At 39.7% G+C, this 122,195-nt stretch overlaps 2 protein-coding genes across 7 annotated transcripts; one reads left to right on the top strand and one right to left on the bottom strand.

The window, feature by feature from the left end:
* Nucleotides 1-4,896: 4,896 nt before the first annotated feature.
* LOC148861933 (Zincin-like metalloproteases family protein) lies at nucleotides 4,897-62,038 on the bottom strand. 2 transcript variants are annotated; one of them, XM_088986433.1, is made up of 17 exons: nucleotides 61,732-62,038; nucleotides 61,563-61,644; nucleotides 61,426-61,478; nucleotides 61,295-61,349; nucleotides 56,781-56,919; nucleotides 56,648-56,702; nucleotides 52,596-52,818; nucleotides 48,521-48,616; nucleotides 28,068-28,187; nucleotides 27,815-27,940; nucleotides 27,485-27,640; nucleotides 22,294-22,410; nucleotides 20,994-21,119; nucleotides 20,833-20,900; nucleotides 8,663-8,798; nucleotides 6,854-7,019; nucleotides 4,897-5,546 (listed from the first exon to the last, which is right to left on the bottom strand). In XM_088986433.1, exons 1-17 carry the CDS (start codon nucleotides 61,911-61,913, stop codon nucleotides 5,278-5,280), a joined length of 2,169 nt encoding a protein of 722 aa, XP_088842559.1. In that variant the 5' UTR covers nucleotides 61,914-62,038; the 3' UTR covers nucleotides 4,897-5,277. The 2 variants fall into 2 exon arrangements, with proteins under 2 accessions (XP_088842559.1, XP_088842560.1); XM_088986434.1 differs by lacking the exon at nucleotides 61,563-61,644 and having other exon boundaries at nucleotides 61,732-61,964.
* A 189-nt stretch (nucleotides 62,039-62,227) lies between these two features.
* On the top strand, nucleotides 62,228-100,946 carry LOC148861932 (putative serine/threonine protein kinase IRE). 5 transcript variants are annotated; one of them, XR_016113327.1, is made up of 18 exons: nucleotides 62,228-62,784; nucleotides 62,897-62,934; nucleotides 63,025-63,195; nucleotides 63,317-64,663; nucleotides 68,934-69,106; nucleotides 69,328-69,577; nucleotides 84,225-84,317; nucleotides 84,403-84,543; nucleotides 84,679-84,771; nucleotides 92,619-92,819; nucleotides 92,902-92,987; nucleotides 93,722-93,810; nucleotides 97,763-97,814; nucleotides 97,909-97,965; nucleotides 98,054-98,230; nucleotides 98,315-98,392; nucleotides 98,476-98,557; nucleotides 99,763-100,437. XR_016113327.1 is itself a non-coding variant. In XM_088986431.1 (18 exons), exons 1-17 carry the CDS (start codon nucleotides 62,361-62,363, stop codon nucleotides 98,554-98,556), a joined length of 3,546 nt encoding a protein of 1,181 aa, XP_088842557.1. In that variant the 5' UTR covers nucleotides 62,228-62,360; the 3' UTR covers nucleotide 98,557; nucleotides 99,763-100,946. The 5 variants fall into 5 exon arrangements, 3 of the variants coding, with proteins under 3 accessions (XP_088842557.1, XP_088842556.1, XP_088842558.1); XM_088986431.1 differs by having other exon boundaries at nucleotides 92,612-92,819; nucleotides 92,914-92,987; nucleotides 99,763-100,946; XM_088986430.1 differs by having other exon boundaries at nucleotides 92,612-92,819; nucleotides 99,763-100,946.
* The last annotated feature ends 21,249 nt before the right edge of the window (nucleotides 100,947-122,195 follow it).

Below are 122,195 nucleotides of genomic sequence, written 5' to 3'. Positions count from 1 at the left end.
ATATATAATAGAAAATGGATCCGTGAGCAAATGGAATCTATTCGCAACCCACGTGAGAATTTACAACCCAATAATTACATTAATTAATGGATAATTAATGTAATCTACTGATTATGTCAGTAATTACAGTAATTAATGGATAATTAATAGAATCTACTGATTATTACAGTAATTACTGTATTTTAATAATTATTGATTATTATAGTAATTTAATAAATATAATTAGTGATTATAATTAATAATTACTGTTATTATAAACATTGTTAATTACTAGATATTTACTTTAAAATTATAAACACTGTTAATAAATTACTGATTATTACAATAATTTAATAAATATATAATTAGATATTATAATTAATAATTACTGTTATTATAAATATTGCTAATAAATAGATACCTACTTTAATTTTACTTTAAATTAAAATTAATTGTTATTAATAAATATTGATAATAAATTTAGTAATTATTGTTATATTAAAAATAATTAAAAATATTATTAAAAGTATTGTTATTGATTACTTAATAAAATATTATAATTACTGACTATTACTGATAAATAATGCTATTTTAATTTAATTTTGGTAATTATCAATTTAATAAATATTGTTAATAAATCCTATTCATAAATTTAATATTTATTGTTATATTAAAAATAACTGAATAATATTATTAAAACTACCATTAATGATTATTTAATTAAATAGTATAGTTACTTACTGTTATTGATAAATGTTGTTAATAACATTCTGACAATTGATGGTTTGACCATTTGATTCGAACAAATGACTCGTTCTGACAACAAAAATTACAAGCAAAAAATTACGAAATCATTTTGGCCACCGATTTTTGGCTCAATGGTTTGATCATCCGGTTCGAACGGATGGTCCGTTCTAACAACAAAAATTATAGGCAAAAAATTGAGTGTGTGAGGTCCATTAAGTAGTATCATAAGTGTTATGTCATTCGAGCGTGTGACTCATATGACTCGAAAATGGAACCGTTCTAGCCACCAGTTTTTGGGTTGATAGTTCGATAGTTCGGTTCGAATGGATGACCCGCTCTGACAACAAAAAATTACAAGCAAAAAATTACAGAACCATTATGGCCACCGGTTTTTGAGTCGACAATTCAATCATCCAGTTTGAACAGATGATCCATTCTAACAACAAAAATTACAAACAAAATTTTGAGTATGTGAAGTCCATTAAGCAGTATCATACGTGTCATGTCATTCGAGCGTGTGACTCATACGACCCGAAAATGGAATCATTCTGGCCATCGATTTTCGAATTGACGGTTTGACCATCCAGTTCGAATGGATGGCCCGTTCTGACAACAAAAATTAAAAAAATAAAAAAATGCCAAAAACCATCAAACGGGTCAACGGGTTAACAGTTTGACCACTCGAGTCAATGGGTCGTTGACTGATTCAACGGTTTTTGGCTAGGGACCGGGATTGGGGTAAAACGGAATTGGTTGCCTAGACCGTTCCCAATTAAAAAAATAAAAAAAATGAACAACTCGTTCCGACCAAAAAAATTTAGTGTGTGAGGTCCATTAAGTAGTACCATACGTGTTATGTCATTTGAGCTTGTGGCTCATACGGCTTGAAAATGGAACCATTCTGGCCACCAATTTTCAGGTCGACGGTTTAACTGTTCGGTTCGAATGGATGACCCATTTTGATAACAAAAATTAAAAAAAAAATAAAATAAAAAAATGACCAAAAACCATTGAAGGGGTCAATGGTTCGATTGCTTGGGTCAATGGGTCATTGATTGATTCAACGATTTTTGGCCAATGACTGAGATTAGGATAAAACAAAACTGATTGCCTGGATGGTTCCTAATTAAAAAGAACGGCCAAGAACCATGGTGTCACTACAAGAATAGTTGTTGCTGTAGATCGTTCTCTTTCAAGAGAACAACCAACCGGAACGGAATTATTATCCTCAATCATATTCTAAATCGTTATTCTAGTCGCTGTTGCATTCTAGATTATCCCTATCTCCCACTCTTTCCCTCACTTGGTTGTCTGGAACAGAGCCGTCTAGGAATCTCGGTCGTCTAGCACAGACATAACCCTCTCAGATCTGGCACATAAAATTTTGTTGTTTTCCTGTTGGCGAGAGAGAATGCTCTGTTTCCGGCGAGAGAGAATACTCTGTTTCCAGAGAGAGAGAGTCTTTTGGGGAAGGACATTACTGAGATCACCACCTTGGTTCCTTCTGACGGTGGTGTTGCTATTGTTGTCTCTGTATGTGGTGTCGGAACTGCCACTCCACTGGCTATGGTTGAATCAAAGAAGAGAAGGAACTGGAAAGTGAAAATAAGAGGGATGGAGGGTAGTATTGGATTTTAAAAATAATTTATAGGTTTGGTGGTATCACATACTAAACAATAGGAATTGGGTTTTTAAGAAATTTGTCCTAAAAATAATTATTATTTATTATGATTATTTTTTAATATAATTAATATAAAATATTAAAAATGTATCCACCTTTATTTGTGCAAAAGTATATAGGTGTTGTATTGGAGAATGGATATCGATGTAAAGGATGATTATTTTGATCACTTCACGTGATTCAGGTTAAAATGGAAACAACACCATTACGATGACTTGTGGCTACAATAACTTTTTCTTTTCTTTCTTGTTTTTCTGATCGGGATGACAGATCAATAATCTTTTTACCGCAAAAAACTCATTAACTCGTTAAGACTGATCACAAGTTTTGTCCTTTATACAAAGGTTCATAATAATCCGTGTCAGTGACGCTACCATTATTCTTGGTTCGTTGGTTATTTTGTACCAGATGGATAGGGGTGTCTATGAAAATAAAAAAAATCGAAAAATCAAACTACAAAATGCTGTTAACTGAATCAATAGGTTTGGTTTTGATTTGATATTTTTGAAAAACCAAAGGATTGGTTTGATTTTCGGTTAACCTACAAAAAAAAATGTGATTAATTGAATCAATTGGTAGGGTTGTTCATAAGAAGGCCAAACCCGATCAAATCGATCAACCTGGACCGACCCAACCCGTGTTGGCCGGGTTTTCATTAGTACGGGTCGGTTTCGGGTTGTGCAAATTCCTAAATCGATGATTCGGGTTGATTTCGGTTTTCACACAAGAAAACCAAAACCGATTCGAACCGAACCGACTTAGTTCCTAGTTCAAATATGAAGTTCCAAAGCCCATTAGGCCACCTAGTTTTTGAATGGTTGCAAGAAATTTTAGATTAGTGAACAATGATTAATGAATAACTTTTATGATTAACTTTTCATTTAAATTTTATCATAGGAGATGGCTGAAAATGATGCTTAATTTATGACTTTTTTTTTAAATTAGCAAGATTTTATCACAGGGACGAACTTAGAAACGAAACTGACCCAAACCGACCCAACCCGACTCAAACCGACCAAGTCGGTTTTGCTAAACACTGGGTCGGTTTCGGTTTCTATGTCAGGTAACCCAACCAGGTCGGGTCGATTGGAAAAACTGCAATAAACCAACCCAACCCGAATCGTGAACAGCCCAAGCGACTGGTATATATATTTATATGTATATTTTCTATATATTATATATAAACATATATTCATTATATATAAATATATACAATAATATATATATATATATATATATATATAAATCTATTTATAAGTATATTATATATCATTTATTATTTATAATATAATATTATACATATATATTATAAATATAAAAAAACTGAAAAATCAAAAAACCAAAACTGATGGACCGATTAACTAATAGTACCGGTTTGATTTCGGTTTTAGGAAATAGAAAAACCGATAGTACTGGTTCAATTTACAAAATCTGCCCAACTGAACCATGAACACCCCTATGGGTGCAACGTATGACATCTTTTAGGTTTCTGGTTTGTTTCAAGATTCGATGAGAGCATAGAATCCCTTTATCGATTTTTGCTTCTTACACTACATCTCAACCGTCCATTAAGTATAGAAATACTCTCAATGCACGGCTGAAAAAGCTATAAGATAGGTGTGAAGCACGTTCTGTGAGAAACAAATCCGGATTCCCGTCCATTAAGAACATCTTCATAGGAACGACATCATTAAGTATAAAAATATTCTCAATGCACGGCTGAAAACGCTATAAGATTGGTATGAGGCACGTTCTGTGAGAGACGAATCCGGATTCTTATTATTGGCCCTTGCCCCTTGGCAACAGTGGCCCGTGGGCACTGTTTTATTTTATTTTTATTTTTATGTTTTATTTTATTATTTTTTTCATGCAGGTTTCAGTCCAGCTTCCTTTGCGTGAGCTAAACATGCATAAATGCGTAATACCTCCTTAACAAAGGAGAGGGTACAGGTTCTTTATCTGATGAAATAAACATTAGAATCCCTCGTGGGCTCATACATTGTTTATTTGATGAAATACCAGTGGTAAAAAAGAAAATAAATTAAAAAAGAGCGTAAGCCACCCAAATATTCCATCTGAAACCAGATTTGTTTCTCACAGAGCGTGCCTCACACACTCACAGCATTTGCAACCGCACGTCGAGAGTATCTCCCTAGTTATATATTGTCATCCATGAGAGATTCCCAATGCACGGCTGCAATGTGCTGTGAGGTGCACTCAGGAGCAAATCTGAATTCTTTTGAACCAGGTGCAGGACAGAAAGCTTCTTATTTGAGTACATTTATTTTGATGCTTTTGATACTATGAACAGGCTATAAGAGCAGGTAATCTTCTGCTGCTTCCCCAAAAGTTCATCCTAGCCTAGTGGTTTTACCATTTACACATTCAAATATATCTCATCACCTCCAAAGTACAAAGGCCCAATGCTTTGATCTTTTGGGAGAAGAGGGGGCTAGCCAAACTTGTCAAATATCAACTATAAAAACAGCTTTAGAGAACTGATTTATTCAGTCTTTCCAGATTCAATTTGCTTAAATAGATGATACATATACATGATGTTGGGCAACAAAAATGATACAAAGCGAATTTCAACCATTAAAACCATGAATACATCTCAACGACCCTTCCCATCCCCCCTGCCTGGAGAGAATTGGCTTAATTAATGCAGAGGGTAAATAATTATTTGTCCAGTCACATAAGCATGTTCTTCATAAATATTTGTCCAGTCACTAACGTCTTCAGCATAACTCCATGCACCGCACTTCGACAAGATCATACAAGTCAACCAGAAGACAACAATTTTAGATTATCATCACACTGGCTATGCACTGCAAAGACTAATGTAGGGGGAAAAATGTGTTTCTCCAGTATTACAAAATACTCTTCTGCTTCGCATGTTCCATGAGTTCCATCTCCTCGCACAGGTTGCTAATGTTGGGGATTATCCCATTATTATAATTTCGTAGCATGTCATCCCCAACCAACTCCTTTAACAAATCAGATGGTTCTTTTGCACCCCCATGCTGTAAGAATTTGGTTCTTAAAGCAGACCCAGTGGCCAACGACAATGGATCCTCTGAGCACACTTCCTTCCATATTGAGGCAGCAAAGCACTTGGCGTACAGGTAACTATAATAACCTGCATCCATTAAATTAGTAGCCATTTCAATTAAATATTAGCAATCAAATAGTCAGCAATCCAGATAGGACATCGAAACAAGGATAAATATCGCATTTAAGCATGTATTAACCACAAATGAAAACCAATGGGCATTAAACATGGTAGGTGGTACACACAGGATAATGCAACACCCAACCCTCTGGTTGAGAAAGAATAACAGAAACTAATGAAGAGAGCTAGCAAAGATAACCAAGCCCTCAGATGAACCATGGTGATAAAATTATAAATATCAAAACATTAACACTTGATAGCAGCAAAAAGGTGGAAGCTACCATTCCAAAAACTGTCCAAGTCCTGACAGATCGATACATGTAAAATATCCAAGAGAATTGAAGCCACAAATAATATAAACTATCAGAGCAATGACTCTTTCTGGACTTTTCCCCCGAAGGCACACAATGATGAAAGATCGTCATACCCAGCCAGCTGGGTCAAGAGTCATAACTGATCTAAAATATTTCCTGGGTTGGGTTGCTTTATTGCAATCTGGGTGACCGGGGTTCAAATCTTGGAAACAATCTCTCTGTACGTGCAGGGGTAAGGCTGCATAAATCTGTCCCTCCCCAGACCCCACATTGGTGGGAGCCTTGCACTGGGCTGCCCTTTCATATTCTCAGATTGTATAGCATTTTAGAACTTAAAGATTCTTCACACAATAAATGAAGAACCCCCGCATCAACAATGGAGGTTAGGAGGCCAAACTCCTCACCTATGTTGTGAAATACAAATTAGGAGAGCATCATTAGACAAGAAACAATTATAAAGTGACACATAAAATGTCCTTTTTCTCACCCAAAACTTGACTTCCAAATAATACATGTTGAGTCTTTGTATCAGCAAGGGAAGCATACTTTCAGGGTTACAGAAAGCATCTGACAAGGCACATATAACATAAAATATCCTTAGCTGGAAATAGATCACTGTGGATGCTCAAGTATAACATGCAGATCAATCTCAACCTTTCACTATTTTCTCTTTAACAATTCAAAGAGGCACATCAATTGGACTGATGGGCTTAGGAATACCCTGATTAGGACCCACAAGGCCACGAGCTTCCATTTGGTAAGCTCAAGTACAACATGCAGATCAATTTCTCAACCTTTCATTATTTTCTCTGTAAGAATTCAAAGAGGCACATCAATTCAACTGATGGGCTTAGGAATACCCTGATTAGGGCCCACAAGGCCACACACACACCATCAGATGAAGGTTTAATCTAAAAGTGGAACATCCTAGAAATGAAATGAAAACAATGTAATCTCCACCTGCCCCATAATTTAAGAGATGATTGAATCGCGTGTGCCAATGTGTGCCCTCAACATGCTTCCAACTGGTATGTTGTCTTTTGAGGTCTCCAACAACTGAAATTGTATCTCTTGGTGAGAATGACTGCTCCCCAAAAAGTGTTTGGTCAATCAGGGCATAAAAAACCTGTTGGGAAGACAGAGAAACAACATTCAGTATGATGGGCAGTTCTTGTAGGGAGATTTATGGTTACAAATACAGCAGCAAAAGCTTGAATATGGAGTTTCATGACCTGTAAAATGCAGTCCCCATAACATGATACATGTAACCGACCCCATATAGTTAGGACAGGGCTTAGTTGAGTAAAGCTGAGTATATTTGGATGATGGAGAGAAGTCAGTATGAAGAAGCTATGTAACCACGCATGAATTATATTTGTTAAAGGGGAAATTGTGGAGATAGAGGGATATAAACCGTTTACAATTGAGCTTTCTACTTAGTTGATTATAGTTCTTACTAAAGTGAGTTAGAGATCATGCCATCTATAGCTATGGTTGACTTTGGCTCCCTAGAAATGTAGATCTGAAGATTGAAGGTGGAGTGATAGAAAATCATCTAAAATCCAATTGTCTAACCTGACTGATTATGATTCCCTTCCAGGTGCAATGTTCAGAAGAATGATGTTGTCTATAACCAGTTTATTTTATCTGGATGACCACAGCTAAGTGTGAGAAGTAAATTCATAGTCCAGGAAATATTTGTACCAATGATTCCATTGTACAAAAAGGAATGTGATGTAATAAAGTTTCTTGCTTTTATTTTGTAAAGTTGGGATCTGGAAAGAAATATAAATGGAATTCTCATTTAAAGAATTCTCTATTTATTTTATCTGTTCTATACATTTATTTCTCCGAGTCAAAATGAATGGGTCTTACTCAACATAATATGAACTCAATCATTTGTTTGAGTGAACTATGTTGCATGAGGATTTCTTAAAATTTCCACACCAACAGTATACACTAATTAATCTAGATTTACACTGGTTACAATAACCATTTTTTTTTGATAAGTTGGTTACAATAACCATTTGATGGACCACATCCCACAAATGACATTTTCTTTTGATCCAGATCTTCTAGTTATAAGCTTTCTTTTGGGTGCTCAAGAATAATTGTTGTGCCAGTCCAAATTTGGTCCATTGACATACAAGAAGCAAAAAGATCAAACTAAAACAGTTTAAACCAGTGTTGTCAGACCTAGATCATAGGAAGAACAAAAAGCTCACTGGGTGACAGTTTACCAGTTTAACCAGCAATTTAATTGCCCAGCCTTCAAAAATCATCCAAAACCAGGACCCAGAAAGTTCATAGAGTCACAGTTTCACCAGTTTCACCAGTTTCACTGTCCAATTAAACCTGGCTCTGACAACACTGGTTTGGATTCTCAAAATGGTGAATTATTTGCTTATCCTGGTTGAAAACTTGCTCTGCAAGCAGCCTAGTGGTTTAAAAGTCTGGTGATAATCATGCATGCCACAAGGTTTCTGTTCATCATGCTTAAACCATATTTTACCTACATACATGTATGCATGAGGGTGGGCATTAGTGCAATGGTTGGGTTGCTCCATCGCAACCTGGGTGACCAGGGTTCAAATCTTGGAAACAGCCTCTCTGTATGTGCAGAGGTAAGGCTGCGTACATCTATCCCTCCCCAGACCCCGCATTGGCGAGAGCCTCATGCACTAGGCTGCACTTTTATACATGTATGAACATAATTAAAAGCCATCATCTGATAAACAAACATAAACCAAGATTAAGGCCATCATAAACCTGCCGCTGCAGTTCTGTTGCTGCAAACATCTTTTTGGCACCTTTCATTGACTCCACCAATTTCTCAGGTATTACTTCACCTGTTGAGTAATGTCTAGCAAATGTCCTCAATACTCGGTAATCCCATGCATAATACCTGGAAAAAGCATCAGAAATGCTCACAAAATAGGTTTTCAACTCCTGAAACAAGCTCAGGCACTCTTTTGGCTTACTTAAACAAGCTCAAACATTATTGACTTGTTTGATAGATTTTCTCAAGAGTTATTTGTAACATGAATATATAAGATGAGAGTTTAAGAGGGTCAAAAGAAACTTTCCTTATCTTTTCATGCATTTTCAGCATGGTGCAAAAGAGCAAATTCATATGCTTGGTCTCCTCCCCCCAAGGAAGAAAAAATTTCACCCAGATGTTTGTGTTTTCTTCTTTTCTATAATCTTTTTCCTTTTGTTTTAACATTATTAAATAGACCTCTACTTAAAGCCAAATGAAGAGGGGAATATAACCAAAATAAAGGAAATAAGAAGAATCAACATTAAATCTACTTAATTAAAGGAAATCAAAATACAGTTTTACCATCTCAAATTTTGTTCTATTTTATTTTTCTGAACCTGTTTCAAACTTTCCATTCCCACCATGATGCTATGGCAGGAAAAGTTTGTCCCTTGCATTTTCCTCCATATGATATAAAGGAAGATTCCAGTAAAGGGTAAAATCGACTTTTGAAAAGTTTTCAATGTCACATAAGCACTTTTAGTCACTAAAACTGGCATCATGTTAGTGGAAGGGTGGAATAAGTTACTTAACTACAAACTACAAGGGGCTTAACCAGCAATTGGTATAAAGGCAGCTCAATGGCATGCTCAAATGTGTGAGAAAAGGGTAGAGTGTGGCTTTTACTTGAGCATAGTTTTCAAGGTGCCAAGGCGAGGCTAGGCGACTGGGGCACCTTGTTGCCAAGTCACCTAGGCAACGGATTTTTTTTTTTTTTATGTTCAAAACATAGATCCTAGGTTAGTTCCCTAGGTACCATAACCATATTTCTTTAATAATTATTTATGATTTTCATAAGAAAAGTATAAATTTCATATTAAAGTATAGAAAATCAACATATTCATGAGAAGAAAAGGTAGAAGGAAAATAAAATTCAAAAAATATAGGGGCTGAACCCTTGTTTTTGTTATAGGAAAAGAAGAAAATAATAAGTATTGGTAGTAGTAGTAGTAGAAGAAGGAAGAGGTAGAAGAAGAATATATGGTGGAGAAAAATGTGTTGATTAGATAAAATTTTAAGTTTTTCCTTACTTATTGGTTCAGGTTTTTAAGTCTTTGAGGGTTCAATACAGAATTTAGCAATGTTTGTGATGATTAAACCCTAATAAATAAAGAAAATAATAAAAAGAAATTAGTATATAAACACACAAAATGATTATTTTAATTTAATAATGTCTGTTTTATAATTATAATCTCAAAAAAGAATGAATAAAAAGTATTTTATAGTGGGAAGTAGAAAACTGCTTGGCAATTAGGCAAGGCAAGCTTCAAAGGGCACCTTATTGCCTAGGCATCGCCTTGACAACTATGTACTTGAGCAACAAGAAACACATGAGGTAGCAAAAGTACTTAAAGGAATTTTATTTTTAATAGAGCCTGAGTCAAACAAAACTTTCAACTTTTCAAAATGAGGATGCCCCAAACGTTTATGCCATAAATCCCAAACATTATTTCTTTGTCCAACAATAGATTCAGAAGAAAATGAACTAAGATATGCTGAAGATGCTAGTGCTTTAGGATTCTAGAACTTCAATGCAAATAAAAGGCCCAGCCTACACTCCTTCCCTTTCACTTTCCCAATGTACTGGTCCTGAATTAAACAACCATCATGAGAAAAGGTAAGTATATATCCTTCATCAACAAGTTGACCAACAGAAATCAGATTAGCAATAAGACTAGGTACAAGAAAGGTTTTGGTAAGAGGAAAGAAGGCAGTAGATAACTTTAAGGGAAATGTCATTGCTACCAATGATATTCAGTTTTTCACCATTGGCAGTAATGATATGTCTATGATGGGATTTATGAATGCTATCTAGGGGTTTAGCATAAGCTCCTATCATATGATTAGTTACTCTAGAATCAATGGTCCAAATATGAGACTGAGAAGAACAGTAACCAAAAAACTCACCAAATAGGTCAATGGTCCAAATATAAGACTAGAAACAAGAAAGGTTTTGGTAAGAGGAAAGAAGGCAGTAGATAACTTTAAGGGAAATGTCATTGCTACCAATGATATTCAGTTTTTCACCATTGGCAGTAATGATGTCTATGATGGGATTTATGAATGCTATCTAGGGGTTTAGCATAAGTTCCTATCATATGATTAGTTACTCTAGAATCAATGGTCCAAATATGAGACTGAGAAGAACAGTAACCAAAAAACTCACCAAATAGGTCAATGGCAGAAAAAGCAGAGGAAATAACAGATGATACTAGTTGTCGAGTCTCATCCATAGATGTAGGAGATGCAGAAGATTCACCCTTAGAAGAATCACCCTTGGAATAGGAAGCATCAATGGTTTGGCGCTCAGTCACTTGATATGCACGTGGTTGGTTCTTCTTCTGAGCACCTTCCGATGGTCTAACTGGACAGTTTGGGATGATGTGACCATGTTGCTTACAATAGGTGTCCAAACGCCTTGACTCATGACATTGTATTTTGGAAAAGTCCTTAGCACCAAATTTCTTGTTTCCATGAACAACAAAAGTTGTATCAACCCTAGAGTCAATTAATTTTCCATCAAAACTTGCAACTGTTAAAAGTCTAGTCTCCTCCCTCAACAATTCCCCCATCACTGAATCCAGATCTCGAATAGTCCCTCTACTCAATATCTTGGACCTGGTTATCTCATATTTAGGCCCAAGTTTCACAAGGAACTAATTCACTTCTCTTTTCTCAAAGAGTCGTTGGAGATACTTGACACATTCTACAGGATCTGAAGATTTTGAATTGATAAGTTCATACTCTTCCCACAAATCAATAAAACCGGCATAATATTCCTGAATCTAAAGATTTCATATTCAATTTGAAACCGTCTAGACATGTTGGATAGTTGGATTGGACTTTCTTCAAATATGTATATATAATATATCTCATAAGCTGTACACATCCTTCTCATGGGTACAATAATATGAGAAACAATTAAGCTGAGTATCCAAGAAACTAATTTCCCATTATCCAACTTCCATCGTGCATATCCTTTGATATCAGTTTCATTTGGCTTAGTAATCTTCCCATCCAAATATCCCTCTAGGCCTTTCCCTTCAACAAAAAAGTCAAAATGGAACTTCCACCGAACTTTATGGGAATGACATCAGCCTTCTCAGACATTTCAAAACACACCCACAGTCCAAAATAGGTTTACAGACTTCAAGAGAGGGTAGCAGTCCAAAAAATTGGTGATTAATCACCCAACTAAGATCAATAGAAAATCAACAACAATACTGAAATAGTACTCCACCAAAAAACTGAGGTTTTTCTGCAGAAATCACAAAAAAAGGCAATACCAATCTCAGTCCTAAAATGGTAGGTTCAGGACTGTCAACAACAAGATGGGATCGAAGCCCTATCAAAACTGATCCAAACTTCAAGGCAGGATGATTAACAGATAAAGAAGGCCTGGGCAACACCAACTACAAAGTTCTAGGCTGATTAAACCAGCCAGTTTAAAAAAAAAGAAGAAAATCTGACCTACTTGGCATCTTTTCCTAAAAAAAAAAAAAGATATTAGCTTTGTCTAATCCAAAACAGCACCTAAAAAACTTCAACCAGGATTTAAGAGTGACCAAAATACTCCTTAAACAGTCCACTAATCACCCAGAACTTAAACAAATCAGCAGCTAAAGGATATGGCCCGCTCTGATACCATGTTAATCTTCTAGGTTAAGAGAACACCAAGAGTTTAAGGGGTGTCAAACTAAATAATCGACCCCCACCCCCAAGATCCCATATATCTTATTAGTTATAAGTATTTACAAAGAAGCCCTTGAAGGGCTAAAGATAAAAATTACAAAGAGGCCCTTGGAGGGATGAAAGATAAGAAAGAAAATAAATGCTGTGGTACAACAGGGACCATAGAACTACACCATATCAAGTATCCCTACATATTAAGTTAAAAAAAATAGCAATTAACTTTATTAAGAACATTAAATTTCCTCTAAAAATGTGGCAAATCATCACATTTAAAAGATAAAAGTCTTTTACATATATTAATTTCATTGTTTTAAAAAATAATATTACTATAATAAGTATTTAATAAAGCAATTTCATATCAATTAGCAGCTAAAAAGGTTATTAACTTTATATGATAAATATTCAAGATGGAAAGTAAAATAGAAAAAATAAGGATGGAGTCTCTGTTTTATTAATTAGAGAGAGAGAATAGAAAAAAAGAACCTCTTTATAATTATAATTATTTTTTTCCTCTTTCTTTCTTTTCTTTTTCTTTCCTAAAAACCTTTTTATCTTTTAAATTTCAATAGTAAAACATTAAAACAAAGTATAATTGATATATATAGCACATAATAAAATGTATTAACACATACATTAATATGATACAACAATATAAATGATATTATAAAAGGCGTTTGTCTTGTCATTTGTGTTGCCTAGGTGGGCACCTAGTTGCTAAAAGTCAAAGCGTTTGGGTGTGGGGCCCAGCCAAGGGTGCCTAGTGTTGAGTGGGCTGATTTATGTTGGGCCGATTTATGTTTAGTTTGTTTTCTTTTAAATTAAGAAGTTGTTGGGCCTTGGGCCCATTAGTCTTTTATTTTTAAAAGAATTGTAAGTACTTAGTTGAGTTGCCGCCCTACTAGGGGCATCTTTGTAATATCCCATATTTAAGTTAATTATAAATAGAATGAGGGGCTGGCGGCTAGGGTTATGTATCACTATCCTAGTCGACCTTCTTCTCCTTTTCTTCCCTTTCCTCTGTCTATTGCTGAAACCCCCAACTTTCTCCTCTTCCTTTCACAAGAAGCTTGGCCGAATCAGCACATAAGGCTTTCTACATGGTATCAGAGCAGGTTGAAGGTTCTTGAACAGATTTACTCTTGCAGCCCTAGATCGGCCGATTGCATGGAGATTTAAGAGGCTGATTGAAGCTCTCAGGTAAGCCCAGTTTTTGGATTTTCTTGATGGATTTGTATGCCCTGTAGCTGGTCTAGGGTTTCTCATCAGAATCAGGAAAAACTGGAGAAAGGGAAAGAGCCCTGATTTTGTTGGACTCTTCAATTTTGACCTAGGTAGTGGCGCCCTAATTTTTTAGGGTTCCTCGGGGTTTTTTGTAAGGGGTGATTCAAGTACCATGTGGTTTGGAGGCTTCTAGAGAGGGCGGTTGCTTTTTCTCTCTCCTCTCCCATCCCACCGAAAAGGAATCTTTCGTGGGAAGAAAGTCTAGGACACCAAAGGAGTGTTGTTGGTTCCAGAAGGTATTCTGTTTGTTCTTGTTGCATTTTTTGGTTGTTTTCTATACCTCTTTTGAGACACATGGAGGGACAGAGTTGAATATAAGCCCGGGAATGAAATGAGACCAGTGAGAGGAGGTGCTGGAGACCCCTTCGGAGCTGGGACCATTACTACAGTTAGGTTGGATGGTACAAACTACTTGGAATGGCCCCAATCTACAAAGATGGCCATCGGGGCTCGTGGAAAATTGGGGTATATTACTGGTGAAGAGGTGAAACCCGAAACTGGCAACTCCCGATGGGTGTAGGAAAATTATATGGTAATGACATGGTTGTGTAATTCTATGTCGCCACATATAAGTAAAAATTTTTTATGGGCAAACACTGCTAAGGAGATATGGGATGGGGTTGCAGAAACCTATTCACAAAGGGAGAATGTTGCTAGGGCTTATCAACTGAGAAATCAAATTATTGCCACAAGGCAGGGAGATAGATCTGTTGCAGCCTATTTTTCAGTCCTTAAGACCCTGTGGCAGAAGATCGACCATCTAGAGACCTTTGCTTGGGAAACCACCAAGGATGCAACTACCTATCAAAGACATTTAGAGAAGTATAGGGTGTTCGAATTCCTTGCTGCCCTTAACCCTGAGTATGACATTGCACGACAACATCTTCTTTCTAGGGACAGTGTCACTCTCTCCCAAGCATATGCCTTTGTGTCAGGAGAGGAGTGCAGGAGGGATGTAATGATGAAAAATCTCAGTTCTGATCAGCTTGCTATGGTAAGTGCTGTGAAATCTAAACAGAATGGCAATGAAAACAAAAAGGAAGACAAAAGGGACTTGGTCTGTGACTACTGTAAGAAGCCTAAGCATACAAGAGACACTTGTTGGAAGCTTCACCCATATCTTGTGCCGACCAGATTGAAGAATAAGAAAGGAAATGCGCAATGAAAACAGAATGGCAATGAAAACAAAAAGGAAGACAAAAGGGACTTGGTCTGTGACTACTGTAAGAAGCCTAAGCATACAAGAGACACTTGTTGGAAGCTTCACCCATATCTTGTGCCGACCAGATTGAAGAATAAGAAAGGAAATGCGCACATGGCAGTTACCGGTGATACTCTGCCCCCCCTACTACAACTGCTTTGGAGTCTGTTGCAACTGTTGCAGTAAGGGCCAAGCTTGAGAGTTTGGGTTGCTTCTGAATCAGAGGGATACAACTAGTTCCAGTTCAGCCGTAAGCGGACAACAAGGTACAGGTAGCACAGGTGGAGCCCACTCTACCTCCTTTGCCCACACAGGTAGTTCACATGTCACTGCAAACTATGTTTCTGCTTCAGGTAAGGAGAGATCTCCTTGGATTATAGACTCTGGAGTCTCAGAGCATATGACCCAATGCTCCATTATTTTCTCTTCTTATCAGCTCTGTTCTGGCAGAGATAGGGTCTCCACAGCTGATGGATCCCATGTTCCTATTGCTGGGAAGGGATCTGCCAAGATCAATGATTCTATTTGCTTACCCTCTGTCCTCCATGTTCCAAGATTGAACACTAATTTGTTATCTGTTAATAGTTTGACTAAGAATCTGAATTGGTCAGTAATTTTTTCTCCTGGACGCTATATTTTGCAGGATTTGGATTCAAAGATGACGATTGGGAGTGGTCGTGAAGTGAATGGAATCTACCTCCTGGATGCTTTCCCTCTTCACCAAAGCCATCATGTTTGCAGAGATAGTGAGTCAAAATCTGTGGGTCAGATTATGCTTTGGCACAACCGTCTGGGTCATTTATCCTTTTCTTCTTTGAGTTGTTTGTTTCCAAAACTGTTTGAGTCTGTGAGTTTGTCAAGTTTGAAGTGTGAGGGTTGTGAACTTGGAAAGCATTATAGACACTCTTTTAAACCTAGTAATAAAAGATGTTCTTCTCCCTTTGATGTTATTCATTCGGATGTGTGGTGCTCTTATCATGTTCCCTCAATGGGCGACTATCGCTATTTTCTCCTGTTTGTGGATGATTTCTCTCGATATTCCTGGATTTACCCGATGAAATCATGCGATGAAGTACCATCCTTGGTGAAACAATTCCACCAGATGGTACTAACACAGTTTGGGACAAGAATAAAAATGTTCAGATCTGACAATGCTAGGGAATATTTTGAGAGACATCTTGCCTCATATCTGTTGGAGTATGGTGTTGTCCATCAGAGCAGTTGCTCCTATAGTCCACAACAGAATGGTGTTGCAGAGAGGAAGAACAGACACATCGTTGAGACAGCAAGAAGCATGATGATCACAACCACAGTTCCGATTCATTTTTGGGGTGATGCAGTTCTCACGGCAGTATATATGATTAACAGAGTGCCCTCTTGTGTACTCGGATTCAGGACCCCATTCAACCTTCTTTTTCCTCAGGGGGAGATGTTTCATAATCCTCTAAGGGTGTTTGGATGTGTCTGCTTTGCACATATTCTTGGCCCTTACCGTTCGAAGCTTGATTCCAAGGCAAAGAAATGTGTTTTCCTTGGATATGCAGAGAATTAGAAAGGGTACCGCTGCTATGATCTAGTCTCTGGGAACCGGTATGTTACTATGGATGTTACCTTTTTTGAATCTACGTACTTCTTCTCAAAGGATCCTTCTCAAGGGGAGTGTTTTGAGGAAGTAAGTCAGCAATCTATCCCTCTTCCAGTTCCAGTTCCTGTGTCTACTCCCATGCTTGATCACCACCCGATGTCACCCACCTTGCCACCTCCTATGCGTTCTATTTCATAGCATTACTCACGACAGAGACTCCATAAGGCGGTTGATTCCACTATAACAGAACTCACACCACTTCCTGTCGATCCCTTGGAGACTCCAGATTCGACTGATACAAGCTCAGGTATTCCTCTTGATCCCACTATTTCAGTTCCCATTGATCCTACTGACACTTTTACAGATAACCTTGATCTCCCTATTACTCTTAGGAAAGGGAAGAGAAAGTGCACTGCTCATTGTATCTCATAGTACTTATCCTACAGTGGACTTTCTCCTTCCTACCGTGCTTTTCTCTCTTCTCTTGATTCAGTGTCTATACCCAAGGGTGCTAGTGAGGCTCTCTCCAAACCTGAGTGGAAGATAGCTATGCAGGAAGAGATGGAGGCTTTGATTAAGAATCAGAAATGGGAGATTGTGGACCTACCAAAAGGCAAGGAGACAATTGGATGCAGATGGGTTTACACAGTAAAGTATAAGGCAGATGGAAGTATAGAGAGGTACAAGGAAAGACTTGTTGCAAAAGGGTGCACACAAACCTATGGCATTGATTATCTAGAGACATTTGCGCTAGTTGCAAAGATGACCTTTGTTTGGATACTCCTTTCTCTTGTTGCCTCATACTCTTTGGCATTGTTTCAACTAGATGTTAAAGAATGCTTTCTTAAATGGGGATCTGCAAGAAGAGGTGTATATGGATCTTCCAGCTAGATTTTATGATAATGCTGAAAAGGGAAATGTATGCAAGCTGAAGAAGTCACTATATGGCTTGAAACAATCTCCCAGAGCATGGTTTGACAGATTCAGAAAGGCCCTGATTGTTTTTGGCTACACTCAAACTCAATCTGATCACATCTTGTTTGTGAAGCGTAGGGGATCTTTGGTGTCAATCCTAATTGTTTATGTGGATGACATTGTTGTCACTAAGAATGATCTAAGTGAGATTGATACTCTGAAGAGGAACCTGCATAAGGAATTTGAGATTAAGGATCTTGGAGAACTAAGATACTTCTTAGGCATTGAAGTTGCAAGATTGAAACATGGAATTTTTATCTCTCAAAGGAAGTATGTCTTGGACCTTCTTCAAGAGACAGGGAAGCTTGGAACAAAGGCAGCTAGCACCCCCATTGATCAGAACCATAGAATCAGTGCATCAGAAGGTGAACCAGTGAAGGAGCTTGGGAGATAACAAAGACTTGTGGGTCGGCTACTATACTTGTGTATGACAAGACCGGACATCTCCTATGCAGTAAGTGTAGTGAGTCAATACAAGCATGCTCCACGAGATCAACACTGGAAGGCAGTTTACAGGATCCTTGCATATTTGAAGGGACATCCAGGCAGAGGCATATTGTTTACTGATCATGGACAACTGAAGCTAGAGACCTATACAAATGCGGATTGGGTAGGATGCCTTGATGACAGAAGATCAACTTCAGGAATGTGCACCCTAGTTGGGGGTAACTTAGTCTCATGGAAGAGTTAAAAACAAACAGTTGTGGCAAGATCAAGTGCAGAAGCGGAATATAGGGCCATGGCACATGGAGTTTCAAAACTTCTCTAGATCCGTTCTCTGTTAGAAGAAATCGATGTATAGGCAGAAGAACCTATGATGCTATACTACCAGGCAACAATCAATATTGCCCATAATCCAGTCCAGCATGACCGAACTAAGCACATTGAAGTAGATAGACATTTTATCAGAGAAAAGGTAACTTCTGGAGAAGTTTGTCTTCCATACATTTCTTCTGATCTGCAGCTTGCTGATGTTATCACAAAAGGTGTTGTGAAGAATAAGCTGGAACATGATCTACGCAAGTTGGGAATGTGTGACATCTATTCCCAACTTGAGGGGGAGTGTTGAGTGGGCTGATTTATGTTTAGTTTGTTTTCTTTTAAATTAAGAAGTTGTTGGGCCTTGGGCCCATTAGTCCTTTATTTTTAAAAGAATTGTAAGTACTTAGTTGAGTTGCCACCCTACTAGGGGCATCTTTGTAATATCCCATATTTAAGTTAATTATAAATAGAATGAGGGGCTGGCGGCTAGGGTTATGTATCACTTTCCTAGTTGACCTTCTTCTCATTTTCTTCCCTTTCCTCTGTCTATTGCTGAAATCCCCAACTTTCTCCTCTTCCTTTCACAAGAAGCTTGGCCAAATCAGCACATAAGGCTTTCTACTCCTAGTCGCCTATTTCATCCTGATTTGTAATCACCTCCCCTTCTACCTCTAACTTTGCCACAAAAATTTTCTGCCTTCTTCCATTTGCTAGATCATGGAAAAATCTAGTATTTCCATCACCTTCCTTAATCCACTGGTGCCTTGACTTCTGTCTCTTACAAATCTCTCTAAGTAAGACAACCTTCAAATCCTTTTTCAATTGTCTTCTCTTTTCCCTATTGTGTTCATTCATGATTCTTTGAGATTCCTTCTCATCCAATTCCTCAATACAAGAGATTAAATTCAATTTTTATTCCTCAGCTCTATCAAATTGGTCCCTATTCCACTTCTTCAATTTGGATCTTAGCCTTTGCAACTTCTTATGAAATCTTACCCCCTTCCACTTTACCCCCCTAACTCTTCATCCCACCATTCTTTTATCCCCAAAATCTGGATGTGTTAGCCACATGTTTTCTAATCTAAAAGGTCTGCGTCCATTAACAAATGATTGGAGACCTATCTTAATGGGGCAATGGTTAGAAATGACCCTAGGCAGAGCTCTAGAAAGATTCCCCAGTGACATTCCTAAGCTAGGTTGAAGAGAAACCTATCCAATTTTGAACATAAGGGGTTTTCTTGGAAATTAGACCATGTCAACCTAACTTGCAAGAGTGGGATTTCCTTTAGTTCACAATTTTCTACAAAGCCAAATTTCCTCATGCTTGATGTAATTGACCATGAAGGATTACTAGTTTCCTTAGAGAATCTTATGACATTTAAAATACCCTCCCAGGCACCAAGGACCATTCCATAAACCTTGAACCACAGACAACTCCTTCCACAATTCATTCCTTTATCTATAATTGTTAGGGACATATTGCGACAACTCCTCCACCGGTTCCACTACCTCATCCTTCCATATTGCGACAACTCCCCTTGAAGCTCCCCTTGACGAAGCCAAGGACCAGCTTACTCCCCTTGATCTCCAAAAGCTTCTAATCCATCTTCCATCCACTTTAGGCAATTTTGTTTCTTGCAGCACTACAATATCAGCTTTTTCCCTCTTCAATAAATCCTTAATTGCTCTCCTCTTTCTTGCACTCCCCAACCCTCTCACGTTCCAACTTGTAATTTCATAGATACTCTTCAATCAAGAGCCCGTCTTAAACCCAACATTTTACCTAGAGATCTTCCTCCTCTCTCCCCTTCCACTAAACTCTAAGTCGCCCTAAATGTCAAAGATTAATCTCTTCACTTTGGTCACTTTTTTGCATTTTCTTTTTCCATTTTTCCTCCAACTTCCTATGATATACTTTCACTTCACCCTTTTCTTTACTTATTCCACCTTTCCACTTTTCCTTTTCAATTTTTGGAGTCAATTCAATCCCTTTACTACCTTCCTTTTTAAATTCCTCTTCCTTCTCACTAAGCAATCCCTCCCTCTGAGTGCTCTAGTCTACATACCCTTCCCTCCTAAAAAATTTTCACTTTTTAATTAATACTATGTTAATGTTTTTTTTTTTTGCATTTTTTGAATTATTTAGTAAGTTTGCGCCTTGCTTCAAAAAGGTGTGCCTCATTTTGTTCCTTGTGCTTTTAAAACACTGAACCAGGCAGCCAAACTACTGAACTAGGAACTACAAGCCCTGCAGTATTATGTCCAGTTCAGCTTTCAAAGCAATGGTTCTCTATAAATAGTATCTAGGACAAGCTTAAATTTTGGAGAACAAACTAAATAGCAGGCTAGCAGCTAATAGCTTCTCAATTGACATATAATAACTAGAAATGTATTCTACTCACTCAAAAAGATTTGCAGGTGTTTCAGCTAAATCAAGGACCACTCTGGTACCTGAAAAATGTTGGTAATCCTACAAAAATCACTAATGGGATTATCAGAAACAGAAAGATTATACAAAATTTGTAACTTGACCTTTAAGCAGTGGTCAAGTAGGAAAATATACCGTTCTTGAAAGAAGAGAATGAAGAGCATGTCCAAACTCATGGAACAGAGTTTCTACTTCCCAGTGGTTAAGCCTCGGAGTTGAAGAACCAGCTGAAGCCGAAAAATTGCACACAAGTGCTACAACCTACAATGTACCATATAAAAGTGAACCTGACGGCAAAGATGTACTACATATTATATTAAGTTTAGTTAAACCCATGCTTTTCAATAAGTAAGCAGAGAATAATCCAGGTACAAATTTTAATGTGCCTAGCAAAGAAAAGTTGGCATTCTAATGGTATGGAATCTAATCTAACTATAAATCCCTTTTTTAGAGAAAAAGAATAATTTTGTAATAAATATCTAGCAAAATGCATACATGAGAGGATGTACATCAATGTACAGAAATGCATAACAAAATCCCACCCCAATACTAATGTTTAGGTAGGTAAAGAGCTGTTACCATGCAAAAAAATGCCCATTAGAGTTTAGACCCACAAATCAAGTAAACCATCTGCCATGAAGTTGGAAATTTCTTGGAGTACATCATAATCATATTTCAGCTGAAATGGAAGCCAAGGCATCTCTAACTTGATTATTAAAATGAGTGAGATGCCAAGGGCCTCTTCCCATGCTTTGACTCCAACTACTGGTGTTTGCTAAATCCCATTCCACTACTAGAAAGTAACATTTGCTTGTTTAGCAATCAAGGAACCCTTAAGGAATGCAAGGACTTCGTTTTTGAAGTTCCGCCACCAATGGGACTACCAGATTCCCAAAACATGCTTCAATCAGGTCTTGCAAGAGAAACTGAGAGGGATGACTGCAGTCACTCTACCAATCTTGCCCACTTCAGACAGCTAGATGGTAATCAATTCAGCTTATCAGGCAGTGCTCAAAAGCAAAGAGTGGTCCAAAATTATAAAATTATCCACGCTAAATGATCCTACTTGAGAGAATATTTGGCTCTAGGGGAAGAACACTGGACACCAATAAAGTTTACACTCCTAATGAGCATCAGGTAGTTCAGGTGTTTGTGAATTTTCATGATATGCCAAAACTAATACCACCCTTCATATGCTCCGGTATTGCTTGACAATACTACTGACAGACACCATAGTAGAATGTCTTAGCTCTTCTGTGGAGATACAAATGATGCGATACAGGAAGAATGTGATTATCAGTTTGCATAGAGTATCTAATGGTCAGATCCAGTAAAGTGGAGGATGTGGATTAATAACAATAAAATAGAACAAGCAAATAACAGCAGTTGGAAGAAACAGAACCTAGGTAAGGGTTCAAAAGGGCTTTGAACATACAGGAAGTTGGTAATCTGTCTCAGAAATACGACGTCCACCTTTAATGGCAAAATGAGCACAACCTGGATATTTGCCCTCCCTGGAGTACAGATCAAGGTACAGATACCCCAAATCACCCTGAGAATACAAGTACAATTCCTTAAGCATATATAAGCATATTTTCTCATAATTAATCAACAATGAAAAATAATAGTTCAAGAATATCTGCAATAAACACTATTCTGTGTGGAAAGGTAAATACCTAGAAAGCACAAACAGAAAACTTGAATGATTGAATCCACTGACAAAAGTTTATTAAAAAAAAATCCATTGACATAAGAAAATCATTGTTTATGAAGGCAATTGCATTCCTGTAGTCAAAGTTATCCTGATGGGATATATGTACTTCATTTAGGCATAGATTATAAGCCCTGGTCCCAATTTGCTAGAACAATGAACTTCTGCATAGTCCCCTGTAGCACTGCTCTGCTCTGGTAGGTCCGCAAAAACTTGGGGTCAGGCACAACCTAAACCTGGTCAGTCCAACCCTGAAAAAAGAACAGGATTTGGTCGGGTTATCCATGACGTCAGTTCATGGATAGGTTGTAAACATCAACCCCGTCTAAAAACAGGTTGGGTTAGGGGTTGAGACCTAGGGAATTCAATCTAATGCAAACCTAGTACTGTATTTTATATATGTGATATATAAGAGAATGCCAGCCTACAGCATGATGGAGCAAGATTAGCTACCTACCTCTTTTTTATTTTACACACTTTGCCTCTGTTATTAATTTCTTTATAAACCAATAAGGGCATTGCGACCACCTAACATTCCATCTAATGTCCTTTTGTCCATGTGGGTGACAAAATTCTGGCAATCAATAATCTTATTGATAGAGACAAGGATTTGAGAAATGCTTGCATGCTTTGTTCCTGTTCTTTAAATCTACCTAGCATCTTCTAACCGATTGCAGATATTCATCCTTAATTCTATACCAATTCATCAAGTTGTTTTGGCGGCAAAAGGTCATTCCTGGTAACCTTCAGACTTGAATCAACCCTGTGAAATCTTGCAACTTTTGCAGTTCATTGGCACATTTTGAAGGAGAGAAATCTACAAGATCTTTAAGGGAGAAAGTAGTAAGAGACTCAAAGGCATATTGGCATAATTGAAAGAACAATCCTTTTTTCTTGTGCAGCCATATTGAAGGATTTTGATGAGCCTTCCTTTCTCCACTAATGTAATGATTGGGAGAATCTTACTTTTAATCCTTAGTTAGGGGTGGTTGTATTATCTGTGGTGTAATTCTGTAAAGGCCTAGAGCCTGTTGCCTGATTCTCTTGTAGGTAGGTACTGGTTTACAGTGTGTCCTCTTCTCTCTGTTCTTTTTAATAAATTCGTCTAGCTATAAAAAAAAAGGGCATCTACCATCGTTTTACAAAAGTTCTTAAAACCCACTAGAAAAGGTAAAGAGATGAAAGCATAGAAGAGAAATGAGAAGGATAAGAGAAGAAAGAAGATGAGAGGTATTCCCCCACCCTCCAATGGTCTCAATTGATCCTTCCTTCCCAAGAGGATTACTGACTGTTCTAAATAGATGAAGCACCTATGCCAACATAAAAATGTGTAAGTATTCATAATGGCTAGAAATAAACCATGACAGCAAGAAAGTAGGCACCACAAACTGGGGAAGAGCAGGACCACTAATCTCTAGGTCCAGGAAATTTATTTGGGCTTCCGTATTGGATAGAACAGTGATCATTGATCATCTCCTGACTAGAGGAATAATGTTGGATTATAACAGCTGATTTTGTGGCCAGGGAGGGGGACCTGTCCCACACTTTCTGATTCATTGTAGCTTTTCTCATGCATCTGATCACATCTGTTACAATTATTAAGAGGCAGTCTTGACAGTAAATCTGATTAAAGATTACAGAAAAAGAGAAGAGAAGAGAAAAGGAGAGAAGAGAAGAGAAGAAGAAAGAAGGATTGAGGCAATGGAACAGTGCTGGCAGCACCAGCTTCATTATAATATATAGGGCGAAAAAATAAGAAGGGAAATGACCCTTGTGCCCCTACCAAGTGATGGTACAATAATAGATTAAAATAAAAAAGGCTTTAATCAGCCAAACAGACTCTAACAAACATAAAATCAATTATTTCAACACTCCCCCTCAAGTTGGAGCATAGATGTCAATCATGCCCAACTTGTCACACAAATCATTATGCCGCACATAATGAAGACCTTTGGTGAAGATGTCTACAAGTTATTCTTCTGAGCTAACATATGGGGTGCACACTTATCCACTTACAAGTTTCTCTCTACTAAAATGTTTGTCCACTTCAATGTGTTTCGTCCTATCATGGAGGACTAGATTAGCTGCAATGTTGATAGCAGCCTTATTGTCGCAATAGAGTGACATAGGGTTGCTAACTATAAAACCCAGTTCTCCTAACAGATTTCTTATCCACATGATTTTAGCAACTCCATGAGACATAGTTCTGTATTCTGCTTCAGCACTAGACCTAGCCACCACACTTTGTTTTATACTTCTCTATGTGACTAGGTTTACCCCTACAAAGGCACAATATCCACTGGTAGACTTTCAGTCATCAACTGCCCTTGCCCAATCAACATCAGTATATACCTCCACCTTTAAATGTCCATGTTACTGGAACAACAAGCCAGCTCCAAGAAACTTCTTGAGGTATTTGAGGATCCTCTCTACAGCTTCAAGGTCAGTTGTCCTAGGATTGTGCATGAATCGACTAAGGACACCCACTGCATAAGCAATATCAAGCATGGTCATAGACAAATACAAGAGTCTCCCTACAAGTCTCTAAAACTTCTTCACATCTTTCAAGAACTCTCCCTGACTATCACCCAGATAATGGTTAGGTTCAATTGGTGAGTTAATTGGTCTCACTCCCAGTTTGCCTATATCTTCTAGTAGATCTAGTACATATTTCCGTTGGAAAATAAAGATGCCCTTGTGAGAGCGGGCAACTTCAATTCCAAGCAAATAACGTAAGGGGCCTAGATCTTTCACCTCAAATTGAGTGGCTAAGAACTTTTTTAGTCTCTCTATTTCAGCTTCCCAATCTCCTGTGATCACTATGTCATCCGCATGCACAATTAGATCTGCACCCTGATGGACCAAGGCATAAACCTCCTGAACTGATGGCAAGTCTTTACTTCCCAAGATCTGCACCCTGATGGACTCATATGAAGGATTCAGCCCCAAGAGGAAGGCAAATACCCGTTGCTGAGATACAAGTGATTTGTATGCCTTTGCATCCTTATCAGACTTCCAGTTAACATTCTGATAGTGATCAATTTCTTTCTATATCGATGTCAGATCTGAATAGTACACCGAGAGACTCCTTTCCCCCTGGTTGCAAGTGGACGATTCAACTTGCAGTTGGTATATCTTGGCATAGTGTCTCTGTTCTGAATAGGTGGACTTTGCTTGTTCCCATATTTCACAAGCAGTTTCAGCCCACATAAAAGTTTTTCTCACTTGTGGCAGCATAGAAACCAAGAGCCAAGGCATCACCATACTATTTTCTTGGTTCCATCTATCATATTCAACACTTCCGCTCTTTGGTTCCTTCACTTTCCCATTGATGTATCGTATTTTTCCCCTAGCAGTGATGTAGAGTTTTATTCCCCTAAACCATTCAAGGTAATTCAAACCATCAAAGGGAATAACAGTCATGGGGAAACTCATATCCATTCCCCCACTTACCCCATTTTGATTTTCGGAAATCCCTGAAGTAGCAGAATTCTTAGAAGACATGGCCAACATAGAATTTTTTATCAAAAAACTTCAACTTAGGATCCCTCCTTATATCAGAACAAAAAGCTCCACACACAACAAGTGATTAGTCCACCCACACTGCAGTTTTTGGACTTAATCTCAGCACAAGACCAATACCAATTTCCAGAAAAAACAAGATGACAGATATGATTTTCAGACCTGTACGGAGTAGCAGTCCCAGCCTACTAGTTTTTTCAAAAAGTCTACAAGAAATAATCACAAGAGGAGATCCCTACACACAAGGCATCAAGCCAACAAGTAGAGAAAACAGGTCATACGTGACCTACAGCAACCTTTCACAGGTACAGGATCACATGATCCAAAACAAACAGAGGAAAAACCTCACAAGGGTGTGCCAACATTCAGTGATTCAGGTCCATTCGTTTTCCTCTTGGTACACAACCAAGGGAAGAGAAGAAAAGAAAAAAAATGGGGCGGTACCAGTTGCAGGTCTGATTCGATCAACCCAAATGTACTCCTCTGTTCTGCCCAGATTCAGCAGCTTGGAGAGGACACTTGATCGCCCAGATTCAATGGCCACGCTCTGATACCATCTTGACAGTAAATCTGATTAAAGATTACGGCAAAAGAGAAGAGAAGAGAAGAAGAGAGAAGAGAAGAGAAGAAAGAAGAATGATTGAGGCAATGGAACAGTGCTGGCAGCGCCAGCTTCATTATAATATATAGGGTGAAAAAATAAGAAGGGAAATGGCCCTTGTGCCCCTATTAAGTGATGGTACAATAATAGATTAAAATAAAAAGGATTTAATCAGCCAAACAGATCCTAACAAACATAAAATCAATTATTTCAACAGGCAGCAAGTAACCCCAGAAGATATGGCAGGCCTGATGCCTTCATGGCAATGACAGTTTCAGCATTTCAGCAGTTGAGGTAGAATACTTTGGAATCTGGTCTTTTGCAATGTGATGGGTGGTCTGGACTGAACAAAACAGCAGAATATTTGAAGACAAAATTACTAGCAAGGAGGTGGTGATGGAAAAGGTGGAAAAAACAATAATCCGTTAGACCAGTATCATAAAGGAATATTGCGGCTTCAGTCATGGCAAATTTGATTGTCACTGGATAAGGATCATCTATGGTAATGATTTTATAAGTATAAGTTGCAATAAGTTTATAAGGATGTAATCCCTTGTTTTTAATTTTGTTCCAGATGTCTCTTGGAATAGTTTGAGGCTAATGCATCTTTTGTTCATTGAGGGAACCTCTCCCTCCTTTTAATACAATCACCATTTATCAAAAAAATTATTTACTGCATCCAAATTGTATTGCAAAACATAATTACAATTCTATAAGTGAACTCTAAGTGAAGAAATTAATGTTTAACCACATAATTGCATTAGAGAGGTATGAATCAAGAAGTCAATGTACCTCTTCAGGATGATGTAGCACCATCTTAAGCACATCTGGATGCCATGATTCACCAGCAGTCAAGGGAATGCTATAAAATGTTGCACCAAACAATGACTCCACCAGAACTTTTAAACCCTCAATACACTGAGATAAAGGAAAATATGATGCTACAACCTGCCCAAAATAGCAAGAATAACAATTATCTATAAAATCCTGTTACAGGAATGAATGAAGAAAAGGGTTGAGTATTGCATGAAAATAAATAAGCATATCCAGATAAAGGTATAAAGCTAGAGTTTTCTGTCCAAAGTGGACAACCTGCATACTAAATGGCAAGCATAGACTTACTGAAGAATTCAGGTTGTAGGCAGAAGACTTCATCATCCCTGTAAAGTAAGCTTCATCCCATGGTTCTAAATCTTCATTTCTTTGATCACATCTTTTCAATTTAAAATCCCTAATTGTTTTGAACTCCTAGAATGTGAAGAAACATCAATGAAGTGCAGACTGCAGAAACATCAAAAAAGATCTCCAACCAAAGAAAGAGGTAAGAAGTACCAAAAATTAACATCATAAGAAGTACATAAATAAGACAGAATACCTCATCAGCCTTAGGTCTGACAACAGTACTTAAATCAAGCAAAAAGGACATCACAACATCTGGTGATGAAGCCATGTTTGGATGCACTGCAAATTCAGCATAAGATTTATACCCCATTATCTGCATCCATTCTAATAATATCAATGTCTTATAACTCCAAATACACTAGTCCACTAATTATGTATTGCAACAAACTGAGATACACTTCCTATCCTAGAAACAAAAAGATAATGAAAGAAATAAATGATAAAGTGGTATAAAGTCATATCATCACCAAAAGAAGCATCATACATGACAGGTCAAACAATGCTATTATTTGAGCTGTATCTTTATCAAATAATGTTTGAGTCATGTACATGATATTTGCAACATGAGGTTTTGAGCATTCAAAAGTTAATAGACTTGTGAAGAAAAATTCATTAATCTGCTCTCCAATTTAATTGTGATGCAGAGAGCAGAACTTCAAGATGCACTCCTTCAAATTAACCTCTTTAAACGCATCATTTGCCAAAGGTCCCAAACATAAATTTGTTTTTGCTACTTAGTACATACCATTAGTAATCGAAGTATTCTCTCTCTCCCTCTCTCTCCCTCTTGTATGTGTGGCCTCTTGACCTTGGCATTCCCACTTCCCTTTTGCCAAAGGTCCCAAACCATAAATTTGTTTTTGCTACTTAGTATTTACCATTAGCAATCAAAGTATTCTCTCCCTCCCTCTCTCTTGTATGTGTGGCCTCTTGGCCTTGGCATTCCCACTTCCCTTTTGTCACAAAGCAGCTCTGTACCATGATATGTATCCTTTTCAGTCCTTCAAATGTATATGTTATTAATCCAAAAAAAGGTACAATTACCATCTCTTAATATAAAGAGCAAGTGTTTTCTATTGAAACTCTAGAAACCAAATCAGACGTATTCTATCTGGTAGTGAAAAAATGAAGATATATTAAAAGGTCACTACCCAAATGTTGGTCCCAAATATCTGATGTCTTGGGAGGTGTGGACCGGATACAGACCTAACTTTTGGCATTTTTGTTTCTCACAAAGTGGCCACCCTCAGACTTGAACCTGTGCTCTCATTCTTGCCAGCCCAAAAGTTTATCACCAGATCAAGCAATGGTCCTTTGAGAAAAAGAAAATCTAATAAAAAGAAAAGTTACAATCACACACTATGAGAGTGTTGAGAAAACTCTTGACAGTGTGGCCGGCCAGAGATAAGAGGAAGAGAAGAGAAGGAAGAGAAGAAGAAGAGAAGAGAAGAGAGGAGAGAAGAGAGAAGGTTTTGCAATGTAACAGTACTGGCGGCGCCAGTCTTTATTTTACTATATATAGGGCGACAAAAATAACAAGGGAAAAGACCCTTGTGCCCCTGAGTACAATAACAAACGTAACAGAAATAAAAAACGAAATAAAAAAAACACTTTAATTAGCCAAACAGGCCCTTACATCTGCAACTAAGTTATTTTAACATTATTCTAACACTCCCCCCTCAAGTTGGAGCATAGATGTCAATCATGCCCAACTTGTCACACAAATCTTTGTGCCGCACATGATGACCTTTGGTGAAGATATTTGCAAGTTGCTCTTCCGAGTTGACATATGGTGTACACACTTCTCCACTTTCAAGTTTCTCTCTGATAAAATGCTTGCCCACTTCAATGTGTTTCGTCCTGTCATGCAAAACTGGATTAGCAGCAATATTGATGACAACTTTATTGTCACAGTAGAGTGACGTAGGATTGCTTACTGCGAAACCTAGTTGACCTAACAGATTTCTTATCCACAGGATTTCCGCAACCCCATGAGCCATCACTCTATACTCTGCTTCAGCACTGGATCTAGCCACCACACTTTGTTTTTTGCTTCTCCACGTGACAAGGTTTCCTCCTACAAGGGCATAATAACCACTAGTAGACTTTCGGTCATTGACTGCTCCTGCCCAATCTGCATTAGTATATACTTTCACTTTTAAGTGACTGTGTTTCTAGAACAACAAACCAACTCTAGGAAACTTCTTGAGATATCTCAAGATCCTCTCTACAGGCTTAAAGTGAGTTGTCCTCAGGCTGTGCATGAATTGACTAAGGACACCCACTGCATAGGCAATATCAGGCCTGGTCATAGACAAATACATCCACTGAATCAGATGGTTTTACCCCCAACTTGCCTGTATCTTCTAGTAGATCTAGTACATACTTCCGTTGGAAAATAAAGATGCCCTTGTGAGAGCGGGCAACTTCAATTCCAAGAAAGTATCGTAAGGGGCCTAGATCCTTATCCTCAAATTTAGTGGCTAAGGATTTTTTTAGTCTCTGGATTTCAGCCTCCCAATCTCCTGTGATCACTATGTCATCCACATACACAATAAGAGTTGCAATTTTACCTTCACCTCTTTTCACAAAGAGGGTATGATCTGACTGGCATTGTTTGAATCCCATCTGTTTGACTGCTAAATGGAACTTACTAAACCAAGCCCGAGGTGATTGTTTCAACCCATATAGGGATTTTTTTAACCTGCACACCTTTTGTTCACTGCCTTTGGCACAGAACCCTGGGGGTTGGGCCATGTACACTTCCTCTTCCAAGTCACCATTCAAAAAGGCATTCTTGATGTCCAATTGGTGAAGATCCCAGTCAAGATTTGCTGCCAAGGAAAGGAGAATCCGGATAGAGTTCATCTTTGCTACTGGAGCAAAAGTCTCTGCATAGTCCACTCCATATACCTGTGTGAAGCCTCTTGCTACCAGTCTAGCCTTGTACCTTTCAACAGTTCCATCAACTTTGTGTTTCACTGTGAACACCCACTTGCACCTCACTGGTTCCTTCCCTTCAGGAAGATCTACCAACTCCCAAGTACCATTTTTGTGTAAGGCATCAATTTCTTCTTGCATTGCATCTATCCATTCAGGTTTTGACAAAGCTTCTGCCACAGTCTTAGGAACAGGGACACTATCCACAGAAGAAAGAAAGGCACGGTACGGAGGTGAAACATGCTCATATGACACAAAATTAGAGATAGGATAATTAGTGGTACAAGATCTAACACCCTTTCTCTTAGCAATAGGAATATTAAGATCATTGGTGACAGGGGAATCAACATTTAAAGGAGCAATGGGAGCAAGTTTACCTGGCTGATGAGACGGATCTGCCTCGGGTGAATCCGATGATGTTGGTTGCATAGTGTCCGGCTCCACGGCTCTTGAACTCTGCTGGTTCTTATGGCGATGATGAAAAACCTGAAACGGAGGAGGATCGGGTAAAGGAGGTAGTTGAATCTGAGTCGTCGCCTGTTTCTCCTCAACCCTACTCTCCCCCTGAGGAGAAACTGAGAAGAACGGTTGACTCTCAAAGAATGAGACATCAATGGAAACATAGTACTTGCGGGCAATGGGATCATAGCAACGATATCCCTTTTGAGATGAAGGGTAACCAAGAAAAATACAAGGAATAGCCCGAGGGTCAAGTTTACTACGAGTAAGTGATAGGTTGTGGACAAAACAACGACACCCAAAAACATGCATCGGAAGGGTGGACAGCGAGGATGTAGAGAACAAGAGCTGATGTGGGGCCTTATACTCTAGTAGCCGAGAGGGCATGCGATTGATGATATATGCCGCACACAATACTGCAGCCATCCAGAACTGTTTTGGCACATTCATATGAATCAGCAAGCCACGAGCAACTTCGAGAAGGTGATGGTTTTTTCGTTCAGCCACACCATTTTGTTGGGGTGTCTTGGCACAAGAGCTTCGCTGAAGTGACCCACTCGAAGCAAAGAACTTCGTGAGATCACTATGGAAATATTCCTTTGCATTGTCCGACTGGAAGATATGAATTTCCGTTTGGAACTGAGTGAACACCATGCGTTGAAAACCTTTCACAATTTGTGGCACTTTATCTCGAGATCGCATAGGGTAAACCCAAGTGTATCGAGAATAATCATCAAACAAAGTAACAAAATACTTATAGCCAGCCGCAGTAGATAGAGTAACAGGGCCCCAAACATCAAAATAAACAATATAAAATGGAAATTCAGGTCTTTTATTTCGTGAAGGTAAAGAACTTCTACGATGCTTACTCAACTGACAAGTTTGACACTGTAACTGACTCACTGACAAGGACTCAAACAACTTTGGGAACATAACTTTTAACGACTCAAAAGAAAGATGACCTAAACGACTATGCCATAAATAGGCCTGACTCTCACTCGACAAACTTGTGGACTCAGTCGCCACTAGACCAACATTATTCTTCAACACGTAGAGACCATCCACCATGCTTCCTCTACCAATTGTCTTCCCCGAGATCAAATCCTAAAACACACATGAAGACGGAAAAAAAGTGACTGAGCAATTCAAAGAATGAGTAAGACTACTAATGGACAGCAAACTAATAGGTAATTTCGGAACGTGCAAGACATTAGGAAGAGTAAGGCCAAGTGAGAGAGATATGGTGCCTCAACCAGCTATGGTAGAAAAAGAACCATCAGCTAGTCTTACCTTATCTCTCCCAGAGAGAAGGTTATATGTCTGAAACAAATTTGACTTACCGGTCATGTGATTTGAAGCTCCAGAGTCAATAATCCAAGGAGAATCAGTAGTATGAGATGACACATGGAAGGCTGTGGCATTACCTAATGTAGACGCAAATGAGGTAGGAGTAGGCCCAGAATCCACCTGGCGGAGAGTCCTACCATACAATTCCAAATGTTCACAGAAGGAGTTGATAATATCTTCCTTAGGGTCAGAACCGGGATGTCTCTCCTGAGTTACGGAAGGACTAGTCTCTATTGATGCCATATTAGCTGAGTTATACCTTTTTTGATTTTGCTGGCCTGGTTTCTTGCCCTGATCTGGTGCTGACTTCTTACCCAAATCCTATGCCCATTTAGGTTTTCCATGGAGATCCCAGCATGCATCTTTCGTGTGTCGTGTCTTCTGGCAGTGAGTGCACCAAAACTTGCTTTTATCTTCTGATTTTTTCTGAGTGTCACCCCTTTTAAAGCTACCTCCAACATTTGTATCTGAATTTCCCCAGACAGCTAGGGCAATTGACTCCCCTTCTACACCATTCATCACACTTCTTCTACTTTCTTCCAACAGCACCAAGGCATACACCACCTGGACTGATGGCAAGTCTTTACCACCCAAGATCTGTACCCTGATGGACTCATATGATGGATTCAGCCCTAGGAGGAAGGCAAACACTCGTTGTGATACAAGTGACTTATAGGCCTTTGCATCTTCATCACACTTCCAATTCACATTCTGATAGTGATCAAGTTCTTCCTATATTGATGTCAAATCAGAATAGTACATCGAGAGACTCCTCTCCCCCTGCTTGCAAGTAGAAGATTCAGCTTGTAGTTGATATATCTTGGCATAGTGTCTTTGTTCTGAATAAGTGGACTTCGCTTGTTCCCATATCTCAAAAGCAGTTTCAGCCCACATAAAAGTCTTCCTTACTTGTGGTAGCATTGAAACCAAGAGCCAAGACATCACCATACTGTTCTCTTGGTTCCACCTATCATGCTCAGCACTTCCATACTTTGGTTCCTTTACTCTCCCATTGATGTATCATATTCTCTCCCTAGCAGTGATGTAGAGTTTTATTCCCCTAGACCACTCAAGGTAATTCTGACCATCAAAGGGAATAACAGCCATGGAAAAGCTCATATCCATTCCCCCACTCATTCCATTGTGGCTCCCTAAGATCTCTAAAGTAGCAGAATTCTCAGTTGACATGGTCAAACAGTTAATCAGTCCCAAACACCGGACTTAGAACCCCTCCTTACTCCACAAAACAATGCTCCACTCAGTTCACACCCACACACTTGGGTTTAACAACCAGGTTGAGCACAAACAGTACCAAATTCCGGACAAAAACTGAGGTAATATTCGGCAGATTTCAGACCTGTATAGTTTTAACAGTCCCCACCTACCAGAATTCCAAAATGTCTAACAGCCACTAATCAGCAGGAGAGATCCTTCTTACTTATAATCAACTCAAACCATTGAGAAGACAGGTCGTCCTTGACCTACAGTTGTCTTAACACATGAACAGGATCACACGATCCAAGAAAACTGGGGTTACACAGGTTCGACAGCATTCAGCCGCCCCAAATTCATAGGGTTTTCACTCGGCACATGACCAAGGAGGGTAAAGAAGAGAAAAATAGGCAGAACTGTACCAATTGTAGTTATTTTGTAGTCCATAATCAGATTTCTGTTCTGCTAGTCTGTTCGATCTATTCATTGGGTTGATTGATCTTCTCTTGATAGTAGGGTTGATCGATCTGCTCTCTTTTAATCAGCATTCCCGTTCTAATACCATCTTGACAATGTGGCTGGCCAGAGATAAGAGGAAGAGAAGAGAAGAGAAGAGAAGAAGAAGAGAAGAGGAGAGGAGAAAAGAGAGAAGGTTTTGCAATGTAACAGTACTGGCGGCGCCAGTATTTATTTTACTATATAGGGCGACAGAAATAACAAGGGAAAAGACCCTTGTGCCCCTGAGTACAATAACAGACATAACAGAAATAAAAAACACTTTAATTAGCCAAACAGGCCCTAACATCTGCAACTAAGTTATTTTAACATTATTCTAACAAAAATAATGTCATAAAATCCATTTCACAAAAGAATCAAACCCACAAACCAAACACAACTCCAAAAAATCAAGGAAAACCACAAAAGCTCAAATGAAAAAAATAAAAAAAAAAACAGCAAGATACAACTAAACTACCGCCCTAACTTAACAAAAGAGGCAAAATGCATTGAACCTTATTTCTCAACCCACTTCTGACCTTCCCTAGTGTTTTAAAAGTGCCCATGCAAAAAACAGTACAAGGGCCATTTTGCGCCCAAGGTGTAAGGTGCAACAAGGCAATGCACACGCCTTCTTGAAACAAGGTGCAAAAATGCAAAAAGTAGTAAAAAATAAAAAATGCAAAAAAATTCAAAAAACTCAAAATATTATATGCAATATTAATTAAAAATATAAACTTAGGTTTTAAAATAAATATTTAAAAAAAAAACCTATTATCTCAAATTAAAATACATAAAACATGTACACCACATTTAAAATGAAAATTTAAAAGTAAAATCAAGCCCGTAAACTCTTAGTCTCTTTATTTTTTTCCCAATTATATTACTTCAAATAACTATTGTCATATTAAACATTATGCATTCCTAATTCTACGAGCTGCCTTTATAGCAAGACCCTCGAGACATGCCCAAATAAGTCCATATCAAGGTCTTAAATTCTTAATCCTTATAAAAATGTTTTTATAACTTTTAAGTATCTTTTAAAAATCTTTTATTAGGATAAATGAATGAACAACATTAGAAAATGTGGTTTTCGGAGCATAGAGAATCCCATTTTAGCAAATGTTGCTCATTCATTTATCCTAATAAAAGATATTTTTAAAAGATACTTGAAGTTATAAAAACTTTTTTATAGGGATTAAGAATTTAAGACCTTGATATGGACTTCTTTGGGCTTGCCTTGATGGTCTTGCTCAGGGGTTCAAAGGTAGAGCCCTCAGTCCAAGTGGGTCAGCTAGGAGTGTAACTTTAAACCCTTTCTTCTTCTCTTTCTCTCTTTCTCTCTTTCTCCTTCACAAGTGGGTCGGCTAGGAGTGTAACTTTTTTTCTTCTCTCTTTCTCTCTTTCTCCTTCACAGCTTATATACAATCAAATAAGCTTTCTTTCTTACAATTTCACTTTCACCATCATTATGAGGAACAACAATGAGGTAACCTTGTCTAAGGCTCTTGGAGCTTTTGAAATTGCCTTTTGTGAGCCTATTTAAGAGGATTGAAAACCTGGTAGTAGTGAGACATACCTTTGTCCAATTTCTCCATTTTTTTCCCAAAGTGCATCCTACACATCATGTAGTCCAAGAAAGCCCAATTCACACAATAATAGGCTTTCTATAGATGAATTTTGCAAACTAAGCCCTTCTTACGACTGCTTCTTGTAGAGTCAATTAACTTGTTCGCTAACAAGACTCCATCCTGGATGTGTTTGTTGTGGACCAAAGCTCCTTGAGAAATAGAGATAAGCCCATCACCAGTTTCAGCCTAGATGCGAAGATCTTTGCGACGATTTGTACATGCTTCCTATTAAGTTTTTTGGTCTAAAATCTTTTTGATCCAGGGCTCCTTTCCTAGGCTATTCAAGAGTGAAATTCATTTAGTACCTTTATCAGATCCTCTTTCACCAACCTCCAAAATTTCTTGTAGAACAATATGGTAAAGCTATTTGGTCCAAGGGATTTGTCCCCTTTCCTTTTTTTTTTTTGAAGAATCAGTGTAAGTACGGTGGTGAGGCTAGAAGAGACAGTTTCCTTGAAGGACGAAGAAAGACCCAAGCTAAGGGCACAGGGGAGATGATGAGTAGGCTTTCGCTTATGAAGGGCTTCAACAAAGTTGGGTGGTAAGAGTAATTGAAGGGTCCTCTGGTTTTCACTTTATTCCCCCTTTTATAAGGGGGGATCCCAAGACCCTAAGAAGAAGGACCCAAAAGGATTTGATTCCCATAAGAAGAAGGACCCAAAGTTTCCCTTTTCTTTAGGATTCTCACCTAGCACATGTAGGCTACAACCTGTCGTGGGTTTCCTCATGGCCACGTGGCAGAAGGCGGGTATCCCTGAGATGCTTTACTGTTATTCTTTTTTACAACTTTCAGGCGATGCTTTGTTCTCATTGCAGGTTTTAGGACGGTTCTCTGTGTTCATTGCAGGCTTATGGTAGTCTTTTGAGCTTATCACAAGCTCAGGATGGCCTTCCATGTTGTTATAAGCATGTGTGTAGTTTTATTTTGATACCTTTATCTTGAATATGACAGAGGGGAACTGCATGTACTTACAATCAGAATAAAAATTTTCATTAAAAGAAAAAAAGATTCATAGAACCCAGGGGGAGTTAAGATAACACCCAACTGTAACCTTCCACAAAACCTTCTACACTACAATAGCTAAACTAAGATACAGGAACAGATCAAGATTACAAGTATGTAACTCAAAAAAATTCCAAAAAATCTCCCCCAACTCTGTTCTGCTAGCTGCTTTCTCCTTTAAAAAGGACATTTCCAATTCTACTACCTGCTCCTTTGAGATTCCATCGAAGTGTAAACCATCCAGCTTTGGTCCAACTCTTAAGGGATTAAAATAAAGATTTATGTAAAAGTCAATTATCACCCTCTGAAGTTCCTTTTCTCTCTCAATCACCCTATCATGAACATTCAGCTTCTTAATTGTGTTTATCCCAATGTTTTAAAAGTGCAACGGGCATTTTGCATCCAAGGCACAAGGCAAGGCACACACTTTAAAAATAAAATCATAAACATAACATGTAAAACACATTCAGAATGAAAATTTAAAAATAAAATCAAACATAACATATAAGACATATTTAAGCATGTAAGATTCTCAATTTCTTTATTTTCTTTCCCAATTTCATTACTTCAAGCTAATGAGGTTTTAAATATTTTGTATTCCTGATTCTATGATCTGCCTTTATACCAAGCTCCAGGAGGCAAGCTCAAAATGATTTTATAATTCTACTCCACTTTGCATTGCTTGCTTCACTCACTCACCAAAGGCACAAAAGCACAAATTTTGAAAAGGCACATGCTTGGGCTAAAGCACAAGGCATACCAGGTGCACACCTTTTCAAAATGCTGCACTTTGGGCCTAGGCGAGTTGCATACCTTAAAATGCACCTCTCCTGTGCACCTAGGCAAGTCGCATACCTTAAAATGCACCTCTCCTGTGCACCTAGGCAAGTCACATACCTTAAAATGCACCTCGCCTATGCACCTGGGTACACCTTTTAAATCACTAGTTTATCCTTCTTTCGTTGGTCATCTTATGAAAGAAAAAGGTGTTTTTGTCACATTTCCTTCGACCACTACACCCTGGAGCATTTTTTTTTTTGATAATTCACTACACCCTGGAGCATTGCTTCCAATGGATTTCATCTTGGTATGCCAACCTGTCAAATTCCCTCTTATCCATCCATCTTTTCGTTTTCTTCTCATCTATCAAGGCATTCTCTTCCTCCCAATCAATCTCAGCAAATGGTTCGCCTGCATTCCACCTTTTAATTGATTCTTTCAATTGGTGATGTTGCCAAGTTTTGATATTTCCTTTGGAAGAGCCTTTTTGATGAGACATTCATTTCTACATTCACAAAATTTAGAAATTAACCACCATAATCACCCAAGCCTTGCCCCAACTATATGGGGTCAGCTACATGACTCCTGTTTTACCATTCTGTTCTGTTTAACAAGTCATTGATTTTTACATTGCCAAAATTTAGAAATCCAGCCACTTATGAAATTTAAATCTGAGATCCATGAAACATTAATCATGTTAAACTCAACTCAACTAAGCCTTCTCCCAACCATATGGGGTTGGCTACATAAATCCTACCCTGTCATTCAACTCTGTTCAGTGCTATATCCATTGTTGAATTATGGGTCCTCAAACCATTTAACATTACTGCAACTAATGTCCTTTTTTGCCTATCCCTACCCAAGGTTCAATGTATTGGACTTTAAAATAATGCACTCGTGTATTTTTTATTAGTTTTTTTTTTTCAAACAAGTTCTGGGGAGTCAATATAAGGCCTGGCTACCTCCTGAAACAGGTCTTACCCCAAAACTTGTCATATTTCACGTATTGGTGGATCACCAATATGCTGCAAATTTTTTATCCTTGCCCCTAACTCTTCTAGATCCATCAACTTTCAATAGATGACTTCTTCTCAGAGGTGCTATAAATGGTCTTTGCATGTGACCAATTTCTACTATAGCAATCAATCCAAATACTGAGCACGTGATCTCTAAAGTTTCAACTGTTATGGATGATATGTTTAGTCTATCTTCTTCCTTGAAGTTTGCTCGGAGTTCTTGTCTGAACCGTGGGAGCTTAGAAAGGAGGTTTGCTCGGGGATGGTCGTTCAAGGGAGGTAGAGTGGTGAGGAAGGATAATGCTCTGCGTCTGAAGGTGAAGGATTTTAAACAAAATTTTGAGGTTAAGTTAACGAAATTTCATTAAAGAAAGAAGAAGTACAAGAGAAGATATACAAAGTAGGGATGGATCCCCAAAAGATTACAGAGGAAGCTTGTCACTATACAAATGATCCAAATACTCATCACATTTGGCTAAACCATCTGATATATGATTTTGTTCCCTAGGAATCCAAACTAAACTTGCATTTAAACAGTCCAAGGAGTCCCTAGCCTTGCCAAAAAGTGGCTCAGTCTCCAAGGTCCCCCTCATTGTTCCTTAACCATTTTATAGTCTTTTCTGAGTCACCTGCAATGGTTAAGTTCTGAATTCCCAATTTTTTTCACTATTTTGATTCCAGTGAGAGTGGCCATCACTTCAGCCTTTGTGGAATCAGCTAGTCCAATTGAACCACTGAAAGAACAGCATATGTTGCCCCTTTGATCCCTTACTATGCCTCCAATAACAGATAAGCCAGGACTACCTAAAGCACTTCCATCAACGTTTAGGGTCACAACTCCATCACTGAGAATAGCTGATTGCCTCAAGATTGCTTGTTGAGTGTGAGAAAGAAAAAGGAAGGAGTGAGCATCTCCATTGAGGTCATTGATTGAGACTCCTTTGAACAGATCTGAATTGACTGTCCAGAGGTTACAAAGGTATGTGATATCTGAAATTAACTCTCCAAGGGGCCTGAATTTATTATCAAATAGGCGTTTATTTCTTTTGTCCCAAACTCCCCACATCACTGCATGTAGCACAGATTGCCAATAAACTTTACCCTTTGCTTAGGCCTATTCCTTGCCACTCATGTAAGAAATCCAGAATGTGCTCTGATATAACCCAGTTGTAACCTGTCATTCTCAAGAAATGGAGCCATATGTTTTCGGTGAGCTTACAGTGAAGGAGGATGTGATCTGCTGATTCACCTTCACTCAAGCATAAAATGCAAACATGGGGAGAGATAGAAAGTCTTCCCCTGTATTTTTTCTGTATGATATCATAAGTATTTAGTCTATGAAGACAAGCTTCCCAGACAAAAAACAGACTCTGGATGGGACATGGCTGCACCATATCTTCTTGACTGGGAAGGATGAATGATGTTCACTTGCAATCAGGGCCTTGAACATAGACATAGAAGAAAAAACACCATTTGGGTGGAGAGTCCAGATACAGGTATCAGAGGAGGAGGGGGAGATGTAGGCTTCTTTAAGGGTCTGAAATAAAGCAGTTATTTCAGAAATCTCTGGGTCCCTTGAGGTCTTCTAAACAAAGGTTTAGGGTGTTTTTGGAAGTTTGGTCTGGAAGGCAAGAAGAGACGGTGGGTTCTTGGTCTAGGGTGAGGTTGAAAAGTTTGGGGAAAGAGGTAGCAAGGGTAGATTATCCCCACCAAATGCCTTTCCAAAATTATATTTTTGAGCCATTTCCCACTTTATATCTTATAAAAGGAAAGAAAAAGGTGTGGGTGGAGATTATACCTTTCCAAGGACTTGTTGACTTTATCTTGTTCAAATGAAGATTTCTATCCCACCCATTTGTATAGGACCAATATTTGCTTGAGATGACAGTTGTTCGTAAAGCATTGAATTCTTTAGGAAACCTCCAAAGCCATTTACCCAAGAGAGAGGAATTTTTCTCTTTCAAGTGCCTGATTCCCAAACCTCCTTCCTCTTTAGGCTTGTAGACTTGTTCCCAACTGACTAAGTGGTTTCTTTTCTCCCCACTTCCTTCCCAAAGAAAATTCCCTTGAAGCTTCTCAATCTGATTTTTGACTTTGGTCGGAATCTGGAAGACTGAAAGTAGACTGGCACATTTGCTAGAGAGGCATTTAAGAGAGTAAGCCTTTCCCCTATTGAAAGATAGCACTTCTTCCAAGATGCTAATTTCTTCTCACATCTCTCCACCACCGGCCCCCAAAAGTTGAAGGTTTTTGGATTCCCTCCAAGGGGCATCCTAGATAGGAAATAGGAAGTTTCTCCACTTTACATCCTAACAAGGATTTAAAGTTTTCTAGAAGCTCCTCTTCCATTGCATTTAGTGCTACTATACCACTTTTGTAAAAGTTAACCCCCAATCCAGTGATTAATTCAAAGTGTTCAATTAACCTCTGTGTTTGTGATGTTGATTAAGGAGGCATCCAAGAATAAAATGATATTATCAGCAAATTGTAAATGGGAAATGTGAATCTTGCCTCTTCCCACTTCAAAATAGTTGAAAACAGTCCTAGAAGTAGGGACTATGTTTGAAACAAAGGAAACTAGCAAAAGAAGATTAGAGAACAAGAGAGAGCTGCGGCAAGAAGAGTTAGAGGATGAGAGTTTCGAACATAACCTCCCTCTAACTCTCTAATACACTTTTATTAAGTTAATCTTTTAGTAATTACAAGAGAAGTCCTTAGCTGGACAAGAAATTACAAAAGAGGAACATAAAAGAGTATGGGCCCAGAATAAGGCCCATTACAGAGAAGAACATAGAGATAACATACAGTAACAGCCTATGGGCCATTCGGCCCATCTTCTCTACACTCCCCCTCAAACTGAGCATAGATGTCAATCATGCCCAGCTTGCCAGTGTCATGATGAAGTCTTGCCTTGGAGATGCCTTTGGTGAGAAAGTCTGCCAATTGGCCTTCAGATGTAACGAATGGAAGGCACACTTCTCCGGAGGAGACTCTTTCTCGGATAAAATGTCTATCAACTTCAATATGTTTGGTTCTATCATGTTGTACCGGGTTGTGAGCAATGTTGATGGCAGCCTGATTATCACAGTACAACATCATGGGTCTGTCATGATCAATCCCAAGTTCTTCCATTAAGGACCTTAGCCACAACAATTCCAAGACCCCATGTGCCATGGCCCTATACTCTGCTTCTGCAGAGGATCTGGCCACAACAGATTGTTTCTTACTCCTCCAAGAGACAACATTACCAGCCACCAGACTGCAATATCCTGAAGTAGATCTTCTGTCATCCATATTTCCAACCCAATCAGCATCAGTATAGGCTTCAAGTTTCAAATGGTCATGCTTGGTAAAAAGGATTTCTTTCCCTAGAGAGCCTTTCAGATAGCACAAAATCTGTTCTGCTGCTGCCATATGACTATCTCTAGGAGCATGCATGAATTGGCTAATGCAACTGACAGCATATGCAATATCTGGTCTAGTCATGCACAGGTACAGGAGCTTCCCAAGAAGTCTCTGAAAAACCCCTTTGTCTTCCAACAGAGTTCCATCAGTAGTTGAAAGTTTGTGACTCATATCAATGGGAGTTGCAGCTGATCTTGCACCTAGTTTTCCAGTTTCAGACAATAAATCAAAAACATATTTCCTTTGGGAAATAAGGATCCCATCCTTGGATCTGGCAACTTCTATGCTAAGGAAGTATCTCAACTCCTCCAGATCCTTAATCTCAAATTCTGTACGGAGGAATGACTTAAGAGCCAGAATGCCTGAGGCATCATCACCAGTCACTATAATGTCATCAACATACACAATGAGATACACTGCCAAAGATCTACTTTTCTTCACAAACAGAGTATGATTCGACTATGTCTGAACATAGCCGAATTTAACAAGTGCAGCTCTAAATCTCTCAAACCAGGCTCTAGGAGATTGTTTGAGACCATAAAGAGATTTCTTCAATCTACATACCTTTCCTTGCATATCTTTTCCATACATCCCTGGGGGAAGGCACATGTAGCCTTCCTCATGTAAGTCACCATTCAAGAATGCATTCTTTACATCCAACTGATAGAGAGGCCAATCAAAGTGAACTGCCAGAGATAAAAGAACCCTCACAGATGTCATCTTGGCAACAGGGGCAAAAGTCTCCAGGTAGTCAATCCCATATGTCTGGGTATACCCTTTTGCAACAAGCCTAGCCTTGTACCTCTCAATAGTTCCATCAGCTCTGTATTTAATGGTGAAAACCCACTTGCACCCAACCGAATCCTTCCCTTCAGGCAAATCCACCACCTCCCAAGTACCATTTGCATGTAGAGCATCCATTTCGGTTTCCATGGCATCTCTCCATTCTGGAATCCCAAGAGCTTCTGAGATAGACCTAGGAATGGGGTTAGAAGCAACAGAAGAGAGATAGGCAAAGTATGAAGGAGAAAGCAGGTCATAAGAAAGGTGTTTGGAAATGCAGTGTGCAGTACACTTCCGTTTCCCTTTCCTAACAGCAATGGGGACATCAAGGTCTGGAAAAGATGATACCAAAGGAGATGAAGCAGTACCTGTTATCTCATCCGTGATTGGGAATGTAAGGGAAACCACTTGCTCATTCCTGGATCTTTGCCTTTGATACACTTTGGGATTATGGATAGGGCGAGGGGGTAAAGAAATAGGGTCCCCTGGACAAGAGGTATGAAGTGACTGATCCTCCCTTGACTCATTTGGTGAGGATACAGGTTTGTCAAGAGACTCAACTAGGACAGGAAGAGGAAGAGCAAAAACTTGTGACTGACTCTCCCCCTGTGGACAAAGTCCATCCTGAGAGGAACTATAAAAAGGAGAAAGTTCATTAAAGGTAACATCCATAGAGACATGTCGGGTGCCAGTCTTTGGATCAAAACAACAATATCCCTTTTGTGTGGGGGAGTAACCAAGGAAGATACATTTGTGGGCTTTCGATTCAAACTTGTGTCTTTGCACACTTGGAATGTGAACATAGGAGGTACAGCCAAACACACGAAGAGGAATTGGGAAGAGATCCTTGTCTATATGAAGAAGACTGAAGGGGGATTTAAACCCTAGAACCCTGGATGGCATACAGTTTATGAGATAGGTAGCAGTAAGTACAACATCACCCCAAAATCTTGTGGGAACATGTGAAGCAAACAAAAGGTTCCTTGCAACTTCAACAATATGTCTATTTTTTCTCTCAGCAACTCCATTTTGTTCAAGGGTTCTAACCCAGGAGCTTTGATGAATAACCCCCATATCTAAAAAATACAAAGATAAACTCTTCTCAAAGTACTCTTTTGCATTGTCAGATCTGAAAACCTTAATTCTGGTACCAAATTGAGTTAGAACAAGCTCATGAAATTGCCTCACAAGTCTTGGGACTTCATCCCGGGATTTCATTAAGTATATCCAGGTGAATCTAGAGAAGTCATCAATGAACAAGATAAAATATCTGTAACCACCCATAGAGGATAAATGGTATGGCCCCCACACATCAGAGTGCACAATATGAAAAAGAAAAGAGGATCTTTTATTGCACACAGGGTAATTTTTTCTACAATGCTTTGACAACTGACAGGACTCACAATTGAGACTGGACACACTGACTTCCTTAAACAGTTTTGGAAACAAATGGCTTAAAGCAGAAAAAGGTAAATGACCCAACCGACAATGACTCAACATAATTTGACTAACAGACTCTGTAAAAGTAGAACCAAAAGCAACATTCTTGGGATGATCAAAACATTGGCCAGGGGTGTCGAGCAAGTATATTCCATTCGCTTCATGGCTACTCCCAATCACCTTCTGAGACTTCAGGTCCTGAAACACACAGTGAGAAAGGAAAAATGTTACACAACAATTCAATGATTTGGTCAGGCTACTTACAGATAACAAATTGGTATTTAATTTAGGCACATGAAGAGTGGAAGATAAGAGTAAGGAGTCTGTAGCCTTGACAGTTCCCTTGCCGGAAATAGGGGCAAAAGAACCATCAGCTAAGGTGATTTTGTCACGGCCAGGAAGTAAATCATATGAAACAAATAAAGTGGAAAGGTTGGTCATGTGATCAGAAGCACCTGAGTCTATGATCCAAGGGGTTTTGTGTTTACCTGAGGTGGATGCATGGTTAGCGGAAGCCCTTATACCTGACTGAACTCCCAGAAGGGATGGATGATGAAGATGCACCTTCAAGCTGACTGATCATCTTTCCAAACTTCTCATATTCAGCTTTCATGGCTGCCAACTGTGCACTGGTAGATTCAACCTCTGTATCTGTGCCTGTGGCTGCATGTGCACTTCCTGTCTTTCTACTATCATTCTTCTTCTAGAATTTGATAGGTACGAGATTGGGATGCAACTTCCAGCACTTGTCCTTTGAATGTTTCAGCTTTTTACAATATTCACACACCACTTCTTTCCTTCCTGAACCACTGTGAGCTTCTGTAACCCCTTTGGGTTTAATTCCCATATTTGCAAAATGATCATTAATATCAACTCCTTGAACCTACACTTGCCTTCTACTTTCTTCACTGCTGACCAGAGTATATGCTTGTGACAATGAAACATCTTCCTTGGACAAGATGTTTTGCTTTGTAATATCATATTCAGAATTCAGCCCTGTCAAGAACTCAAACACCCTATTATGTTCAACCAATTTCTTGTATGTTTCAGCATCCTTAGGGGTATCCCAAGTCACAGCCTCTATCAAATCAATCTCTTGCCATATAGATTTTAAGATTGAGAAGTATGCTGCAAGTGACTTCTCCCCCTGTCTTAGATTTTTCACATCACTTCTCAGTTTGTAAGCTCTAGCAACATTCAACTTCTGGGAATAAGTTTCTACAACACTATCCCAGATCTCTTTAGCCGAATTCATCCACAAATAATGTTGACTGATCTGTGGCTGCATTGAGTTCACAAGCCACCCAATTACAGTGTAGTTCTCTTGTACCCATCTCTCATAAGATGGATCATCCTCTGGAGGAGCCTTCTTGCTCCCAGAAATAAAACCCCATTTTCCTTTGCTACAAATATGGATTTTCACTGATTGTGACCAAGCTAAGTAATTTGTCCCATCAAGCTTGACTGTAGTTACAGCTAGCATAGAATCGGTTGGGGTTCCCAACATCTGCCCATATTCATTAGTGTTCTTGTTTTCAAAGTTTGAGAAATCCATCATGCAAAGTTCGGTGGTAGTTCTTTTCTTTTTCTGTTTCAGCCTCCAAAAGACACCCAACAACCTCCAAACACAATATATTTCTGATTCTAACAGCCGATGTCTCAAGAGGAAGACAAAAGAAATACAGTCCTTGAGAGACCTTCTGTCGAACACTCAGTGTGCAATACTTAACAGCCCACTGTTTACTGTTTCAGCCTTCAAAGTATAGGGCACTGTTTACTGTTTCAGCCTTCAAGAAGGGGCTGGAATGTAGATGAGACTAGTACCTCTTAGTTTTAACAGTCTCAGCAACTTCCCAACCCAATAATCAGGCGAATAGGACCTCCAAAAACAACCCAGAAATTTCTGGGTAGGAGCAGTCCGGCAACAGTGGCCAAATGAAGTCTCAACAGCAGTGATTCCAGGGGTATTTCGGCAAATTGACAATCCAGAAAAGAGATAAAAAACAACCCAGAAATCTCTGGATTAAGTCAGACCAGAGGATAGCCGAATAGTAGCACTGTTTCCAAGGAAACTTCGACCCTTTTAACAGTCCAGAACAATGAAAAATTAACCAAGAAACAACTGAGCAAAGACTTACAATAAGAGAGTCTCTGGTTTGTACAATAAACCAGGCCGAACACTTGTCCTCTAGGATGACTTCGAAAAACCTTTTCTCTGATTTTAAATTAGGCAAAGCAACTTGTTCTCTGATTCTTCCTGATCATTGAACCCTTCTCCAAGTGTGTAGAAGCTTGGGAACCCTCCAATGACCTCCAAGAATCAGGCGGATGATTGTAAACTCTTAGCCCTAGAACCTCCTCATGTAGTTGGCTAGACTAGAACCACATGAGGGACACGTCAAGCAGTGTCCTGCTCTGATACCAAGTTGAAAACAATCCTAGAAGTAGGGACTGTGTTTGAAACAAAGGAAACTAGCAAGAGAAGATTAGAGAAGAAGAGAGAGTTGCGGCAAGAAGAGTTAGAGGATGAGAGTTTCGAACATAACCTCCCTCTAACTCTCTAATACACTTTTATTAAGTTAATCTTTTAGTAATTACAAGAGAGGTCCTTAGTTGGACAAGAAATTACAAAAGAGGAACATAAAAGAGTATGGGCCCAGAATAAGGCCCATTACAGAGAAGAACATAAAGATAACATACAGTAACAGCCTATGAGCCATTCGGCCCATCTTCTCTACAAAATCCTTTAACTAGACTAAGAAGATTAGCCTTATCAGAAAGATAATTAAAAATGTAGATTTAAAAGAATCTACAAGAGGAAAGGAGCAAAGATCAAATCCAGAGCTTAGAACTATCTGATACACAATGGTGAAGCTGATTGTTTAGAAGCTGACTCAGGCAAGAAGGCTCAGGACATCGATTCAAGTAATCAGAGTGAGAAAGCACCTACAAGGGAGAGGGAGGAAAGGACGTGTAATGACTCATGACAAAGGGAAGAATGAGAGAAAAGGAAGAGTTCAGGTCGAGATTGGATATGGAAGTAGAGAGGGGGAGAGGGAGACAGGAAGGGATAAAACTGAAGAATTCCCCAAAGTAAATATCTCGGAGAAAGGAAATTACCAGGAGGAATGCAATTGGGGAAGGGGGTGAGGCTTGGGATGAAGGTGAAAGAGAGGAATTAGATATTGTTGATGAAGAGTGACGGGAATTGTTGGAATGGAAGCAGGTGAGAGGGAGAGGTTTGGATGTCTGTGGTTTGATATATATGTATATATATATATATATATATATATATATATATATATATATTGGTTATGGGTTCAGCTTGTTTTTCCCAAGGGGATGTTTCTAGCTCTGTTTTCTGGTTTCTTCTGTTTTTGGGGAGGTTTGATGGTATAAGATGTGTAATGATTTGTGGAGAGTGGGAGAGAGAGAGAGAGAAAGAGAAGAAAAAGAGAGGTATGATTGAGAGAAAAAAGGTACAACTGGCTGCCGCTAGTCTTCTATTTATATTAACTTAACAAAGGAATATAAATTACAAGTATGCCCCTGGCGGCACACCCTAGAACCAAAAAATAATAAGAAAAAAAGACAAGTAACTAACTGACAGTATCCTAAGAAGTCAGCCTACTAACAGCAACTATAAAGTAACAATTAAATAAGCCTTACAACAAGATGTTTGGGGGTCTTTTGTTTTGGGCATTGGGTTCCCGTTGTTCTTAGCTCTTTCTGGAGGTGCTGCCTCATCACATCTATAGGGTGTATTTTCATTTTCTTTTTTTACTGTTAAAAAAATCCTAATTACCTAAAATATGTTTATTTTTATCCTATCCTTTCTAGTTTTCCTGGCTAGTCCTTTTTCTTCCAGGAAATTGTTGTACTATATTCTCTTTCTTCTTCAATAAAATTTTTACCTTACCTTTTCAAAAAAAAAAAAAATCATAACATTCATATTTCTATTACAACCATTTACCTGCTAGGTACTCCCTTTCTTTTCCAAAACCTACCATATTATCTTTCTAGGGATTCTATCATATAAAACAATTTGCATAAACAAATGGAATAAATCATCCATAGAATAAATTTAATAGCAGTTCATAATATCGAAGAGCATGTTTAAGTGAAGAAAAATGACCTGTGCAAGTTCATGACGAGATGCTATAAGCTTGTCAAGGACGCTTAGGTTTGCACGAGGAGCAGAATTTCCTTGAATGTATGATTGCTTCCGAACCTGGACATGTACGTATTCATGAATATTCAATGCACTTAAACCAACATTAATATTCTTTTTGAAGATAAAGAAAAAATTTCTTAAACAAAAAGAAGATGCAAGGAAAGGTGATAAGCAATCACCCAAGGGAAAAGAAACATCCAAGGAACACCCAACAAAGATAAAGCAAAACCCAACCAGCCCAAACCAACCCAAACATGGCCAACCCCTCAAAAACCAAATCCCTTACAAAAAATACACATAAACAATATAGAACAGAGATCAAACACAACCCCGATCATCAAAACAAACAATACTGATGCCCTTACAAGACCCCAAACACCCACAACTGCCATCCAACAAAAGACCCAAAACAACCCCCCCCCCCCATAAATGACTCCGACTCATCTGTCTTGTTCGAATTATGTATACAAACTTCTTGTTGTCTTTTGACTACATTTTTGTGTTGCCTTACTATTTTCTTTTCTTTTTTTGAAGAAAGTAAAGTATTGTATTGCAAAGTGAAACAATGAAACCAGTGAACGAGGACCTATACAATGGGGATTTACAAAAAGATATGAGAAGGCAGATAAAGAATGGTCCAGCTTGCAAAAAAGAAAAAAAGCTGAACTCCAGTGAATGCTCTTTGTACACTTAACCAGGAATATAAAAAGCCTATAACTTTGTTTTTGACAGAAGCTATGTCATTGGAAAGGTTGTCAAAAATTCGGCTGTTCCTTTCCTTCCAAAGGGATTAAAGGATAGCAGCTGAGAAAATCTTCAAAAGCAGCTTGCCTCTTACATTCAGACCCTCTAGGGTCCACCCCTGAAGCAGTTGTACAACAGAAGCAGGTGGGCAAGAGGAAACACCAAAACAGGAGACAGCCATTACACAGAGCTGCTGAGAGAAGTTACAGTGAATGAAAATGTGACTGGAAGATTCAGGAGCTTCATTATAGAAGGGACATCAGATACTACTTACTAGGAAGCAGCATCCCCCTTCTGAGCAGCCGATCTGCGGTTAGGAACTTATCAAGTGCTGCAGTCCAAACCAGAAAAGTCTGGGCCCAATGCCAAACAGAGCTCTTTATATCCTTGCTTTTTTCTATTCTTCTGAGTTCTGCATCTTCTAGCTGTGTTTAAAGCTTCCATAGCTTTCAATTTTCTGGCCCCTATCTGACCCCTCCACCCCCTCCAATTCTTCTTCCCTTTCCTTGATTCCATTCTTACAGTCTCCAAATGGCTCTTTCATCCCTTGACGAATTAAATTACTTGAGTTCAAGTCAACCACTGGATCACCTTTATTTTCGCTCTCCCCATTTCTTTCTTCCACAAACCTAAATGCTTCCTTCGCAAACTCCTTTCCAGAAGAACAAACCCAGAATTCCAGCTGACTTCACTTCCTTATTTACCACTTTTTCAATGTCACAATTCTTCTCTATCTTATGTACTTCATCTATCATTGGATCACCCTCAGTTTCCTCCCCAGAGCCCTCCCCTGAGTCCGCTTCCCCCCCCCTTCTTCTAAACGAAAAATTCTTTATCTTTTCCTTTTATAAGTATTAACCCCATCCCGACTCTTACTTCCCACACCTTCGCTTCCCCCTCCCTCATACCCTGCTCCTCTATCCCCTTCTTTCTCCTCTACTACACCATTATCCCCTTCTCCTCCTCCATCCCCTCCTAACTCTTCCTCTTCTCTTGTTTCCTTCGTCACTTCAACCCCAATTATCTCATCTCCTTGAATGATCTCCCTTCTCTTCCTTGACTCTAACATCATCTCTTTCCTGCACAGTCCTAATCACCTTTTTGCTCTTCTCTTCCTCCATCGCTACTTTTTGCTCCTCGAAATCTTCTTCCTCTGTTTTTTCCAAAGCTTTGTCCATGTCGTTAGATCCTTCCTGAATGTCTCCACCGTTCCCCTCTTTTTCCTGTTGAAGGCCACTTACAAAATCTGTGTTCCTCCTCTTCATCAAACCTCTTTTCCTCGATCTCTTTTGGCCTTTGGACTGCTGTAACACTTTTGGAGAAGAAGATAGACCACCACAAATGTCTCCCGTCACTCTTTGAAACCCAACTCACATGACTCGGTTCTTACTAAAATATCCTCCCTTTGGTTCAATTCTGTCTAACCCAAGTTTACCTCGGTTTGGTCAGAGAGAACTTTTTTGTAATTTGACCTTGCCCCTGATCAGACCGAGCCCCCTCTTAATCATTTCAGTGAACAAGGGACCAACCATTAATTCTTTTTAATTTAAAAAAAAAAAATTGAACAACTTTCCTCAACTTCCAATGCATTTACTCGACTTTTGGGGCTTGACTGTTCGACTTCCACAGAAGGCAAAGAGGCAGCTCCTTTGCCCTCATCACCCTCTCTTCTTCCTCCACATAGGCTCACCCTGGCTAGCTCAGCATTGTCTTCCTCCTTGCGAAAATGATGCCAGAGTGCCACCTCTACTCCTGTCACCAGCCATATCTTCCTCCACAATCCATCGACACAAAGAGCCAACAATCTTGGAATATCTTCAGGTTTCACACTGAAGATCCTAGCTCTCACTACATGCAGATCACTCGTGTCAAAACTTTCAAGGATCCCACCCAGGGTTCTAATGATCACGGTAAGCATCGTTCCATTCCACAAGTTGAAAGGAAGCCCCAATGGTTTCACTGTGAAGCTTCCTTCTGCAACTTCAACTTCATTGCATGACAAATGCCACCTCTTTATGACGACCTGCCATTCCTCTGTTTCTACCAAAGCCAATTCAACCTCCGTGAGACCACATCCATAACTGCCCTTGTCTCACAAAAAGGAGTCAACAATTCTTCAGAATTAACTTTTAATTTCTCTACTATTGTTTTCCCCACTGAGTTCTAATCCTGTATCCAAGGTTCAAAGTATCAAAACACGTATCGGGCCGTATCAGCCGATATGTATCATATCAAGAAATTCCCGATATGCCCCTACAGAGGGTGTATCGGGGTTTCGACCAGTTCAGGGGGTGGACAGACCTCAAACTGGCCCCTCTGAACCAGATTTGAAAAAAAAAACTAAAAAAATAAAAAAAAGGCTATCAATACACCTCTACCAGCGTATCAGGCGTATCAATATTTTGAACCTTGCTTGTATTTCCTTTCCGGCTAATAATGCAAGCCTTTGCTCCCAAATGTCTTTTTTCACCTCTAATCCTAATCTATGTATTTTTGTCGTGTTGCTAATTGTGATTTCTGGCAGGCTCAGATTATCAACATTTGAATCAATTGCTTTCTTGTCTGACTCCGATACCATTTTCAAGTCAATATTTTCCATCGCCTCTTTCGACATCGTTACTCTCCCTTCTTATCTCCCTTTTTTTTTTTCAATTAGAAGCATTAAGTCTTGGAGTTTGTCTGCAAACACCCTCCAGCCATCATTTGTCTCTCCTTCCAGTAGGCATATCAATTGTTTTTTTTCCTTTCCCAAAGGATTCCAAGACCTCTATGAACCATCCTCTACTGTTATTTCAGGATGGCTTCAAAGAACTTCCTTGCCATCGTCACTCAACTCTTCCATCCAGTTTGTTTGATAGAGTATATCGAACCCTCAATGAACCCTTTCAACCAAAGATTTGCATCTTCTTCTAGGATCATTGTTGCTCTCTTCCCCTCTCTCACCAGCGTTCCTCCATTCTTAAAAGAGGATTTTTTTAGCTTCAACCTCTAAAGCTAGTCTCCAGACTCCGCCCACCCTGAATCCTTCTTTGCCTGACCAAGCCATTGCCAGCATAGATATTTAGCATGGGAAGTATTCCTCCACTAATCCATTCTTCAAGGTAGACATTGCAAGAAAACTGTGTATTGGGCTTATCAAAATTTGAATGGATCTAGCCCAAGGCCCAAACTCGAATTAGTGTAAAATGCTAATGCTAACTCAGGCCAACCCAAGTTGCACCCCTAACTAAAACAACTCATTAGGTCTATTTAATTAGTGAACTGTTACCACCAAACATAAAACATAAGTTACCTCAGCATCAGGTGTCCATTGCAGTACAGAGGATAGAGTACCAGGGTCGGTTGTTATCCTGAATCCCTTTTCTTTTATGCCACCTCTTGACCATAATGGTTCACTGGGTGTACCATTCATGGGACGAGAAATGGGTCTAAGGAGATATTGAATGCATTTTGGAATGCGTGAAGCTGGAAATATATCCACATAACTGGGGTCATTGACAATATTTTCACTGAACCTGAAGAAAACCAAATGAATTAGAAGCAAACTTATTACCTCAATATAATTTGATGCATAGCCAAATTAAGGAATGCCCATCATAATGCAGATGAGAAAACTTGAGAATACAAAAATATGCATTTATACAACCAAATTGCAACTGGATACAACATAATTAAAAATAATAAGGGAGAATTTAATGATGAGTTTGCTCATATAAGGGAAAATTTTGATGATGGTAGGGGTGGAGGGATTTTTTTCTAGGAATAAAGAGAGAAATATTTGTTGCTGGTATGAAAATCGATTGAGCAAATAACAACTAGATAACTAAAGAAAAAAATCTTTCAGTAGTTGTACACAAAAGGGTTGCATAGCATGTGAACATTAGAACATTTTACATACTAAATGGCCAAAAATAGAATGGCTCCACAAGACTATTTGGTCAGCCTTGCGATATTTACGAGTTCACCTTACCAATACCATGAAAAGCCCGATAAATTATAGATGGCAATAGTCACAGGGAAGATAATTTAGCTTGTGAATTAGGTACTCTGATAAATTATAGATGGCAATGGTGCAGGATAATCATGTAAGCTGCCTATTCAATAGGGAGTAAGTTCATTATCCTCCTTATGGAGTTAGGTTCAGGTTCACTACTTTAGTATGAATGAACTAAACCCATTCTAGGCTACAATCAGCTTTGGTTAAGACATTTCTCTCTCCATTGTTTCTCATTTCTCATTTTCCTTTTTCTCTATCACCCATCATGCCTAGTTCTAGTGTTAAAAAACCTTGAAACTAAAGGATGCAGCCTTGTCAGCACTTGGAGAGAATGCCTAAACTTGGCACTTGGTATAACACTTGTGGCAACTGAATAATGTTCAAAATGAAATCAGAAAGAAAACTTTATTTCTAGTAAAAGTGAAAGTTCCATTAATTCAAAAAAAAAAAAAAAAAACGGCCTGCTAACAAACTGCTGGATAGCAAGGAAAAAGTACAAATAGAAATACAAGCACCACCTCTGTCAACCCCATACTACATATAATACAGGAGTCGTCACTTTTTTTCTTATTTTTACTATATTTTTTGAATTATTTGTTTAATTGGGTATTATTTATTTCTGTCCCCATGCCAGAAATCACTCCACCTGAATAATTGGAACCTGTATTGCATGCAAAGGTACTGGTGTGAAGTTATATTTACAAGATGAATCCAATTAGCACAAAGATCCAAGTTCAATTAGGTCAATTCAGGTTTGCCTCCCCTCTCCTCTCTATGATGGTAAAGATAATATTATATTGATAGACACATTGATATAAAAAAATATTAAATTGATGGATAAGATTAAAAATGCAGTACCATATAAAAGGCCAACCTAGATAAAATTGAAAGTGCACTGTTCGGACCCATAACAGGATCTTAATAGATGGAAATTGGATGCTTGATGAATTATGAAGAAGCCCATTGGGTGCACAGAAATGTAATCAAAAGGATTAAATAGATGACGAGGAGCATGACAGTTATAGTCAGTGGGTTCAATCGCCTAACTGTGCAAACCCAGTAGAGTCCTCTTAAGTCCAATCGCCTAACTCCAAATAGAAATAATAAAGTTCTATGAGCCAATATAATTAGATAAAGGTACAAAAGTAGATGTATGTCTGAAGAAGTAGAACTAGGCAGAAAATTGAAGGTCTTTTTTCACCAGTTTTGTATGTCAGATATAGCCGATACATTTGGAAAAGAACAATAGAAGGAATAAGAGCAAAAGAAAGGAAAAATTTTAAAGAAAAATATATTGTTTGCAGTGGTTTCAGAAGCCTGGTGGCTTGGAGATGGTCCATACCATGGGGACCATTTACCATTAGAGCTGGCCCTGAACTCTTAGGGGTGCAACTTGGGCTAGCCCAATCCAAGCCTGAACCAACCCAGACCACAATTTTGCATGGGTTGGGATTAGATTTTTGGTCCTTGGGCTGGGATTGGGCCAAAAAAAGTTTGGGATTTTTTATTTTTTGGGCTGGGCCTGGGCCTAGACCTTAGGTAGTCCAAACCCAGCCCGAGCCTGGCCCAAATATATGCATACAGATATGCATATAGACACATTTTTGCATGCAACATGCACACATGCATGTATACATATTTTTCTTGGTAAACTATACATAAATGCATGCAAACATACATATAAGCATATATTAATATCAAATTTTAGTATGGGCTGATTGAATAACCCAAGCCCAAGCCCAACCCGAGTGCATGAAATTTCAGTGCAGGCTGGTCCCAGGTTGGACAGTTCAGGCATTTATCTCGGTCTCGGGCCTGGGCCTTAGACCCAATTCTTAGGGTTGGCCTTGGGTTTAGCCTAAACTCGGCCCAGCCTGCCTGGCTTGCACCCCTCCCTGCAGTACATCCAAACAACTCCACTCAAAAGGATAATTAGGATGCTTCTTATTGGTTCATGAAGGTCCAGTTGGAATATGATGCAGCCAGAATTGATTACCTAACAGAATCCAACACGTGGCACAAAATCAGGGAGCAAAATGGTCAAGTCACTTCACTTCAGACTGCAACCTCATATCCTCGCCGAACTCGGACATCATGTGGTGCCCACTCTGGATGAGCCGACGTGCCAATTCAAAGATTACCTCATCCTTGAGAGTGACATGAGCAGTGCAGCCAAGGCCAATCCCACTAGGAAAAAAGCATGATACTGGGCTGAGATGACATGTGACACAAGTCTGCAACATGTGTCCATTTAATTGTCTGGGGAAGCAACACCTAAGCATCTAGGTAGGTGGAGGCACACTGTCAAGACTCAGGAGGCAAGATGACGCATGCAGATCCAAGGCCATTGGATAAAACACATGGTCGAGCCAATACTGTTAGTGCTAATACATTTAAAGAGGGCCCAAGGCCACCCACATGTACCTAACGTGTCAATCACGGGCATGACAGCTGGACCGAAACACTGACCACGTGTGGGTGATGTGCCCATTCCAGAACAAGGTCCATCTCCTATGAATAGGTGAGCCCCCATCCATTCCAATACTCCAGAGACTATATACTTGATCCTCACTCACCTCGGTATACCTCACTTCACCCTGCCTTTTTGCACAATTCTCACTGAGCTCTTCAGCTTGTTTCCTTCTCTCTCCCCCTCACTTCACTGACTTGACCATCAGAGACTCTTCTCCATTGCCAAGGTCTCCAGTAGAGTTCCAGGTTTATCATCTGCTCTTAGATCACATAGCATCAGTATGCTTTTGTGAGGCAATAGTCATGTCAAGAGATCATGGAAGGGTACTGGAAGAAAGAACCTGGTAGTGTAGTCCCAGGATTTGAAGGGACAAACATCTCTGTCCATACCTGATTGACAGGAGCAATTTACTTCATAAACCCTTGTCTACCGACAACAGATCCTCCATTCAAATTGGGGTGTCCTCTGTTGTAAATAGGAAAGCAGCTTCTTGCTGAGGATATACAGACTTGAGAAAGCAGTTAATATGTCAGATTAGCATCCCGAAAGCATCTTACCACAAACCTGCCACACCAACTCTTGTTATTTCCACTAAAATAACCCCTTGTCAGACATCTATGATCCGGTAACAACATAGCTTAATTGGTACACAGTGCTCTACATGATAAAATTAATTTCCATGAAAATAACAAACAATCTACCAATTATCAGCTGCCAAAGCATGACAAAATATTTAAACGATAACCATGCATGAAACAAGATGCAAAAACAACTAATGCAACAAAGTTGCATCATAAGCAGCAAAAAGAAAGGGTGTAATGTTATTGATTAATTATAATGTCAACTTTCTTAAGAAAAAGGAAGATCTGATTACTCTCTGCACAGGTGGGCAATATTAACATTCAACTGATTAATTCTTTCCAGCTTATCTGCAAAATAAAAACAAGATTTCAGTAGCTGAGTCCACTACATCAGAACTAAAATTAAGACAATGATGAAATAAGTACCTCTAGGAAGATGTATTCCTCCTTTCTCGAAGTCAATACGTAGCGAATGAGCTGCCCTCCATGCTTCCTTTGTTTGCAAAAGACCATCTTGCTCTGCTTTTATCACCGCATTATATAGGCTATGATTTGTATTCAGAAACTATAGAAAATATCAACAGGAAAACAAAATTGTCACTGGAAATATTCACAAGTTTCAGGAAATTTGCCCACAGTCCCACATAAACTTGTAGTCCGTTAGCTCAAATATAGCTAATGCTGGTGAACAAAAATGTTTCAGAAACGATAAAAATGATTCATTAAATGTAGAAAAGAATTGGCTCACAATTTGACATGCACATGCATGTGAGTTTGCACACGAACACACAGAGTAATATATTACACTACAAATCTGATTTCAACCACTAAATAAACCCCAATGGATGGTTGCCATTCCCTAGCAAAGGAATGGTATTTATTAGGTGATAAAATAACCCCCACAAGAAAAAAAAAAAAAGAATGGCAAGTATTTCTACTATATGCAACAAAAAAATTTAAAAACGTAAGAATAAAATACATAAAACTACCCTGTACTTTGTGGTAGTGACACTTAATTCCCCAAACTTTGATTTGCAACAGAGAGCTACCCTTTACTTTCAGATTCCAATACTCTGCTCCCAACATTAGCATTCCATCAGTTTTGAACTCTTATGAGATCATTTTTCCCTCTCTTTTATTGTATCTCCAAAACAATAAAGAGTTACCACGTACTTTTAGATTCCAACACTCTGCTCCCACCAGTAGCATTTAGCCAGTTTTGAACTTTTATGAGATCAGTTTGCCCTCTCCTTTATTGCATCTCCAAAACCCAATGGCGGATGCTCTACTTTAAAATCTTCTTCATCTCTCTCTTAAACAAATGAAATGAGAGAAAAAGAAAAGAAGGTAGGAGAAGTTCAAAACTTGGGTTTTGGAGACACAATAAAGGTGAGGGAAAAATGGTCGCATAAAAGTTCAAAACTAATGGAACGCTAATGGCAAGAACAGAGTTTTGGAATCTGAAAGTACAGGGTAGCTCTCTGTTGTAAATGGAAGTTCAAGAACCTAAGCCACCTTCCCTTAAGGTGCTTTAAAATAATCCCTGAGTGGTACAGCAATAGCATTGTTACACAAATGAGTACAATTGTGAGCCCAACTCGTTATTTATGAAATAAGAGTCATTATAAAACCTCTATTACTTGATAATATACTAAACTATCACCACTGGAAAAAGAATATACTAAATTATCATAATATAACTAAAATTTTATTTGCAAGTTTTAAATTAGCTATTAAGTAAATATATCTTATCATTGTATGACCACTATAAAGAGTTAATTATTCTTAAATTATTTTTTTTTATTGTAAATTGTTCTTAAATTAGCTATTTAACTACAATTTGAAAAAAAAATAACCTTCTTTTACCAGTATCAGGTTAGCACTTGCTGCCCAATCATAGCTTTCATTTACATTTGTATGAGCCAATCAGGTAACCCCCAATACAACTGATTCCAACTCACTCCTTACCTAGCCATAGCATCTGCCAAGCTGTTTGCTGGTCTCTTAGTTGACTTGAATGACACTCTCAGCTCCCAAACCAGGCTTTTTTTTTTTTTTTTTTGAGAAAAGTTAACTGATTTCACTAAACAAAAAGAAGGGTACACAAGAGGGTGTACAAGGAGAAGAAAGAGACCCCTGAGAATTACACAGGGGGGATCTTATCACAGTACGGAACTTCTAAAAGAGCACCTAATTTTGCTAACCCATCTGCAAGAGAATTGAGTTCCCTTGGGATCCAGTGCAGTTTGCATTTGAAGCTGGCAATGAATCCCTTGCTTCTGCTAGGAAGTGACTGAGTCTCCATGGTCCAGCCTCCAAACTTTATGGTGTTAGTTGAATCTCCCTCTATGGATAAGTTCTGAATGCCAAGCTGGTTGATCAATCGGATTCCCATAAGTGCAGCCATCACTTTTGCCTTGGTAGAGTCATCTATACCTATCGGTCCACTGTACACCCAGAAGATGTTTCCATTTTCATCCCTTAGTACTCCTCCAATACCAGCAGCTCCCGGGTTACCTGAAGCACTTCCATCAAAGCTTAGGGTCCAAGTTTCTTCCATCCTAAGGAGAAGCCCACTGTAGATGGGGGGAGGGAGAAAAGAAAGAGGTTTGCATCCCTGTTGAGGGTGATTTATGGAGATTCCTTTAAACTTGTCTGAACTGGCTGCCCATTGATTACAGGGGTAGGTGATGTGTGAGATCAAATCAGTCCTTGGTCTTGCTTTGTTCTCAAATAGGTGGTTGTTCCTTTCTTCCCAAACTTCCCAGAGCACAACATGCAGAATTACTTGCCAAAACACCTTACCTCTCTTGCTCAATGCTTTGCCTTGCCACTGGTGAAGCAGGTCCTGAAGGTGATTTGGAGCAGCCCAGCTATACCCAGCTAGTTGAAGGAAATGACACCAAATGTCTCTGGTTTCCTGGCAGCTGCAATGCCATATACATAGTTTGTTATTTATAATCCAGTCAATTAGAGCTCTTTAGTCCCCCTCCACTACAATATCCTTGTAATTGAAAAATTTCCCCAACTTCAATCCTCATAAGTTCCACTAATAGTGTTCTGCTCTAGTTAAATCGTCTTGCCCAATGGGTCTTGAGTAAACAACCATGATATTCCCAAGATGATTGTAAGAAACATCACCAATTCTTGGTTCTTTTGGACTGGACTGCAGCCATCAAAATTTAACTTTATACCATTCATGGTTGGAGAAACCCATTGGATTGCCACTCTTCTTCTTATAGCTAAGGATGTTTCCACCCATTGCCATCCCCAAACTATGTTATCCACAGAGAAAGGCTGTTTCTAATTTATATTGGCAAAATGTTTCCTATCATTTTTACCAAAACTTAGAAGTGTTAGTTTTCAACACAAAGTACACCTCACATTATATGGATTTGATTCTCTCAATCAAATCTTTGATTGAATTCTCAATATATGCTGAATAATAGGCGGATCGGCAAGATTTACTTCAGATCCTGAAGATATTTTGAATAGATTTTAATTGCAAACATTGCTAGTCCTTCCATGTTTAGGAAAATCAAAACTTTGTACCTTTCTGAGTATCCATTTTGTTACTCTAAAAGTACTCTGTGCATTAGCTCATTTGGTCCATTGAATAAATGAACAGAACTACAGCACAGCAAGAAACTGACCAAGTCTCAATAACATGATACAAGAGCCAATTGTTGAATATTGTTCCTTGGGCAAGACTATCAGCGAACTCATTAACACTCTTTGGAATCCATCTAAGTGAGCAGTTCAAGATTGTATCTAAGATTTGGCTTCCCTGACTGAGAATTGGTGAATCCAAGGAACCACATTTCTGATTTCATCCAGGATATAACCACTTGGCAGTCACCTTCTACAATGAAATCTTTCCAGTCATGCATTTGTGCAAACTTTAAACCTTGTGTAACCGCTATCAGCTCTGCCCTTAGAGAGTTTCATAGCACAGCTGAGCCAGAAAAACTTATTCTTATTTGCACATCGAGTCCAAATCTGCTTATCTGCTCACAACAATAAACTGTTCTAACACGTTCCAACATGATGTGTCACACATCATAGATATGGTGGGTACCAGTCTCATGGTGAGATGTGAGGACAGATCATGTTGAAAGTGTGTTGGGACAGTTTTTGTTGTGAGAAAATCCCAACTCTTGGGACAGTTTTTGTTTTGAGAAAATCCCAACTCTTGGCCTTCACCATCCCTAAACACCCAATCACTGCCTTAAATACAGTATTACCAAGGCTGTAACCATCAAAATTAGTTTTAAATTACCTGATTCAGGCAACTTCCAGACTCTACTTCTTGGATGATCACTAGTCCTTCCGTCATGGCCTCCCATCCTCCCATTAAACCATTAACTTTTCTTTGATAAATACATTAAATCATTCATTGATTCCCCTTTATTAATGTTTGTAATCTTTGCACTTTTATCTTCAAATATTCTTGCATTTCTTCCCCCCCCCCCCCCAAATGCACCACAAAATGACACTTCTCATACAATGCCATGAAATTCTCAAGCTTTTTGAGTGAGTGTTGAATGGGTACACTAGCTTTCTTTTTGTTTTTGTTGTTTCAACCATTAAGATTCTGCAATCCTTTCATGACTAGTGATATTTTTTTGTTTCAAGATGCTTTTGCTTTCCCCCTTGGGGAGATGGAGAAGTTTCTGGAAAATTTTGCTATGTATCACGAAAATTGAAAACTATGCTCATATCAAGAAATGTCAATATGTTTTTTTTTTTTTGAGGGGGGGAGAGAGAGTGTTTTATTTGATAGTGGACTTTTTGTTCGGGAGTCCTACTCTTCTAACAAAATTGTGCATATATTTTCGTGAAAAGATAAAGGTATCATCATAAAAGTCTCATGCAAAATAGAAGCAGACTGGTTACTCTTGAAAGCAAATTAAACCCCATTAAAAATATAAAAGCCTTACTTGCAGATATTCATGAATCTTCATTGCTGCCCCGTTAGCTTCTTCTACAAATTCCCTGCAATATAGAACATACGCCAAATTGCTAAACAACATTAAAAATATAAAAACAAAATACAGCATAAACTACTTACCGGTCGGGATGAGTATTTCTACATAGTTCGGCCGAATCAACAACGGAGCAAACCTAACAGATTCAAGACCCCAGAGACCATTATGATCGTAAATAATAAACCCCTAAATTAATACAAGAAATGCCTTTGAAACCTACTGTATCTGATATTTCGTCCATTGCTTGGACGATTTCGATCGACGAAGGCATACCAGAGATGTAGGAAATGAGTTCTCCCGATCTAATAAATGTAAAACTTGAGTTTCGACCAGAAAAGACATGTATAATGTTCTACAGATATAAAAAGCAATAGAGTTGCAATTTCTACCTCTCGATTGCTTCATCGACAAAACGTCGAAAACCCTTCGCCGTCTTCAAGACCCCGAAGCCGTAAAGACCACTTTCTCCGTTATCAGGAGATACAGAAGTATAGAAATTAGCTCTGTGTGTAGCGAAGAAACAAGAGGGAAGATGTTTTGAACGGAACATCAAAGCGCTTCGGTGTATCATTTTGCCGTGACTGGCTGACGACTGGCTCTCGGCAGTCGGTACTGAAGTCCTAGCATTCCCGCCATCAGATCTAGCAATAAAATGTGAAAATTTAGGAACAATTACCTAAACCTCCCACATATTTTGACTATTAAAAAAACTCCTTGCACCTTTAAAATAAATGTACAAATACACCTCTTCTGTTAACGGAGACAGTAAATTACGCCATTGCCCCTGTCATTGTTCAGCAGTTCAGGTTAGAATTTGCAAACAGGATGACCGATTTAAACCGAATCGAATGATTCGGCCGTTACGTATTGCGTGGAGTCGTGGCAGTTTATGAAGCTCGAATTTCCCGCGAAAGCTTGGGGCTCCTCTTCGCTCCCGCCTCTGTCAACACTACTCTCCACACTCAATCATTCCACGCCATGAAGAACAATAACGCCATCATCATCCCCTCCACCATCCATGTCCAATCCTCCGTCCTCCTCAGATCCTCCCGATACAACAGATCAAAATGCCAATCCAGACGGCATAGGTTTATCGGCGGCATCACCTGTCTCATCCACCACTGCTACCACAACAGCGACAACGGCGACGAAGAGCAAACTTGAGAAGATCCCCCCAATACCAATCAATCGAAGCCCGTCACGGACTTTGGAGAATAAAGAAACCAGTGATGACAACGCAGAAACGGAACTCGGTCCTGATGACTCTTCCCCGATCATCGCATCCTCTATCGGCCTTAACCACATTAGAACTAGATCTGCTCCTTCACCTCTCCGTTTCTCATCTCCAGCTTCCAAGTCTCCTAGCAATGAAAAGAACGACGGAGACAATGCTCGCTCTGAATCGGTTACTCCTAATCATCCCGTGCCTTCTGCGGAGCCAGGTAAACTTCTGTTTTTTTCTCCTTAGATCCGAGTGTTTGTCCCCTTTTTTTGTAAGCCATTTGAATGGCGGTTAGTTTAAGTACGGGAGATCAATTGTTTGATTGTGTACAGGGAAAAAGAACTACTGGGTTCCGTCGAAATCCCCAAGGGTAACGAGTTTTTCTGTATTTGGATATCTTTATTGAGAGGGAAATGCAGACTAGGTTGCTAAGCTCCAGAAAAAATTTGGACTGTTACAGGGTTTTGATTTCGCCAAGGAAATCCAGTCTCCACGCTTCCAGGCCATTATGCGCGTTACAAGTGGTCGTAGGAAGAAAACTCGTGACATCAAGAGTTACTCTCATGAACTAAATTCCAAAGGTGTACGGCCCTTCCCATTGCGTAAGCCTCGTGCCATCGGGCAGATGGAGGTACTTATTGTCTTTAAGTTGGATCATAAAATGACTGAATGTTTATAAGTTGTCTATCTGCTTTCAATGTTGATTTTTTTTTTTTTTTCTTACTACAATGGCATCCTTCCCTCCCTTCCAGGAGATCATGGTTGATATTAGGGCAAAATTTGTCCGGTTGAAGGAAGAAGTTGACTCCGATTTAGGTATTTTTGCCGGTGATTTGGTGAGCATTCTTCAAAAGAATGTTGAGACCCATCCAGAATGGAGAGAGACTTTGGAGGATTTATTGGTTGTGGCCCGACAATGTGCTAAGATGTCAGCGAGTGAGTTCTGGTCAAAGTGTGAAGGCATAGTTCAGAATCTGGATGATCGGCGTCAAGAGCTGCCCATGGGGACCCTCAAGCAAGCCCATACCCGTATTCTCTTTATTTTAACCCGATGCACCCGTCTGGTGCAGTTTCATAATGAAGGAGGTTTTGAGGATGAACATATTCTTCGGCTTCATCAACTCAGTGATCTTGGAGTCTATCCAGAAAAACTTTTGGGGATTGAGAACCAGGAGTTAGACCCAATTCGTGAGAAGGAAGTGAATGAAAGGCACAAGAAATCACATGTACAGGAAGAAAGTGGTATGCACCCTGACAAAGATGAAGTGATTTTGAGTTGTACCATTCCTTCAGATGGTAGCATTGCTAAAGGTGTTGATTCATCTAAAAGAAAGGATCGGATATCCTCTTGGAAGAAACTTCCGTCTGCTGCTCAGAAGAACCTAAAAGGCACAGATGAGAATGATGTCCCCTCCAAGGATAAATTGGAATCCTCACAGCTTCCAGATAAGATGAAAACAGGTGTTAATGAAAAGGCTGATAATGCCCAAGAAATCCCTCTTGAACGTTCAGATATTTCCTTTAAAGCAAAAAAAGTTTCTTGGGGTATATGGGGAGATCAACAAAATGTTGCGTACAGGAACTCATTGATCTGCCGGATCTGTGAGGTTGAAATACCAACTGTACATGTAGAAGATCATTCTAGAATCTGTACAATTGCTGATAGATGTGATTTAAAAGGTTTAACAGTAAATGAACGTCTTGAAAGAGTTGCTGAAACTCTTGAAAAGATAATGGAATCATGCACACCAAAAGGCACCAATACTTTGGGCGGAAGTCCAGAGGCTGCAAGAATATCTACATTGAGTATACCTTTTGATTCTCCATCACTTAAAAATGATAATTCATGTCAAGAATATCCCAAAGACATGCTTGATTGTGTACATCAAACTAGTAGTTCTTTTGTCATGGATGATATGAAGGGCTTCCCTGACATGACTTGCAAAACACATTCTATTATGATATCTGATCAGGGAATGAAAGCATCATCAATAGGAAGCTTGACCCCAAGATCTCCATTATTAACTCCACGGGCTAGCCAGCTTGAACTGCTTTTGAATGGAAAGATTGCAATTTCAGAGCATGAAGACTTTCAACAGGTATTTTCTAATAGTATTATTTCATACTTTGAGTGGCATCATTTTAGCTAAAACCATAAGTGTTTACACTTAACTATATTGCGTCAGAGTTGAAATTGAGAGTATACAAAATAAGGTCTGAACCACATAATCTATCATTTAATAATAGACTTGAAATAGAGAAAACAATAAGTTGGGGCTAGAAACTAGAATTTTGATATGGTTTTTTCCTTGAGCTATCATTCTAGTTCACATTATAATATTCTTTCTATTTATTTGTACTTAACTAGGGACCAGATGGCTTCTTTGTGGAATTCTTTTGAAACTATCAGGGTATCGTTAAGGATGATCTGATGGAGGTATTCAAGAAATTTTTTGATAGGGGAATTTTTCACGGTGGAGCAAATGCTACATTTATAGCTTTGATCCCCCACAAAAGTTTAAGCCATTGGCTCAGATGACTTTGGACCTATAAGTTTGGTGGTCAGTCTATATAACATTGTAGTGAAAGTTACATCTCTCAGGTTGGAAGAAGTGCTACCTTCAATCATATCTCCATTTAAGGGAGTGTTTATCTAGGGTACACAGATTACAGATCAATTCCTAGATGCAAATGAATGCATTTAATAATTCAAAAAAAAAATCAAAAGCTAGCATTTATCAAAAGAAAAATCAAAAGCTAAGGGGTAGGTGTGCAAACTACAAACTAGATCTAGAAAAAGCACATGACTTCATGGATTGGTTGTTTTTGGATCTTGTGTCGGAGAAATGTAGCTAGGAGAGATGGAGAATGTGGATTAGGGGTGCAAGTCAGGCAGGCTGGGCTGGGTTTATGGTCAACCAGGACCAGCCCTAAGATTTAGTTCTAAGGCCTGAGCCTTAACCAAGGCCCAAGGTCAATCCCAATTTTCCTAACCCATGCCCAGCCCGCACTGAAATTTGATGCACTCGGATTAGGCTTGGGCCCAGGCCAGACTTGGGTTGGTCAGTGAGATGTTGGAGAGTCATTAGAAAAAGGACTGTGGTCATATAATTGCATTTGTAGGTGATGTGATCATATTTTGTGATGACAGGGCTAAAGGAAAGGATGAGGAACCACCAATTGATCTGCTAATCTGCTTTTAGTATATTTTGATTTGAGAGTTAATCTTGGGAAGAGCTGCATAGTGGGCATTAATATGGAAGAAGGCATGGTTATGTGACATACAAAAATTTTGGGTTGTTTAGTTTTGGTTCAGTCTCTTAAGTACTTAGGAGTTAGGACTCCTTTTAGGGGGTAATCTCAAGGTTAGCATCTTTTGGAACCTTATTATTGATGGATTTTCAAAGAAACTGACCGTTTTTTTATGGATAAGAAATTGGCCGATTTGAAGTGGAATTCTATTTCCTTGGGGGGCAAAATCACTTAGATAAACTTAACTCTTTTTAAGCAACCTATCTACTACCCCTTTATATTCAGAAACCTTGATGAAAGTAGCAACAGGGTTGGAGAAGATTGTGGGGAATTTCCTTTGAGAACTTTAGAGACTTTCAGATAAACCATCTTATCAAGTAAGATTGCATGCAAAAAGAGAGGGAGGATTAGGGATGGGGAGAAAATCTGCTTTGCTTGCAAAATGGTTATCAAGATTTTCCTTGGACTATGATAAATTGTGGAACATTGTTATTAGAGCATTCTTGATCTTACCTCAGAAGTCTATTACATCTCTCTTGGATGCCCTCTTGTCAAATGTTAGATATAACATACTTGCTGGGGGATAAAACCAAATTTTGGGAGGATCTCTAGTGGGGGAGTAGCCTCCTAGAGATTGTTTTTCTAGAATATATTTTTTGTTTTTCTAGAATATATTTTCTTTCTCTTTACAAAAGTAGGACCATCCTATTGTGGTTCTTCATTAGGACAAGGAATTTATTAGGATTTTGGACTATGACGAGGTCTTAGGGATTTGGAAATCTTAGAAATTATTAACGCTCTAGGCTATTGGAGGTTTTTTTGTGGATAGTTTTTGTTGATGCTTAGAATGGGCTTAGGACAACACTGTAAATTTGCTTCCTAGACGAGCTAGCTGGTGGAAGGATCCGAGGGCTGCTGAAGCTGAGGACCAATTGAGTCTGAGGTCCATGGTGTGGCCGAGGTCAAGTGCCTACGAGTGTCTAAGATCGGCCGAGGCCGAGAACCTGTGGAGAAGGGAACACCAGAGGCTCTGGGTGTTAACCCGAGGCGGGGACTTTGACGGTCAAGTTAGTGAGGGCAGACGAGGTCCGAGGAGCTCGGACAAGGTCGCCCGTAAGCTAGAGAGCATGGAGAGATGAGTGTCTAGCCCATAGTTCTGGATCCAACCTCTTACCTTGAGGGAGTTGTGCCCTATGCTGCCTGGAGGTGGATGGACGAGGACGGTCAGGATGCGATCTGGCCTTAGGCATGTGGCCATCTGAGGTCGCTGCCTGTGGTCGAGCTGTGCCCTACTTGACGCGCTGATTGACTCCACCTCCGGCCACATGTCGACTTGCCACTGGCCTGCCTAAAGCGCCTACATCAGTTTTGCTTCTGATTATAGAGTTTGGTGTGGAACATCTTAGGCTTGTTTAATCCCACATTGTTGGGAGCCTCATGCACTGGGCTGCCCTTTTTTAGGAAGTATAGGCATGCAATCAGGGAGATAAAAGAGGTAATGAAAGAATTGAGGACAAGTGTTATCTGGGTACCACAATCTGCAAACAGACAAGCAGATGGTCTGGCAAAACAAGAGGCTTTGAGAAACCAGATGTACTGGGGTCATAACCCACAGGTGAAATGTAATTGGGAAGAGAGGAACAACAGAATTTTCAATGAAAGAAGAAGAAGAACAAAGGAGGAGGTCATTGAGAATGTATTATTTAGAGTGGTAAGCTGGGTGAAGAAGATTTTTAATACTTTCTCCACAGAAGACATTTTAAGGGGATGGCAGGTAATAATGGAGTGGAGTCCTCCAATCTCTAGGCCTTTTAAGCTCAACTTTGATGGCAGCAACATGGTTAAGCCTGGCCCTTCACGGTAGGAGGAGTTACAAAGATATGTCAGGTGCTTTTATTGATATTTACTCTAGCCAAATAGGAGATTCCATGTCAGCAGAGCTATAAGCAGTCCTTCAATGCCTGGAAATCTGCAAGAGTCTTAACCTGTATAGTTTAGAGGTTGAAGGAGACTCTAGTGTAGCAATCATCTGGATGATACATAGCTCAAAAGGAGTCTGGCAGCATGGATACACTCTAAGACAGTCAGAGGTGGCAACTTCTGACCCATCCACTTCTAACTCACCCAAACCTATCCATTTAAGATGTGGATTGAATATGGGTTTACTGAAACCAAGTGGATAGTGAAAAGAGATAAAAGATATAGAAGCCATGAAACCAAGTGGAGAGAGAAACATAAAATTGGACTTCATTAAAAAAAGTTAGAAATAGAAATGAGATAAAGGAGAGAGAAGCCACACAACAAACTGGAGAGAGAATCTAAAGGAGAGAGAAAGAAGACAGGAGAGAGGAGAGACAAACATAAAAATGGGACTTCATGAAAAAAGTTAGAGAGAGAAAGAAGATCAAGGAGAGAGAAGCCACATGACCAAGAGGAGATATAATCTAGAGAGAGAGTAAAGAGAAACGTAAAAATTTGACTTAATTAGAAATAAATTAGATAAAAAGGACATAAAAGATGAAGGTATTTAAGAAAGAGAAGAAGAGAGAACTGAGAAGAAAGAAAGATTAGAGATTGGGCAGCAGCCTTAGCTTTTTTCCAGTCCTGATTGCTATTTAAATGAGTGTTTAAAAAAGAGGAAAGTGCAAGGTTGCCCCTCAGTAATGGTACTGTGCAATCCTTTGAGTTATTTTACCAACTACTCTGATTCCAAATTGTCTTCTTATATTGATTTATAAGAGAAAAATGAAGGAGAAGAGAAGAAATAGTTTGAGGAAAAACTGTAGGAATTTGTTCATAAGAAAAGTTATAGGAAGATTGCAGTAATATCCCTGATAAGGTAATCCACTCTTCTACACTAATAATTACTCTAATTTTCTTTATAACCAAATAGCTTTAATGTCTTTTGTGGATGTATGAAAATAATTTATTTTACTTATATGTCTATTTTTTTGTTTTTTTATCAGCACATATGTCTATTTTTTGTTTATTAAATGCAAGAGATCACTAACTTGTTACTGATACTTCAACCATTTCCTTTACATTGCTAGATTCATATGTTCTTTATTCTAATTATGTTTTGTTTCTTTGAGTTTTTTACACTAAATCGAATGGCAGATAAGCAAACTATTGGATATTGCTCGCTCTGTTGCCAGTATAAACACTAATGACTATAGCACATTAGAGTATTTGGTGTCCCGTCTAGAAGACCTAAAATACGCTATCCAAGACAGGAAGGTGGATGCCCTTATTGTAGAAACATTTGGAAGGCGGATAGAGAAGCTGCTGCAGTGAGTTCAATTCTTAATTCAATCTAAAATGCCTTTCCTGGTTTATAGAAAGTGGATGCTTACTACTGCATCATGTTTGTAGTATTTCAGTACATTGTATTTTTACTTGTGATAAAATCTGATTTGGTTGTTTTTCTAGTCTTCTCTCATATTTGATTAATTTTTTTTAATCTAGTTGTTAACTGCCCATATTTCATCTGATATGTTACCCAATTACACAGGGAAAAATATGTACACCTTTGTGGACAGATAGAAGATGACAGGGTTGATCCATCAAATGCCATGGTTGATGAAGAAGGTTCATCAGAAGATGATGCAATTCGTAGTCTGCGGGCAAGTCCTATGAAACGAAATTGTAAGGACCGGACATCTATAGAAGATTTTGAAATAATAAAACCAATCAGTCGAGGGGCATATGGACGTGTTTTCCTTGCAAGAAAAAGAGCAACTGGTGACTTATTTGCTATAAAGGTAAGATTATTCCTGATAACATTCAACTTATAGAAATAGAAACAAGGCATTCATGCTTTGTCAACATTCTGTTTGAACTCCTTTTTATGTTTTCTTACATGGTAGATATTATGTCAGAATTTATGAATCCTTGGTTGCATAGTTGTCAAGGCGATGCCCAGGTGACAAGACGCCCTTGGAGGCTCGCCTCGCCCAGTCGCCAAGCAGTTTTGTATACTATCTTATAAAATACTTTTATATTGTTATTTTTTTGAGATTATAATTATAAAATAGCCATTATTAAACAAAAATATTTATTTTTTGTGTTTATAAACTAATTTCTTTTTATTGTTTTCTTATTTGTTAGGGTTTAATCAACATAAACATTGTTAACTGCTGTATTGAACCCTCAAAGACTTCAAATCTGAACTAATAAGTAAGGGAAGAACTTAAAATTTTGTCTAATCAATTTCTTCCACCTTTTCTTTTCTTCTTTTCCTATAACAAAAATAGGGGTTCAGCCCCTATATTTTTTGAATTTTCTTTTCTTTCTTCTTTTTCTTCTCATAAATATGTTGATTTTCAAGACTTAAACTTGAAGTTTATAATTTTCTTGTGAAAAATATGGATAGTTATTAAGGAAAGATGATTATGGAACCTAGGGAAGGATATGTGGTTTTTACTTCAAAGAATCCATCGCCTAGGTGCCTTGAAAACTATGTTTGGTTGGCAATTTAAAACTTAATTATCATCATTTTGATATAGTTGAGGTACATATTCCATAGTTATGAATTATATCTTATCACATGGCTCTCCTTTATTTATCTGTTTATAGTTCTTATGTTCATGCTTTGGGATTTTATATTGCTAGAGCCGTTTCCCTATGGAAATGGGAAAATTTTGACAAAATAACCTAGAAATTCTCGAGAAATTTCTGGGGAATATTAAAGAAATACAACTATACTTTGAAGACTTCAAAACTATGAACAAAATGCAGCTAGAGGCCAATTATGTATCCTATTAAGATAGGTTGAGTTACATATTAGCATAGCATAGCATAGCATGTACCTTCTTATAAATAATTTGTATTTCCTATATTTTCTTTTTTCTTTTTTTGCCATTTCTAGGGTTATTTCAGCAATTCTACATTTTTTTTAAGAGGTAAAGTAAAAGTGTATTAATCAAAAACGATTGTACAAGTATAGCAGTTCACTATACAAACTTCTGTACATATGAACACCCTTAAGAACCTTCAAAAAAATTTACTGCCACACAAGAAGCCAAAATATCCTCCTTGAAAAGCAATTGGTACTCAGCCACCCTTGAGTATCATCTATAATTATGTTTATTATTGATCAAAAAAATAATAATTAGGTTTGTCACCTTTTCTACCTGGAGCTGCTTTTGATAAAAAATTCTCCTGTTTCTTTCCCTCCAAATGGATCACAGGACTGCCAAAGGAATAGCATTTCACAGAATCTGCCCCTTCTTTCTCATTCCCCCAACTTTCCAACTTTCAAGAAGGGCCTTTACAGAATTGGGCATGCAGATAGAGTACTGAATAGCCTTGAAAAAGTATGACCAGATTCTAGAAGAGAACTCACAATGGATAAACAAGTGGTTAGAAGGCTCTTCCTCAATGCCACATTAGGCACAACTGTTATATGGCAGCACCATACCTTTTCTAATCAACATATCCTTCGTTAAGCACTTCTTTCCAGCAGGCAGCAGCTACCCAAACAAAAAAACTTCACTTTTAAGGGAGCCATTCCACCCCAAACAATTTGACTAGGGAAAGAACATAGAGTCTCCATACCACTATAAAAAGATTTAACTGAAAAGAATTCAGGTTTGACCTAACCCCAGCAATGCTGATTTGGAACCAGAGGATTTAATCTTATGCTTTGCAGCCTTGACAACAGCTTTAAAATCTGAGGAATCTCCCAATCATCAGAATCTACTCTGAAGGACGGAACCCAGATGAGAGAATATCCAGAAACAACACAGCAACCATCTACAGAAGCTTCTTTATAAAAGGCCAGAAGAAATAACTCTGGAAACACATGTTTCAGTGGGATATCAGAGAACCAAATGTCATTCCAGAATTTCAACCTGGTGCCATCCCAACCTTATATTTGATTCCTTTCAAAAACTGAGGATAAGCTTTGTAAATCTCTTTCCATACCCCACACCCATAAGTAAGATTTGACTCAGCTGCATCCCAGCCATTAACCTGAAGGCCATATTTCTATGCAATGATTCATCCCCATAATTCATTGGGTTCCTTGAAGAACCTCTAGAACCATCTCTCAAGAAGGGCCAACTTAAAAGACTTCAATTTTCTAATTTCCAATCCCCCACACTTGACTTGCCCAGCTAACCAGATGATATTTATGAGAATCTTTCCATCCAACCCAAAGGAAATATCTCATAATTTTCTCCAACCTCAATGCTACCTCCGAGGGAATGGGAAAGTGAGACATAAAATAGAATTAACTTACCTCCTTTTGACAAGTATCTCACCTTGCAAGTAGCTAATCTACTGGTCATTTTCTCCACCACTAAATCCCAAATGCTTTTCGATGTGCACTTGGCTCCTAAGGGCAGACCCAAGTATTTAGAAAGTAAAGCACCAACCCTACATCCCCAAAGATCTGCCAAGGATTGCAGATTTACAACATCCCCAACAGCCACCATTTCACTTTTCGCCAGGCTGACCTTCTGCCTTACAGCTCGCTGACTTATTCACAAAGGCTATGACCCATGCTCGTCACCAATTTCTAGTTGACAAACTGATGCTCATACCTTGGCATCAATTTGAGGGGGGTATAAAGGCTGATTTATGTCACTTGGGAGCACACTTTTATGTTGTATCTTATGTACATTATTGTTTCATTATTTTCTTATAAAGTCACAACTGTTCTTTACAGTTGTCCTTTCCATATTTGTGTTATTTTATTCTTTATTGTAAGAGGAGGATACAGCTGTTCTTTCCATATTTGTGTACATTACTCTTGTATATAAGAAAATCCTTCTGGGTGTGTAGATCATCGGACACACCCTTTCATATTCTCTGTGCAGTTTGGACTGTCTCTGTCAAAAGCATTCATTGTGTGAATGGATATCTCCTTCCTAAGCTTCATGTGTCTTAGTCTGATGTAAAGCTTCTTTCTCCATTCTCTTCTTGACCTCTTCGATTGACCACCCAGCTAACCTTTGAGTAATTGTTTCCTTTCTCACAACTATTGCTTCCAAAAAATCCTCGGGAATTACTTGTTTCTCTGCTTTAATCTCTAGCCATAGAGTAACCACATATAGATAATCTCCATCCACTATATTCACCATAGGTAGTGAAAAACCTATCCAATTTATCTTTATACGTAAGACATTTAATGGATCATAAGAAGTCATCAGACTCATCTACCTCAAAGAAACCTCCATAGACATCACCTATCTTCTACATGATTTGAGAACTCCACAAATGCAAGGGAAGGCCATAAACTCTAACCCATGTGTAACCAGGAACGCCCTTTTCTTGTCTAGGTTTCCAAACCCTTTAACGTTTCTAGCTCCAATGTTCAAGACCTTGGCTACCTCCATTAGCAAAGCAAGAATGAACAACCACCACTTGCCATTCATTTTCCTAACACCCACTCCATCACAAAACCACCACGTCTCATTTTCCCATTGACTAATTTGATCTCCATCTAGGTCATCCTTCTCAAAGCAACACATCACATCTCTTCTCCCCAAAACTCTTTCCTTCTCTTCTTCCAAAACAAGTGGCATGTATTTGCCTTAACTTCAGAAGAGCCCCCTAAAGGCCACCACCCCCATTTTTTATGACTTCCTCTAGTATCCTTTTTGGGAAAGCCCCTCTGATTTCTTTTAGTGCCCTTTTCTCCACCTAACCCTATCCTGCCTCCTTGGTTCTTCTTGAAAATACCTCTCCTCCCTCCAAACCATCATGTGTTCTTCCTCCATTGCTGAAGTCTTCGACCACCAACCCCCTTCTGGAACTAGACTACCCTAGACCCATTTGATATTATCAAACAATGATTATGAGTTTGACCAAACATTGTTGGTCGGTTGAGGCTAGAGCGTCACCGTTCAAACACCGACCAATGTTTGCATCCTTCATTCAAACACTGGTCTTGATAAATCACCAATCACTACCATATTAGCATTCCCTTTCTTGTTTCTAAGCCAACTAGGTATAAAGTGTAGGTAGTGCTTCCATTAGGTATCTCTAGTATGCTTAGGCTTTGTTGAGCAGGAGAAGAAGAAAGGAAAGAAGAAGAAGAAGAAAGAAGAGGCTACTGAGTTAAGGCCTCAAAAGAACTGCTTCAGTCGAGTGAAGCATTTGTATTTATACTATACTGGCCATATAACACAATAGGTCTACAAAATTACAAAAATACCCCTACGGGCACTAAACCTGTATACAATACATATAATACACCTGTCAACACTCCCCCTCAAGTTGGGGCATAGATATCAATCATGCCCAACTTGTCACAGAGACGTTGGTGTCTGGAATGGTTTAGCCCTTTTGTAAAGATGTCTTCTAGTTGGTCTTTAGAGCTGATGTATGGAGTGCATACTTCGCCTGTGAAGATTTTCTCAAAGTGCTTGTCAACCTCAATGTGCTTTGTTCTATCATGTAGTACCGGGTTGGCAGCGATACTTATAGCTACCTTGTTGTTATAGAGTAGAGTCATGGGTTTGTCAATTAGAAAACCCAACTTCCCAATAGATTCTTTACCCACATACCTTCAGCTACTTCGTGTGCCATTGCACGGTACTTAGCTTCAGCACTGGATCTAGCAACCACGGTTTGCTTCTTACTCCTCCAAGTAACAAGGTTCCCTCCTACAAAGGTGCAGTAGCCACTAGTAGACCTTCTGTCACTTTGAGATCTCGCCCAATCCGCATCTGTGTAAATTTCAACTCTCAAATGTCCATGTTTCTGGAATAATAAGCCAGCACCCGGGAACTTCTTAAGATACCGCAGTATTCTCTCTATTGCTTCAAGATGAGTGGACCTAGGTGCATGCATGAACTGGCTGAGGACACCAACAACATATGCTATGTCTGGATGAGTCATAGAGAGGTACAACAATCCCCCTACAAGCCTCTGAAATTGCTTCACATCCTTAAGAGATTCACCTTGGCTGTCACTTAACTTATGGTTGGGGTCAATGGGAGAGTCAGCTGGTTTAACCCCAATCTTTCCAGTGTCCTTAAGCAAATCTAGGACATATTTCCTTTGAGAGATGAAGATACCCTTTTTCGATCGGGCAACCTCAATTCCAAGGAAGTATTTGGCGGGTCCTAGATCTTTCACTTCGAACTGAGTGGCAAGGAAGCCCTTCAAACTTTGAATTTCATCCTTCCAGTCACCAGTAACAATTATGTCATCCACATATACTATTAGGGCAGCCATTTTACCTTCTACTCTTTTTACAAACAACGTGTGATCTGATTGGCATTGCTTGTATCCCCTCTGCTGAACTGCAGTATGAAATCTGCTGAACCAAGCTCTTGGCAATTGCTTCAGCCCGTATAATGACTTCTTTAACTTGCACACTTTTTGTTCACTTCCTTGAGCCAAAAAACCAGGGGGTTGAACCATATAAACTTCCTCTTCAAGGTCACCATTCAAGAAGGCATTCTTGATGTCGAGCTAATATAGATCCCAATTCAGATTGGCAGCGAGAGAGAAAAGGACTCTAATAGAGTTCATTTTAGCAACAGGGGCAAAGGTTTCTGCATAATCAATTCCATATACTTGAGTAAAACCCTTTGCCACTAAACGAGCTTTATACCTCTCCACGGTTCTGTCAGCTCCATGCTTAACAGTGAACACCCATTTACATCCAACTGGATCCTTTCCCTTAGGGAGATCAACAAGTTCCCACGTGCCATTCTTATGAAGGGTATCAATTTCTTCCTTCATGGCCTTTGTCCATTCTGGTACTGAGAGAGCTTCTACCACATTCTTGGGAATAGGGATACTGTCAATGGAGGTAAGAAAAGCACGAAATGAAGGTGAGATGTTCTCATAGGAAACAAAGTTGGAAATGGGGTGTTTAGTGGTGCACAACCTAACACCTTTCCTATGGGCAATGGGAAGGTCAATATCATTAGCAACAGGGAGGTTGGGAGTCAAGTTACCTGAGTGAATATGATCTTCCCCCAAGGAATTTGATGGCACTTGAGATACGGCTTCTGGATTCTCCACAGCTCTTGAAACTGGTTGGCCTTTACGGCGACGAGAAAAAACACAGAAAGGTGGAGGATCAGAATGAGAAGGGGGAGAAGGAGAAGTAGTAGGAAGAGGAGGAAGTTGAACTAGTTTCTCCTCATGCCTACACTCCCCCTGAGGAGAAACAGGAAAGAAGGGCTCATCTTCAAAGAAGGTAAAACCCATGGAGACAGAGAATTTTTGAGAAACTGGATCAAAGCAATGATACCCTTTCTGAGAGAATGAGTAGCCAAGAAATATGCACGGGATAGCACGAGAGTCCAATTTCCCCCGTGTGGGAGATAGGTTTTGGACAAAGCACCGACAACCAAAAACACGAGGAGGAATAGAAAGAAGAGGGGCCTTAGGAAAGAGAAGCTGATGTGGGGCTTTGTACTCTAACCAATGAGAGGACATTCGGTTAATGAGGTAAGTAGAACAAAGGACGGCCTCAAGCCAAAATCGTTTGGGAGCATTCATGTGGAGTAGTAAACTCTGTGCCACTTCAAGAAGGTGTCAGTTCTTCCGTTTAGCCACACCATTTTGTTGAGGCATGCGGTCACAAGAGCTCTGGTGAAGTGAGCCATGTGAAGCAAAGAACTCCATGAGGTCATTATGAAAAAACTCTTTTGCATTGTCTGATTGAAATATTTGAATTTCGGTCTGAAATTGGGTGAAGACCATCCACCGAAAATCTTGGATAATTTTTGGTACATCCTCACGGATTCACATTGGATATACCCAAGTGTATCTGGAATAATCGTCAATGAAGGTAATGAAGTACTTGTAGCCACTCTCAGAAGGTAAAGTAACAGGGCCCCAAACATTAGAATGCACAATGTGAAAAAGAAACTCAGATTTACTATTTCTTTAAGGAAATTGAGTTCTACAATGCTTGCTTAACTAACACGTTTGACAAGAAAAATTAGAAACAGACACTGACTTACACAGTTCTGGGAAAACAACTTTCAAGGACTCAAAAGACAAATGACCCAGACAACAATGCCACAAATACATTTTACTCTTTCTGAACTGACTCATAGACTCTGTAACATGAAGGCCACCTGTATTCTCCAACATATAGAGTCCATCAACCATACGCCCCCTACCAATCGTCCTCCCCGAGGCCAGATCCTGAATCACACAATAGGAAGGGAAAAAAGTCACAGAACAGTTTAAGGAATTTGTAACACTACTGACTGAAAACAAATTCATAGGGAATTTTGGAACATGAAGAACATTAGAAAGAGTAAGGCCGAGGGGAAGAGAGAGAGTTCCTTGACCAGCTATGGAAGTGTATGATCCATCAGCTAGTTTCACTTTATCTCTTCCGGAAAGAGGATGATAAGTTTGAAAGTAAGAGACATACCAGTCATGTGTTTTGACGCTCCATAATCAATGATCCATGGAGAGTCAAGGTCGTGAGAAGCAACATGGAAAGTTGTGGCAGGATTACCTGATGTGGATGCAAAAGAGGTGGTGGGAGGAGCATCCAATTAGCGAATAGCTCTACCGTAAAGCTCTAAATGGTCACGAAAGGAGTTTACAATATCCTCCCTTGGGTCAGATCCAGAGTAGCTATGTTGGCCATGTGGTGTTTGAGTCACAGTAGAAGTGGAGGGCTGATTCTCCTGAGTAACCATGTTGGCCATGCGGTGTTTCTTGGTACCTTGTTGCCCGGGTCTTCTAATTACATCTGAGCCTTGCTTCTTAGGTAAATCCTAAGCCCACTTTGATTTCCCATGGAGATCCCAACAAGTATCTTTGGTGTGTCGGGGCTTCTGACAATTAGTGCACCACAATTTTTCCTTATCTTCTACTTTCTTCTGGAGATCCCCTCTCTTGGAAAAAGGTCCATTGCATCCCCTTCGGTGTTGTTCATCAAGTTCCTCCTGCTCTCTTCAGATTGGATAAGAGCATAGACCTCCTGAATTGAAGGAAGATCCTTAGAACTTAGAATTTGTACCCTGATGGATTCATAGATAGGATTGAGACCATGTAAAAAAGCAAACACTCTTTGCTGTGCGACAAGTTTCTTATACAATTTTGCATCTTCATCACACTTCCAATCAATATTCTAGTAATGGTCCAACTCCTTCCAAACAGTGGACAAATCAGTGTAATAAACTAATAAACTCCTCCCCCCCTATTTACAAGTAGATGAGGCTGCTTGCAGTTGATAAATCTTGGCATAGTGTCGAAGTTCAGAATATGTGGATTTTGCCTGTTCCCAAATCTCATTTGCAGTTTCAGCCCACATGAAGTTCTTCCTTATTTGTAGTTGCATGGAGATCAAAAGCCATGACATAACCATACTGTTCTCCTGATCCCATCTATCATGTTCTGCATTTCCAGAAGGTGGTTCTTTGATTCTTCCATTTATGTAGCATATTTTTCCCCTTGCAGTTATGTATAGCTTGATCCCCCTTGACCATTCTAGGTAGTTTAACCCATCAAGAGGAACCACAGCCATAGGGAAGGATAGGTCACTACTCCCACTCATTCCATTCAGCATTGTAGAGATTTTGGATGTAGCTGAATCTTCACTATTCATACTTCTAGGTTCAGAACACTGCCTTACAGAGCTGCTACAGTCCACAACTAGGCATTTGCAAATTTTCGGTTTCATAGAGAACCAAGCACAAACACTGCAGCAGCAGTACTAGGTTGTATGACCTACACTGTGTAGGAGTCCACAGAACAATATACGAGCTACACTTGCAGTGTAACCAGGTCTGAATGACCTACAGTTTTACAACTTTAATGCAGCTTCTCAGCTGAAAAAAAAAAAAAAAACACTCAGTAGGAACAGCAATACGAGTGGTGGTTCACCACACCTAATCGGTTGATATCCACTTTCCAGGGCAACCGAACAGTCACTTAGGGTTTAGGGATCATCAACAGTCTCTTAGAGAGTTGAATAGAGCAACACACAATCGGAGGAAGGGGGACAGTCCCTACTCAGATTTTAGGACATTAACAGTCCATCGAAGGAGGCAAGAAGAGAAGCACAAACAGAAAAAAAAAAAAAAAAAATCAGTTCAGTACCTAGGTCACCCGAACTGTGAACAGGCAGTACAGTCATGGACTCAAACTTCTCTTCAGGTCAGAACCCTCCTTCGTACATCTGGGATGGTTTTCTACAGGCTTCTTAACCGAGCAACTCCAGTTACCAGCACCTTGGGCTAAAGGATGAAGGATGAAGAAGAAAAAACTTGTAGCAGAACCTTTTTCTGTGCTAGGAAGTTGAACAGTCAGCTGTCTTGTTGCAGAACCCTACTCGGCAGTGGAGACTAATCGCAGCACAAGAGAAAACTTCCTCTTCCTTGTCTTCTAGCATCAGGACTATAGCTTCTACGCAGCAATGGAGAGAGACCTCAGCTGGTTGTTTTCCAGGCTTGGACGGTCCTGCTCTGATACCATGTTGAGCAGGAGAAGAAGAAAGGAAAGAAGGAAGAAGAAGAAGAAGAAGAAGAAGAAGAAGAAGAAGAAAGAAGAGGCTACTGAGTTAAGGCCTCAAAAGAACTGCTTCAGTTGAGTGAAGCATTTGTGTTTATACTATACTGGTTGTACAACACAATAGGTCTACAAATTTACAAAAATACCCCTACAGGCACTAAACCTACGTATAGTACATATAATACACCTGTCAATAGGCTTCTTATAGTAGTCACAGATCAAGTCCTTCTTGTCCTCATTCTTAGGCTCACTGCCTCCCTTATCCCCACTCGACTAAGGTTTCATTGTGCTGGCCATAGCTGATTGCTCAAGGTTTAGGTTTCTCATCATCACATTCCTCATACTTTTCTCCCCAAACACAAAGGAATATGCTTAAGAGAGAGAGAGACACTATCCTGGGAGAGAACATGTTCATGCAATGTCATACTCTGGATTGAGTCCTGCTAGAAACTCAAACACTCTATTCTTCTCTACCAGCTTCTGATAAGTGGTTGCATCTTTGCAACTCTCCCAAACCACAGTCTCCAAATGATCTATCTCCTCCCATAAAGTTTTGAGAGCTGAAAAATAATCTACAACAGACTCTCCCTACCTAATAGCAATCACTTGCTTCCTCAACTGGTCGGCCCTAGCAACATTCTCACTCTATGAATAAGTTTCTGCAACTCCATTCCAGATCTCCTTAGTTGTGTTAGCCCTTTGAAAGTTCTTACTTATATAGGGTAACATAGAATTGCACAACCAAGTCATCACCATGTAATTCTCCTGCACTCACTAGGGGGAGTTAGTCTCGGACTTCTTCTCTTCACTAGTGAGGTACCACAACTTTCCACGAGCTCCAATGGGCATCTTTGCTGATTGAGGCCACTCCAAGTAGTTTCTACTATCCAACTTAACTGTAGTGATAGTCCCTGCCCCAAAAGGGTCACTAGCACCTCCTCCACCTAGTCCCATTTCACCTGTGGATATGTACTCAACTCCATTTCCCTCCATAATTCCCAGAACAATTTAGGAAATCAACTATAGATGAGAAAAAAAGGGATTTATCCTCTTTAGAGGCCTCAACCACCCCTTTGGTACCCAAAAAGCTCCCCCTACAAACATTCCCTTCTTCGTGGAAGTAGGTAGAAGGAAGAGAAAAGGTTGCTGCTCCCTCCAGAAACCTCAGGAAAACTTGGAACTTGAACCACCCTCTTCAAAAAACACAAAGAAACCCAAAAAAAAAACCCTAAGCGCCCCTTCTTAGGTCAAAAATGAAGAGCCCTATTGTAATCAGGATTCTTTCCCTTTCTCCAATTCTTCCTAATTTTGGTGATCAACCCTAGATCTGCTACATGGGGTTGTAGATCCACCAAAAAATCCAAAAACCGGGCACTTTTGAAGTCCTCAATCAACTCTTTAACTCATCATGCAGTCAGCTTATCTAGGGCTGCATGATGGAAAAACTCAAAAGTTCCCTAAAGATGCTCTAATACCAAGTAGAAAGTAGAAAACTGCAATCTGATTTGATACATGTGATCAAAAAGAAAGAGAAAAGAAGTTTTTTAGAGAAGAGGAGAGAAAATGGAAAGAACGGTGTTTATCAAAAAAAAAAGGAAAGAATGGGAGAAAGCGAAAAAACTGATCTGGACACCCCTTTCATTATCTTATATACTCATAAATGAATCTAATTACAATGACAGATATATCCTTAGTAAGTCGGCTACTGCTAATTAACATAAAAAACAATCTTAACAAAACATAAATTAATGGGCCTTCAGCCCAATGACTCTAACTAAACTTTATAAACAAAAGACACAAGTATTATCAGCCAAATCTCAACATATTGCTTTGGAAAAAGAATTACATTACAAAGTCATACTATCTTGCACACCCTTTTAGATTCTTAGCCTTGTCTAACCTTCACCTTACAATTTCTTACATTGGTATTGTGCCCTAATACAAGTTATTACAATGTACCCCAGATTTTACCAAACCATCCTCTAGGTGGTTAGCTGGCCTTAGTGTCCAGATAAATTGAACTCCAATTTCTGAAGATAATTTAGATAATTCCGTTGGCATGTTTCTATACTAACACCATCCCAGTACATTGTTCTTGACCTATTTGTACAACCTTTGAATCTCCTTTAACCTGCAAAACTTGTAATTGAGTGACTTAACCAGCCTAAGATTGCAGCACAGCCCATAATTCTGCTCTAATAGAGTCTCCATTCCCTACTGGTCCTGAGTAAATTGCTTGAATGTTGTCCTTCCCAATTCTTGAAACTACCCATACACTAGATGGACCGGGGTTTCTTATGCTGAACCCATCAAAATTCAGCCTTAGCCTATCAATATTGGATATGTAAGAGTTCATATTCTCAAATCTTGTTAATGAAACCTTCCACAGGTGCAGCCAAGGTTTGAAATTTTGCAACATATTGGTCCATATTGGCCTATACGTTGCATTTTGTTGAGGGCCCAATAAGTGGAACATACAGAATCTGTATGTTTCATTTATTTTCGTTATTATCGGTTTGATGGGGCCTGTATTGGACAGTTTTGGGTCTATATCATCCAATACAAGCCTGATATGGTCCAATGCGTTGTATGTATTGGCTAATACAATTTGAATTTAATATGCTCTCCTCTCTTATTTAATTTTGGCAACTTTTAAATATCAAATTTAATTTCCTTCTTTCTCTCTCAATTTTAATAACTTTTCAAATTCAAATTTAATTTCTATCGCTCTCAATTAAGTACCACATTTAATGACACACCATTAAAGGCAAATTAAATACTATATTTAAGGCAATGTTCAAATTCAAATTTGAATTTGGCATGCCACTAAACTTACCTCTTAAAAATCACAAGTAGGGGACAAAGGGATTTGAACCCTAGTCATTAGTTTGTGTAGAGATAATGAGCCAAATGTGTTAGGCAGTATATGCCCTTAGCTCTAATCAGACAGATGCTGATTGGGTGGTTGAATCCAATGATCATTCAGGTGTAAATGTTGCGCCCGAACTGGACCAATGCTGATTGGGTCAGGGGTTCACTACCCTGTGCAGTGAATTCAGCCTAGCCTCTTTCAAGGGTAGGGCCGAACCCATATGGGCTTGTGTAAGATCACTGTGGGTTCCACACCATACAATATCAGGCCCAAAGTGGCCATGCAACACTTGGGGATGTGAGCCTTTAAGTAAAATGGGCCTAAAGGCCCATTACTAATATGATTAGTTAAGCTGTCACATGTTGTCATGTGAGTTGGGTCAAAACTGGGCATGGTTCTAGGTATGGAGTACCTATCCTCTTAAGAGGATAATGCATATCTCTTAAAAGAGTCCAGATCCAAATCAAATTTGGATAATCTCCTAATTAAATTAGGAGAGTGCTCCATATAAGGGGGTTAAGAGGAAGAGGGCAAAGAGAACTTGTTTTCTTCACTCTCTTGATCAGTTTTTCTTCTAGTTTTTGCAAGAAAAACGTTGAAGAATATCAAGCTCACTCATCCCACAAGATCCAAGCCAATTGGATAGCAAATTTATTGAAATCAAAGTTGCTGAATCGGTTTCTACTGTACACTGCGCCATTTTCAGTTGGAGGACGATTTTGGGACTGATATTGGGTGCAAACTACCACCTCGGGAGCTGCTATTTGTGGTCTCCATATCAAGTATAATCTCCCTTCTCTTTGGTTTCAAATCTGGTCCGGTTCAATGCAAGAACAATCCTGAATTTTCAGATTTCAATTTACCGGGAAATTGGTTCCCGAGAAGGTTAGAAAAATTTTGAAATTTCGGCCAGCCACCTTGCATAATTCGGCCATCCATTTGATGGATTCTAACCCTATTCCAACAGAATGAACCTTAGTTTCTTTGCTTTTCTTTATGTTTATGACTTGTGTTACTAGGTATTGACCTTGGTTATGGGCCTGTTTTCTCTTTTTTATTGTTGTCTTTAGTAATGGACACCCTACTAAGGGTGCTCATGTAATTGTCCTTATTTTTTAGAACAAAAGAATAAAAGAGATCATTGGGGACTGAAGAGAAGTTTTGAACTACTCTCTCTTCTTCTTCCTTTTCTTCTATCTTCTTCCTCCATCACTTCTCTCTCTTCAACCTCATTCTTTTCTCCTATTTCTTTTTCTTTTAAATCAGATTATTGCAGATGTGATATACAATTGTTTGTAATAACCACAAGTCCACCACTTTGCCATACCCAAAGTGCTTGACATATTAATATGTATTTTAATTCTTAACTAAACTCTTTTTTTAGTGGATGACTGTCAATAAAAGCTAAAATTCTTTGTTAAAATTTATATACTAATAAATATTAATACAAATTATATTATTTTTTAAAAACTAGGTATACACATACATTCTAGTTCTTCCATCATTTTTCAGTGGTTCCCAATTATGTCTCAATATTTCACACTTTGTATAAATCATTGAAGCATGGTTTTTTATGTTTAAATAACTTATTTATAGTCATATAAAACTCATATTTATTGCTATTATATAGTTTTTTAGGATTTATATGAGTTTATCAGCACATTCATGTGTATCTTGATTTTTTGTCTATATCCATGCATATCCAAAACAAATCTCAATACATCTCTTAAAATTACCTCTCCGATAAACATTGCATTTCCATTACTTTGAACCTTGGGCGCAGCTATTATGGATCATTTAATTCTTAATATATGTATTTATCAATTTCTTCTACATTATTCTGTTGATTGTCTTCTTTGCAAGGAAGTGTGTGCATTTCTTTTACTAAAGTTAAAAGTAACATTGTGCATGAACATTTTTGGAAATGATAGTTGTTCATGGACAGCTAATTTTTGTCACCACACTTCTTGCTAAATATCAACTTCTTGAACTACTACTTAAGAGAAAATTAAGGAGCCATTAGCTACATCTCATCGAGATATAAAATGTTTGTTGTTTCATCATTAAGTTATTGATGAAAGTTTCTACAGGTTCTAAAAAAGGCTGATATGATTCGCAAAAATGCAGTTGAGAGCATTCTGGCTGAGCGTAACATCCTAATAACTGTTCGCAATCCTTTTGTGGTAAGCAGGTCTAAAAATTTTAGCATATAGGAAAGAGTGAAAAATTACCTTTTTAACCTGTGTTTTCTTATTCAATGATGAACAGGTCCGATTTTTCTACTCCTTCACATGCAGAGAAAATCTCTATCTGGTCATGGAGTACTTAAATGGAGGAGATCTTTACTCTTTGCTGAGAAATTTAGGCTGTTTGGATGAAGATATGGCCCGTATATATATAGCAGAAGTTGTAAGAGCACGCTATCTCACTTGCTCTGCTCCAGAATCCAGATATGCAATTACATATCTCTATTTCAGCACAGTTTTACATAGGAAAATATTCAATTCTGAAAGTTTCATTATTTCTCTGGTTTAACTATTTCAGGTTCTTGCATTGGAATATTTACATTCCTTGAATATCATTCATAGAGACCTGAAGCCAGACAACTTATTGATTGCTCATGATGGTCATATCAAGGTCACTACCTTGCTGATTTAGTTCCTTATTGTTTACATACTCTAATCAATTCCCTGTGGTTGGATGAGTGTAATTCTGGCTAAACATTACAACTAATACACTCACTGACAATTCATCTTATTCTCACTTTTAATGGTGTTTTATTTAATTTTACTTGTGCCGTTTGGTGCCTAATGAATGTTGAATGTCCAACAAAGAAATTTGGAATTTGAAAATAATTCAGAGGCTGGATGTAAAATTTGTTGCAACAGTTATTTTAGTATAAAATGGTTATTCCTCAAGGTTTTTCTACCTATATATCTCAAACATTCTCTTGGACAACGGCCAACTCAGGCTCCACTTCGCTGAATAAGTGTGTGTGTGTGTGTGTGAGAGAGAGAGAGAGAGAGAGAAAGAGAGAGAGGGAGGGAAGGAGGGGGGAGGAGTGGAAACTAATGACTATTCTTGTCTTACTTTTTTTTTTTGATAAAAGTTGAAAAACAGTTCTAGAAGTAGAGACTGTGTTTGAAACAAAGAAAACTAGCAAGAGAGGATTAGAGAAGAAGAGAGAGCTGCGGCAAGAAGGGTTAGAGGATGAGGAGTTCAAACTTAACCTCCCTCTAACTCTCTAATACACTTTTATTAAGTTAATCTTTTAGTAATTACAAGAGAGGTCCTTAGCTGGACAAGAAATTACAAAAGATGAACATAAAAGAGTATGGGCCCAGAATAAGGCCCATTACAGAGAAGAACATAAAGATAATATACAGTAACAGCCTATGGGCCATTCGGCCCATCTTCTCTACACTCCCTCTCAAACTGAGCATAGATGTCAATCATGCCCATCTTGCCAGTGTCATGATGAAGTCTTGCCTTGGAGATGCCTTTGGTGAGAAAGTCTGCCAATTGTCCTTCAGAGGTAACGAATGTAAGGCACACTTCTCCGGAGGAGACTCTTTCTCGAATAAAATGTCTATCAACTTCAATTTGTTTGGTTCGATCATGTTGTACCGGGTTGTGAGCAATGTTGATGGCAGCCTGATTATCACAGTACAACATCATGGGTCTGTCATGATCAATCTCAAGTTCTTCCATTAAGTACCTTAGCCACAAAAATTCCGAGACCTCATGTGCCATGGCTCTATACTCTGCTTCTGTAGAAGATCTGGCCACAACAGATTGCTTCTTACTCCTCCAAGAGACAACATTACCAGCCACCAGACTGCAATATCCTGAAGTAGATCTTCTGTCATCCATATTTCCAGCCCAATCAGCATCAGTATAGGCTTCAAGTTTCAAGTGGTCATGCTTGGTAAATAGGATTCCTTTCCCTAGAGAGCATTTCAGATAGCACAAAATCCGTTCTGCTGCTGCCATATGACTATCTCTAGGAGCATGCATGAATTGGCTAATGCAACTGACAGCATACGCAATATCTGGTCTAGTCATGCACAAGTACAGAAGCTTCCCAAGAAGTCTTTGAAAAACCCCTTTGTCTTCCAACAGAGTTCCATATGTAGCCGAAAGTTTCTGACTCATATCAATGGGAGTTGCAGCTGGTCTTGCACCCAATTTTCCAGTTTCAGACAATAAATCAAGAACATATTTCCTTTGGGAAATAAGGATCCCATCCTTGGATCTAGCAACTTCTATGCCAAGGAAGTATCTCAACTCTCCCAGATCCTTAATCTCAAATTCTGCCAAATATCTACTTTTCTTCACAAACAGAGTATGATCCGACTGTGTCTGAACATAGCCGAGTTTAACAAGTGCAGCTCTAAATCTCTCAAACCAGGCTCTAGGAGATTGTTTAAGACCATAAAGAGATTTCTTCAATCTACATACCTTTCCTTGCATATCTTTCCCATACATCCCCGGGGGAAGACACATGTAGACTTCCTCATGTAAGTCACCATTCAGAAATGCATTCTTTACATCCAACTGATAGAGAGGCCAATCAAAGTGAGTTGCCAGAGATAAAAGAACCCTCACAGATGTCATCTTGGCAACAGGAGCAAAAGTCTCCAGGTAGTCAATCCCATATGTCTGTGTATTGCCTTTTGCAACAAGCCTAGCCTTGTACCTCTCAATAGTTCCATCAGCCCTGTATTTAATGGTGAAAACCCACTTGCACCCGACCGAATCCTTCCCTTCAGGCAAATCCACCACCTCCCAAATACCATTTGCATGTAGAGCATCCATTTCGGTTTCCATGGCATCTCTCCATTTTGGAATCCCAAGAGCTTCTGAGACAGACCTAGGAATGGGGTTAGAAGCAACAGAAGAGAGATAGGCAAAGTATGAAGGAGAAAGCAGGTCATAAGAAAGGTGTTTGGAAATGTAGTGTGTAGTACATTTCCGCTTCCCTTTCCTAACAGCAATGGGGACATCAAGGTCTAGAAAAGATGATTCCAAAGGAGTTGAAGCAGTACCTGTTATCTCATCTGTGATTGGGAATGTATGAGCTTCATCTGTTGTAAAGGAAACCACTTGCTCATTCCTGGATCTCTGCCTTTGATACACTTTGGGATTATGGACAGGACGAGGAGGTAAAGAATTAGGGTCCCTGGGACAAGAGGTATGAAGTGATTGATCCTCCTTTTACTCATTTGGTGAGGATACAGGTTTGTTAAGAGACTCAACTGGGACAGGAAGAGGAAGAGCAAAAACTTGTGACGGACTTTCCCCCTGTGGACAATGTCCATACTGAGAGGAACCATAAAAAGGAGAAAGTTCATTAAAGGTAACATCCATAGAGACATGTCGGGTGCCAGTCTTTGGATCTAAACAGCAATAACCCTTTTGTGTGGGGGAGTAACCAAGGAAGATACATTTGTGGACTTTCGGTTCAAACTTGTGTCTTTGCACACTTGGAATGTGAACATAGCAGGTACAGCCAAACACACGAAGAGGAATTGGGAAGAGATCCTTGTCTGGATGAAGAAGACTGAAGGGGGATTTAAACCCTAGAACCTTGGATGGCATACGATTTATGAGATAGGTAGCAGTAAGTACAGTATCACCCCAAAATCTTGTGGGAACATGTGAGACAAACAAAAGGCTCCTTGCAACTTCAACAATATGTCTATTTTTCCTCTGAGCAACTCCATATTTGCAAAATGATCATTAATGTCAACTTCTTGAACCTGCACTTGCCTTCTACTTTCTTCACTGCTGACCAAAGTATATCCTTGTGACAATGAAACATCTTCCTTGGACAAGATGTTTTGCTTTGTAATATCATATTCAGAATTCAGCTCTGTCAAGAACTCAAACACCCTATTCCGTTCAACCAATTTCCTGTATGTTTCAGCATCCTTAGGGGTATCCCAAGTCACAACCTCTATCAAATCAATCTCTTGCCATATAGATTTTAAGATTGAAAAGTATGCTGCAAGTGACTTCTCCCCCTGTCTTAGATTCTTCACATCACTTCTCAGTTTGTAAGCTCTAGCAGCATTCAACTTCTGGGAATAAGTCTCTGCAACACTATCCCAGATCTCTTTAGCCAAATTCATCCACAGATAATGTTGACTGATCTGTGGCTGCATTGAGTTCACAAGCCACCCAATCACAGTGTAGTTTTCTTGTACCCATCTCTCATAAGATGGATCATCCTTTGAAGGAGCTTTCTTGCTCCCAGAAATAAAACCCCATTTTCCTTTGCTACAAATATAGATTTTCATTGATTGTGACCAAGCTAAGTAATTGGTCCCATCAAGCTTGACTGTAGTTACAGCTAGCATAGAATCGGTTGGGGTTCCCAAAATCTGCCCATATTCAGCAGTATACTTGTTTTCAAAGTTTGAGAAATCCATCATGCAGAGTTCGGTGGTAGTTCTTTCTTTACTGTTTCAGCCTTCAAAAAAGACACCCAGCAACTTCCAAACACAAGGTATTTCAGATTCTAACAGCCGATGTCCCCAAGAGGAAGACAAAAGACCATAGTCCTTGAGTGACCTTTTGTCGAACACTCAGTGTGCAATACTTAACAGCCCACTATTTACTGTTTCAGCCTTCAAAGTATAGGGCACTGTTTACTGTTTCAGCCTTCAAGAAGGGGCTGGAATGAAGATGAGACTAGTATCACTTAGTTTTAAAACAGTCTCAGCAACTTCCCAACCCAATAATCAGTCAAATAGGACCTCCAAAGCAACCCAGAAATTTCTGAGTAGGAGCAGTCTAGCAACAGTGGCCGAATGAAGTAGTCTCAGCAATAGTGATTTCAGAGGTATTTCGGCTACTTGACAGTCCAGAAAAGAAATAAAAACAACCCAGAAATCTCTGGATTAAATCAGATTAGAGGATAGCCGAATAGCTGTACTGTTTCCAAGGAAACTTCGGACCTTTTAACAGTCCAGAACAGTGAAAAATTAACCCAGAAACAACTGAGCAAAGACTTACAGCAAGAGAGTCTCTGGTTTGAACAATAAACCAGGGCGAACACTTGTCCTCTAGGATGACTTCGAAAACCCTTTTCTCTGATTTTAAATCAGGCAAAGCAACTTGTTCTCTGATTCTTCCTGGTCACCAAACCCTTCTCCAAGTGTGTAGAAGCTTGGGAACCCTCCAATGACCTCCAAGAATCAGGCGGATGACTGTAAACTCTCAGCTCTAGAACCTCCTCATGTAGCTGGCTGAACTAGAACCACATGAGGGACACACCAAGCAGTGGCCTGCTCTAATACCAAGTTGAAAAACAGTCCTAGAAGTAGGGACTATGTTTGAAACAAAGAAAACTAGCAAGAGAGGATTAGAGAAGAAGAGAGAGCTGCGGCAAGAAGGGTTAGAGGATGAGGAGTTCGAACTTAACCTTCCTCTAACTCTCTAATACACTTTTATTAAGTTAATCTTTTAGTAATTACAAGAGAGGTCCTTAGTTGGACAAGAAATTACAAAAGATGAACATAAAAGAGTATGGGCCCAGAATAAGGCCCATTACAGAGAAGAACGTAAAGATAATATACAGTAACAGCCTATGGGCCATTCGGCCCATCTTCTCTACAATAAACAACAGGTAAAAAATATTCATTCAACACAAAGCTGCACCCAAAGAATGCAGCCCTTCATTCCTGTCTTATTGCTTTGCATCTTGCCTCTTATATAGGCTCAATTCACAAAGAATTGACAGTTACATCTCAACAACCTTTCTTCTTGATCAACTGCCCAAGTTGTTAGACTCTTTCTGTTGACCTGTCATCTTCTTCCTTCTAGAATAAACTTGTTGTATAATGGACTTGATCCCTGGACTCACAGATCTTGGATCCCTAACATAGTAACACATTCTGTCTCTGCTATACTTGTTTTGTTGATGTTATGTTTCTTTACAGCCTATTTATTTTGCTTCATAAGTCATGGCATCATGGCCAACACTTGAACTGCTTTAAGCAATTTTTTCTTCAGTTTTAAGGGCATATGGCTAATCATGGAATACTCTTTCAGTGTATCTAAACTTCAGTAAGTAGAGAAAATGTTTAAAGAAATCATGCCAACATCCATCTTCGTCCGCCATTTTCAAATCTTCCCATCACCATTTCAACTTTCAAGGGCTACGTTCTTTCAAGTATATACTGCATATGAATTTAGAATCTCCATCCTGAATTATATAATCTAGAGGTAATTCGTACAGTGAATACTTCAGAGCAATGTTGCAAGATTCAGACTGGGCATAAAACCAGTATTCTTGTTGGGTCTTGGTTTTACCAGCTAAGCGGATGGTTTAGCCTGTTCAAACTGTGAAAATTGTCATTTAGTGGGACCTGGAAGGTAACTGTCACTGGGTCGCTGGTTCAACCATTTGGTCTAGTCTAAGTCTTACTTCTTCAGTGAACATGCTACCATGTATCAGTGTACTCTACTTAATGGACATTCATATTCTTCAGATGTTATTAAGTGGGAGAATAGAACAGCAGATACCCAACCCTATATAATTGGGATAAGGCTTGGATGATGATGAAGATAAACAGGGCAGCAGATAAATTTGTACATTTTTAAACCTGGTCTAAGAAGTTCCTATCTATTTTTTCTTGACTTTTTTATTTTTCCTTTTATATATCATTCTATTAAGGAGCTTTTTGATAATAGCTGAAATTGCTAAAATGAATCACTCATTGATCGGTCTGTTAGTGAATAAATTACTTTTCAATTGGTAACTGTAATCTTTATTAAATTGATGGAAAGAATATTATGTTCAAAGAGATTAGTGGAATATGCTTAACATCTCTAAGGTCAGAAGACTAAAACAAATTACCGCCTTCCCCATCCTATACAATTAGTTTCCCAATACAAGTAAGGTCTATTAACATCTTTCCTTGTGTCAGCCAAACTATTTGCTGACCTTCTGTCCCATCTAATTTCGGGTTTAACCTTCACCATCAGTCTTTTAATTCCTCTTACAGTGAAACTATGTTGCCATGTGCCTTGCCTGTCATCATGGATCCAGCCAATGTCCAACCTTGAATCTCCTTCCACTACAATATCCTTATCATTCTACTTATTACGCAGTTTAAGACCTTGAAGCACTGCTTCTAGTTCAGTTCTAGTCAAATCTCCCTGCCCAATTGGCCCTGAGCAGATAGCAATGATGTCCCCAAGGTGATTCCTGAAATCTTCTCCAATAACCGATGGTATGGGATTTCCCATATGGCATTTATCAAAATAGGGGATGATGACCCATTGCAACCTTTAACTATAACATCTATGGAAAAGGGATTGAACAAATCCAAAGTCTTCACCCAATTTACAATCTTCGCCATGATGTTTTCGATTAGGTCAGGTTCACTCTTTTCCATTAAATATACTAGCATTCCTCTCTTTTCACACTGTCCACAATATTGCTTCCCTTGTACACCTCTAAATCACCTATCCCCTTTTCTTTGGTGGTGAAAAAAAGGATTCCTTGAATAGGACCTGAGTGTCATCTGGAAGGCCCCACTTACATCCAAAGAGAGAAGAATAACTTCCAAATGCAAGCGACAAAGAAGCAGGATATTAGAATTTGAGAAGTACTCTCACCACTTGCCAAGCAAAGAACACATCTATGTGGGTTTGTCTTTTAGTGAATAAATTACTGAGGCTGCGAGCACTTTAGGCTGTGTTTGGTTTGAAAGAAAAGATAGGGAAAGGAAGGGAAGGTAGAGAAATCTATACAAACCTTGTATAGGTTTCACTACCTTACCCTTCCTTTCCCTATCTTTTCTTTCAAACCAAACACAGCATTAATGACTGAAATGAAGTTGGGCTGGTTACTGTATTGTTGAATATTGTTATTTAATTATTTTATCCACGAAGGTCGGAAGTAATAAGAAATGGTTTAAGCATCCAGAATATAATGATGGATATGGCACTGAAGAGAATGGAATAGCAAAACAGGACTCAGGTAGCCAGCTCCATATAGTTGATACAAGGCTTAGCCATTGCCCACAAGAAGACAAAAAATGAGCCATTCAGTTGGTACAAGGCATCTATTCTGTGGACAAATAATCAGATAATCCTACTATTTCACTTAGGATGGGAACACTCTAGCTTTTCTTTATTACCTTAGATATTACATTGTTTTTGTTGTTGTTGCTTTCCTTAAATATTCCATAGTTATTGTTGTTGTTTTTGTATCTCTAGTCAATGCTGCCAGTGCTTTTGCTTGATCCAATGTTTGTCTAGGCAATTCCACAGTTATTGCTTATCCATTTTGGAGTTTAAACTTGTCTATATTAACATATATATGGAATTTTAATTTTCTATCCCCCTCATATTCTTCTCTCTTTGACATCAATTAGCACTGTGTTGTATTTGTTAGTGTTACCATTATAGCTGATGATATTATTTGTCAACTCTCACAAATCTCTAATCCCTTCTGTTACAGTTGACAGATTTTGGGCTCTCAAAGGTTGGTCTTATCAATAGCACAGATGATCTATCTGGTCCAGTTGTTGGCAGCACTGCTCTTCTTGGTGATTATGAGCCAAAAACTGCAGAACAACAGACATTAAAAAGGGAACAGCGCCAAAAGCATTCAGCTGTTGGTACTCCTGATTATTTGGCACCTGAAATACTTTTAGGAATGGGACATGGTAAATATTTTTTTCTGTTAACTGAATACCATACACCTTACAAACCAGTGATTCTTTTCTTTTTTTCTGTTTGATTGCTAAGGTGCAACTGCAGATTGGTGGTCAGTGGGCATTATTCTTTTTGAGCTGCTTGTTGGTATTCCACCATTCAATGCAGAGCATCCACAGGTACTCATCTGATATTGACAGGATTTATGCTTTTCCAAATGATTTAGGAACACAGAGATGACCTTTTTCATGTTTTATAGTTGACAATAAAAAATTTCTGTGCCTCTGTTTTCTTGGTTATGTTTCTACAAGCATCACATGTGCTACTTAATGTCTATGATTTCAATCCTAATGGAGGGGTGCATCTGGATTTTATGTGATAGGCAAATGCCACTTAAATAAAAAGGAAAATTCTGAAAACAGCTGCAAGGCCAGCAATGTTGTACAGAGCAGAGTGCTGGTCAATTAAGAAACATGTCTAAAAAATGAGTGAGAGAAAGTAGACTAAGATGGTTTTGTCACGTGCATAGAAGACCATCAACAGTTTTAGCACCTATAAGAAGCAATTTGTTGTAAGTTGAAGGGGCTAGAAGGGCTAGGGGTAGATCAAAAAGAACATGGGGAGAAGTAGTAAAAAATGATTTAAAAGCCAATAATTGAGCAATGGATATAGCATAGCCAACCCCATATAGTTGGGATAAGGCTTGGATGATGATGTCTATATCTATGTCTGTACATGTATCTATCTATCTATCTACACACACACACACCAGACCTTCTAGAAGCAGTATTACTAATATTAGAAAGTGCTGCTAAATGTGATATTGAAACATTAATTAGGAAATCGGTGTATTTTAAATTCTGCACTATTTGAGAACAAACAATGCTTACTAACTGGTTGTTCTCTATTGCAGAAAATTTTTGATAATATAATGAACAGGGATATACCCTGGCCACGTATACCTGGTGAAATGAGTTATGAAGCACATGATTTGATTGATCAGTAAGTTTCTGAAATATTTCTATATAGTTAATCATCTTACACCAGTGCTTCTTTAAAGAATATCAATGATTTCTTATGCATGCATTTCTTGATGGTCTGATTAATTTTAATTAAAGAAAACAATATGTGTCAAATTTTAGTTAAAATGTGTACTGAAATATTATTAGCGTGTTACTCATTTTTGGGAAAGTAGTTATATTTTTTACAATCTATTTCGCATGAACAGTATTCTTGGGAGGGTAGTTGCATGGATACTAATCTATTAAATTATAGTTTATTTTGCATGAGAATCTTAAAAGGGATCATGATATTTTGACATATAAATGATTATATCAACACTCGTGGCCTTTGACCTTATGGGTAATTGTTTATGGAAAGCTGCTCATGTAAACTTCCTGTCCCCTGCCTGAGGGTTTGTCCCTTGATCAAAATTGGAGAATCCCTTTCCTACCTTTCTTCACATTCTAATTTTATTCATCATAAAATGTTGCAGTACAACCAAGTGGGCACACCCTTGTCCTGAAAGATGAAATGCCAAAAAAACAGGCACACAAATGACCTAAGAGAAAAGGTTGAAAAGACCCACATTCATAAAAAAAGGTTGGAAAGACCCATTTTATAATTGAAAATCTTCGTCTTTTTGTTAGGAGACAAATCGTCTACATTATGGAAACTATAGTTAATGCTAAAACACCAATAGTTTCTCAAGGCATCTACAGTCACATTGATCTCTGCATGGACATGAATGGTTCTGACCTCAAGAGCCACAATTAAACTGATGATACCTTGCCACCATTACAACACAATCCATGGGCACCTTGTTCTAGAAAAAGGGCTGTAAACAAAGTTCCTTGCTATAATTAAGCTATCTGAAGTCATCCAAACCTTAGCCACAATAGTGGAGATATTCATGTTTGATTTCCATATTGCAAATACTTTAGAATGCCTATATTGGGAATTGGGATCATAACTATTCCTTGAACAATATATTATTGTTTCCCCTAAATAAGAATACCTATTTCTCTAAGTAAATATATTTTTCTAATACATGTGACTTCTATCTGAAAAGTAGACTCAAGTGAAGTTGTTCATTTAAATTCTTGGTACCTACGCTTTTTTTTTGTCTCTGTTGAAATGAGTAAACTTAGTTCAAGCTTTCCCTCATTTTTGAGGTAAGGTATATGTCATTAAGGAGGCGTCAAAAATTTATAAAAGAGAATTCAACACTACTATACAGCAAAACACTGTACATTTCTTGAATATATTGGAAAACTCATCTGGAACAGTTTATATCTGTAGATTTTGGCAGATGAGCCATGTATATGTTGTCATTATCATCCTCCCAATCAGCCTGTCCTGTGAAACTTATATTCAAAAGTTCTAGAATTATACGCCATCCACACTGTTCATATACTGAAGCTGGTCTGGTTTTCCATTCCTTCGTTACTTCCCAAATCCACCCAAATTTCAGCCTTCTGAAGCCTCCTCGAATGAGCTAAAAAATGTCCAAAATATATTTAATGAGTTCTGTTAGTGAAGGGGTATTTTGGTCTTTGTACCTGTTGAGAGTGCTGATGTGTACTATTATGTTAGTTCGAGTGTCCCTTACTTAAATAAGGGCACTTATGTCTTCTCCAGTCATGTTAATAATATAATAACAGGTCTGGCCGAAACTAGGGTTGACTTTTTCATATTTTCGAACCAGACCTTTTCTCTTCTCCTTCCTCTTTCTTCCTTCTTCTTTCCTCTCTTCCTTCTTGCTGTTTACTTTACAGCTAACAAACAAAACAGACTCCTAGGGCAGGCCGAACTTTAACATGGTATCAGAGCAACATCAAACAAATCAGACCTGCTAGAATTCTGTTTTTTGCACATTCGAACTAGGGTTTTTCTTGGATTTCTCAGCCGTTGGTTGGAGACTGGGAAAAGGGCTGAAAAGGAGTGATCGCCCACTTCCCTTGGAGATTTCTATGCCTCCGGTGGTGTCGTTGTGATTGGTTGCTGTGGTTTCTAAGCCCTCCCCTAATTAATGTAGGGCTGGAGTGTGTAGTGCTCAGGATTCAGTGATAAGGGAATTCAGCAATGGCAGATAACAGTAATAGTACACGTCAGCACTCTCAACAGGTACAAAGACCGAAATACCGCTTCACTAACATGGAATCGAAGAAAGTAACATCAGTACTCCAATGAAGCTCTATTGTGACAATCAGGCAACGGTTCATATCTCTTCCAATCCGATGTTTCATGAAAGAACCAAGCACATCAAAGTTGACTGTCATTTTGTGAGAGAGAAGGTGCTGAATGGAGTGATAGAGACTGTATATGTTAATACAGGAAATCAGTGGGCAGACTTGTTTACAAAAGGTTTGAGTCAGGAGAGAGTGGACTACATATGTAACAAGCTGGGATTATATAATATATACTCACCAGCTTGAGGGGGAGTGTTAGTGAAGGGGTATTTCAGTCTTCGTACCTGTTAAGAGTGCTGATGTGTACTATTATGTTAGTTCGAGTGTCCCTTACTTAAATAAGGGCACTTATGTATTCTCCAGTCACATTAATAATATAATAACAGGTCTGGCCGAAACTAGGGTTGACTTTTTCCTATTTTCGAACTAGACCTTTTCTTCCTTCTTCTTTCCTCTCTTTCTTCCTTCTTCTTTCCTCTCTTTCTTCTTGCTGTTTACTTTACAGCTAACAAACAAAACAGACTCCTAGGGCTGGCCGAACTTTAACAAGTTCAAAAGGAAGGACCAAAATTCTTCGGTTCTATTGCAATGGATGAAGAGATGGTCGTTTGTTATTTCATCAAAAGAAGAAAAAAAGAATTACCTGGTTACAGAAAACGCATCCAGAGATGGGGAGTTCTAAAATTTAGTAATCTTACATTCATTAATTTCATATAAATGTAAATAGTACACATTGCAACCATGTAAAATAAATTCTTTGGAGAATATTTCATGTCCCCTTTAAAGTAGAAAGTGGCATGGGGAATTTTGAAATTTGGATCTCAAATTAAATAATTATAACCCCCTTCATCCACAATATTGATCATGTGTTTTTGTGGAGTCAATGTTTCTCTTCCTTTTCCAATGTTTTTAAAAGATGGAGGTATGAAGCAAGGCTGTAGAAGTTTCACATGTATGAGATGTGAGGCTTAAAAAGCATCATGAAATCTTATCTTTTTAGGAAAACATGATTTAACGTCTCCTTAGAGGGTAGAACTACTCATATTTAATCCACATCCAAAACATGTTCACCATTTAAGGGAGATTAGAACAATCATTATCTTCTACCCATAGCTAGTCTGAATTCCTGTGGTATATATAACACATTGGCCAATGAATTAGTGAAGACTGAGACCCCTAAGACAGGATCTGCAGTTCTGCATTGCAGGTTCTTGTTTCCTTTGTAAAGTTTCCTTGGGGCTTCCTATTAGTGCCTTTGGCATACACTGTTCATATATTATGATATGAATATGCCATACCAATTTGTTATGTGCAAATAATGAGATTCCATTGATACGGTCATCCCAATTGACTTATTGAACACTCCCGTTGCCATTTATCCAACAAGAATTAAACCCATGAATTCACCAATTATGACAAGATCTGCAAAGTAGGTTTTTTTTTAATTTATTGATACATAAATGCAAATTAGACTGTCATCACACACAGACACTCACCTCTCTAACAATAATTTCCAATAAAGACAGAAATGTACCCTACAATAATAGGGCATTGACTACCGGTAAAAATAAATAGTTGATTTGGTATCCATCCTTTAGTAGATAATTTTTTTCTTCTTTATTGAACTGTGCATCATTCACTTTCAGATATATATATATATATATATGCACTTAGATGTATCTCCTCACCTGTTATTGCTATTTTTCTTGCTTCAATGTATCTCAATAAAGCCTTTTATTAACTTTGATTTTCTTTCTTTTCAGATTGCTGTTTGAAAATCCCATCCAGAGACTTGGTGCAACTGGGGCCAGAGAGGTAGTCTTAAGTATTGATGAATATTTATCATCTGCAAGGTATTATAATAATAATGATAGATATACTGCAAAAAATATTTTTAACAATGTGGCAGGTTAAGTGCCATGCTTTCTTCAAAAACATCAACTGGGATACTCTTGCCAGGCAGAAGGTGGTTCTTTTCTTTTAAATTTGCAGTGATCATAAATTATTTTGCAAGAATATGCAAAACAAGAATTAAAATTTCTTGTTATTTGCAGGCTGCATTTGTTCCCTCAGCCGAAGGTGCATATGATACAAGTTATTTCACAAGCCGTTACATATGGAAATCATCAGACGAACAAGTTTGTCCATCTGGTTATGACTTTGATGATACATCTGAGACATGCAGCACATCCTACAGTGGCAGCTCATTCAGCAACCTACTAGATGAAGATGTATGGACAATTTTTTTCGTATTTTTCTTTTAATGTCTGTAAACTTTATGCCATCCTCTTAACTATTGGATGCCTGTGAAACAGGATGAATGTGGTAATCTTGCAGATTTTGGAACCCCTGCCCTTGCAGTGAAGTATTCATTTAGCAATTTTTCATTTAAGGTGTGACATGTTATAGCTGGATATCTTCTGGTTTACTAACTTAAGAAGTCATAATGCAAATTCTTCTCTTGTTGCATATCCAGAATTTATCTCAGCTAGCTTCCATCAATTATGATCTGGTTGTAAAGTGTAGCAAGGATTCTTCAGAAGCCTCCAAACCCTGAGGTATAATATAACAGTTAATTTATACAATTGCTTCAGAAGCAGAGTTCCTATATCAATCGTCATTCCAGTTTGTTTATATCTATTCATCCGTCAGATTTCACCTGTAGAAGTTAGTGACCGACCTGGATTCCATTCTGAAATAAAGCCGACACATATTTTTTCCAGTTAGTCACCTATATGTGGTAGAAATTGACTGACACATTTTTGGTGAAATAAAGCTGGTTGAAATATATTATTTATTCAATTTACTTCTTTCATAAAATATATATGTGTATGTGTGTGTGTTGACGGAAATTTAGCTCTTTTTCTTCCCTCTTGCCAGTTTTGTGCATATAAGAGTATACTTTTAAATGCTGACATCAAAGAATGAATCTTACATTGAACATGACACCCTTATATTAAACAGTTGACTCATTAAAATCCAACTGGCTCTAGGGGAGGAATAGTCTCTATCAGATACCCCCAGAGAAAGCCTAGCAATCCCATGAACATTTGGGATACTTAACCGGGCACCCACCAAAACCCAAACCAATGTTCTCAGATTTGGACTTGACGTTGCTTTGGTCACTGGGCATGTATTGAATGATCTGATCATCTGGTTCATGTGACTCAAATAAAAACCTAATTAATGTCTTAACCCATAGACCTGATCAAATAGGTTAGTGATTCAACCAATAAAGTCATTTGGTTGTTTACCAAGCCGATGATTTTTTTTTTTTTTTTGCAAAAAAGAAAAAAGGTTGTTTAAGTTAAAACATACTCAAAAAGTATGTCCAAGTGATGAACTAATAAATCCTAATGTTCGGTTCAACCACAAGTTGAAGATATTGATACAAACCATAAGAACATTTGAAGTTAGGTCTTTAGGTTGAAAGACAGCATATCCACCAGTACAACATGCTTTGATCAATTTTCTTTGTTACATGAGCTCTAATAAAAACACTAAAACATTATTATTGTCATCGTCATTTGAAATAGCCACATACAACACACGTGCACATTTACTGGTCATACTAAAAATACACATGTATATCTTAATTCTTGGGAGATCAATATTGTTCTTATCAATGATTATAAATATATAAATTTAATAAATCAGTTTTTAAATTTTTTTTATTTTTTAATAAATATGCACTAAGAAGTGAAAGTAGCTAAATGTTAAAATTTATGTGCTTTTCAATCTAACCCTCTTCATTAAGTTGCAGGTCGAAAAAAGTTCAACGAGTTAAGTAGTGACCTCCCGATGCAAGACAAATGAAGATAAACTTCGATGCTTCATGCCAACTGAACAGGATGGCCATGACAGCTTGGGTAGCAAGAGACACCATGGAAGGATTATTTATGGTACCGATAGACTGGGGAGATGTGATATCAAAATTGTTGAAGCTTTGCAGCCAAAAAAAAAAGTTGTAATATTGGTATTAACTATAGTTACAATGATATTGTCATCGAAGGGACTCAAACTATAGAGGCGGCCATTGATCTTGAGGGAAATGCTCCATGGAACATTGAGCTGATCGCCCAAGACACAAGGGAGCTGGTAGAAAACAGTGGCAAGAACATCATATTCAAGCACATTCTTCGTGAACCTAGTAGGTTGGCGAACTTCATCATTGGTGTATCAGATCCATTAGTAGCAATGGCTTTCCAGGAGACTATCGAGAGAATTAGACTAATTGACTTGTGGAGCAGCTATACCCCTCGCCTATCTTAGAGCTCTTCCCATTAAAGAAAAAACAACTTATTTGTGGCCTTTTTCCAGGCATGTCCATGAAAACTAATCCATATAAACCATGGGTGAGTTTTGGCATCCAGGAAAGTGTGATAAATGGTTATGAAGAATAGATAGTATTCATCACAGGATGTTTAGGCATATCTAATCGGGTTGTTTCTTTTGCATGATCTCTTGAATCCTTGGGCCCGCTCTCCCTAGGGTAAGGTTTTTTTTTTTTTTTCAATTTTTTGAACCAGGGGTGGGGAATAGGGAGTTTACTTGACACGTAGCCACGTTTCGTGTGCTCCATAATCTTTACAAAGTTATACCATACATCATTTTTGCGGGGGATGCAACACAACACAGTATGGAGAGTTGGCTGGTGAATGGTGATGAATCTACTTCAAGATTCATGAGAGCAAAAGAGGGGCTTAATTCATGAGAACCATTTTCTTGGCTGGTGAATGGTGATGAGTCTACTTCAAGATCTCGTGTCTTTGCTAATGGCAATCTTTGGTCGCCACTCGCTAGTGGTAATTGTATTTCTCAAATGTTTGGTACTGCTTTCAATGAGACAATTTTGTCGTTGGTCGAGCAAAAGAATATGGGCATTTTGGATGTTTTATTTTATTATTTTTTATTGGAAATGTTAATTTCATTAAAAATATTTTAGAGTACAACTAACAACCCCTAGTCTAGGGAGTTGATCCAAAGACAACTCAAATTACAACACTGCCCATAACATATTGTCCCTTACAGTCTTTTTTTGTTAAGCCATCTGCTAATCCTTAGTTGATCTTGTCCACTTGAAGCAAGCACCAATCTCCCTTGTTAAGCTAAGAATTTCCTTTATCAACTGCCTGTGTCCAGGCATCAAAACAATCTAACAGCCAACTAATTACCAACTTAGAATCCCTTTTTATGTCAATTTGGTGTAGTCCCAACTGTTTAGCATATCTTACATCTTATTAAAACGAAGTCATAATCTATGCTCTCAAAGAGTTACCCTCTCCTATTAGTCCATAATATAATGAATTGTTTTGCCTTCTCTGTCTTTGAATATCCCCTTTGGATTGCCCATAGAGCTACCATTAAAGTTTAACGTCACCCTTTGTTGTGTTGGTGGGGACCACTATTCCTATACAATTGTCTAGAAAGAAGTAGCAATCGCAGCACCCCAGTTCCTATATATATCTTCAATAGAAGGTTGTAAACAACTCAGTTGTCTTCAACCAGTGAATAACCCTAATAGTTATCCTTCTACAACTTCTTCCTTTCAACTAGACACACTTTGAAAATTTATTTTATTTCTTTCCTCCCAAACTACGCAAAGCATAACTATTCGTGTAGCTCTCCACGTAACTCTTTCATGCTTCTTCGATTGCCTAAAAAAAAGTTGGACCAAAAAAATTTACCATATCCAAGTAATGATTTCACCTACAATGGAAATGAGAACAGAACCAAGACCAAATAAATGACGTAAAAGGATAGGAGATTGATATATGTATAATCATTTCACCAAAACCCAAGCAAAGACTACAAACATGGGGTGAAAGGCATTGATTTTTCCTTTTTCCTTGTAGTAAACCAAGGTATTGGTTTTTTGAAGTGTGGCCTCCCAACAAAAAGCCCGAAATTTTGTTGGTACAAGACTATACCACAGCTCCTTTGTTGGAAAGTTTTCTACAATGTTAGAGGACTAAAGACCAAATAAATGGCGTAAAAGAATAGAAGACTAATAGATGTGTGATTGTCTCACCAAAGCCCAAGCAAAGACTACAAATATAGGGTGAAAAACATTGATTTGGCCTTTTTCTATGTAGCAAATCTAAGGTCTTAAATTCTTGAAATGTCACCTCCTAATAAAAAGCTTGAATTTTTGCGGTACAAGACTACACCACACCTCCTATTTTGGAAAGTTCCCCATTGTAGTAAAGGATTAAAAGAGGACATTATAAAAAGAAGAAAAAGTGCACAGCCAGAAGGAAAAAGGTTTTCAAATTCTACTAGTTCATCAACCATCCCCATTTCTGACTCTCTTTACCCTCTCCTCAAGCTTAGATGCCAAGAGTTATCAGTAAAAACCAAGGATATCACTTTTCCTTTGTCCTCTATAAGGGAAGAAATAGCAGGGAACCTATCTTTTAAGGACAATTCACCGATCCAAACATCTTCCTAAAACAACACGTTGTTTCTAACACGCATCAAATTTGAAAAAAAAAAAAAGAAGCAAGGAAGACAAAATAATACCATGTATGGCTTTCAAGGGGGAACACTAAGAAGCCCTATGGTCAAGACCCGAATCCCAGCCATTGTCTATCAATCCATATATGCTAAAAATCTCTCTAAACCATAGCCTATCCTATTCCAGTGGTAATCTCCATAGCCATTTTCCCTACAAAGTTGTATTCCTTAATTTAATATTCCCCATTCTTAAGCCTCCATCATCATTACTCCTAGATACCACTTCCTAATTCACTAGGTGATATTTCTTGACGTCCCCTGATTCTCATAAGAAGTCTCTCATAATCTTCTCTAGCTATTTTGCCACTCTCACAATTATTTTGAAGGTCTAGGCAGGAAATAAATCGGAAAATTGGCTAAAGTAGACATGATTAAAGTTATCATACCCCCCCCCCAAGCAAATGTAATTTCTCTTCTAATTTGCAAGCCTCTTCATAAATCTTTCAATCATTGGGTACCAAAAACTGTTTGAATTTGAACTCCCAAATATTGCAATGGTCATGCCCTTACCTCACACCCCAACATTCTAGTTAGAGTATCCACCTCTTCTCTCCCTAAACTCACATCTTCCACAAAGCTCTTGCCCTAATTTACTTTAACATTGGAGACTTTTTTGAAGCGATGCATTAATTTCTTAAATTCAAAAGCACTTGTACTTCCTCTTCACAAAGAAGTATGAAATCATCTAAAAACCATAAATGTGTAACTACAATTGTTGGGATTGTCTTATTTTACAACCGTTGGATTAATTTTAATCTAACGATTGGTGTAGTCCCTCTTTAGGTTAAAGAGGTTTAACATATAAAAGGTTCTTTTTGTATGTAGGGTTAAGGTTTTTTTTTTTTTTTGAGAGAGAGAATGTGAGAGAGAAAATATAGAGTGATCTTGGTGTAAGAGGGGCTTTTTTCTCTTGTTTTTGCTCTTCGGGTTGAGAGAAAATGGGCAATTGGTGTACAAGGGTTAGGGGTTGGTTTAGGCTACAAGCCACAAAATACTTGTATTGTTTCTCAATTTTCTCTCATAGTGAAGAACATGTTTCATCTCTCCCGTGGATGTAGGCAGTAAGGCCGAACCACATAGGGTCACAACCCACTCTAACCCTAACCCACCCTAATCCACCCATTTGACCCTCTAACTTAAAGTAGGTTTTTTTTTTCTCTATTTTAATTACATAAAAACATAGAATAAACAAATATAAAATGTTTCAATTATACAAATAAAAATAAAAACCTATAAAAACATAGTAAATGTAAATAATATATATTTCATGTAAAACACAAGAAATTGCAAAAAAATATACAACAAAATTATAAAAAAAATCAAAAACTATAAAAATTTGCAAGAAATTACAGAAAAATGTAAATACATACATATATATTTCAACTAAAAGGATATGGAAAAAGATAAAAAATCCAAAAATATTTTCAAATATAAAATACATAAAAACACAAAAAAAAAATGATAAACATCAGAAAATACAAAAAAAAAAGTACAAGTAAATTGGAAAGACAAAAAACTCAAAAAAATATAAAATTTGGATAAAAACAAAAATTGCAAAATGCATAAAATGATAGAATATTCAAAAAACTATATAGTATAGCAAAAAAGTAAAAGAAATGCAGAAAAACAAGAAAATGATAAATTTAAAAAAAATATTGAAACTACAAAAATCCATATTAGAAAAAATCAAAAGTTTTTTCATGGCATTTTGTCATTGGATAATATTCATATTAGATTGCACCAATGTAAAAAATAAATAAAAATTTTTCATGTAAAATGAAAAATTTACATTGTTTCTGCTTCGATAATTGATTTTTTATCATAATACCTTGAAACAATGACAATAGCAGGCTAAAACATAGTGTATTACTCCAAAAATCAGGCTCTAAGATTCGAATCTTCAATCTGGAGATTTAAGTGAGGAAGAGAGAGTGGCGGTGTGTTTGCTAATTCAAATCGAAGATTTGATTGGTAAAGAGAGATGGTGGTGGTGGTGGTGTGGCAACCAACTTCAACATCTAATACAGAGAGGGGTGGTGCCTAGTGATGAAGGAAGATTTGGCCCGACCTCGTAATTACGCAACATGTGGCAAAGGCAACAGCTCAGCACAACAGTGCACTTAAGGCGCGAGCACCGAAGGGAGGAACCAGCAGTCCGAACTCACTACCAGCAGTCCGAACTCCCTACTAGGAGTCTGAACTCTCCCTTAGGCCCCGAGCCAAACCCAAAGGGCAGTAACCCGAACTAGCCTACCCTATGGTAGTTCGGGACACACCTCTCCGAACTGGCCTGCCCTATGGCAGTTCGAGACACACCTCCGAATTCAAGACTTCACCTTGCTCACCACTCCAGCACTTCGCCTCTAGGATGCCAAACTAAATAACCGTACCATGCCTGACACCGAGGAAGTTTGTATCCAGAGGTGGCACACCTGATTGACTTGGGATCTGATGCTTGACAACCACACTTCAAACAGCCACCTGCCACTGCCATCTCCAGTTACAGAGACGGTTCCGACAAGGAGCAATGGCGGTTCTGTCCCAACAGAAGGGATGACATCCGAACTGGCAAAAGCATAGAAGTAATCATACCCAACCATATAGAAGCCTCGGAGTGAGTGCGCGAAGTGGTTATAAAGGCCCCCTACCCCCAACAGCAAGGTATGTGAACTTTGCGCTATCTGGTTTTATCTTGCCTTCGAGAAAATTCTAACTTGAGCTTCAGAGCAATCTCACCGGGTTCCCCCCGGAGCTTCCTCATACTCTCCGTTCCAGGTTCTCTGTAGCTCCATTCAGAGGCAAGGTCGTTGATAGCTAGGACCGGCCAGATTGTGCACCATCAATTGGCACCGTCTGTGGGAATCGCTTCTAAAAGCCTCCCTCTAAAACTCTCATAACCTCCTCTTCTTCCAAAAAACTCCAACACCCATGGCTTCTTCCAGCAATGTCGGACGTGGCACAGAAACAAACACCACAGGGGAAAAACTCTAAGTCCCCGTGGTGTGCATCGGACAGTTCACCATCCCCCTTTCGACGGATGGGACCTCCAGCTTGAATGCACCACAAGTAGTGGCACCCCTGAACCTTCCTGCCCTGAACGTCCCTCTTCCACTTCCTATCGGACCCAACTTTGCTGAACCAACTGCTATCCCACTGGCAACCCGCCAGAACCAATTGGACGACCTAATGCAATGCATGTGGGCAATGCAAGCCCAAGTGCAACATTCCAGCAGCATTAACTTCAGTAGCACCAAGTACTACACCACCTCTCTCAACACCATTATCAGCAGCAGTTCCCTCAGCTACCCCTGAACCAGTCACTATTTCCACCTCAGCACCCTGTTCTGAAGCCAGTTAAGGACTCCCCTCAGGGTAGATGCCCTCATCGAGGAGAAGCCTCTCAACTCCAGAACCCCCCTAATAGCCAGGCCTCATCCCCAGGCCGAAAGGAAAGGAAAATCACCCCTGCCTTGCAGCTCGCAGGCGGGTCGGGAACCTCGCCCGCAAAGTCAACACCTCGGCACTCCAAGCCTGAGTTCCCGCTCATGGAGAACCAGTTCAGCGCCCTAGTAGCAGACTACCAACATTCCGGGCCAATCGAGCTCGGCAACACGGAGGCCAGCAGCGCCAGTACCAGGCCTGCTCAACAACGAAGGTGCCGACAAAGTCACCGAACTGCCACCCATGTCTTGCCCGAGCTTAGAGGTAAGGAAGAGACGAGCTCGGACGAGGTAAAAGCTGCCCCAATTCTCTTAGTTCCTTCCCCCCTCGCACCAGAACTCCTGGCAGTACCCATGCCAAGAGACTTCAAACTCCCACCTTTGGACAAGTACGATGGGTCCTTTGACCCCAATGACCACGTCGATGCTTTCCAATCCCAAATGCACCTCACTAGGGCCAGTGAATCATGCATGTGTGTGGCCTTCACCACCACCTTCAGAGGAGTGGCCCGCACTTGGTACAAGAACCTAGCCCCCGGGCCAATAAGAAGTTGGACCCAGTTCGTGCAGTTCTTCACCTCACACTTCGTTACCAGCAAGCGGTGCCCCATAATCGAGGAAAGCATCTTCAGAGTAGTCTAGAGGGAAGGAGAATCCATCCGGGGCTACATCAAGCGGTTCAATGAAGCATGCTTGCAAAGGAGTTCAAATGGCACATGGTGACCAGCCAGCCCGCAACCGTGGCCAATTTCCTCAAGCTCGCAGACAAGTTCATGAGAACAGAGGAAGAAATCAACCAAAAAACCGAAGACGGGGTCGAGAAAAGAAAAAGAGAAGGTGAGCCCTCCAATCCAGGCGACAGAAGAAACTAGGCCCGGGAGGCGAAGCCAAGCTAGACGTCTTGAGCTCCCTTAGCAGTTCGGACGGATTACACGCCATTAAACACAAGGTGGGTTGAGATCTTGATGATGATCAAAGACACCCCATACGTAAAGTGGCCACCTCGCCTAAAGAGTAATCCAAACGAGAGAAATAAAAATATGTACTGTAGTTTTCACAGAGATCACGGTCATAGTACCGAACAGTGCAATAATCTCTGGGACGAGATAAAGGGACTTATCCATCGTGGATACTTGAGAAATTTTGTACAGCATAATGATAATAATAATAAGGCAGGTCGGAAAGGGGAGCACGGAAAGGATGCCCCCGAATCCAGCAGCAGACCGGCTGACGCTTTGCAACGACAGCCTCCAGAAGAGAGGCCAGTTCGGGGAACCATCCATGTGATAGTGGGAGGTTCGGTGGCAGCAGGGTGTACTTTGGCAGCAGCACGGACGTCAGTTTGTGAGGCAGCCCGAGAAGAACAGAACCCTCCAAAGAGGCCAAAGATGGAAGAACCGTTCTTTTTCACTGAAGACGACGCACGAGGTGTCCACTACCCCCACAATGACGCGCTTGTCAAAAAACTAAGGATCAGCGACTTCGAAGTCAGGCGCGTACTTGTGGACTCAGGCAGTTCGGCAAACATCCTCTTTAAGCCGGCATTTGACCAGCTACAGTTGCAGAGAAGCGAGCTGAAGCCCACAAACACTCCTCTAGTGGGCTTCAACGGAGAGGAAGTCAGGCCCCTCGGGAAGATAACAGTACCTGTGGAAGTCGGCACATGGCCTTGCGCGGTAGACTCAACCACGATTTCCTGGTGGTCGCGACCCCCTCCCATACAATGCCATAGTAGGATGACCAATTACGCATATTCTGCAGGCAGTGGTCTCCACCTACTATCTGGCAATGAAGTTCCCCACAGACTTCGGTGTGGGGGTAGCGCGGGGCGACCAGCTTGAGTCCCGCAAGTGTTATGTTGCCGCCCTAAAGGGAAAAACCAAGGCAACTGACGACCTTGAACTGGAGCGGCCTACGGAGCAGGGCAAGGAATGAGCTTCGTCCACAGAGGAAACGGTCGCAATCCCGACCTCGACTACAGATCCGGCTCGAACACTACAGATCATTGCTTCTGTTAAGGAGCCTCTACGAACCAAACTGGTGAGTTTCTTACTTCAAAATTTAGATATTTTTGCATGGTCCACGGCCGATATGCCCGGCATTGACACTGGCCTTATAACTCACAAACTTAACACTTACCCTGTAGTCAGACCCATTAGATAGAAGAAACGCAACTTAGCCCCGGAGTGCTAGAGGGCGGTCGACGAGGAGGTCGAAAAACTCCTCGCAGCAGACTTCATAAGGGAAGTTCATTACCCGAGCTGGGTAGCCAACCCAATGCTGGTAAAAAAGGCAAATGGCAAGTGGCGCATGTGCGTCGACTACACCGACCTGAGCCGAGCTTGCCCAAAAGACTGCTTCCCCCTCCCCAGAATTGACCGCCTAGTGGACACGACCTCGGGACATGAGTTGCTTAGCTTCTTGGACGCCTACTCAGGCTACAACCAAATCAAGATGGACCAGTCCGATGAGGAAAAAACTAGCTTCATAACTGAGTTCGGCCTGTACTGCTACAAGGTCATGCCCTTCAAACTAAAAAATGTTGGGGTGACCTTCCAAAGACTTGTAAATAAGTTGTTTCAACCTTTAATTGGCACGAAAATAGAATTCTATGTAGACGTCATTGTCGTCAAAACGCAGTTCTCACAGGAATTAATACATGACTTAAATTCTGTCTTCCAAATTCTATGTCATTTTAGCATGAAACTGAACCCCAACAAATATGTCTTCGGTGTCACTTCGGGTAAGTTTCTAAGGTACATTGTCAACCGGCGCGGTATTGAGGCCAACCCGGACAAGATAAAGGCCATCCTAGATATAACACCACCCCGAAAAGTAAAAGAGGTTCAGAGGCTAAACAACCGCATAGCCACTCTGAGCCACTTCATGTCCAAATTGGTAGACCGATGTTTGCCTTTCTTTAAGGCAATCAAAGGCAAAGAGCTCGAATAAACCCGAGACTACCAGATCGCGTTCGACGAGCTAAAGAGCTACCTCGCCACAATGCCAACCTTAGCCAGGCCCGAGGAGGGCGAGGTCTTAGAACTGTACCTCTCGGTGAGCGATGAGGTGGTCAGTTTGGTACTAATAAAAGAAGAAGATCGGGTCCAGCGGCCCATCTATTACGTTAGTAAAATTCTGGAGGGAGCAGAGACGAGATACCCGCAGATAGAAAAGCTAGCATAAGCACTGGTAATTGCAGCTCGGAAACTCAACCCATACTTCCAGGCTTACACCGTCATCGTCTTGACTGACAAACCCCTGAGGCAAGTCTTACTCAAGCCAGAGGTTTCCGGTCGGCTGACGAAGTAGGCCATTGACCTCAGCGACTATGACCTCCAGTACAAGCCACGAACTGCCATTAAGGCCCAAGCCTTAGCAGATTTTATCGCCGAGTGCACATTCAGCCTTGAATCCCCTGGGCCGGTTGAGCCCGAGATCCCCAGTTCGGGTGAACCCAGAGCTCCCAAGACAATAGAGTCTGAACCCCGTGAAGTAGCAACCAGTGTGGCATCTCTCCTGGTTAGGCCAAGCGCGACCTGGGATGAGGAGCCCTGGATCCTTCACGTAGATGGCTCCTTGAACCAGAAGGGCAGCGGGGTTGGAATAGTACTATGCGGCCCGGGTGGCACAAAATTGGAATACGCACTACGCTTTGAGTTTGCGGCATCCAACAACGAGGCAGAGTACGAGGCACTAATAGCCGGGCTAAACCTAGCGCAAAAGGTAAGAGCAGAGCACATAGTTATCTGCAATGATTCTCAGCTCGTGGTCAACCAGGTTACGGGCGAATACGAAGCACGCGAGCTCTCTATGATCGCATACTTGGCGAAAGTAAAGGAGACTCTGCTCAACTTCCAGTCACACTTCATCAAGCAAATCCTGAGGTCAGAGAACACTGAGGCCGACACCATGTCCCGGTTAGCCAGCACGAGTCACAACACCATGAGAATTGTGTACATAGAGGACTTACCTCGGCCTAGCATTCTCAGTGGGGCAGAGGAGGTCGCTCCCATCCTTGAAGCAAAGCTGAGCTGGATCGACCCACTCGCGAGCTTCTTGCTAGATGGAACCCTCCCTGCGAATCGCAATGCAACCAAGAGGGTGCAGCGCCAGGCAGCCAAATACGTCATAATAGACGAACGGTTCTACACACTCCCCTACCTACGTTGCTTGTGACCTGCCGAAGCTGAGCTCGTACTCCGCAACACTCATGAAGGACTGTGCGGCGGACACCTGGGGGGCAGAGCCCTCACCCAAAAGGCACTTCAACAAGGATACTACTGGCCAACGATGAAGGCAGAAGCCGTCGATCTCGTCAGAAAATGCGACAAGTGTCAGAAGCACGCCAATATCCACCATCAGCCTGCTTCCGACCTCAAATACCTCATTAGCCCATGGCCCTTCACGCAATGGGGCATCGACCTCCTGGGGCCATTCCCGCCAGCAACTGGTGGGAGAAAGTTCCTAATGGTGGCAGTAGATTACTTCACAAAATGGATAGAAGCTGAACCTCTAGCAACAGTTACGGCCCGAAACATATAGAACTTCTTTTGGAAGAGCATAGTATGTCGCTTCGGGCTACCTCGGGTACTGATCTCCGACAATGGAAAACAGTTCGAGGATATCAAGTTCCAAGAATGGTGCCAAAATATGGGAATTCGTCAGAACTTCACATTGGTCGCACACCCGCAGGCAAACGGTCAAATAGAAGTAATGAACAGAGCCATCCTCCGCGGACTGAAAGCACGACTAGACCGAGCTAAAGGGTTGTGGGCAGACGAGCTACCAAGTGTTCTATGGGCTCACCGAACTACAGAAAAAACCGCCATGGGAGAGACCCCCTTTAACCTCACCTACGGCACTGAAGCGTTAATCCCAGCGGAAATCAAAATACCTACACTACGACTAGAAGCATATGACGATCAGACAAACAGAGATGAGTTACGTACCCACCTCAACCTATTGAATGAGGTAAGAGACCTCGCGCACATCTGGACAACGGCCTACCAGCAGAAAGTAGCTCAATACTACAATGCCAGAGTAAAAAAGTGGAACTTCCAAGTCGGCGACCTGGTTCTCCGTAAGATTATGGTGCCCAAACCCAGCGTGGGCAAACTTGGACCAAGTTGGGAAGGGCCCTATAGAGTAAAGAGACCGCTCGAGGGGGCATACGAGCTCAAAACCTTAGAAGGCAAACAAGTACCCCGAGCGTGGAACATCGTCAACTTAAGGCGATACTACCTATAGACCACCAAGCGAAGTGGACGAAATCGCTACCAGAGCCTAAGGGCCAGGATGCCGAGCTAATGAAGGAACCTCGGCATAGGCAAGAAAAGAATAGTCAGCCAAAGACTCAGGCAAAGCGAAGAAGTATTAAACATCGAAACAGGTCGCACGAGTGCAGTGACCCGGGCAAGAAAAACAGATCAGGCATATGGTCAGTTCAGCAAATACGGTCAGTTCGGGAGAAAGAACAACCAACACTTAACCAAAAGAAAAGGCATTCCATTACAAGACAAGAAAGCGTACATTTGATAAAAAATTTGCATTTTCAAAAGCCCGGAGCTACTTCTTCATCATCAGAAGGCACTTCAACAACACCCGAAGGTCCTGCCTCACCCTCGGAATCTGGCTCACCATCGGCAGCGTTGGCCATTTCATGATTTATGCGCAAAGTGGATATGGCACTAATATCGAGCTCAGGGTACATGTTCCAGATCATCCGCCGGCTTAGTTTAAATCCCCTTCTGTACGAGTCCATCATCAGGTCATCAAAGCACGGTGAGGCGATGTACTCATCAACGACCTTCTTCTTGGCATCTTCGATGCCTTGAGAAAAGATCTGCGTCCTCTCCCTAATGTCCTCTTGAAGGTATTCAACCTAATGCTGCAGATCCAGCTTCAGGTCCGCCATGTGCTTCACAACCACCCCCATGGCCTCAGCATCCCTCTGAGACCTCGCTTGCCTGGCCATAGCAGCGCGAGCAGCCTCCTCAGCAGCACGAACAACCGCCTCAGCAGCTCGGGTAGTCGCCTCGGCGGCATAGAAAGCCTCTTCAATAGCTCGCGCCTACCTCGAGCTCCTCTCCACCTGGGTTGCCAAGGCATGAATAGAAGAGTTCACCTACCAAAAGGAACAAGTGATTAAGAGAACGACAGAAAGAGGGATAAAAACAAAGAAGCCCGACAAGAAATCTGACTCACCACCATAGCATGAGTAGCAGCACGACAGGCGACCTGGTTCAAAGGAAGATTGGTCCACGTTGCGATCTCCTCAGGGAAGGTGGCCTCCCTACTCTTCTGAAGAGCATAGTTCAGCGACAGCATGCTCCTGAATTCCCCTTGAGCTCCCGAGCCTGAGGGCCCAGCTCGTGTATGAACAGACCCAGATTAAGCAGGAGCACTAGAGTAGGCGGGGGCCCTGGGTGAGTAGTCTCGGCATAAGGGGCCCCTGCCGCTTCTTGCATTGAAGGAGCCACCTCGGGCTCCCTAGGCGGATCCTCTGACGTGTAGTCTGGTACATGAGGCTCCGCATCCTAGGGCAGCTCGACACAAGTTCGCTTGGCGACCCGCTTCCTCCTCTTCATGCCTTGGAACAGGTGCCCACCGCGAGTCCTCTTTGAGTCCATCACACCTGCAAAAAAGAGTTTGGCATCAGAAAAAACGAAAGAACAAAGCGAAACAAGAAAACCTCTGAGCAAGGAACCTACCCGAACTCAGGCCGGCCGCAATGAACTTGGCCTCCGTCAGGTACTGATGGCATTTTAGCCCTAGCCGTGCCCATTGCTGGAGGCCATTCACCATCTCTTTATCAAGCGTGACACTGGAGTCAAGGGCGGTCATCCCCCACCCGGTCTGAAAAGGCCACCCTAGTACACTTCACACCCTGAAGTAGTCCCGCTTCCACATTGGGACGTTGTTGGGAAGTTCGTGCAAGAGCTTAAAACCTGAGCGAGGAGACGGGTAATACACCCGCCTACGCCCGGGTGAAGCTGACCGACAATAACGCCGAAGTGATTCATAACCTCAACAAGAAGAGGGTGGAAAGGCAGATGTAGCCCCGCAACAGCTGCTCCCAGAATATCACAATCTCCTCAGGACCGTATTCCCAAGGAAAGCTACCCAAATGAATGAAATAGGTGTACTCCCCAGGCAAATTGTAATAGGTAATAAGGGATTGGAGCCCCTCAAGCGTCATGGTCGAAGGACCAAACCTGTCTAACATCCAACCTCGACGAGAGGTAGACGCCAAACTGCCCGAAGCGGCTCGGTCTATGGGCTCAAACTCTTCCTCAAGTTCTACCTCAGGTTCGCTAAGGCCACTGGGGGATGCAACTCAGTTCGTAGAACCTACATCTGACCCACTTGAAGATCCGTCTGAGCTATCCAAGTTAGACATAGAGGAGAAAATGTGGATTCCAGGAAAGTACTAATCCGAAAAAGGTTTGAACAGACTTCGAAAAGCGGAACAAGCAAAAAACCTTGAAGGCGAACTAAAAGCCTAGACGTGAGCTGAAACTTGGACGTGAGCTCAAGAAGCAAAATGCAGAAGTGACAAAGCGACTGGGGTCCCCCACTATTTATATCCATAGTAACCGAGAACCAACAGTGCATATCAGAGCCAATCCGACGGCCCGCATTCGTGCTAACCGCACGTCCCCTGAGGCCGAGACGTGATTGGCGCACGTCTTTTTGAAACTGACAAAACACCGACGCACGTCTTTCTGAAACTGACAAGACGACAGTGCACGTCTTTCTGAAACTAACAAAACAACCAGTGCACATCTCCCCGCCTTTCAAATGGTAGCAGCACATTTTTTCAAAATCGAAAAGACTCGCTGTCACATCTCCCGATGGCGCGCTTTTTTGAAAATTGAAATAAGCACGTGCCGCCATGTCTGTCAGCATTTGTAAGCAGGTAGGCGTGTCTCCCACCTTTTGGACGCTCGAGAAACCCAAAGAACCCTGACAACACACCTCGTGCTATCAAGATTTGAAGTACGGGACAAATCCACCTGTCACCTCACTCCCCGCGCCAGGGAAAGACCCTTAGCACGAGGAGCGGGGGGCAATTGATGAAGGAAGATTTGACCCAACCTCGTAATTACGCAACACGTGGCAAAGGCAACAGCTCAGCACAACAGCGCGCCTAAGGCGCGAGCACCAAAGGGAGGAACCAGCGGTCTGAACTCCCTACCAACAGTTTGAACTCCCTACTAGGAGCCCGAACTCCCAACTAGGAGCCCGAACTCTCCCTTAGGCCCCGAGCCAAACCCAAAGGGCAGTAACCCGAATTGGCCTACCCTATGGCAATTCGGGACACACCTCTCCGAACTGGCCTGCCCTATGGTACCTCCAAACTCAAGACTTCACCTCACTCACCACTCCAGCACTTCGCCTCCAGGATGCCAAATTGAACAACCGTACCATGCTTGACACCGAGGAAGTTCGTATCCAGGGGCGGCACACCTGACTGACTTGGGATTTGACGCTTGACAGCCGCACTTCAAACGGCCACCTGCCACCACCACCTGCCACCGCCATCTCCAATTACAGAGACGGCTCCGACAAGGAGCAGTGGCAGTTCTATCCTAGCAGAAGGGATAACACCCGAACTGGCAGAAGCACAAAAGTAATCATACCCGACCTGACAGAAGCCTCGGAGTGAGTGCGCAAAGTGGTTATAAAAGGCCCCTTACCCCCAACAGCAAGGTATGTGAACTTTGCGCTATCTGGTTTTATCTTGCCTTCGAGAGAATTCTAACTTGAGCTTCGGAGCAATCTCATCGGGTTCCCCCCGGAGTTTCCTCATCTTCTCCATTCCAGGTTCTCTGTAGCTCCATTCAGAGGCAAGGTCGTTGACAACTAGGACCAGTCGGATTGCGCACCATCAATTGTGGCATCTACCTTCCATAGATCTAAGAAGTCAGTGCAGCAACCATCTTCAAGGTCTAAGAGAGGGAGATGGTGCGATGTCCACCTTCAATAGATCTAAGAAATCGGTGTGGCAATCGGCTTTAATCGAAGATCTGGGTGAATAGATCTGAGAAATTGGTGCAGCAATTGGCTTTAATCGAAGATTTGGGCGAGAGAAGTAGAGAATGGTGATCGCAACATGATAAAGAGAGAGAGAGACAATACGGTGGTCATCTTCAGATAGAGATCTGGGCAAGAGAGAGGCAAGGGCCAGGGAGGGGTGATCGGCAACATGAGAGAGAGGAATAGAGGGGTGACCGATGGGGGCGGCATGAAAGAGAAAGAGAGGGAGAGGGAGGGTTTCAAGAGAATAAATCCAACCCAAAGAGAGGGTCAATGGGAAACCCTTGATCCAATTGACCCTAACCCTTTTTTCCTGACCCTTATGGGTCATTTGACCCATCTTGACCCACTATTCAAATGGGTGGGTTTGGGTGGGTGAAGTGGGTTAGGGTCAAAATTGCCAACCCTAGGCCCAACTCGAGTCTCTTGTTGATCAAATACTCCTCACCCTTTTCCTATCCACCTCAATTATTTTTTATCCTTAGGTTAAAACTATATCACACTTCTCTCTCCTTAATATATACCTCTAATTACTCTTCTTTTCCATAAACTCCCCAAACCTCTTACATACCAACTTATTATCTCTATGTACCACACTTTAGTATTCACCCTTGATCCAAGCTACTCTTTTACCACTTTTCCTCTCCATCCTCCCTACACTATTTTTATTATAATCAGCTTCACATTTTAAACACTTCACCTCACTTTACTTCTTTCTCTTGAAAAACTCACATTCCTTCTTGCAAGACTCTTTCAGCTTGTCCTTCTCCCCTACTTTCTTGCCTTGTCCCTTCCTTTTCTTTTTCCTGTGTTTTTTGAAGAGGTTTTTACTTTTCCACTAAATAAACCCTCCTCCCCAAATCTAAGATTTGGAGTATCGCCCTCCTCATCCCTTATCTTCTGACTAAATAGTTCCTCTTCCATACGGATTCTAAATAACTCCATAACAAGCTCCCAAAATGTCCCTCATCTCTCTCTCTCTCTCTCTCTCTCTTCTTTTTCTACAAGCAACTTACCCACTACCCGTCTCTTGCACCGAATCGTAGGTATTGATAGACCTTAGTATTAGGTTGGTCTTACACAAAGGGATACTCTCACCTATAAGCACGGCATACAAAGGACTAAAGGAATCATCAATAGAAACAAAAGGCTAAACAAAATCAGTACCTTTGGGGATGGGAAAGTAAGTAGGAGGTAAGACGAAACCTAACCCCCACACAAGGGTTCAAGCTGGAAGAAAGATACTCAAACCAACACTTAGATGGTTTGTTGAGGGATGATGGTATGTTGTAGCTCTACTAACAAGTTCTAGATTGCCATCCCACTGTCTACAGACAGACACCCTATTCTTGGTCTTGAATTGGTACTAGTTATCTTCTCTATCTTGTCTTGGCATTCTCCTCTTTCGGAGAGGTACTACATTTTCCTACATCTTTATAGGCTTTAACCGAATCTCCAACTTGTATAGCCAAGAGTTCTTCATCAAACAGTAACTTTAAACCATGATCTTCTTCCTCCCTAAGCCTTGACTAACATTTACTTTGAATATTACCATAGCTAGACTCCTCAGGAACCTCCTCACCTTCGATGATTTCTTCATCCAAGCTTAACCATTCCGAATCAATGACTTCTTCACTTTTCCTCCTGCAATAGTACCTTGTATTTGGTTTATCTGAACTAGTAGAATAAGAGACTAGTTTTGGCGCCCAAGGCCAAGTTAACACAACATCCAACCTCACCTTCTTCGATCCAAACTTGGTAGATTTTGTCTTCAGCTTCTCTGATGGTGGGTCAACTAAAACACCAGGCCCATCTACCATCAACATCCCACTCTTCTAGGCCCCATCAAAGGAAACCATCTCACCTCCACACAAAATTTCTATTCTCTTGAACACCTCAGCCAACTAGAGGTGAAATGGAAATCTTAGAATTTTCAAATCAAAAGACATGAGATTCACTATTTTTTCGTTACAAACTAGTGACCAGTTTTGAAGCACCACCATACCTTGTTTTGTTACAACCGACATAGCTGCATAATTCAATTCATGCAATCCTCTTCCTTTCAAAGGCTTCAAAAGCTTTCCTAGAAAAACTCTCCCCTCCCTCAAGAGTGTGCCTAAAGACCTGCCAATTTCCCAAATGTACCAATACTTCTCACTTTTACAGATAAACATTAAAGTTATGTTTGGTTTGAAGGAAAAGGTAAGAAAAGGAAGGGAAACATAGGGAAACCTATACAAGGTTTGTAAAGGTTTGTCTACATTTCCCTTTCTTTCCCTACTTTTTCCTTCAAACCAAACACAGCCTAAAGAGAAAATGCTAACCTTATATTTCTTTTTGTGAATTTGTGTGGGATTTATGACCTTCCCATTTGAATTTGCATCCTCTTCACCAAGCTTACCACAATACTCAGCTACCAAATGACCAACTTGACCACAAAGAAAGCATTTTTCTTGTTCCATTTTTGGGTGTTTTATGAAACAGGCAAAGATAAATGAAGAGGGTATTACTATTACCATTGAAGCCATCCATCTTTTAATGCCTCTCGTCTAACAGGGGTGTTCAGGGGTGTTCCCTAGAGCTATCCAAAAGTTAAGATATGTTTAAGAGAACTGAAAAATGTAAGGAGATGTTTCAATAATAATCCTAATAATATATTATAAGAAAAGATGTCAAACAATGCAATTTTTTGACAAATCCATACAATCGAGTTTTTGCATGAGTACTAGCATGCATTTTGATCATTGTTTTCAAAATCGGATTGGAAAAATCGAGAACTGGTCACCTGACCGGTTCCATTTTCCTCCAAAACCGCTTTTTCCCTCAAAATCGTTGATTTTGGTCAACAAACCACTGAACCAGCCGGTTAACTGTTCGAACAGTTTTGACCGTTTTCTAATTTTTTAATTTTTTATTTTTTTGTCAGAATGGGTTGACCTTTCGAATCGAATGATCAGACCATTTGAACAGGTAACCGGACCCCTGACCGGCTCAGTCACCGGTTTGTTTTTAAAAACCATGATCTTGATCACTCAAACAACCATTTATCAAGAGATAATGAAAGCAAAGATTAAATTTAGTTTGCAGAGTAAATAAAGGAGATAATTTCCCATAGAGGAGAATAGTTCTAGAAAAGATAATTATTTATGATAGAATTTGAACGTACGTATTTGTTAAGCACTGAACGGTTGTGGGTCCTAGTACTTTATTACTGAAATTGAGTTTTATGATTGGTTCCACAGCCCCCTAAACAATTATTGCGTTCAGCTAAAGATAAATGTGAAACCTAATCAAGTTAATCATATAATGGTGGGTTTGGGACTAAGTATGTGTTTAGTTTCATGGGCGTTTATAGATAGACTGTTTATTTGTACTTTTTCACTTTAAACGTTTTTACTTTTTTACTCTCTACCTCAGATTAATATGTGTTCCACATCAGCATTTGGTTTCAAGAAACTCTCCCAACAAGAATTTGACGTTTTCCTAAATTCCCCATACACAAATGTCAAAGCGTTTCAATTTTCTACCATTTATTTGATAAACAGTGAAACCAAACAGTTGTTTTATTTAGCTTCATCTGCAATAAACGCCAACACTTATGTGAAAGCATTTTTCAATAAATGCCCACAAAAACAAACACAGCCTTAAGTTACACTTGCCCACTACTAGCTGGTCAGAAGGGGCAAACTGGCCAACTCTTTCATGTTCTTTTTATTAGAACTCATTCTCTATTGTATGGTTTCTTTAAGCCAATAATTTGGAATTTTTTTTTCCTTTAACTTTCATACTTCTTTTTATAAAATCTCCGGATCAATCTATTTAAGGCATGAAATCATTCTGGTTTCAGATAAATGGTGTGAACAATGCACCTAATAAATTGTGACTTTTTAGAAAAAGAAAATTAATTAAAGTTTTGAACCTCTACTGTATTATTATTTATCATTCTTTCTAAAGCAACTTTCTTATATATAAAGATCAAACAACTTGAGTGTTATGAGTTTTCTGGCTACGGAATGAGAGGGTGATTCAGGAAGACAAAGGGGGTTTTCGCCGTATATATTATCGGCCAGATCCCCTTAAATGGATTCAATTTACGGAAATATATTTTTGCCGTGATCAAGTGACTTGAGGATTAAGTTGTCATTTAGCACTCACTGCTTCAGCTGCTGCCTCTTCTGGCATGGAGTTAAGTCCGTGGGATGGGCCTGGGCTTCAACCTGTGGCCCAAATAAATGAGTCTAACAATGGGCTTAAATTCTTCTTAGGCTTCGATCCTCAGTGGAAAGTGGGACGCCGGACGAACATCAAAAAGTATTGCAGTTGCAGCCGGGAGGCAGTGGTCAGTGGGGTGTGTGATGTGCGAGGTCCTCCTGCGTTGTCGCTATCGGCCTTCTGTAACTGCAAGCGCCAATGGGCTGCACTTCCCTCTGCTTCACGCTTCATGTCGGTTGAAATGCAAAGGAAATGTTTTGGGAGGCAAACCAGAGGGAATCTCACAGTTCAGAACATGCCATCGTTATCTCTTTGATTGCAGTGCAATTTTATTTACACTAGTACAAATACATAAAAGTGCAAATGAAAAAAAATGTAAATTTTCATTTAATTTTGTTTTGAATTTTATTTTACTCTATTTCATGTCTTAATTTACTTCATCTGTAATGCAATCAAATAAAATAAACTAAAATTTAAAACAAAATAGATCAGAATTTACGTTCAAATCATTTGCACTGCCACAGTTTTACATCAGTGCAAATTTATTTGCATTGCAATCAAAGACAGCCTCAGTTTCATTTCAGCTGGTTAAGGTTTGGGTTCATTTCAACTAGCCAATAAGGTTTGCAGTGGCAATTAATTGCACTGATTGCAAAACCATGGGAGTGAAAAATGGTTTGATTGCAAATTTTGATTTATTTATTCTTTTTTTTTTTTTTTGCCTTCTTAAAGTTTTACCTTATTTTGTTTCTTTGCAGCACAGATCTGTTAAAATAAAAACATGAAGAAGTGATACGGCCATACGACCCGAATCGATGGGAGATCACCGTGTGTGCGTATGTCCCACCTCAGGGGTAATCCAGTCAATTCACATCATCTTGGAGGATAATTTTGTAATTTCACCAGACGACCTGGGTTGCATCGGGCCGAGCTGGTAAACGGTTACAGAATTCACTACCTCCATGACTAACCAAATGGGATTTTCTACTCATTTTTCCTTTCCACTCTCTACCCCACTGTGAATTCGGCCACACATCTATATTATGAATTGAGAGATGTGTGGCTGCAATTCATAGCTGATAAAGAATGAATAGGAAATCTGGGTTTGAAAGTTCCTCCCCTATAAATAAGCAAGCCTCCTGAAGGTACAACTTTTTACACTTTCAGCGTGTCCTCATCCCGAGACCGGATCTGCTTCTCACATTGGGCACCTCACATGTGCCTCACACACACATCCTACCATGCATTGGGAACATCTCCCATACTTATAAGTTATTTTTCACAGGAGATATTCCCAATGCACAATGGATGTGCATGTGAGGCGCCCAAGTGGGAGGAGCAAAACCCTTTCCTCCTCATCCCTAGCCCTTGTTCTAAGTTGACCATTGGAGTCTCCACCCCAAAACACCACCTCGGGGCCTCTAACAACTTTTTAGGATTTCAGGCAACCTCACAGCTATGATCTTAGGATGAAATTCCAATTTTTTCCTTGGCTGTCACATCCAACAGCATCACAAAGAAAAATCTATAACAAAAAGTGGACCATTTGTTGCATTCTTGCTGTTTGCACTTTTTTACATATCTACTAATGCGAACGAAATTAATGAAGTCAGATTGGCTGGAGACAAAATCATGCACACCAGGCTGGGGCTTTGTATTATGAATGCATATGCCAGTGTTCAATACAGATAAGGTCTACTATAAATACTGGAATGTTCGCTCGTGATAGATAGCCCAACCTGATGTACATGATTTTGTCTCCAGCCCATCGACTTCGAAAATGAAATTGTATTAAGCCCGCGCCTTCTTAGCGTAGCCTTATCTCTTGCTGTATGAGTCCTATCTGGTGTAGTCCTATCCGGTGTATGTATCTTAGTTGTTCTTGCTTAGGTTTTCATTATTCATTTAGGAGTTTGTATCCTAATCGCAAGAGGGAGCTAACTCTACCTCTGTATATATATATATATATATATCTTGTAATGATCGGCTGATAGATGATATAAAAGGAAAATATTTCCCTTCAAACTCGAGTTTCTCATGGTACTAGAGCACGGTTCATTCGACTTTCACACCATCTTCTGAGCCTACAATATTCGATTTTCTCTGACCTCTGTTCGTGGAGCAGATCGCTGAAGAGTTTGCAGAACTCTATTTGCTTTCAATTGTCAAAGCTGGTGGCTGCGATATTTGATTATTTCGGATCATTGCTCGTTCAATCTTCTCTGACCTCTGTTCGTGGAGCAAATCGCTGAAGAGTTTGCAGAACTCTATTTGCTTTCGATTGTCAAAGCTGGTGGCTGCGATATTTGATTCTTTTTCAGATCATTGCTCGTGAAGCAGATCTCTGAGGATTCTGCATGGTTCTCTTTACGACAGTCAATCAAAGCCGGTATTTGTTCTTCACTGAAATCAAGAAGGAAACAGAGACATCTTGCTTTGGTCGATCGATCATGGCGGATGGAAGAGAGAAGCAAAATGAAGGTGGGGGCGGAAGCAGAAAGGTAGTCTCGTCGTACTACCTGGTGGCCAACGACAATCCGGGTAATATAATTACCCAAGTCCAATTGAAAGGAGATAACTACGAGGAATGGGCTCGAGCAATGCGAATGGCGCTTCGAGCTAAGAAGAAAATTGGATTTCTCGATGGAGCTATATCTCAGCCCGTGGACAATTCACCAGAATTGGAAGACTGGTGGACTGTAAACTCGATGCTGATTTCATGGATCCTCAACACGATAGAACCAAGCCTACGCTCTACAATCACGTACATGGAGGCTGTGAAGGACTTGTGGAACGACATCAAAGAATGGTTTTCAATGGGCAATGGGCCAAGAATTCAGCAACTCAAGGCAGATCTTGCGACCAGCAAATAGGTCGGTCTCCCAATTGTGACATATTATGGAAAACTGAAGCAAATCTGGGAAGAACTTGCTAATTATGAGCAAATTCCGACATGCGTCTGTACAGGCTGCAACTGCAACATTGC

This window comes from Nelumbo lutea, chromosome 4 (genome assembly GCF_056320005.1).
Source record: "Nelumbo lutea isolate HS-2025 chromosome 4, American lotus-T2T, whole genome shotgun sequence".
Classification (NCBI taxonomy): Eukaryota; Viridiplantae; Streptophyta; class Magnoliopsida; order Proteales; family Nelumbonaceae; genus Nelumbo; species Nelumbo lutea.
The sequence above is the reverse complement of the archived record's forward strand: the minus strand, read 5'-3'. Positions and strand labels throughout refer to the sequence as shown.

Excerpts from the sequence above, each read along its gene's own strand:
- LOC148861933 (XM_088986433.1), bottom strand. The coding sequence starts at position 61,913 with ATGATACACCGAAGCGCTTTGATGTTCCGTTCAAAACATCTTCCCTCT. Across the intron at positions 61,479-61,562 it reads TGGACGAAATATCAGATACA|GTTTGCTCCGTTGTTGATTC; the intron begins GTAGGTTTCAAA and ends TGAATCTGTTAG. Across the intron at positions 22,411-27,484 it reads TGCTACATCATCCTGAAGAG|GGTGATTTGGGGTATCTGTA; the intron begins GTACATTGACTT and ends TTGTATTCTCAG.
- LOC148861932 (XM_088986430.1), top strand. The coding sequence starts at position 62,361 with ATGTCCAATCCTCCGTCCTCCTCAGATCCTCCCGATACAACAGATCAA. Across the intron at positions 64,664-68,933 it reads AGCATGAAGACTTTCAACAG|ATAAGCAAACTATTGGATAT; the intron begins GTATTTTCTAAT and ends ATCGAATGGCAG. Across the intron at positions 84,772-92,611 it reads CTCATGATGGTCATATCAAG|TTGACAGATTTTGGGCTCTC; the intron begins GTCACTACCTTG and ends CTTCTGTTACAG.